Source organism: Boleophthalmus pectinirostris, unplaced genomic scaffold (genome assembly GCF_026225935.1).
Source record: "Boleophthalmus pectinirostris isolate CB_2022bp ecotype Guang Dong unplaced genomic scaffold, ASM2622593v1 HiC_scaffold_11, whole genome shotgun sequence".
Classification (NCBI taxonomy): domain Eukaryota; kingdom Metazoa; phylum Chordata; class Actinopteri; order Gobiiformes; family Gobiidae; genus Boleophthalmus; species Boleophthalmus pectinirostris.
This window is the reverse complement of record NW_026570994.1, coordinates 10,923,971-11,068,149: the sequence shown is the minus strand read 5'-3', so window position 1 is coordinate 11,068,149 and position 144,179 is coordinate 10,923,971. Positions and strand designations below refer to the sequence as shown.

The following is a 144,179-nucleotide window of genomic DNA, read 5'->3' as shown; positions in this document are numbered from 1 at the left end:
AGTAAAAACGCAGCGGTGCTCCATAAAACAGCAGGTGACACTTAACTACTGGAAGCAGCAAAGGGGAGAGGGAGACAGGGCGAGAGACAGAGAGCTACAGAAAGAGACGAGAGAGGGAGAGAGAGAAATGAACAAGGAACAATGGAGAAGCAAAACAGTCAGACCACAGCAAAGGAAAAGGGGAAGTAAAAAGAACAAATCAATATAAACTAAAGGTTGGGTTAAATATTTGATTGAGCTCTCAAGGAAATGAAAGAAAATTTAGTAACACAGTTGCCTGCTGAGAATAGGCTAAAGGTGCTATATCAACTCTTGTTCAGGTACAAAAAAAAAAGTTCTTTTAATCTACTTTTTCTTGTCCCACTGAGCGTGCTATGTGGCCTTTTGTCTGCTGTTCCTTTTTAAAAATATCCCCGAGTAGCCTCTCTTATTAATACTGGTGTTACACAGGACTTTTATTTCAGTAGTTAATCTTGACCTGTGCTTGCTTTTCTATGAAGCCCCTCTGTGCATGAACCAGAGACTTACCGGACCCCCTGCAGTTCCCCAAACACATAATTTGAAAAAATGACTACTAACAAGCATTGATTTCAGACAAATAAACCACAAATGGGATGTTTTTGTTCCCGTACGATCACAATAATTATATATATATCGACTTATCTTTTAATATATTAAGGCTGGGACCATATATTTTTGGTTAGGTTTGGTTTGGTTATACTGTGGCTTGTACATTGTCCTAATAATTGGGAGATTTTTTTTTTTTGTTGGACTATGATAAGATTTGAGCTGCAGAGGGTTGAATATGTAATTCTTTGGCTAATTATTGCTTCATTCTGCAATCTGTCCATTTAAAAAATAACTAAAAATTAAAGTTTACTGGGATAATCCTGCTTTATTGTTATGTCAGAGACCTAAAGGATTTTCAGTTATCGTTCATTGTTATATTTCTCTGTAGCAATATATTGTGCTTCAAATTTGTTATCGTCACAGGCCTACCATTTCTCCAATGATTTGTTTGAAATTTTTGCCATTTCATTATTTAATTGGGACAATAATGAGTTTGACAACCTGCAGACAAAGCTCTTGGGACCACCCTGAGAGAGATGCCGCCCCCAGGTTGAAAGCATTGATCTGTCCCATGAAATGTTTATACAGTAAATCTGCCATGCTGCTTGATTCTGTTTGAAGAGTATGTGAAAAGAGTGTGCTTTAGAAGTTGAGGTTTAAGGTTGGGGGTCTTCTGGGACCCCGATACCCGGCTCTCTGTGTGTTATCATAGCTGCCTGGCAGTTCTCATCAGCATTCACTCTGGGGAGCACCTGCTGGTGAGGTGGAGGCTCCAGCAGTTATTGGATTGCTAATCTCTTCCTGGGAGGCCTCTTGAGCTGGCCGGGCAGATGAGGCTGGGAAAGGCAATATGTCGAGTTGGGCGAGCGGGGTGATGATAAACTTGAGTGAGATGGGTGCAGGGCTGTGAGTGAATGTGGAGTCTATATACAACAGTGTCTGACTCACCCAGACACGCCTGAATCATGATTTCCTCCACACCGCCACAGACTTATTGCTTTTATTTGAAGACGGCTCCGACTTTCTCCTTCAATAGATCATAGGAGTCGATAAGCAACAGGAGTCGAGGGTGCAGGGCTGATGGGATGTGGTTGGGTTGGGGTGAATTCGTCATGTGTGCAGTTAAGTTTCTCATAGCCTCAGCTGATCACCAAAGCCCTGATTGCTGCTTTAATGGTGATGAATCGGTCGGAAATGGTAGGACTGGTGCCACAGATGTGCTGATGGAAACCTCCAATAACTCTCCATCACTGGACCTTTCTGCTGCGTTCAGGCACCTTGTCATCGCACGGAAATCTCAGCGTCAGCATTGGAGCCGAACATTAACAGGCAATTAGGAGCTACATGCACATACTATGGCCCGGGGGTGAAGACTAATTTCTCCATGACATATGCGTGTAGTGTTTAAGGGTGTGACCACATCTGTAGCAACATTGTGCAATGCAAAGCTGCTGTGAGCTCCACTGACCACACAAGCGGCTCAGATTAAAGAGGACAAGCTTCCAACATAAATTACACTCAGAAATCTTCTTTGCCCTCTGCTCTCCATATTTTAGTTTTGAAATATCTAGCTTTCCAAATGACCACAGTATCCAACTCCACACACAACACCAGTCTGACAAATCATAAATAATGTGAATTTTCTTAAAGTTTTTCCGAGTTGACTTTCTCCCCTCTGAAGATTTAACGGGAAGTCCAGAGCAGGGCAGAAGTTGTAACATCTATCAGCGCTGCTTTTAACGTGATGAACGGTTCTCAGGGCTTTTCATCATCAGAGCTGAACAAACGAGCGGTAAATTGTAGCTACAGCCATTAAAAATCTTGGGCGCGTCTCTCTCTTTGGCATGCAGGGGACAGCTGGGAGCTCGGCTTTGAACCTGCTGGACCAGTGCGGCCATGTCCATAGGCAACACAGGAAAATATTCTGTGAGCTTAGGCCAAGAGTCATTGGCAGTCTCTGTGTTATGCCGTTTACATCATCACATGCCACAGTATATATGACTGTGGTGGACAAAAAAATTCTTGTTCAACATAAGAAATGCCCAGTGCTTTGAGTAGAGGGACTAACCTCTACATAGAATATATGAACCATAAACTTAGAGCACAAAGTTTCCGAGTGCCCCTTGCTCTTAAGAGATTGCCCAGCGCCATTGAAGGACGGGTCAAATGCAGAGAAATGGCTTTTTTGCTTTGCTATTGCTTGTGACCTTTCCAAAAAATGTCATGAAATCCGATGAGTTCTCCTGAGTTCTTCTGATGGAGAAAACTAAAGATTAACGATGAGGGTAATAATATGGATCAAGGCTCTGTCTGAGGATGACGCAGCAATAAAAGCGCCGATGTCATGAGTTGGCAGTGGATAGTCAGAAGAGTAAAGGTCGTGGGTGCAGCTCATGTGGGACGAGGCTGACAGTGGGCTCTGAAGCCGTACATCTGAGTATTAGCGATGCCTTTTTGGAGCCTTTGGGCACCCAATCAGTACCCAGCATTCCCGAAAACCCCAAACGCCCCGGTATTGTGCGCATAAATCAACCAAATGAACACAAAGCGGCGTTTCCAGCAGACAGCCTTTGTTCCACCTCGCTGCAGTGCATCCTTGTTTGCTGCTTTCAGGTGCAGTTAAGATCCTCATTACAGGAGTTTCGGGAAAAGCCTGCTGTAAAATGGGCTCTGTCTCATTAGGAGATGAATCACGGCCATAATGGGGGGCTTATCTGTAATAATCTGTGGATATAGACAGGGGAGCGGTCAATTAAACCAAACACAAGCTCAAACTTTGGAAAACTTCTCCCAGACGATTGCAAACAGAGTAAATGTTATCCTGAATATTAATGAATGTCCTGGTGGCTGGTGTTGATTAAATATGGAAGATCCTCCTGCAGATGTAATCAAGTGCGTAGTGAAAAATGCATGGGCTTCACATATTAGAGAGAGGGGGACTTTTCCAGTGCGGCCGATGTGATAAGACAGACACTTTGCGTCGCCATCTACGCGATAAGAGCCTCGTGAATGCTCCGCACATTCAGACAGTCATTTATCATAATCCTGTCGACGAGCGTGTACGCAATCAAAAGCAATAGGCATAGAGGATTCAATTTACAAAATATTTACAAGGAGAGGGCTGTCTGGGGCGCTCAGGCGACGGAAAATAGGCCCGCTGAATAAACATGCTGCAAGAAATGATTAGAGCAAACAGGGCTCCCATGTATTTGCCTCCATCCCTCCAGCGCCTTGTTGGCTGCTCAAGGGGAAAAATTATTTGTTGTACCCCCAGGACCCGAGCAGGGAGCAGCCAGACGGATAAACCACTGGTGGAGGCTATGTGGCTGCTCCCAGATACATGGAGCGTTTGAGGTGACACACATTTTAATAGGGCTTTGATGGAAGACTGGCTATTAGAAGTGTTGTTTGACCTTTACAGCAACTACACTCACTAAAGAAAAACCCAGATGATAAATCTAACCAAACTTTCCAAATTTGTCAAACTTTCGCTATGCTATTTTTGTGCTTAAAATAGCAACGGTCCAGTGTCAGCCTAAAAGCCATCGTTCCTGTACAGCATTTTCTGGTGTGATTTTGTATCATTTCGTGCCTTCTCCATGAGCCATTTGGTGCAATTTCTGCTGCTGGCCATAGTTACACTAATCCGTGCGATGGAAATGGGTCACGCAAGAGAGAAGGTACGGCCCTATGACAGATTTGTTTCCCCAGGTTGAAGGACGTGGAGGAAATGAATGCTGTTCAGGATTTGGGAGATGTATTTCCAGCCAGGCAAAGGGAACGCTGACGTCTGTATTTCAATTGATTTCTTCATCGGGCTAAATTGCGAGTGCGTCTTTATTAAATCTATCAAAAGATTCTAATCAAAAAAGTTGAGATGATATCTTCCAACTCCATCTGTCCGTTTCATTTCCTGCGCGCTCTGCAGATCCTTATGCTGAAGTGGTAAAATAAATGAGATCCACTATGCAGTTGGTTTAGGCTTTTGAACGTTCGGGGGAGTGATTCATCCTGTTTGTAAGTCTCAATATTCAAAGCCAAAAGGATAAAAAACACTTGTTAATATGAGATGTGGCCGCAGATCCCAAAGCTGGATATCAACTTGTCCAGTATATTTTGCCAAAGTGGAGCATAAAAAATAAAAGAAATCTTGGTGTATTTATATGTAAAAAGCAGATTCAAGATTCCTGCTGGTCCTGCTGATGCCCCATATAAATCCTTATCATATAAATCTAAATAAAATAATTAATTGATGAATACAAATTTAGCCTGACTAAAACATCACTGACTAGTAAACAGACTAAAGGACTACAGACTCCAGCTGCTCCTGGTCCTGTGATCTTGGATCTTACCTGGCTCACGGCTGTTCTGGGACAGTGGGTTTGGTCCTGAGAGGGTCTTTCTCTGTGTGGGGCCTGTCTGCACTCATCTAAATCAAACTCAAACATCTGTTGATCCTGGCGCTGCTCGTCTAAGTTAAATATTGAGAAGACTTGGCACCACATAAGTCCGCCGTATGTTTGTGTGCTTTTCATGAGTTGGAGACACTTAACAAGACCTACTGGGATGACGGAGCGGCGAATGAAATCTGCTCGCCCTCAAAATCAATTTGGTACACATCATTTTTGAGAAGCAAATGTCAGATTTACATAGAGGTCTCAGATGGAAAGAGGAGCTTAAACAGGCATCAAGTGAATCCGAGATCGCAGAAATAATTGGTTAGAGAAGATTAATGATGTTGCTGTGTGTTTGTGAGCTCAGAACAGTGGCGGCTCTATAATTAGGCCTAAGAGTGGAACATGGCACTGCTCAGAGGGGCAAACGTCCACTGAGGGAAGAGAGCTCACACGGAGTAGATGTGATTGAAATCAACTGTGCGAAAGACAAGTTATTAATATCATCTCCAGCCTGGCCTCTGAAACAGCCAAAATGTTCTGAGCCGAAACTGAGCAGTTTGATTCATTTAAAACAATACAAACAGCAGGAAGTGGACTCTTTCTCCCACTGCTCCCAAACACTGAAGTGGACTAATCTGAGGAAGAGCAGAGGCACAGCACCAGCCTGTGTAAATAAAAACTGTAGGGGGCCACAACAGATAGGCTCCAAAAGCAATTATTCAGCACAAAAGAAGAATACTGCATCAAACCTGAGCTAAACTAAACACACTATTACAAAAGTATAGGGAGTATGCAATTGTCCTCAACAGAAATGCCATCAGTTCATCCTATAGTACAAACTTTAAAGGTGACTATTTCATACAAGCTCCAAAAAGGTGATTTTCAAACTCTGATACTCAAGGCTCCCTAAAGTTTGAATATTTGTTTGTTTAGGGAGAAGTCTACTAATGTTTGTGTCTTCTTTTGTGGTATTCATTTCTTGAAACTACCTGGTTTAATCTTTTTTCAGTGTTAATTAGCCCTGTTATAGTTTGTGCTAGTACTTATGGTTCTTGGAAAGGCAAATATTTATCTTAGCTTGGTGTGAAACCTTTGAGACACTGTGCTAATGTATATACAAAAAGACGTAGAGAAGAAAAATAATGGTGCTGTCTTTTATATTACACATTACTTATATCCAGGTAAACCCAATTGTCCTGATATATGTGCTCTTATACTTGTTCTAATACAGCTCAAGATAACTCTAAAGTTATTCAGAAGAGGCTCATTTTTGTTCTGTGAATATGATCTTTTTGTATCAGTACTTGTTCAAATGAGTATCTAATTTTGAGCCGAGTTTTAGCACTGATTATTAGTATCTGATTTTCAGTTCTTTTGCCAACCTACTGGAGAGGTCCTTGCACAGATAAAATGTTTGAAAATCCTTGTGCAGGATCACGCAAACAGCTTTTTTCCATTGGCGTTAGTATTGGAGTGCAGATGGTGTTGAATGTGTTTTACAGGCCACACAGCTTCCAAATATGCGCCGCTTAATCCAGGACAAGTTTCATTTCTAAGACTCCAAATGAAAGTGATGAGGTATCCGTGCGGCGGGCGAGATAAGGCACACGCTCACTCTCTCTTTTCTCGACTGTAGGTGACGGGCCACACGTGCACGCTGCCACACCGCCACGCCTGTGTATGACCAGAGCAATGAAAATCCAATCATCTCTCTGACCCAGGGGGAACCGAAAGACATCACGAGTCACAGCGGCCAGCGCGGGCACCAGGGGAGTACCATCATCAGAACCCAATTAAAAGAAGCAGGGCGCGGAGACTTAGGCTGCGCTCATTCCATGCCAAGTATTCACCATTACAGGGGAGAGGAGGGTCTGCTACATCCAACATACGCTGTTATGCTGCTGATATCATTAGGCCTATCATGATAGTACATTTTGAGGTATGACAAAATATAGACGATATACGATAATACTGAGACTAACATATGCAACTGACAGGATACTCAAGAGCAGATTTAAACCACAAAAACGATGCTAAATCTGCAATATTATTAGAAAATCATGAGCAACAATTTAAAAAACTGCAGAATTAAACACTTTAGTAGTTAGTTTGGCTATGGAATGAGTCATAGAAGTTATTAATTCAACCTTTTATGGCTCAAATTATAGCCAAAAAATAACAAAAACAAAATCACAGTAGTGCAAAGAAAAAGTACACACGATAAATACTGACCCCCAAAATTATTTTTCCATCTATCTTGATAAGTCACTATAGCAATTATCGTGACAGACACAAACAACATACGCTGCTATACTACTTTTATCATTACTGCCATAAAAGAAAAATGAGCAAACAGGTTTGTATTAAAAGTCAGCACTGGACAGAGTTTTGCATGTTACTAGTGGGAAGACTGCCACGGCACACGACTGCCATGCCTGGAGTAACACAACAGACGGCATATGGCACTGTAGTCCAAGGAAAACTAGAACAGCCATGTGTTTGTACAATCCTGCCAAAGCGTCAAGAAGCAGATCACTGTCCCACACTCATTATCACTGGGCAAAGTGTGAGGTCCGCCAATGAAAAGATGGTTTTCAATTCTCTTGTGCTAATCTCCTATGTAAACTGCTTGAATGTGTTTATTTGTGTGTGTGTGTGTGTGTGTGATGTTGGAGTTTAACATCTCATCTGTCACTTGGCCTGCAAATCTGAGCTCATGTGAGACAACAAGATTATCATATGATCCAATGAAAGGTGTAGGGACATGATCTGTACACATCACACACACACAGAGCTCGCTTCTGCAGGCGGCTGCTCACAGAAAGATGAGGGGAGAGAGGGAGGAGAGAAGAGAGAAATAGAGAGCAGATAGTGAGAGGAGTAGAGAGAAAGAGAAAGAGAGAAGGGGGCCAATGGGGAGAGTAGATAGGGTTAAGAGAGAAAGGAGAGAGAGAAAGAGAGAGAGATTAATGAAGGGACTGAAGAGGAGGGACAAATGGGGAGAGTAATTGTTAAAAGAGAAAGTAAAACGAGAGGAAGAGAGGAGTGGCGCACATAAAAGAAGAGTGAGGATGTATGGGAGAGAGAGGTAGAGAAGAGAAGAATGAGACAGGAGGGAGAGAGAACAGAGAGCAAACAGAGAGCAAAGAGCACAGCAGAAAGCAGACAGAGAGAGTAAGGAATGAGAGAGAGATATATCAGTAATGAGAGATAGACCTGTCAAAATAACACATTTTGAAAGTCGACATAGACGATAAACGATAATACTGAAACCATTTTTTTTGCCACAGACACAAAAACCCACAGGCAGATTTAAACCACAAAAACTATTCTAAATCTAGATATCATTTTAAAAAAAAAAAAAAAAAAAACATGAGCTGCAATAAATAACCAGCAAAAACTTTTTAGCAGTTAGTTTCCATCTGTATTTAGTCATAGAAGTTGTAAATTCAACCTTAAATCTTATCATATTCTCAAAAACAAACAACAAAACAAGAAGCTGTACACACAATAAATATTGCTCCCATAAAATATTGTTCCAACTTTCATATATTAAATGATAAGTCGATACAGTATTTATCGTGATAGGCCTAGTGGGAGAGAAGAGAGACAGACACCAGAGATAGACTGAGGAGGGAAGGAGAGGAGGATAGAAAATGGGAGAGAAAGAGGGGAGGGAGATAGAGGGGAGAAAGAGGCACAGCTATTCAGGAGAGAGAGAGAAATAGCAGAGCAGTGTGGGTCAGAGCACATCAAACCAGCCTTTAGCTCCCTCAGAGAAAGTCCACAGCTGATAAAGATGGCCGCCCTGTGACTCCTCCTATACAGTATATAATTACAGTGTGCGACGCAGACTCTCATAAACTCCAGTGTTTAGTGAATGATGAGCAGTTACCCAGAAAGCATTAATTGCACATGAAAACAGCCACTGTGCAAGGCCATCCTCCCGTGGCTTTTTGTGTTGCTACTAAATTAAATAACACAACCATCAATTATTATGAAAAGGGTCAAGTGAACCACAATAATGATCTGATCCCAAGAGGGAAATTATCTTGGCAACAACAGAAAACGCACAGTAAATACAGTTTGTGCAAGTATGTATGGATGTCTTAATGATATACTGTCCCATGTGTGTAGTTGAACCAACCTGTAGCTAAGTATAGTGTCCAGACATGTCAGTAACAGCATGTATGATGGACCATGAACATCTGAGATTGAGTTCACGCCCCTCACCTACAGGCCAAATTGGTGTCTCCCACTATGATAGAAATGTTCCAATGAGTGACTGAAGACCAGATCTGTCACGAATGAAACTAGACTTACCAATCAATATATGTTAGGTGGAACTATATTTTTGTGGGTCAGTTCTTATTGTGTGTATATTTTCTTTGCATTCATTGGAAATTTATAGTTATTTTTTGGCTTAATGATAAGATTTGAGCCATAGAAGGTTGAATAACTTCTTTGAACTAAAGTGTTTCATTCTGCTGTTTAAATATTGCAGCTCAAGATGTTTTAACAATAATGTAGATTTATGTAGAATAGTTTTTTTTTGTTATTTAAATCTGATCTTGTGTTATTGCGTTAATAGCATTTAAATATTTTTGTTTATTATCTGGATTTACTTCAACAATATTTCACATTTCAAAATGTGTTATCGTGACAGGCCTACTAGCAAACATGTTTGACAAATACTGAAACTGACCAAAGGTGAAAAAAAACAAAACTCATTTCAACACTCAAACTTAAGCTTTCTAAAGCATAGTTTCTGACATGAAGAAACAACAGTGACATTTGACAAGCTAAGCTGTAGTAGAAGGGGCAAAAAAAGCTTTCCCCGGGGGCACCCAAATGCCAGGAACAAAATGACAGATTTTCCTGTTAAATTGTGTTGACAAGAAAAGCTAGGGTACGGGAGAGAGAGCATTCGAATGGAGAACAAGTTAATAAGCTGGTTTGTAATATAATTTTCCAATGTGCTCTTTACAAATGCCATTCATCAACGTCACGCTCAGTTCATCATGGCTTGAGGAGGCCAGGTACCAGTGCAAATCGAATTCCCATCACTTCCAGGACAAAAATATGATGTAATTAAAGAGAATGGGCTTCACGCTTCGGGGCTTTTGCACTGATTCATTTGGGGCTAAAAACTCCTCCATTTTGTATGTGGCGTGGCTGATTATGTTAGCGGAGATCGATGGCGCGCTACAATGACACCTGGGATGCTTTCACACAAACCTCCCCGAGAGGAATAAAAGAGTTAAACCTGAGCCCATTAGACGCACACTTGGGGCTACCTTTCCTCACAGCATGTCAATAACATAGTTTACTACAGTGCACCTAAGAAGCCCCTTTATACAGAGAATGCCTGTGATGAGAGAAGGATCGGACACGCTTTGATAATAGCTTTTACCTAGACCACTTTGTAAAAAAAGGCAGGACCATCATTGATTTTTCAGACATCAGACGCGAACAAATTCTACAGGGGATCTCTGTGCGGCAGTTACATTGATTCACAATCAGGGTCATAATTGTTTGGGAAAGAGAACAGTGGGGTGCTGTGTAAGGAAAACATTGGAGGCAGTCTGGCAGTCTTGTCCACTTTAAAATCCTTTAGTATTGAGCCAATAAAAGACATACAAAGAAACAAATAACAAAGATGTCATTACTACTCAGTGCACAATATATGTTTTCTAGTGAAGCGTACGCCACATGCATGTCTCTATGATCATGTTATGGTTTTGCCTAGAATGTTCCACTGTATGGCATTAAACTTTAAGCCTGTCCACAGAAATGCCCCTAAGACCCTGGGGCACTTTTCCCCCCTGTCGACTCCACTGTTAAACTTGTATATCTCCATGGAGACAAACAGGTAGTGCAATAAAAACACCTGTAATTAAATAAATACAAGCAAAATCTGTTTAATACCATGCTGTGAAACATTTTAGGCAAAGCAATAAGAATAGCAGTATATAACAGCAGCAGGTGGCAGACCCCCCCCATCAAAAAATGACATAGTGCACCTTTGAACAAAGAAAAGGGAGATACTGTATGATCCGTGTTCATCCTGTACACAGTATGTCTACTATACCTTACCCAGACTCCAAATAATCTTTGCCCATTCCATTCTGACTACTATGTTATTTCACATTTACATTTTTTTTTCCCACGAATGAGCTCCTCTTTGTGACTTAAGCATATCTTAAGTCTTATTGTGTAAAATGTCTATCCAATTACCCCTGTCCTGGCACTGAACAATAACTCACATCGACAGGTGCTGTACCAAGCTAACCCTTTTGAATAAGATCAATATAAACAGAATTAGTATGGCTGACCAGCTTTGACCCAGTGATGTCATATCCAGTATAATTTATAAAACTGGAAATACATGATTTTAAAAGCAAGCACACATCTTTTCGCTTAGGGGTGTAATGGCAGAGTAGTTACCACCAGATGGATTGGTGATTCAATAAATCTAAGTGGTTGGCTGTTACACCTAAAGAGCAATAGCCTAAATGTATTCCACCTTATGGCCAACAGTAAACAGATTATAATGCTATAATGGAGTAACTATTAAATTTGCTACAATCATTGAGACCTCATTGGAGACTACAGCCCTCACCAGTTGTAACTGAAAGTGCCATCACCAAATTCCATGTGAACAAGGCTCCCATTGAAACTCATCATCTCCTTAATTGACAAAAACCCACTGTATTCCGTGTCAGCCAGTCGAGATGAATAGGTCACTATAGGACATTTCTGAAATTAAACGCTTATACAATATCATTCACTGTCTGGTCTCGTGCCAACTCCGGGGCTTAAACGAGTCGAATTTGGCAGGGTCGCCCGTAATAACGACCTATGACTGGGCTGTAAAAAGATTGAAAGCAAGTGGGAATCGCACAAAAGAGAGGAGATTTTCACTTCCTTTCAACTCCACGAAACAATGTGAACAAGTATTGACAGCGGAAGACTTGAAGGAGCCGCGCGTAATTCTGGGATGAACGCGGCAGGGGGTAGACGCGGCGGGATTCGTGTTTCAAAGCAAAGAGTCAGGCGAAATCTTTACGAATGGATTTCTGGCGCGCTTTGGCACACTGTTCACAGCGAGCCAAGACACTGGACATGAATTGTTGTTATGACCTTTTGACTACAAGGTAAAACCCCATTGAGCGGCGTGCCATTGAGGGTTATATACTTGCTATCCAATTTTTACTGTCCCCTGCGCTTGCGGCGGGCGGGCACACGGACAGGCAAAAGCGGTGCAGTGTTTGACAGAGTGATAAAGCACGCCACGCTGACCCTCATCCCTTTATGCAATAAAACAGAGGGCTGATGGATTTCACTAGTTCATGTTTAGTGACACGGGATTAGCAAACCAGATTAATCATTGTGCTTGATACCAGCCCGCAAAGTGCACAATGCTCTCAAGTGCTTATGTGGATTTATCTGGCCGCTTTCCCCTTTTTTTTTTTTTTTTTTTTCCTTTTTTCAACTACACATAAATTCATGCTAATAAAAATACGCGTGGATTTGAGCTACATGTTGCTAGCTTGGAAAGAGGACACTGACCACGCTCGGAGTCACGCTTGCCGAACACCAACAATGCACAAAAAAGTAAGAAAAAAAAAAGCCCAAATCAAACTGTTAAGACGTGACAAGATTAATAACACGGCCAATGCAAACGTTTAACAAGGAATTTCCAGGATTAGTGCAACATATTAAAGCAAATGGAGAATAACGAAGCTACTTATTGAACTATGAGATATCCACTCAAGCGCGCGAGACAGCCAGATGCGTCTAATTAGTGAGCACACAGTAAAGCCTATTAAAAAAAACGCCATTGTTAGCATTTCTCGACACCTACCTGCGTTTTATCCCCTCCGATCCCGCGGGTGTAACTTCTTGTTGAGAAAAAGATGTCGCTCCCGGTCCGTCCGCTCCGCACGACGTGAATTCCTCCTCTGACCGCGCCGCGTCAGGCTGAAAGGAGCGCGCGGGAGGAGAACGCGTGCGGCAGCGGCGGAGGAGAGGCGGCCGACCAATCAGAGCGCAGGACGGGGGAGAGGGACGGCGCGGCTCAGAGCGCAGGGATGATGCTGCTTTGTTTGAAGGGGGATCGACTTTGAAGCAACACAGCGGCCGTTTGCCATGCCCGGATGAGTTGATGGCACAGGGCAAAATAAATGTACCACAACTGCAATGGGACCATTCAGAGGATATACGAATGCAGTGATTCTGTTAAACTCAATAGCAATTTTCCCAAAGTTGTGTGAATCTAGCTGTTCATTTTGGACCATAATCTGGGAGTTAACAGCTGGGCAAATACAGTTTTATGACGTGCTGGTCAGTTTTACGCGAGAAAACTGGCACTTCACTGAAAATGTAATCGTTTGGCAATGAGGTGAAATACAATATTGCATCAACTGTGTCAATGAACGTTACAGAAAAATAAGCCAATTAAAAAGCTGCCAAAAAGTGTGCTGGGGTGAGGGTGCTTAATTACTGAACCAAATAGGGTACAATACTTTCCAAACTGAAAATGTCTGGTATTATGTATTATACAGGGAGAACAGTAAGAGTTAAGAAAGCACTACATTGACATTTAACTATAGTTTTAGTTGTGCAATTAACACTTGTAGGCAATTACCCAGTGTGCTGAAGCAGTGACCAGAGAGGAAAAATATCAGTCTGAAGTGACACCAGCCACCTAATGGAAAAATCTGTAACGCCTACATCGCCTGCTCTATCAGTACGAAATCAATACGCCTTTCATCTCAGTGATCGGAGCTGGACCATGTTATCTAGGTAGGCCATATATCAAACTACCCGGGCGTGGTGACTGGATACTGCCGTGTATCACAACAAATCTTCCCCGTCTGGGCACTTACTGATTAAAAAGTCATATTGTCCAGGGCTTCAAGATTTATTTCAAGAAGGAGACAAAATATAAATGAAAAACCTTTATTGAGAGTCAAAGAAAAGCCGATAGCTATTTGTTCAAAGCCAGAAAACACAGTCTGCAATTAATGTGGATTCTATGTATTCCTTATGGAAAAATACCCTGATTAGAAAGCTTTGTAAAGGCAGCGATATAGAAATGTAGCCAGGCACATAAAAGGTACATCCAATGTAGTTATTCTCTGCACACCAGGTGCATTCAGTTAACATCAAACAGCTAAACATAGAATAAAGGGGCAAATATATCAAATGAAAACAGTACAAAAACTACATCTTGTTAAAATCAGAGCATGTAATCTCTCCATGGACATGTATGTAGTTATGTGGTCAATGGATTAGTGATAATGTTGTTACATCATCAAAAACATGTGTTTGTTATATTCAAACATGTTTGAGTAATCCTGCATTATTAGTCTGTCTACATCTCTACAGCTCAAAATACTCTGTGGCCCCTTTGTGACATCATGTAGTGGTAGGTTTTCAAGTTAACAGCTACCTTTAACCCTTTTGTCAGTAAAGATTGGCAATTCCAGGCCTTAAATCATCCAGATTATTGTAGAAAAGGGGAGTGGATTTAAAAACACAGTGAAGCACTACCTGTATTACCACATGACATCACCAAGTGGAACAGGTTGTTTTCTAATTGAGAGAAAAACTTGACCTAAATATACAGGTTTTGTGAGATAAACATGTCTGAAAGAAACAAAACAAAACTCCATGTATGTTTGTGATAAAGAAACAACACTAAAACATAGATCAGAAAATAGTGTAATATGGGCCCTTTAAGGTGTAAGTGGGTAGAATTCATGAGTTTTCGTCCTCGTCGTCATAGTATCTGTTCCTCTTGATCTGCTCCTCCACTGTCAGGCTATTGTCATCAGCCCACAGAGAGAAGGGGTCATCGTTGGTGACTGAACTGTCATCTCTGCCCCTGACAGCCTGCTCTTTGTCTGTGCTCCCTCTCAGATCCATCCCCAAGTCCAGAAGGTCGTCCAGTGCTGAAACACTAGGCTTCTCAGCAGCGGATTGACTGATGTCAGGCTTTGCATCAGATAGCGTGCCAGAGCTGCTTGTACTTAGGCCGGCGAAAATGTCCTCAAGGAAGCTGGGCGAGCTAATCTTTGGCTCCGTGGCCTCGTTTTGGAAAAATAACTCTCCCTTGTCTGTCTCTCCAAAGAAATTAGAGTGCGAAAAGCAGTCTGTGGCGTCAGAGTGTTTGGCACTAGCTGGCACAAAGGCGTCATCCCTCTGTGCCAATTGCAGCACTTCAGTTGGCATCCATTTTGAATCATCATAGTCAATGGTTTGGAAAAAATCAAAATCACTGTTTGTCATGTAGAGCGACTGCGTTTCATTATTGTCACTTGTAGGGAAGTCGTCAAACAGGTCTTCAAATTCTGACATTGTCAAATTGTTATTATTGTTATTAGCATTAACATTAGCTTGATCCTGATCTATTACTGTGACTCTGACAGCCTCACTATCATTTGTCACTTCCTGCGTCACTTCCTGCATCTTTTCCTTTTCGGACTCCTCTCCTCCGTGTCCATTCACTCGTACTTCCTCTGCACTTTTCACCTGTGTCTTGTCAACCCCATCTCCAGTCTCATTCACTTTACTTTGTTCTTTCTCCTCTTCTCCAGGCGCCACTTCAGAGTCCATTTGGGAGCCCACTTGTGCCCCAGTCTGGCTGTGACTGTTTGACTCTAAAGTTTGCTGAGTGGTAGAATTACTCACTTGTTCCGATGCTACATTCTGAAGGGCCGCCGGAGCATCTTCAGCCTTCCCTTTCTCTGCTACAGTGCTGCTGTCATTTTGTGCCCGTGTCTGTCTTGATGAAGGTTGAGCAGGTTGATTTGGGAGAGCATTTTCCTCTTTAGGGGGCCATGAAGGCTTAACCAGTTTTAACTCGTCCTCCACTGAGAATCCTTTCTTAGGCTCATCTGTCTGAGGAGGCCAAACCACAGAAATCTTAGAGGCTGGTTTTCTGTTTTCATCCCCTGCTTTCACACCATTCTCTTGGCTGACTACACTAGTGGTGGCATGACTTGAGTATTTTGAATCCACATGTTTCCTTTGCGTTGATGGAGATTTAACTTTGGACATCTCTGCTGAATTTTGCTGGTTCTTGTTATTCCACAATTCTTTATGTGGCTTTTGTCCAAATCCTTCATCATAATTTCCCTTGGACTTGAACAGTTGCTTGTAGTGTGGCTTGCAGTACATTCGTCCATGGAGAGAGGCATAGTTGCCAAGGCTGTGAATACAGAGAACAAGTTGTTAAGGGCTCGTAGGGAAAAAAAAGAGTAAACAAAAACATACATTGCAGATAAAAGCTTGTGTACCTTAGAGTTCCCTTGCAATGTTCACAGCGAAAGCAACTCTTATGAAAGTTTTGTTTGTCTGCGATCAGCGATTCCATGGGGTACACTCTCTTCCGACATGCCCTGCACAGTTCGGACTCTGGAACTCGAATTTTCTACAAAGAGAGAGAAAGAGACAAAATACAATTACTATCTCTTATTAAAACATTAAGGCATCATATTGCTTGTGTATGGGAATAGTCTATTATATATTCCACCAAGTCGATCATTAAAACAACCTCACAGCACTAATGATATAATTAGTAACTGTAATAAAATGGCTTTGTTTGAAGATTCATTTCATAATTAGTACTTAAGCAGTAGGACAAACTGTAATCACAGCAATTAGAGTAACACTTATCATGTTCCTTATTAGAGAGCAAATTTACAGTTATAAAGGAGACATTTCAAGAACCATTGTTATTTCACAAAAACACACCACACTAAAGTAGGGCTGGGCAAAAATTGTTTAAACCGATTAATCAAATTTGAAATCCAAATAAATGAGCTTGAAAGAAATTTTTTTTTTTTTTTCACTTTCTTGCATTGGAAATGTTATTGGAAATGCAGGAAACGCTGATCACTACAGTCACAGGGAGCAGAGTTTAGCATAGGGTCATGCAGCTCTGACATCTTTGAAATCAGTGTCAAATTAAATGTTGGGGCTGCATGCAATGCCGTAGTTTAGTTTGTATTTAATTCATAAAAGATGTCCCCAATGGCAAATAAATAAGATCAGTAAATACAATCTTTTCAGTTCTGACAATTTTCTGTAGTTGGCAGAACATCTTAGTGGAGAGGGGAAGAAAAAACTAAAATTGAATAGAAAATCGGATTTTTGAGGAAAAAAAAAATGACAAGGCAAAATCACCCAGCAGGAGAAATATTAGTTCGATATGTAAACAGCACACAGCAGCCAGCTCATAACCTGTAACTGTGGAAAGCGTCAAACTCAAATGTAATATCAAGCTGGGCTCAAATAAAACACATGTCAAACACTGTCGCAAGTGAATACTGTTATTTTTTTCTCACATCATGCGCTTCAGTTCACTCCGAGCTTGTTTTGGTCCACATGCTCCAGGCAGTTTTACCCGTCACTACAGTCTCCTGCTGATGATGCGTCACTATCTGGGAACTCCTCTGCTCGGTGACGCTGAAGTCTAGATTCTGGAACACTCCCTGGCTCTGGGCCCATGACTGCTGGAAGTTCCTCAGCAGCTCTTCAGTGGAGGCGTCCTGGGGCAACGCCATTTCTGCCACTTTGCCTCTCACCACGTCAGCGTAGGACGGAGGGTTGCCGCGGGTGACCGAGCTCTCGCAGTGCATCTCTGTGGCACCCCTTGTCTCCCTCGTCACATTTCCAAAGTCGTCAATGCTGCAGAATTGCTCAGTGACAGATGTGGCAGCGGAGTGGCCCACTGGCTCTGTTTCGCGCCTCTCAATCTGCTCCCGGAGTTCTCTGGCTGCCTGTGAACTGTGCTCTCCAGTTTCAAACACATCTTTTATCGCTTTAACATTGAAAGTGGGTATTTCCTCAGTTTTAGGTGTGTGCACTTCGGTTTCTACTTCATCTGGATCACTCCCAAGTCTTTCTGCAATCACAATGGGCTCTTTTCTGTGGTACCTTTTTAGTTTTGGAGATTCAAATCGATTCACAAGTTTAGACAAGTCGACTCTGGGGAGATCCTCCTTAAAAATCTCAATAGGCACAGATACACTACTCTCTTCTGTATCAGGCCCAAGGCGTTCAGGGATATCAATTGGATCCTTTCTAACATACATCCTACTTACTTCTGCCTTCTGCGCTTCCTCGAAAAAACTTTTCTTGTCTCTCACAGTCATCATGGAGTCCACCATTTCAGTCGTGTCCACTAGTCCGTGCTCGCTCCTTGTGGGGGTGTCCCTGTCACTAAATGAGGAGGTGCGCTCTCTTTCAACCACAAAACACTCTGGTACAGGCATTGGAGGCGGAGGTGTGATTCCACGGGACAGCTTAGAGGTGGTGTCTCTAAGTTTCATCAGTTTCTCAGAGCGGCTCAGGGTGGGAGAAGGAGAAGCTCTGGCTAATGTGGGTGTGTAGGTCTTACGTGGTGGGGGTGGGGGTGTCCCAACAGATTTGTACGGAGGAGGAGATGGGGTCACCCGGAGGGGAGAGTCTGTTCTTCTCGATTCAATACTAATGAAAGTTGGAGACGGAGTGCGGATGCTGGCTAGAGGAGAGGACACTCTATGTTCAGCCTTAGCCACCTCACTGACCTCTTGATGAACTTTTGTTTCCTGTACAACTTTTTTCTCTTGACTTACTTTTTTTTCACTTTTTGCTGAGCCAATGCTGATTTTTGAAATCTTAGCTCCACTGAAACTTTTCTCTGGTTTGGGAGGCACTGGAGGGGGTGGAGGAGGTGCAGGTGAGGCCTCTTTTTCTTGTTTTTGTATCTCAACTGTTATGCTTTCCTCAAAAAACGTGAGCTTAGCATTAACTATAGTCTTTATGTAAACCACCATCTCCCTTAGCTTCTTTTTGTTTTGTTGTTTGGCAATTTCTCCTAAATTCCTTTTCTCATCTGAGCTCACCATCCAGTCGGGCAGTTGGTTTATAATGAGCGTGACACTGTGGGAGTTGATTTTACTCGGCGCAGCCTCAAGTTCTTTTATTTGAACTAGGAGCTTCTGCATGGCATTACATTTCTCTGAATCTGTCATTTCAACTGGCTGTGCTTCAACTTTCTGAGTCGTTTTCTCTGCCCCTTTCATCACAATATCCCTGCTCTCCCCTCTAAGCTTAGCTGCTTTGATCTGCATTTTATTTGCCTCCACTCCTTGCTGCTTTATTTGTTGTTTTTGCGTTTGAACAGCCTCTTGCCTCTGCACTACTCTCTCTGTCACCACCACCTCCTCGTGTCTCTGAACGTGCTCGGCCTTCACGCTCTGCTGACTGTGGGAGACAGCAGCTGGGTGGCTCTGGCCTTGATGACTTGCTGTTATCTTAGCCACCTTGGGCATTAAAACTGTAACCGATGGCGACAGCCTAACCTCGTTCTCATTCTTATGGATCTCTTTCCCCTTTTTCACTTGAACCTCCACCTCTACTTTATTTGAAGGCTGGATCACCTGATCACTTTTCTCCTGTAGTTTGACTTCAGTTTTACTCATTTCATTTTTTGCTGAGCTCTGCTGGTTGCTTTCCTGAATCACCTTTGTCTCACTTTTCTGTATGATGCGACTTTTTTCTTGCTGTATTTCACTTTTCATTGACTCCTTTTGTGCCACGCTGCCAGATTTCTCCTCTTTTTTCTCCTCTTTTTTCTCCACAGGCATCTTAAATGTTTTCACCTTGAAACTTGGAGTTACCTTTGGGATTTTAGTGGGTTGTGAGGGAGTCATTTTTACCTCTTGTGTCAGAGGCACATTAATATTCTTTACATCTTCGGCTTTCAATGTGACCGCAGCCTGGCTTTGAAGATTTACATTTTCCTGGACAGCGCTCTGTGTGGCAGAGATAGACTTGGTGCTGGATTTCTTAATAAAGTGCTGCTGCTGCGTGACCGAAGAAGTGACCACATTAGTACATGACTGGACTTCTGTATGGGGGCATTCACTATGGGACTGTGAGGCTGAAATTGCTGGAGTTTTGGGTGAGGGAGGGGTAGGGCTCTTTTTAATCATGACATCAGATGAAACTTGTATTTTATCAGACAAGATTTTCTTATCTAAAGATAGATTTGGAGATGCAAGTTTCTTATTTACGACTGAAATAGAGGGTTTACTCAGAGGAATACTTGAAGGACTTTTCTTAACACTTTTCTCTTGTGTAGTTGCATCCTCTTTAGAAGTGACCTTGGTTTCTTCTGTCTTTGTTATTACTTCTGATACAGACTCCTTCCCTGTGTTCTGTACCATAGTTTGCTCAGCGCTTGCTACTGAAGAAAATGTTTGTGTATTAAATGGTGGTGAAGTGGGAGTTGTAACTCTACTTTTATCTAACTCCTCTTTTTCCATTCTCTGCTGGCGGTAACGCTCCTCTGCTAGCATGAGAGGAGTTTTGAATTTGCGAGCGTAGGGTCTCGGCTTGGGTGGTTCTGGGGAGGGCTCAGGAGCTGGAGGCAATTTAAATGGAGGAGGAAAGACTTTTTTAGGCGGCTGTGGGCTTTCTCTTGGCATTTGCTTTGGGATGCATGCTGGAATTTTGGTTGTTGACACAACTGTTGATTCAGATTGCAACTCTTTTCTTGCTTCAATCTGCTGTTTTGTTTCAATCTTCTTTACCTCTTGAACTTTAGCTTCTTCTTTACACTCCACTGATATTTCTTGATCTGGAGGCAGCTGTGGTGGAGGAGGGGGAGGAGGAGGGATTTCCTGTTTCTTCTTCCATGTTGGTTTAATTTGTACGGGTTTTGGTGGTTCTGCCGGTTTGGGAACTTTAAATAAGGGCTTGCCAGTGGGTTTTCCGAACTTGGCTATAGAAGGCTTGGGCATTGCATTTAATTCCTGCTGTGAGGGAGGAGGAGGAAGAAAGTCAGGTTCGGAGACAGCAGACACAGGTGGCGGAGGGGGCGGAGGAGGAAAGAATTCAGGTTCGGACTTAGTGCATTCGACTGGAGGAGGAGGCGGAGGGGGTGGAGGTAGGTCACTGTCCCGCCTCATCATACCAGGCATAGATGTGGGCGACACTGGGCTCTCCAATACAGGTGAGGGTGGAGGAGGCAGGGACAGCTCTGACTCTGAAGGAGGGGGAGGAGACACAGGCGGCGGAGGGAAGTGGATCTCAGGCTTGGGCTTTTTGATTAGAATTTTCCCTTTCACGTTGGGATTAGGGTTAGGATTAGGGTTATCACTTTTTGTGTTTTTGATTTTCTTTTCATGCTTCTGTGCCAGAGCCTTCTCCTCTATTTGCTTTTGCGATGTTGCTGACATTTGCTCGGTCACATTTTGCTTCTGCGAGACCGTCTTCTCTGTGACTGAAGTTTTCACCTGTGTGATTGTCTTTGTAGAAATGGTTGTTTGTGATACATTCTGCTCTTCTTTCATCAAATTCACATCTGTGGCTTTAATCTCTGTTTGATCTTTATTAGCCATTTGTTTATTCTTTATCATAATGGGCTTAGGGGCCTGTGATTTCTGCGGGGGCATTGTTTTCTGTTTTTGTTCTTTTATGTTGGTCTTCTGAGAGGTCTCATGAATGCTGTCTGTTTTGGCTGCAGCTGCGGAGTGCTCCTCTTGGGTTATTACCTCTGTTTTCACCAATTTGCTTTCCTTGTGCTTGTGTACGTGCTTCTGTGACTCAGTGCTCTGTGAGAGGTTTTTCACAGCGGGGGCCACATTGACTGCTGCTTCACTCTCACTCTTAGCTTCATGCTCTGGCTGCTTTGCACTTGATGGATTTTTTACGCTCACTTTTGTTTTCTTTGGGTACATTCGTTTTACTTTGGTGTATTGTTTCCTTTCCATGAGAGACTTGATTGCCCCTTGAACGTCTCCTTTCACGACCTCCTCCTTTTCAATCTGTGCTGCTTCTTGTCCCTCATAGAGTGACTTTATAGAGGTTTTCACATCCCCTTCAATGCTCCCTCTGCGCTGCATTCTCGGGCTGGTCGATGGCTCTAGCAGCAGTTGTATTGTCCCCCTAACATCCCCTTGTTCACTCACTTGGTGCTGGTAAATTTTCTTTTCGCTCGTGGCCTCATGCAGACTTTGCATGGCAGTGTGGATGTCTCCTTTAACAATCTCTGCTTTTTCCACTTCCCTTACAACTTGAGTCGCCTCCTCCAGGGATCGCAGAGTTCCTTTAATGTCCCCTGCCACCAAGTCATCAACTGTTGCTTCTGTTTTAACGGCAGCAGATTTCTCCAGTGACTCCAGAGCACTTTTGATATCTCCCCTGACAATTTCAGGCTTTTCCATTTCTTTGGCTTGATGCTGGGCTTCTTCTAAAGATCTCAGCGTGGTGGGAAGGTCTCCTTTCACTACCTCCTCCTTCTCAATAACTACTTTCTGATTGATGGCTTGGGTTAGAGAATCCAAGGCTGCATTCAGGTCGCCTTTAACAATGTCCCTTTTTTCCAGGTTTTTATAGCTGACAGTGGGCTCGGTCATAAAGACTTTTACAGTGCTGTGTACATCCCCAGGAACTATATCATGCTCCGCTACTGTACGGCCAATTTGTTGCTGATTTCTTCGCAGCAATATTTTTGTCTCTTCAATGTCGCCGCCAATGATACGCTCTTTTTCCACATTTTCTCCACTCTCATCTGGGTCACACTGTAATTGTTTCAAGTAATCCAGCGCTCCTGATTCAATGCACGTGGAGTAAAAACTAACATTTCCTCTCTCCGTATCTAAAACTTTTATCTTCTTCGAGTCCTCCGCTCCCGAGTTTGAAAGCAAACGGTGCAGTGTTTTGCTAACATTACCTTGAATAATGTCCTCTTTCTCAGTGCTCGCACTTTCCCTGTTTAACAGAGAATAGATAGTCATCTTTACGTCTCCTTTCTCATCCCCTTGAATCAGAATGCCACGCTTGGACGAGCCTTCACTTTTGAGCAGATTGTTTATAGCCTCTTGAATGTCACCGCGGATAATTTCCTCCTTCTCTACATTGATTCCTTTTTCCTGGTTGAATAACTGTCTGACTGTGGTGTTGATGTCCCCCCGTTCCTCCTTGTCAATAGTTATAGCCCTCTCAGTGGTCTCCCTGCGGTTCAGGAGGTTCATCATAATATTGTTCAGGTCCCCGTGAATAACCTCTTCCTTTTGAATTTCCGGAGCATCCTGGTTCAGCAGTTTGTACTTGGCCATACGCACATCACCAATCTCATCAGCCTCAATCAGAATGCCTTGTGATTCCACCATTTTCTGACTATATAGCTCTTCAAGTGTTTCTTTGACACTTTTCCCCACGATTTCTTTCTTTTCCACACAGCTTTCATTGAAGTCATGGAAAGGTGTGGATTCGAATAGCCATGTTGTTGTCTTCACGTCGGCCTGTGGAATCTCCTCCTTGGTAACAGCGGGCCCAGCTCCGTCATTCTCTTTGATTTTGTCGAGGGGCTGTTTTTCAAAGAGCCACACGGACTGTTTGACATCCCCTTTCATCACTTCCTCCTTTGTCACCCGCTCCATGTCGTCATATTCATTTCCATCTCCGCGGATCTCATCAATTGTGCGGGTTTCAAACATCCATGTTGCTGACCTGACATCCCCTTTCTGAATCTCGCTTACACTTACAGTTCTGATGTACTTTTGAGATATGTCGTCTGTTTCAAAACGTTGTTTGTTTGTCTTAACGTCACCACCTTGGATGTCTGCAACTGTTTTTGACCTTTCTTTTATGTCTTCTGTAATTTCATCAAGTGGCTGAGTTTCAAACCTCCATCTGGCAGAGCTAACGTCTCCTTTGTTGATGCCTTCTTCGGTCACTGCTTTTATAACATAGACCTCTTCTGAATTCCTAATTGAGTCGAGTGGCTTTGTCTCAAAAAGCCACCGGGCCCCCACCACATCTCCTCTCATAATTTCCTCCTTCGTGACTGTTGTTACTTCATGATAGTGGCCTTCTTTATCACAAATAGCATAAAGTGGTTGAGTTTCAAACATCATTGTATAATTCTTCACATCTCCCTTCTCTCTCTCATTTCTCAAAATACTCGTAAGTTTAGATATTTCAGTTTCTGTTGACTCCTCTTTTATCTGATCCAGTGAATATGTTTCAAAAATAAACCGGCCTTTGTCGACATCGCCCCCCTGCACATCTGTGACAGTGCGTGTTTCTCTTGTCTCATCCACGTCCTCACGAATAGCATCAATTGGCTGCGTCTCAAACTTCCACGTGCAGTTAACCACATTGCCACGCTGTATGTCCTCTGCTTGCATTGTTTTCAACTTTTGCATTGTTTCCTCCGATGTTGAGCTCATAATGTCAGAAGACTGATTTTCAAAGATATACTTCATTCTTGAAACATCGCCGGACTGGATGTCAATTTTTGTGATTCTGCGAAAAGAGTCGGAGCCAGAGAGATTATCAAGATTTTCTGTTTCAAAGAGGAAGCGAGCGAGGCGGACATCCTTTCCTTGTATATCGTCTTGCTTCACAGTGCAGGTGGTTAATATGGTCTCTTCTGATTCTGTATGATCACGGATATTATCAAGTGTCTGGGTTTCAAACAGCCAAGTGCACGTTTTGACATCGCCCTTTTGTACTTCCACGTCTGTCTCACTCTTTTCCACTTTTTCATATAACACATCCATTGGCTGAGTCTCAAAAAGCCATCTACAGGTTTTCACATCCCCCCTCTCAATATGAATTTCTTCTTTAGTTTTGTGCTCTTCATCTTCAAATTTCAGAGTATCCAGTGCCTGCGTCTCAAATAACCACTTGGCGGTTTTCACATCCCCTGACTGAATTTCCTCTTTTGAAATGCCTTTTATAATCTGAAATTTATTAATACTTTCATCAAATTCGTCAATAGGCCGTGTTTCAAACATCCATCTGCAGCTCCGCACATCTCCTTTCACAATCTCCTCACGCCTCACAGTTTTCACCTCATGATAATGGCCAGCGCTGTCCTGCATCGCATACATAGGAGTTGATTCAAAGAGCACTTTGTTGGATTTGACTGATCCACTTGTGACGCCTTCGACTTGGATTCTTTGTGCACCTTCACATTTACTTAAATCCATAGTTTCAAACCTTTCTTTAAAGTTGCTCACATCTCCTTTGTCGAGAGCCTCAATATTCACGGTCCGTGTGATCTCCTTCTTGTCCTCTCGTATATTCTCTAGAGGCTGACTTTCAAACACCCATCTTTGATGTCTCACGTCACCTTTCTCTTCCTCAGAGGCTACCATTTTCTTCAGTTTCCCCACTTCCCGCAGTTCCTTGAGATTTTCCATGGGGACAGTTTCAAACAGATATTTTGCTGATTGAACATCTCCTCCAACAATCTCTTCAGATGGTAGTGGCCTAGCATTGGTGTTATCTTTCAGAGTGTCCATAGGCTGTGTCTCAAACACCTCACAGTGCCTCCTCACATCAGCACCAATTATTTCCTCCCTTTGTTTCTTTGAACTCTCCCATTCCTCATCCTTAATTGAATCAAGTGTTTTTGTTTCAAACAGCCATCTTCCTTTGTTAACACCCCCTTGGATATTGTCCTCCATAGAAATACCACAGATGAGCTTCACCTTCGCTGGGTCCTTGTTGATCATGTCTATTGGTTGTGTCTCAAACATCCAACGTGAGGTCTTCACATCTCCCTTCTCTGTCTCTTCCCGGCGTATAGTAGTAATCTGCAGCATCTCCCCAGACTCTCCTCTGATCACACACATAGGCAAAGTTTCAAACATTCGAGTGGTGGTCTTGACGTCCCCTTTAATCTCTTCCAGCTCTGATTTAAGATTGAGAAAGTGACTCTCCTCTATAGTTTCAGTTCTACCAAGAGAATCCAAATGTTGTGTTTCAAATAGATATCTCGCTGTCTTCACATCTCCTCCCGTAATATCTTTAGTTATCATACCATCTGTCTCAACCTCGTCTTCTTGATAGATTTTATTCAGATAGTCGAGTGGCTGGGTCTCAAAAAGCCAAGTAGCAGTGCGTACATCACCTCTTGCAAGATCCCCATTTTTCTCTGTTAGCTCATTTGATTCAGTTGTCTCATTCCCAAGAGAATCTATTGGCTGCGTTTCAAACATCCAAGCTGTTAATCTGACATCCTTACCAGAAATAATTTCCTGTTGAGTTATATTTCTTTCATTTTCATCAGGCGTGTCGTCTTTTATTGTATCTAGTGGTTGATTTTCAAACAACCAGCGTCTATTCTGCACTTCCCCCTTGAGAATTTCGTCCCACTCTACAGACTCTCTGTCTGGGCTAGAGCACTCACTGTTCCCCTCATATTCAAACTTATAACAAGCTTGCTGGACATCCCCTGCTACTTCTCCACTCTCCAAATGCTGCCTCTCTGCCTCGCTGAGCTGGCTCAAGAAGTCGACCTCCAGGTTCTTGCGGACATCCGGGTTAATGTGCTTGTAAAGTCGCTTTAATTCAGCCATGCTCTTCTGTTTAAAATACTGCTCTTTAATAGCTTTATTTTGTGAGGTTTGCTTACTGGACTCCACAGAAACTTGCTGAAAGTTAGGAGGAGGGGGTGGGGGGAAACTGTCCTCTCCTTCAAATGTTGCAGATGAAGTTTTGACAGTGGAAGAAGACTCACAGCTTGTCATAACTGCTGCTTCAGTAGAGTGTTTAATTGGAGCCCATTGAAACTGGTTTAAATCCACATCAACCTGTAGTTTATGTAAAGCATAAAGAAATGGAAAAGAGAAGTGTAAAATGCGTCAGGCATTCAAAAACAAATATTAAGTTAATGTGATACGCAATAAGCAATTGGACAATTTGCAAAACACAGTAAAATTAAACTCCCACACAGCAGCTACTACAGTACAACATAATTTCAAAGGTGCCCTTGCATTTGTGCACAGAAAAGACAACACAGCATTAAAATAATGTTTGTAATTTCCTTGGTGTAGTTAAAACCTTTAAGTATAAAAGCGGAAAATGAAATCTTGCCTTTATTACATACTTTGGTAAAAGGAAATGAGAAGTAAGCAGACGGCACATGATGTCCTTTAACCATCTGTTTAATAATGTGTGGCTTAGCAAGAAACACGGGTCTTTTCAAAACTAATTTATTTCCGCGTCAATGGCATGAACTTTTTCAGAATTTATGAAATGAAATTCACTGCATCTTTATTGCTGATAAACACCCTACCACAGTCTATTTAGATAAACACACACCATCATTACCTTAATTTCTTTGGCTGGTGCTGCTTCCTCTATAGTTTTCTCATAGTGCTGCTTCAAAGCCTGCGCGGAAACCTTTGGTAGGTCCTCTCCTCCGACGAGCATAACTGAATTAGACACAAGAAGAAGGCTGCCTCATTAAGTCATTCAGAGAGAGGAAGCTTCGGGAATTGAAGAGAGAAATAAATCATTCCATTAAAAACACGAGTAGTTTTCATTTTCTCAAACCATGCAGTAGTGATTGGCCAATTTTCAGTTTCCAATATTTTTTACCTTCCTGACTTTGCCCTGATTAGATTTGCCGCTCTTCACTGCATAGAAATTCATCAACACTCCAACTCATTTTGATAGCACATTTCTCATTCAGTCTCAGTAGGAGGCAGCATTAATATACACTACAGGACAGATGCAGTGGTGCGATTTAACATGCAAATGGGGATTAAAAGCAGACCAGGTACACTGTGCAACTGACTTTCTAGAAAGGGATATTAAGGTTTTGACTAGATGAGATTTATTTATTTCACAAATATAGACAGCTTCACCTCTTTCAAATTGTTCTTGGCTTGTCTCAATACATTGCATTTTATTTCAAGTCAACTATTTGTCAAGTGAGGTACAGACATTTTACTCTTTACAAATGTTCTTATGTAACGTTAAATTATCTTGTGACCCAGACTGCCTTGAAACCAGTGAAATACTCTATATATAATACTCTATATACGCTATATTACTCTATACACTCTTTATATAATATACTCTATAATATTCTAGTCTCATCTAGGCAAAACTATTCAATTCCAGCTTAAAATTCAAGTCATTTTAAGTAAGGCTTGATATTAAATTATTGCAGTGTAAGGGCTCTCTTTCTACCTGTTTCGTTGTAATGGTTTCCATACCCAGCAGCCACCCTTTGATCATGAATGACCTGTGAAAAATACATTATAAGTATAGGAATGGCAACTGTTTCAGCCTTTGACAATTTTCATCAACAGCAAAACACCCAGCAAGGAGTCCATTTTGCTGCATCTTTAAGTACCATATACCAGAACCCACCTCTTGTTGATTGTGAAAAATAGTTGTAGTGGGCACCGCTTCCCTGGCACTGCTTCTTACTGTTACCTCTGAGGAGCTTGACATTTCCTGCCAAAACAATAAATAACAGTAATTGAGTAATGCAAAATCTTCCCCTACGCAACATTTCTGACACTGAGAGAAACAATCACTGGGGCTTTATTGCTGTGCGGCAGCATGCTGTAAAAACAATGGGGAGGGTGAATATATTTTACAGTGTATATTAAAAGCCTAATAAAGCCTGTGTGGTGCCTAACAAATGTTTTTCATTAAAGAGCTGCTTCCCAGGGAATATCTTTATATTTTAGAGAGAAGTAGAGAGCAACGCATTACATCAAATAAACTATTTCTAACAATGAAAAGCGGTTTCATTTGTGGGATTTGGAAAGGGAATCTAACATTTGATTTGTGGTCTTCTGGTGACATTAAATATAGATGATACTGAATATCTGTGCTCCAGAAACACTTATGTCTAATACAGTTCTCTGATGTTCCGCCACTTTTAGTCTCCCACACCTGAGAAGCAAACTCGAACAGAAAGCCTAAGGCCGTAACAAACCCCTGACCAAAACCAAATCCGACATTTCCTCTTACAAACCACAATGTAATATTTAGCATCCGTACAGGACCGGGTGAGCTCCATGACTTTGCACCGCTCCCTGCCTGAATGAGCAGATGGGGAAGAATACATGGCAGGACAGCACTGACCTCCCTTGGCTTGGATCTGGCCCCATTGCAGACGGCTAACACTGTCTGGCATTTTACTCACGTGCCGAATGACAGAGCCTTGACAAAGTTCAAGGTGCCCTCTTTGATTTGACCTATAAAGTCTCCAACGCAGCCGCCAAGTCTATCCAATAAACCACTACAGTGGAATATCAATTGTTCAGAGGTATCCTTGTATTTGTGCACAGAGAGTACAAACATAACAACACTAGAATATAACACAAGTAGCATCTGAGGTAAAAACACTTAATAATTACATACACCACAACATATTCAGTATTTGATTTGAGGCTATTTCCAAGCGTTTTAGCTAAATGATATTCAATAATGCTGAAGTAATGCGGTCCACTACACACATTTTATAATAGGAGCTCACTCACCTGATAAAGTATAATTGCTGGTTGTCAGATAACATCACAATATTCCCTGGGTGTTTAAATGAAATGGAGGCTACCTGTATTTTGCCTGAATGAGTTTTGTTAATCTGCAGATTTTGTAGAGCGTTATATAAAGACAACAGTATACTGGATCTTGTCAGTAATATAAATGATCATATTCAACATTTAGATATTTGATATTTTAAAGCAATACTGGCTGAGAGTAAGTAATTGGCACATTGTTTTTGTCACATCATTACAGTATTCTTAAGATCTTTATAATCTAAGTTTAAAGTCTATAAATACAGGATTCCTCCACATCTTCTTCACTCACCTGGACCGATCTCTGCTGGTACTGCACGTGTGTAACCGTGGAATGGGAGGAGGAGGATGCAAACTCCTGGCTCTCGAACTGTCTCTTTACACTAGCAAGGCCACCGGGCAGCGAGCAGGCCTCTGACTCATCCATCATCTAACGGCACAGAACAAACACAAATCAATACAATGCCACCTTGTTTTAGAAGAATTGCCGAGTTCAGATAAGGTTTACTACAGGTATTTTCTTTTTTCATCAGTCTGTAAGGTATCACATATAACAAGCTATTAAAAAAGGCAAGGGCATTTTCCGTGATGCCCTCTAGGTGGCATAACAACTTTACCTCTGTGATGGGGTCACTCAAGTAAAAGTACAGATACTGTAGCAAAAAAAATACTCAAGAAAAAGTAATAGTATCACATTTAAGTACCCATTTAAAAATATACTTCAAGAGTAAAAAAGTAAAAGTATTTCTCAAAGATTTTGAGATCTAATAAAGCTTCAGTGAACTGATTAGTGCTGAATTTTGTTGAACAGAAACAACAGAATTGATTGTTTTCTTTTATTTGTATATTTTGCTCAAACTATGAACATGTTTAAAATAGACACTTCTGGGTTTTCAGCACATCTCAAACTATAATAAAAATACTTTTACTTTTCTGTCAAGTTGAATGTAGTGGAGTATAAAGTACAGATACCTGCTCTCAGATGTAGTGCAATAAAAGTAAAAAGTATCCACTTTAAAACCTACTTAAGTACAGATACGTCAACATTTTACTTTTAGTACAATGCTTTACTACTTTTACTTTGTTACTACTACTTTTACTTTGTTACATTCCACCACTGGATGGGGTAAATGGCAGTTCAAATCTCGATGGACATAAAATAAACAGTAAACAAGTCCTACTTTAAATGAACTTGCTTATTTGTTGTTTTCTATCCTGATAAAACTGGAACTCTGCCAGCTTCAGTTGTGGCTTCTCACAACAGCCTTCCTCCCACTGCCTGTAAAACATCAATAGCATTTTTGATTTATTTTTATAAAAAGCTTTTTAGAGGGTTTTTTTTTTTTTTTTTTTTTTTGACAGTGTGTGGAGGGAATGGCTGCTTTAAAGTACAAAGAAGAAAGTGAAGGAGAGTGAAGGACTGTGTAAATCCAATTTGTATGGAAAACATAGCCTTTGCTTTATGGGATCTGGATAGAAGTTCAAAATTACTATTTGATACAATAATCTCCTTTTGGGATTGTCAATTACTTTGCTAATAAAACATTTATAAGAAGGTTTCTGCGTATAGCTTCTGGGAATCTGCAATATATATGAGCGTTTCTATCAGCAGTGAGTATGGAGCAGAGAGAGAGTGAATATGTACAGTCACCTTTTCTTTCGAATGCAAATTAAGGCTACAACGCAATTTGCAAGTTAAGGCAGTGGATTTAGGTCATTGACATTTAGTGCCTTGTTATGATCTCTTCAATATTTTAAACTTTCTGTACAACAACTCTAAATATAAGTTGTCATGTCTTATTCAGAGGCGTATACACACTCAGAGCAGGCCAGTATAGTCTATGTTATTTATGTACATGGTGATATTTTTAAACTTCTTGTGTGGTGACAAGTAGACAACAGCTGAACTTAGAAGGAAAAGTAAATTCTCTATCCCACGACAGCCTGGTGGTGAGTCTCTGAGTCGCCAACAGTACAGATCCAGCTGTTCGGCCTCCATGCTGAGATCAGCTGAGGTTAAGGTAAAAGCAACCCAAAGCAATACATCAAATAAGGGAGGCTTTAGCTAAAAACAGGTCTTATAGGGAGGGATAAAACAATACAGGAATATAATGAAAGTCTGAAATAGTGCTTTGTTTAATTGTCAAAATGTGCTTGAATAAAAATAATAGAAAATATAGTTTTGAAGATATGTATAGTAAATTGTATGAAATTAATAAGGGTTTTAACTTCTTTTGGGGAATCTTGTGATCCCTTAACTTTTTGTGGTAAACTTGAAACTTAAAGGTGCATTGCGTAACATGTCAAGTGAAGGGTCCGCCACCTGCTTGTCTCAATAGAAATGTTACTGCATTGTCTAGAATGTTCCACAGTACAGATTAATGAGGAGGAAAGCAGGTTACGGCACTACCCTACATTACCATTCATATCTGTGGAGACTCACCCCACTGACAGGAATGATTGTATTTTTGAGCAATAGAAATGAATAAATGCTAGGTGGTTATGTTTACTGTCATACCATTCCAGGTAGCGTACCCTCCACCAGAAAAAGTGCGCAATGCACCTTTAACCAGTACAGTTCACATTTTTTAAATTGTAAAAAATTATCTGATTATTATTAATGGAAGAGTAAAAAAAAAACAATTTATGCTATGCTGCAATAGTAGTACAACAACTTTATGTAGAAAACAATCATTGACACTTTAATTTGAATCCAGCCTACTCATTGTAATGGCTACGCCTGACTTAGTGCTCACTCAGTGGAAGTATTGGGTTTGTAAAGCTGCTGATGTTTTATTGTCCCCTATAGCGTCTAATGACTGCTGTTAAACAACTACGAGAGTTAAGTTTGACACATCGGTTAATATGTATATGCTAAAGTTTCACTGTTACTTGACTATTTAATCCTAATAAATAAATAAATATCCTAATAAATTGAAAGTATTGACTGAAACTAATGCTAGCTTAAAGTGTGTTTTTAGATTAGTTGCTAGTAGCCCTATTTCACATAACTTTTTAAGATTTTCTCATTGAATTTTACACCCACTCTAGTTTATTAAAATATATTTAATTGATTTCCCAGGAGGTGTATTCTTTGCCTATTTTATGACAAATACTTGCCAAACTAGGTTCCTCTGGGGGGGTTGCTATGGAAATACACATATGATATTTGCTTGCATGTTTGTGTTCCTTACGACCTCTTGTATTATTACTTATTTCTATTTTATTTTATTTTTGCGTGTACAAATACATTTAAATTATGCCTTATTTGATACCAGTCTCATGCTATTTTTGCTACTTGTTTAGAATTTATTACCATTTACATTTTTTCTCTTTGTTATTATAATTTATTGTGATGTGTGAGCTACTATGTCCAAATTTCTCTAAGTGTAAATCTAAATTACATCTTATTCCAGACATCTAGCTTCATAAATACTAGATGTGTTTGCTCTGTGTGGAAGTAGTAGCGTCTTACAGCAGAAGTGGTTTCCTTCTTGGATAGAGCAGCTTGATACATGGCCATGCGCTCTTTCACAGACACGCTCTCGGCCTCGGGATCGTCCACACTCCCGAGTCTGTTCTCCTGACTCAGCCCGACCTCCAAACGTGTTGACCTGGATCTACCACCGCCGCCTGCAGCTGCAATCACAACACAAAATATCATAGTATTCACACTCTCATCAGAAACATCATGACCTTTATATTTACGTAGGTAGAGTCTATGGGGGATTCTGAGTTCTGTTAAATTATGAGGAAGTAAAGTTAACAGTGCTGAGGCAATTATTTACCTTGAAGGAAGTTTCTTTTTTTTTACAAGTTTTACTAGTCACATCAAGATATTTTGACAACTTCATGCATTTATTAAGCTACGACAAGATTGTAATAATGATTCCTAAGTACTATAACAATTACACATGTTAAAGGGTCTGTATTATGCAGAAGTTACTCTTGTGAGCTTTAAGCCATATTATAATGTTGTTCCCTCAAAAACATACCTTGAGTCACATTTTGTTTTATTCACACATGTTTGAGTACTATATCTACTTCTCTAAATCTCAAAATGCTCTATTCCACCTTGTGATGTCGTGTAGTGTTAGTTTTCAAGTTAACAGCTACTTTTTGTTTTTGATGAAGAGACAACATTAAAACATAGATCAGAAAATGTATAATATGTGCTCTTTTAAATTGCCCTACTAGATTATGTTCCTAGTGGAGCATGTGCCACCTTCTTGTCTTCTTAAAGATGTTACTGCTTTGCTTGAAATGTCGCACAGTATGTTTAAAACATTATCTATCCCCATGGACACAAGCAGGTGATGCCCCAGACCAAGTTACTGTGGAGAGGCAAGCCGACTCATCTAAAATGCCGCTATATTTTGGTAGTTGCAGAATAACATCATGGATACGAGCAGGTGGCATATCCTCCACCAGAAAAGTTACCTTTAAATTATTTGAGATAACGAGCTAAGCAGATTTAAGCTAGTTAAAATTTATGTATGAAATTTAACAAGATGGTATGTGGGAGTCAATGTGCTTCTAGCCAAAATTACAATCCAGTCAAATATGTCTGGTTGGATTATGCTCATTTTTATGCCTGCTACAATTTACAATGTCTCTCATAGATGTTGCTGTCTAATTAGCAAACCCCATTTAGTCCTCAGTAAACATGTCTGCTCCATATTTTAAATGGTCCTCAGACGACTCCAATCAGTCAGTGACAAATGTTGACATTAAAGTGAAATGCAGTCGTCATCAATCACAAGCCCCTCTTTATGAATCCTCATATCACTAAGCTCATCCCCGCAGATCGCCAATTAGAGGAGATAATTGATTTTACATTTGACTTTTCTGTGCTACAAAGCATCATTATGCGAAGTGAGAAACCACAGCATACACCCACTCTGGACCTTTAAGTTGTTGGCTGGTCCTCTGCTTCCTCAGGCAATGGCACTGAGAGATGAAAAGATCTTTAGTGCAAATAATTTTATCTGGTTTTGTCCGCGTGGTCAGCTTCTGACATGTTGAAATCCAGCTTTGTATGTTTCTGTACAATATGGATAGGGTTTCAAAGGTGCACTCCTGTATACAGTTTGTGTGGATTGAAGCAGGTCATTATGTGATTGATGAGCTTTGAAAAGCTTGCATGTTTCTCCAGCTCTGGGTTAAATGCATGTGAAGCTTGAGTAGGATTAAAGGCTGCATTGAAATTCCATACCACTGTGTACAAAACTACAACATCAACAAAAGGTTATCTATATATACCATACTGTAAAACTGTGAGCTATATCAGCAACAAGATAATATTTTAATTAATGTTTTGTAATTATGGAAAAAGAAAATACTGAGTGAGAAAACAAGCTTGCAAACAAGGGTACAATATTACAGAAGCTATTAATTTTACTGTCCATTCATGTGCGGTAATCAAATATCAATTAAGACACTTACAGGCAAGCACTTTTCTCGTGGGTTGTAAAATATGATCTGATTATTGTCATGGGAGGAAACCAGATTATGGAGGTATTAACTTTTGTCAATATTTCCCAACACCTATTCATATGGTGATACAGCAATAACTCACATAAGGGAGGCTTTAGTTAAAAACAGGTCTTATAGGGAGTGATAGCCTTTAAACAACACAGGAACATAATGAAAGTATGAAATAGTGCTTTGTTTAGTTCTTGTTAAAATGTGCTTTCATGTAGAAGTAGAAAATAGATCAAAAAAGAATTAGCTTAAAAATGTTGTTTTGAAGATATGTACAGTAAATTGTAAGAAATGAATAGTATTAACTTTCCTTAACTTTTTGTGGCAAACTTGAAGCTTAACCAGTACAGTACAGTCACATTTTTCAACTGAGAAAAAAATAAATAAATTTTAAAGATTTATGCCAGAAGATTGTGGAGATATTCACTTTTGTCTCGCCCAACACCTATTCATACAGCCTTCATTCCATGTTTTTTTATCAGAATAACCAATAAATCAAAAGGGCAGGTGGGGGTGTGCATATAAGAGTTTTCCAAAGCTAAAGGATGTAATTCCGAATGCCATGTGACAGCAGCATGTCCCACTCATCGTCTTCTTTTAGCTATGAAACGTAGGAGCTGTCAGGAAGAGAAATACATCGCATCTGAAAATACCCCGGGTTTTTACCCAGTGCAAACTATAAATATGGGTCAGAAATCCTACACCTGAGGCCTGACAGTGTAACCTCCCCAGCAGTGCAAATATTTTGCCATTTACTTTTACAAAACCCTTAATAGTCCAACTTTTTGGTGCTAATTTTCTGGACACTAATATTATTATCACTTTATTGTTAATGTGTGAATACAGATTTGTTGTTATATATTTTCTCGCTGAGGCTTCCTCAACTCAAATTTGGGTCTTGCCTTTCCTTATACTTTTTTCTCTGCAATCAGTGGCAGTTCGGACAATCGGGCGAGGAAAGAGCTGAGGGGTTTCTCTTTTTGGGGGGTCAGCACCGTGAGGTGTTCACAATCTTCGCTTCACAGATTTTCGGAGGTGCTGCAGAGGCCTTGGTGTACGGCTTTAAACTGCCAGGTCCTGAAGCATAAACACACGACAGTCATCCAACAAAGCAGATATGAAGGTTAACTTAAAGATGTACCTGCGTAACTTTTCTGGTGGAAGAGCACACACACGCTTGTTCCTCCATGAGAATGTTGTTATTCCTTTGTTAATATTTGCTTTGAGACAGATAGACTTTTTTAATCGTTTGGAGTAAAACCACTTTGAAAATTCCTTAGGCAATGCATTTTTATAATGTTCCCCAGGCCAAGCCAAAGAACATCTCTGGACACAGGGCAAGCCACTAGATGAAGTTACAGTCCAGGTTCAATTGATTTAGCAGGGCCTCACAGGCAATTTGATGTATTGACATATTTCCCTAGCGCAATATGCCTACAATACTACTTATATTGGTTATAGCCCTATAGGTTGTACAATAAAAAATTCTTGGAGCAATAATATAATTGTAAGTTAGTGGGTGTTATTCTGGCGATACATAATATTTTGAAAACTGTTTTAATGCACGGACACAAAACAATTATGAAGATAAACCTTTTAAGTAAACAATTTCATTCAAAAGGCCTGAGCTCCAACCAAATAAATAGCAATAATTAGCCACAAAAGTCTCATTTTAGACTCTCTGAAATCAAAATTTTTCATATTTAAAGACACAAAAATCTCCCACTACTGCATGAAACTGTAACAACTGTACAACTGTATAAATACTGACCCCCCAAATACTATAGGTTTCGCTATCAATTACTGAAATGAATAGTCGTATGTATTATCGGGTTGCAGACACCTAGCTCTATACATTGAACAGACTTTAACCGCCAGATTCCTTCGGAGCAGATCAGATGGTGAAAGTATGCTGAAGTTTCCTGGGAGGCCTCATTCCCTCATGATTGCCCTGCACTGTGGTTTATTGCCCCATGTTGGAGCTTCCCAGAATCGATAAAGCGTCCATTGATAGATGCGCACCTTCTCATACTGTGGCAGAGTTTATAATGTTAATAAAATAAAACACAACATTTTATTTGTATTTATATTAAATACCTCTATAAACTAATTCATTTAAAACTTAATATTTGGGAGTGAATGAGAAAAAGTTGCCAAAAATAGTTCCTCGTATTGATAAAAGTTAAAAACAGCTCACTAGTGAACTGACATATTAAATGCCCAACTGTAAGTATTAAATTGTCATCTCAAATATCTCACACATTTCAAAGATGATTTGAAGGTAGTTGTAAATGTAAAAATAGTATATTATATCTAATAGATGTATATAATTGGCAAACACCTAAACAATATATTCATTCATATAGAAAGGTAGGAACTTGCGATGACTAGAAAGCAAGGAATTAGAGGTGCGTGTCATTATTAATCACCGCAGATAACGAGGCCGTTTCATGGTCTGGGAGATTGTGTGTACGGACCCCACTCGGACTATCTCACGCACGCTTCTGACAAATTTATGAGCAAAGCATACGCATAATAGACTAAACGCTAGCCATAGCCCTCAGAGAGTGATGAGAGATGAAATCAAGTAAGTTGGGTTTGACATCAAGGAACAAAAATGATAATATCCAGCCTATTTTAAATACTGACTGATCTGCAGAGTCGATGGTTCTCCCTGTCATGAACTATGAATTTACAAAGCTCGGAACGTGCAACAAAGCTATACAAACATATAACTCGGTTCATTAGAAATAAATCACTTTTTTAAAGAGGTTAGAGCAACATGTTGTTTATGGTAAAGACTAGCTGCCTACGATGTTTAATTAGCATTTGGGTCTTCTTATTATTAGAAGAAGAGCATAGCAGAATTAGCATGGCAATTAATCAAAGGGTTAAGTGTCTGTTTACAAACACAGACGATTTCCCTAACTCTGATTTTATACCCATAGTATCTAGGTTTTAATGGTTATGGGAGTTAGAGACGAGGTCTTGCATCCTTTTTAAGGTACCAATGAACTGGAAGACAGCTGCACTAACGCCAGTTTCCTAAGCTCTACACAGCTGGAATATGTGCTAGCAACTGGTAAGTGCTTGGGGTGTTGACGCAGGTGTTAAAGTACATGGGGAGTTTCATCCGCTCTGCACGACTCGTGGGACTAATATGATGAGGCGTACGGACCTATTTAGGTCCCTGACCTCCTTGTTTGGGCGTTGGCTAAACTTCTGACCAGTGCCTTTACCGAGGTTGATGACCTCTGCTTTGCCACTGGAATTTTTGAATGTAGAATATTATAAGAATAGCCGATGACACTAGACAAACTAGTTTGTGTTACCGTAAAACTTAAAGCACTGTAGTCCGAATAAGAGGATCCACTGAATGAGAGAATTGATTATTTAGAGTGAGTAAGTCTGTTGTAGCTTGCTCTGTATAACCCGCGGTGTCTCGTATCTCAGGAGATGGGTGTCAGTTGGTGTTTCTCACTCGACAGGAGTTGAAGATGGATTTTCAGCGTGGACCCTTAAGCAACCCAATTTTGCGTTCAGTATCCTTACAGGTCGGCAACCACTGTACGGACTAAGTGCGGAAGTTGGGAAGAGGTTTCGATAGCACGCTTAGACAGTCAAAATCCAGACTACGCATACATGAAATGTCAGCCAAGGAGCCAAATTGTTCAATAGCTGGAATATCAAGCACAGTATATATTGTCACGTTCTGTCAAACGTCACATAGAAAATAACTATCTACGCTGTGGTTATTTACGTGGAGATACTGTCACATTTGAGTGCTTTCTGTCGCGCTATGGCGCCTCATAGGACAATTAGATATTATGTACGTAAAATTTTGCAATGACTGTGTTCAAGATTTGGTCCCACAGAATACAGACTATATGTATGCCTTGTAATAGTATCTGACTCAGGAAAGGTAATAGAGGAAAGAGTCACCGATAGACTTGTTTAAAATGACACCGGTTTCCTCAAAGTACTAGATTTAGGAATCACCAAACACTTTGCCATGGTGGCTCTCATCTTGAGTCCGGTGTAATAAACACCAGTCATTGTACCTCGCCAATTAGCGGCTAGCCATCCCTCTTTTCGGCCTATCTTCTCTGATTTTGAGCATTCGATTTCCAACACTGAACGTTTTTAAGGCTCTAATTATCGAAATCGTCACAACGCATTACTTTTGCTCTCTCGTGCCGTTTGTCAGCCTGCTCGCGAGGGACACCATCAAACCAAGATTCATTATCTTCAAGAAATGTCATAAAGGCAGTTTCCACAGATCTGTTGTCCTCCCTTTTGATGTTTTTAGTGAAAAATCACAATTTCGATAACAGTCTCTGTACAATAGCCTAAACGGACTGATATAGGTAGCGTACAAAGAGTCAGTCCTCTGAAGATGCCTGATCATATTTCCTGGGAGTGCTACGCTTACCTTGCTGGGAATATCATTTGTGGTGAATGTCCCTGCCGTAGGATTCTCTGCCTTTGTAGTGTAATAACATATATGAATTCACAATGTAACAAACAATCAGAAGAGCCATCTGAATGGTGTAACACACCCTTGAGCCGTTAGTAGAGACCAGGCTAATCGATCAGACAGTGCGCTCCAAGCTGCCTGAGAAGCCCAATAAGTTAAAGGCCAATGGTGAACTGTAACCAGGCAAGATCTCTTAAGTGAATACGTAAAGCTAGCTATTTTCATTTATAAAAGAAAATACGCGACTACCGTCTTTGCGTTTTAAAAAGCGCTGGATGTCACTGGGAGAGGGGTGAGCTGGAATGGGCTGTGTATTCTAATTTTAGTAGCATGTTTATCAAGGTACTCTAATATTCTCTTAAGCTTGGATGCAATCAGACGATATAAAGCTCTTAGAGCGCCACGACTACTCGTAGAAGTTGAGACATAGTGGGAAACTGAATAGCGGACTCTGAGTACGTTGGAAAGATGGAGACATCTGGATCCACATCGTCTTGCTATTTGGAAAAATCTTTGTTAGGTACTGTATAATATCATGGCCTTATACACTCTGAACTACAAATAAATCTAGCATCATATGAGAGTTTAATGAACAGAGTCCAACTCTAGAGAGGAGAGTCCGTTGATGGGCATACGCCTCATTCAGCAGCAGTATCAACAGACATACAGCAGTCCGCTTAAGTTCGTCAAGATGATGAGTACGATGACTAAATGTCCACCTTTACACCATCACGGCAACTACAAAATGACTTCTACTCTCACTCGCTGATGATTGTACCGGTACTTAAGTGCCCCCTACAGAAACAATCAATTTGAGATTAGAGATCAGAATCAGCAAAAGATGTATATTTAACTTTTCTTTAAACCAGCATAATTAATTATTTTTTTTTCACCTGCCAATAATAAATTAGCCTGTTTTATTAAACAATTGTTTAAATCCAGTCAATACTATATTTATAATAATAATAAGAAACTCGATACTCCATTTAAGCACTTCAGAAACTAAGCATATCCGAAATAAACCATAAAAGTAGTATATTTCCATAATTATTGTTTGTGTTGAGTATTTGAGCATTTTCTTAGTAACAAAATTCTCGAGAGTATACGATTCTTTTATATTCTATAGGTATTGACGACAAAGTACTAGCAATAGAGTACTGGTAGTTAAAATTTTCGGCTGGAAGATCTTGCGATGCCCTTACTCTCTCTATTTATTTTGGTAATGATTCTCCATTACTGGATCTTGGGAGAATCATGTGCAGTGGGACATTAGCGCATTTGCACAGCCATGAAGAAAGATACTGTACCCCAATATAAATTGAGTAGTTTGTATGATTGTATCAGTATTTATCTAATCGTGGTATTAACATCACTTAGCCATTAGATGCTTTGGAGAAATGTTAAAGTCTATCTTCAACCACAGTGATCATTGCCTTATAAAGAGGAAAGCGACTGTCTCTGGATTAGCACGCCTAGAGGAGATCTTTTCACCATTATGATACACCACGCTATTATTCATAGCCAGCGAGGGGTTCAATTTAATGTCTTTTGTATATCTCCATAAAAATCGATTTGATCGGCCGAATGTGTTTAATGTTTATACTCATTTTGGTGAGGGATGCAGCAGGCTACGCCCATCCCTTGTTGAGCGCCGTCAATGCGCTCGCATTGGACAGCAACAAGATAGCTTGTTATCGGTGCTTGGTGTGAAAGCTTGCTCTCACTGCTGATAATTACACAAAGAGGTGGCACAATATGAGGAATGTTGCCTGTTCCTGAGGTTGGAAAATTAACATAGCAAGATTAAGGAATACATAATTGAAGGTGTGAGAAGAGAAACGATATTTCTAGGAGTTCTGATATTTATGCAGATAAAGGACTCATGGGGTGATGCAGGTACCACCATTGTATTCTCTATTTCAGAATTTTGCGTAGGGGTGATTTATAACACCACGATTGTGTTCTCACTACGATTGACTGTTTTTATTTCCATGCTACATCAGATGCCATAAATCTTTTTGATAAAAGAGATTTTAATTCCTACATTATCATATGGACATTTAACTTAATTTGGCACACACATATAAATCAGTTATCTAGTATAAGGTCCATCTTCCTAGATCGAAGAACATTTACCCTTTTATAATACTGAGTGCAATCTGTACAATTAATACATTTTAACAGTGCCTTTCTAGTGCCAAGGGAGATGTTATTGCTTGCTGTCACACTGTTCCGTGGTATGGAGATTAAACATGTTCCTCTTAAGCTTAATGATGCGCAGTGAGAGTCATTTACTCTAAATTAGACAACAGAAAAATAACATTTCATGTCCATCTGTGAATAGCGTTGTCGACACTCATATCGTTCCTGTAATTGTAAATGAGCTCATTTATCCAAATTTCAAGTGGGGTTTTCATTTGTCTGTACTTCTGCTGATCTCACCTTCCTGAATAGATACGGCTCTCCAATCTATTTGTGTTGTGAATTCTTCCTTCAGAACAAAACCAATAGCGTTGTCATAGAGAACATACGAAAACAGATGTGCGGTGGACCCCTCCATCTAGAAATGTGTCTTTATTGCATCCTGATTAATCTTTTGAAAAATTATGGCTCTATCCTACATCTTTTACAAAATATAACAACGTAGTTTTTTTAAGACTGGGCTATTTTTTTCCACCTATATCTATCCTAAACCTGCTGTTATGCTTACAATTTTGCTACGAGTTGTTGGCTTTATAATGCATGAATTAAAAATTAATTAGAGCAGAAAATTTGTCAAATATAATACCGGATGATTTAAAATAATGATACTAATTTTTTCCCCACATTAAAATATATTACCAAGCAATATCTAATCAATGCTAGCCATTTTTGTATCACTGTTTCCCACCGACTTCATCAGTTCTCACAACCATAGAAATAAAAAGACCATAGGGCTAAAGAAAAACTTTTTTGTTGGGGGCTAATTGGGCACAAATCTTCACTATTGTGTTTAAATTAGAGTCACATTCTGAAGACCAATATTATTGTTACTAAAGGAAATTATGAAATACCTACTGTGAGTGATATAGAGCTCCTATCATAACTAGCCGAAAACCAATCATCAGAAGAAATAAACTGCTCAAACTCAAAAAAGCAAAGAAAGTGGAGCTAAGCCTGACAAGTTTATCTGTCATTCATAAACGTTTAAAATATTCTATAACTGAACCATTAAACCACAGAATAAGTAAATATATAATGGGTCAGGGACAATTGAGCATGTAGAATATGTATTGGTATCAGTATGTTGCTACCATAAATAAAAAATAGAGAACTCAGATCATTTCTCCTCACTTTCACCCTGGAAGCAGTTTAATCGATTTTAAGCGATTGCACTTGCTCTTTGACCTGCGTTGAACGTAGCTTAGATAGTTAATACCTTCGGGAGAGAATTAATAGAATCAATGTGAGTAATCATTTCCTATCAGGTCCGCTAGGTTTGAATGGTGAAGAATATTAAGTTGTGAAGATCAAACAAATCGACTCTATTTTCAACAAGTGCCTTGATACATAACATCTAGAGCCGTCTAAAAAGTGTTTGTGCACCCCACTAAGTAACATCTCAGCAAGAACTCATTCACTGGCTTAGTTCAGTAAATTCCTTCCCACATACACTCAGTCTTTATTGCTGGCATTGTGTATTGGTCTCCTCGGGGAGGAAGCGTATAAATGATCATGTTTTGGAGAACAAGCTTTGCCTGTCGGATTAACATTATAAACGACATCCGCTTAACCCCATATATTGCTAGGCACGCTAACTGAGGTATCCTAAACACGGAGAATTAATGAGAACAAAAAGATACTTATGGATGATTGCAGTACGTTTCGCTGGCATTGATTTGCTTATACGCTCTCTATCTAATTCGCTACCCTAGGAACAGTCAGAGGGGTAAGTTTTTTATTAGAGGGAAGATTTATCCAAAATTCCAATAGCTATCCGAATGCCCGGCGACATATGTGCATAGTCAGTCGAACGAGGATTTACAGCCAAGAGGCTTATCTAATATATATAACTCAAACGTTAACATGACAATTGGATATATAACATCTGAAGTAGGCTTTAAATCATGTAAATAAATGGTTTGATAAACTCAGATAGTTTGTAAGCACAAGACGTGGACGGATGTGATAGCCAATAATGTCCTTGATCACAAAATAGTGAATGCCGCCAATGGTGGTTAAGAGTGTTTACTTTTCGAAGTCTGCTTAAATGAAATTCTGCTTTAAAGGCTGAATTATATATTTGTTCATATGATTATAGTTCAACTAGGGACAACATTATCTAGCGACATATGTAAGAATATCTTGTCTCATGTTATAATGTTATGTGTTCCTCTCAATAACATGTACTGGAGGTTTTTGTGTTTTTGGTTTTCATTTCACACTTGCGGTTTGATCAGATGTATCCTTTAGCCATTATTTATCAATTAATCTAAAAGGAAGTAGCCTGAGGGCCACCTACTGTGTTTTGGAGACTCTACTCACACATGGAACAAAGAAGTGGGTGCGCCTGGTTCCTTCAACTGATGCAGACTCTCATGATGTCCCTTGCCGATTGCACAGAAAGAAACGATTTTTGGACGGGTGCAATGCTTTCGCACTGGTGACTTATACTCACACTACATGGGAAATTTGCATATTCTCTGTCCAAAGTAAAAAGAAGGTGGCATGTTATGAACGTTTGGAATACTGATTCACTTACATAAGATGTAAAAGAAGTGGACCACGAGTAAGCAAGCAATTTTTTTGAGCTTTGGATGTGTATGAATAGACTCATTAATATAATAGAATTTGTTATTACACTCTACATCTGATGTGCTGAGCTCTGCACAACTAAGGAAGACTGCAGTGTATGTTTGTCTGATGTAGGCTGTATTACGTTTCATTCAGAGATCTGATACACTTTAATAAAAACATAAATTTTGGCTTATAAATGCTGCACATAGCATAATTCCTGTGTGTGTAATATACGGACTTTTAATGTGCAGTGGTTCGATAATCATAACGATGGGTGTCACCTCAATACAGTATATTTGAAAAGCGCTCTAATGTTTTTTAAACTGCCAATACACCTCTGATACCACAAGACACCTGGCGCTGGATTTACTCTTCGGTTATTGTACCGTTAGTGAGGACAAATAGCCAGTCGACTCTTCCACAATCGCTGGCAAGACAGCGCGATGTGTTAATCTAGGAGACCATCCGTTGACAAGCAATTTAGCGAGAGAATGTCTGCGTACTCATCATCTAAGATCGACTGATGAACAATGGGTCTATCGCATAACTAAGGTTCAAATCTCCAGTGATGGATTGAGAATGAAAAAAGAAAAGCGCCATTGATTAGTTAGCACTAATTGAGGTTTCAGTGTGCGAGGTGAATGCGCTTTTAGACACACCATTAGGGACTAATTTCCACTCACTTTGAGACAGATTTGCAACTAAGCAAAATACAAAGCCCATCCAGAAGAGTCATTTTGCTTTTGTTTGTCGCTGATCATTGCTGTTCCTTTTATAAATATAGGGCAATAAGATAAGCACGATAAACACCAAAACTGATAATTGTCTTCTCATACTGTTGTTGTGCATCAGTAGATATCTATATGTATAAACATAAGGTGAGTACGGAAGAGTAGGCAGCTACTGTTAGCTCATTTATCAAACTGTCACACTTGGGAGCAACTACGCAAGATATACTAATGATGCCAGAGCGCCTCTCCCTGGGTCTGTTCCCCATCTTAAACAAGCTGACAGGTGAGGGTGTACGCCGATTCCTGAGGCGAGGGATCAACTCTATGTTTCAAATAGATAGAAACAAGCCGCTCTCTGGTTGCCATATCCATTTGACTACGCTCGACAGAAAAACAAAAATCGGGTGATCAGCTCACAATTATCGTACAAATATAGTTCGCTTAGAATTGGCGCCATTAGTTTTGTTTGCAGGTGCCGAAATATCGCAAATCATGAAATTCTAAGACGTGCGTGCCATTTAGTGTCTTCGGGTGCAATTACCCTGAATTCACTCTTTGACATTACCTTAATACTTTGGATACATACTCGTAATTATAAATTCATTACTTACCTCAACGGGGAAATAGTGTGGCCTTGGCGTCGTGTAGAGTCTCCATGTACGCTAAATAAACTGCCCTTGTAACATCAGATCAATGGATACATTATTAATTTAGGTATGATCGCTAAATATGCTTTTAAGAACAGATACCTTGAACTACTGGAAAGGTACTCGTCATTTTTCCTGTATGTCGTATAGCTCGGCTTCTTCTGTAGTCTAGAGTAGCGAGAGAGTCAAGAACGAGTGGCGTGAGTGAAGCGAGGATAGATGGACCAGAGAGAGACGCGTGGTAATGATGAGACCTGGAAAGGCATTGGTCCAACTTTTTCTCTCATGGAGATAGACATAGTTAACGCCATAAATACAGTGTGGAACTATAGAAACAATCTTCCAAAGAAAAGAATGTGACAGTCCCACCAATCTGAAAAAGGTCTTCAAAATAGAAACACCACTCGTATACTTTTTTGGAGAAAAGATAGATGACAAACATACGCCACACTTTAAATATTACAATAAATATGGTTAGAATGCTTAAAACTAATAAAACAGATGGTCCATGAGCATATCTTCTCTTGATGTACCTTTCTTAATCGTCACCATCAATCATTTCACTTCACTTTGATAGGTCAATGCCTACTCCTCACTCCAAGCTCAGTCAAACAGTCGACACGCACAAAATAATATAGGAAGTGATTGAAAGATTCAGTCCTGGTGATTATTGTAATACAAACTGTAATGTTTAGCACTAACAAACCTCATTCACAGAAACCACAACACTATTATGTAAAGAATGAATTCAGAATAAACGCTTGCTAAAACGTACTATGCATTGACCCCCAGATCTGAGCAGTAGTTAGGCGATCTCGGATAACGACTTGCGCACTAAACGCAAGTTTCGCGTATGAATCTTTTTAACTGCACTCATTTACTCAATTTGTCAGTTCGCACCATGATTGTTCTTAACTAAAGGTAACAAACATCGTTATCTTATTGCACTAAATTCCTGTCTCCCTAGTCACACCTTACAAAGCCAGCTTTATTGGTGTTGTGTTCTTGGGCCTGGCCATGAAAGATATGTCATTTGGTCAAAGCCGACACAGAATGTCCGTCTTTTCTACTGAGCTTGTGCAAATGACCATCCCAGAAATGCGAGACTGGTAGGGAACGCTCTAGCACTCGTGCTCTGAGCGTGTGCAATATGTAAATTGTGTTGTGTTTCTTGCTTTTGCAAATCTAGGAAGTGTTTCCTTCGCATCGACCGCGATCTCTTCACAAGGAAGAACACGTCTTTCTTCACTTCTTCGTTTCTTCATCGCTTGAAATTTCACCTATTCTACACCACCGGCACTTTTCAAATCAATAGGGAAGGTAAAGTAAAACGGAAACATGTTGGTCATAAAGAAGCTACAATACATTCGCATTAAACTAAGACTCACAATGAGAGCAACTATACTCAGAATGCATGTCCTCCCCTTATACATTCCTCACAGAGGGTCGCTCAAGCAACATAACAGTGTATTAAAATGTTTTTAAATAGTGGGGCTGTAAGAGGAGGATTCGAAAATCATGGCAGAACTGTTCCTCAGAAATCCATTTTGATCACATAATCCTCTTTGCGTGTACAGGTTTCGATAAGTATTTCTGTCGGTACCATAAAAACTTACATTAAAACCTGCTGATTAGGTAGAGATTTTGGACAACACGAACTAAGATGTGAGAGTAGGTTGTCGATGTGAATATAAAATACACAATTCCTGCTTTTCAGTCACTGTCACTGGCTCCACTGAAGCAGCTCGCACTTCAAATAACGCTGAAATCACTGGGTTGCAAATGGCTTAAACAGAGAACACCAAAGCCAACCAGAGACGCCAAGCCAGTGACATGCTGTTCCATTTTGTCTGCAACACGGTGTGAATGCGCTAAGGAGGCGATTAAGTGCAAGACTGCTATGTGAAGACCGCACTTCCAGCTCATAATGAATGTTTATACAAGGCTTATACAAGTGAATTAGCAGTACTGTTTGCTGCTATCATTTCCACCTGAGAAGAGACTACGCAGCGGTTGGTACAAAAGCAGAAGTGGGCCAATAAAATGTGAGATCCAAGCTGTAAACAAAGTTACAACAAAAATACATTAAGTTGGAAAACAGCCTTGAGTTGTGAATAGTGTTGGAATAAATGTTTTTAACCCAGTGATTTTAAAAAGCAAATGTGCAGGTCTGTTAAAAGAATGGGACGAAAATTGAAGCTTGTCAAGGCCAGCAACAGAAAAACAAAACAGCTCTCATAATGCACTAATGAAAAAAAGGAAACTTTTAAAAGGTGCAATGGTTTATAAGGTTGTTGGTTCAGCTTAGTGATTCAAGGTTAGAGTTATCTATTGCAAATTTTGCTTGATATCAAAACTGCTAGAGGAAATGCACCCTACTGCAACCAAAAGAGGCTGCAAAGTATACCAGCCAAAAGCAGGAACACATTTTAGTTACTATAGAAACGGTTTTGATATAAAAACTCATATTTCTCTCAGATGTATTGCGTGTTTAAATCATAAACAAAGCCAGTGTTTATGCCCGTTATAAATAAAATAACTAGATGCAGCTCAGCATGACAACAGCCTGACATCTCATGCAACAATCTCAAAGTGTTGTGAAGCTTTGAGTCAGTGCCATATGTTCCCTTTGGCACCAGCTTCAGAGAGGAGGGAGGAGAGAGGAAGAGGCCGAGGTGGTGGAGGCTGCACACTCTCTCTCCTAACATGGCTTATTAGGGACAGTGTCATGATGACGCTGCTACACAATATTATGATAAACGTTAAAGCTGCATTGTGTAACTTTTCTAGTGGAGTTTGTCAAATGCTTTTCTCCATGGAGATGTTATTGCTTCGTCTGGAATATTTCACAGTATTGTAATGAATCTTTCTATTTTCATTTAGGCCAAACCAGACTAAGTTACAGGTCAGATCTATGGAAAGACAATCTCGCTCACAGTCAGAATGCCTGTCCTTCTAGGTATTTTTGAGCTATAAAACCATCTGTAATATCATGAATGTAGGTAGAGCTGTTAAAAGTCATACTATGGAATATTCCAGGCAGGCAGTCGCAGATCTATAGAAAAAAGCAGGTGACGGACCAAAAACTTTACGACAAAATAATCCTACAAAACTTCTGAGCAAAAAATGAATGAACCAGTGACATGTACACTGAAATAAACAGGAACTGGAATAAGCAAATAGCAAAATCAGGAACTTCAATATGCAAATTAGTAGAGCTAATAAAAATTATTTGGTTAATCCTCATAGTGAATATTCAAATCCATTTCGAAATCCAAATCCATTTTATTTACATGGGACATTTTATAAACAACAGAAGGTATAATAACTAAAAATCTTAAAATCATAAAATAACAATAAATAAAGTTAAATAAATAAGCCGCAGAGGACCACACAACTCACGTGGTGTTATAAGCCAAAGAATAAAGTGGGTCTTATGATGAGACTTAAAACCCTTCACTGTGTGGGCTGTTCCGACGTGGTCACATGAAGAACAAAAAATAAGTAATCGTGACCCTTTTCGAAGCAGCAATTTGTAATTTCAATTCAATTTATGCTCCAAAAAAGAAAACTGTAAACTGTATTGATACTTTGCTATGACATCAGTCTGGGGGTGTTCTGCATAGATGTCTATGTTGGAAAGTTCATCAGTTACACAAGTTTAGCAAACATTTTTTGTATAAAAATATATATTTTTCATTTTTAATGGAAAAAAAAAACATTAAAAATACAAAATGGATTTAAACAACACATTTTCAGGAGCCTGTGATCAATACGAGCATTCAGGGTCACATTTAGGTGTTTGAATTTCAACAAAAAGGTGAAAGTGACTGAAACTAAAATACTGTTGGCTAATTCTAACTAGTTTCTGACTGTAATTTGAGGGACTTGTTTAATAGCACAAATTAGCTCACCTGTTTTAGTTTTAGCTAAATCCATTATTTTGGTCAGGCTGTGTTGAAACAAAGATAAGAGTAAGGTAACTAACTAACTAACTAACCAACTAACTAACCTAAGTAACAGTGCTTCAGACAGAGCAGTGCCTACAGTTAGCATCACACCCCCAGTGAATGTGTTGATGACATTATCTGTAAAGTATCAATAGTGCTTACTTGGCTGCTTAAGTCTATAGACAAAGTAAATTTATACTTTTAGAAAATAGAAATGAAGACATGCATCGACTTTAATAGTTTGTTTGTGGTTCCAACAATTGTGAATAATCCTTGGGACGATCAAAAATCGAGTCTTATAAAAGTTGATACAGTACTCCAAAGTTTTCAAGAAGTCAAAATAAAGCTGGCTTACATACATATTGAGCCAAAATACAATACATCATTTTCTGAAGTCAAAACATAAATTAATGTGACAGGCTAACACGAGAAAAATAAAATAAGTTAAATTAAATCCATTTGTGCCACTGGGGAGCGTTTGATAAGTGACAGCCTGCTACTAAGAGGCCAGTGACAGAGGAACCATGGTAACAGGGAGTAGTAATATGCACTCCTTGCCTGCGGGGGTGACGCTGTGGCACCATCCACGTCCATACTGATGCCTATTAGAGAAGAAAAAAGTCCAAGAGCGAAGAATGGTGCGTAAGCTTGGACTGCACTATTTCACACTGATTGTCTCGTGTCGCCTGTTGACATTTCACTCCTATAACAGCTGTGGCTCCCTCTTGTAGGACTTTAATGACATACTGTGGCATAGTGGGGTCTCAAAGGGGAGCTGTCTCAAGTCCACTTCTCAAGTATTCACTAAGTGTTCTCCTCCGTGTCCCCTCCTGTCTCATCCTGTTTTAAAATGTCACTCTTAATAAGACAGTTAATGTACACTTTTTTTTCTTTCTTCTTCTTCTTTTTTTTTTTTTTTTAACTTTTTTCCTAGTGATTTGAAAGCACCACATACATTGTCAACGGCATGGAAAGGCAGTATTTGTAGAAAGCCTTGGTATTCTGTAAGATGTAATCCCTCATTTGACCAGGTAGGATCCATTGCAAAAGAAAAATTTAATTCTGTCAACTGGAAACTGGAGACAGTTCAGAACTGAAGAAACAGCTTGGATGAGCCGCATAACATCTTCGATCAAAAGCTTGTGTTCAGTTGGCGTAATTGAATTTCTGTAATCTGTAATTCATCCTGATCAGATGTGGGGAGAGCAGCAAAAACTTCTAATACTTCTAAATAATGTTACTCAAGAAGAACTAAAATGTCATAATGTCATATTACTACTACTTTAGTACTCAAATATATTAAGTAGTAAAGTGGGGAAAAGTAGGTCTGTCATGATAACAAAAGTTGAAGTGCAATATTAATGTACAAGATTGTTCAAAAAATATGACTTGCAATAAATAAATAACAGAATGCAACACTTTAGCAGTTACTTTGTATCTATAATGCATCACAGAAGTTATTTATTCAAAGCTCTACAGCATAAACTTCATCTTACAGCAGAAAAATACCCAAAAGTTCCCCACTAGTGAAAAAAAAAAGATAAATACTGACCTCAAACATTATTGTTCCATCTGTCATGCACTGACCAATAAGTTGCTACAGTAATCGTGACAGGCCTAGTAAAAAATGCTACTCCGAGTACTAATGTATATATGATTCATGTTTCAGTATAAATCAGGGGTGCCTGAAGTGGGGCTTGCAAACCAAACTTGGACATTCAAGGGGTTTAACTTCAAGAGTTGCTGAGATTTGTAAGAAAGAGTATTTTGATTTAATTTGATTTTTATTTTTAACTGTTCGGAAATGAAAGGAAGCCCATATCAGCCTATATTCCTAAAAAGTACAATAATTAAACAAAATGTAATCATAAATATCTTTTCTGAAACTTTTTATGTGAAAAACATTAATAGATATGGCTCTCCTAAAAAAAAAAAGAAAACAAAAAACAAAAAATGTATGCACCTTTTTATGTGTCTTTTACATTTCGCCTGTATAGTTGGAGCAGTTCCCACGCAACACAAGTCTATAAACATGAGGAGGACATAGTTATTCCTGGCTGTATGTTGTTATTTGTCCTTCTGTCACTCTAAAAGGTTACTGTCATATTTTCAAAGTAAATCCGCTGCTCTTTGAACAATGATTTCTGAGCAAATAACCATGGTTACATCAGTGTTGTTATGGCAAACTGAGCCTGGCTTCACCTGACGACTTTAAAGTGAAGTCGCTTCAGGAGTTTTCGGCAGCACGGCGCTGAGGCTGCAATCGATGCCGGTTACATATCAGATGTGACATTTTGGAGGAGTAAGGTTGTCCAGCTCAAGAGGAGGCAAACTTTGAAAATGATTTTTGCTTCATGAAGTTGCCTCATCTTCTCTCTGATTTTCAGCTGCCTCTATTGGTTTATAATACAATCACAACTGAAGGAGGGAGACTATTAGCTGCCATATGCTGAGGACAAATTATGTAATACAGAGTCCTTTTGTATTTATTGCAGACTCATTTCAGGAACTGAGGAGTTCATTTTACTTTCTAATAATTTGAGAACTAAAATGAAAAATGCAAGTATAAACAACTTTTACATCAACATTTCAATTATTTCAATTATCAGGAAAATCAGTATTTGATTTGAACACATTTACAGCAGAACAAAAGGAAAAATCCAACATACTGCTTTTACCATCTGGTTGTAGATTTCAAAATAAATAAAAAATCTGCTCTCCTTATGGCAGCCCTATGCTCTGATAAATTGAGATAGAAAATAAATATGTAAATCAGTAGGAAGCAGCTCATTTGTGAAAAGTCAGAGGAAAAACTGAGTATGATTTCTGTAAGCTGATTATCTTCATATTTCAGTTACTTTTTCTGCCCCAAAGTGGAAAAAGTCCTTTCTAATTAGTGCACTGTGTGTGTCCTGTTGGCAATTTAGGAATTAATTCAGTTTAATTAAAGTTAATTCAATGCCTCTGAGTGGTGTGTGGCTGTTAGTCCAAGCGGTAACATCCTACGTCTGCCAGGAAGAGAAGTTCAGTCACTCATTACATCCTTTCATTTAAAGAGGGAGTATTTTATTTCTGTGGGGTATATACTGCCTAACATATTTAGATCACCATGTTACCTTCTATTGTTTATTAAATTAAGAACAACTTATTAACATGTTTTATAAGTTTCAGGTTTTTTTTTTAACAATCAAAGTCACTACACGTGCAAGCTAATGAAACTACTGCACTTTGCATCACATTTGTCAAGTTTTTCTGTACAGTTTTGTATCATACTTTTGTATATTTAAGGTGAACTGTCATGTGGAAGCATGGGTGCTGTAGGCTTGTGGGCTGAGCATTGCACAGAATCATCTGTAATATCTAACTGTAAGGAGGGTTTGAATAGGTCCCAGGAGAGATCGCTAAAATACTCAAACATGCATAGGTGACATTTAAAACCTCTTCAGGCATTACTAGCATCCTTGTGCAATGTCTACACGGCTGGACACGCGCAGACTTTAGCCACACTGTATTTTAACACGTAGACTTTAGCTCCATATGAAAGGGTTTTGCTGGCGTAACACATAAGAGGCTGCTCTCAATCATGACTCATGAGGATTCAGTGCAGTAAACACATCACTGGGATGGCCAAAGCCGCCACCAGTTGCGCTGGATTTGTCTCCACTTACTTAACCGCCTCCAATGGGCCAAGCCACTAGGGCGAGGTATTACAGCTAAATAAAAACTGTTACCGTGCAGATACACATCACAATAGTTGGCAGTCAGATTAGAGTACTGAAATAGTTATAACAGTTAATGGTTGAAGAGAAGAAGGTAGCAATAGTTGCCATAGTAATTGTGTTAGGCAACTGGCAGTTGCTCTATATAGACAAATTTGATTCAAGCAAATGTCAAGCAAATCTGCTATCTATAAATAACGTCCATTGTACACTTTATTTGCACAAATGCATAGTCAGTCATCTGTAGCAACATGAAGTAAAAGATAAGAGCAGAGGATGTAGTAGTTAATAATAATAGTAGTATGTTACAGCAGTTGTAGCAACACACACAAATATACATATTTTGATTATAGGTTCGTAAAGATCCTATATTACACAAAAACGGATTCTTGTGAGCTTTAAACCATGTTACTGTGTTGTTACCTCATCAAAAACATACCCAGTGTTTTGTTTCATTCACACATTTGAGCAAATCTGGTTTATTAGCCTTCTGCATTTCCAAAGCTTCACCTTGTGATCTCATGTAGTGGTAAGGTCGAAGGTGGAACACAGTGGAGCGCTTCCTTTATTATGACATGACATCACAAGGTGGAACAAAGCGTTTTCAGTTTGAGAGAGAAAAGCATTTTAAATATGCAGGATTTTTGCATGAACAAAACACAAATCCAGATATATTTTTGTTTAGGAAACAACATAACATAGATCAGGAAATAGTTTAATATAGGCCCTTTAAAATAAAGAGATCAAAGTATGAAATTAAAATAGCAGATGTAATAAGCACAAAATTGGTTATAGGTTAAAATATTTTGAAGGTTGTTTCTCAATTATACCTGGATGTCAAACTTGGGACCTTGTCAGCTAGCCACTACTTGAATTTTAAATACCCTTTCCTTATTATCTACATATCTGTAAGTTCTTTATGGCAACCAGTTGTCTTATAGCTCTAAACTTTGTCAGTGTCGTGTGCAGCTGTTGCCTTCACCTCTGGGCTCTGTCATCTGGGCCTCGCTGGATAAACAGATGAGTGAATAAATGCATGAGTGCCTGACTGAGAGAGCCTTCCTAATTATACGAGGTAATTGTCATCTTCAAAGCTGTTGTTGGGATTCATTTGCACAAATTTACCATTACTAAAGCAAATACATCTCTGTAAAATGGGATTAGAGTCATTTAGAGCCATTTAAAACATTTGTCAAAATCAGTCATTCTGTAGTGGTGTTAAATCAGGAGCGTCATAATGACAGATCAGGCATAACATTACGACTAAGGACAAGTTAAGTAGCTCATCAAGAAACTATTACTGAGAGGGTAAATTAGGCAGCAACTAAGTGAACATCTTGTTTTGAAACTTAAGAGGTATAATGAATGGTGTTAAGTAAGTTTCAAATTGCATAAAAAAACTTATATGAAATTGCAGCTCTTATGGCATCTTCAAATGTTGTCCAAGAAACAAACTGTAGTGGACTTGCAACTACAGGTGATAATCAAATCACCAAAAATGGTCAAGAATGGTAGTTTTGAAGATATGCAGAGATCAATTGATAAACAAAATATTACAGTGAAATTACAGCACATTTGTGTAGATTTTTATTCTTGTTTTGTGTGATACTTGAACTTTACTCAAGAAATTTGCAGGGATGATGTTATTATTATATTAAAGCATCTACATTGCGCTATTTTCTGGTGTATTTTATAATGTTGTTTCCTCATCAAAAAGATACCTGGAGTTGTGTTTTGTTTCACAACACATCCTGCATATTTACGCTGTATTCTTCTCTCAAGCAGAAAACTCGCTCTTTCTACCTTGGGATGTCATGTTGTAATACAGAATACCTTCACTAGAATCATTTGGATGATGTCAGCTCTGGAATTGCCATTCTCTACTGAACTAAAAGGTAAAAGGTAGCTGTTAACTTGAAAACTACCACTAGATGACATCACCACATGGAAGAGAGCGTTTTGCGATTTGGAGATATAGACCAATAAATCAGGATTACTCAAGCATGTGTGAATGAAACAAAAAAAAACTCAGGTATGTTTTTGTTGAGGTAAGACCATTCTAAAATGACTTAAACCTCATAGGAGTCAATTTTGCAGACCATTAATAATAAAAATTAAATAAACAGTATCAAAAATAATATTTTCTGAATATTTTTCAATCTTGTCCATGCCCAGAAAAAACAGGGACATGTGGACTTACTAAAATTAGTTAATGAGTTAATGCTGCTAATTGTGTAAATGGCAAAAAAAACAAACAGTTTGACTCTGCATATCTAGATGGTTGTAAAACTGTATTTCATATCTACCATACATACCACATACCACATTTCCATTTTGTTCTACCTGATGTACGCAGTTAAGTGCGTAGCATAGATCTGAAACAGAGCCCTCTTCAGATAGTGAAAGCAGTGAGGTGATTTAATGATAGTTTGTCTTTACCGGTGTGAAAATAGCACAGATTGAGTACATTGAAGTGTCTGCATTTCACAGCTAATCGCTTGCCTTCTTTCATCACCTCCAGTTTGTTGGTGTTACGCAACATTGAGCATTGTTCCTTTGAAGGTCATCCAGCGTTTCAACCTTCCCTTTCACTCCTCTCTCCTCTTGTCTAACTCCCTGGCAGCTGCTGCGTGCTTTTCTATGCTCTGGGTATCGTAAGCGTTCCCTTTTTAAGCAATTTGGGGAAGAAAGTACAAAAAACATTTATTTTTTAGATACGTACAATCCGGTATGAACTTGGCCTCATTACAACATTACAGAGGCAGTGAAAGATCCACCCACATCAATATTTCAACTACTGCTGGGCACAAAAGAAAGCTGAAAAGAGTGATATGATCCAAGGGCCAAACAGAAATAGAGGAAATTAGCGATGGTACTATAACTCAAATGAAAAGAGACTGGGCCTGGAGGGATGGGTTTATGAATTGCATACACCAGTCAGAAGGTAGACTGAACTGCAGTATAAAGCTGACAAGGAGAGAAGCCTATGCATTTGTAATAATAACAGTTTTTATGAAGGCCGGCAGGTACAGAATGGGTTTAGGAGAAGCCAAATGACAGCATACAGAAAGTACAGCGTGTACTGCAAAAGAGACTCTTTGAAAAAATACAATTTAATTTAGTGCAATGATATCATAGACCACAAGAATCAATACAAGTTTGCATATTTCACAAAAAATATGTTATGGCAGCATCATGTTTATTCAGGAAACTGTGTTATGTAATGTAGTGTAATAAGTGTCACAATTTTTTCATGTTTAAAATTTTTTCATGTTTATTATGTGAGCTTTATTAGTTTGTTTAGTCTGTTTTTAAATTAACAGTTACCATTTACCCAGATCAGAAAATGACATAATATGGGTCCTTTAAAACTAGTGACATATCCAAGCTTCATGGAGAATATATTAATTATTGCAATATCGAACCATGTGGTGCTCTGTGATTCCCAGCTCTAGTAAGCAACATAATAGAAAAGACTGATGATATGCAATGAGCCCAACAAAGCCAGCAGGGATGCTCAAATTTATATTTATAGTGCCAAATGCTCCAAACACAAGCGACAAACTAAAGCGTCTGCAGCAAATAGGATTTTTTCATCTGAAACTCCAGAACTATGTGATGAAAGGACATGTGTATTGGCGCTCTGGTCAGTTACCATGATCCATTTTTCATTCTGACACACAAAACTCGGAAAATGTGTTTTCATCCTATCTCCTGCTCACATGAAGGCTTTGTTGGTGTTTTCAGATGATGTAACATTTAGTCAAGAGTTTTCCCTCTGCGGTATTTGTGGCGCCGTACTGTCAAAAACTTTCCACACGGAGTCGGCACACAAAGCCTAATTCAAGCCGCTGTTCTTCTGGGTGATTCATAAAGCGTGTGAAAACCCAGGGCAAATATTATCATTAATGAGTGGTTTAATTAGGGCCTTGACTTGGATGGATTGAGGTGGAGAGACGTAAATTTCCTCCCTGGCTGTCAAGCTGTCTTCACCGGGCTGAAAATGTCACTGACAGGTAGAGTTAAAATAAAACTGAAGAGTGAAGAGTGAGCCTATATCCAGGGAAGATGTCAGGCCCACATACCTGAGAGTTTGATCAGGATACATCAGCACCTGAGAGGCAGTCCGGTGAGGTAGCAGCTGTTATCCACAAGCACTAGCGGCATGGCGGGTTGAAGGTTAGAGCTAAACCTGGGTCTATTTCTGTGGTTATTAGATGGGCTCATGGGACAGATTTAGAACAGGAGCGGACATGTGGCTGTGACATCAATGTTTATTTACACTTCCATAATGCGTGAGGCGCAGGTCTGTCCACTGATTCACTAATGGTTTTGCTAACAAGGAAACAGTGGAAAATAATTTTATATTTTTCGCTACTATATCATAAATCAGGAGTCTCCAACCTTTTTCCTCCAGTGATCTACTTTTACCAAACAAAAATGCCAGAGAGCTACTCATTTTAGTGTTCGCAAGAAATTCAGTACATTTAAGCCCCACGACAAGCCTTAGATGGAGTACAGTTAGATGCCTATAAAACACAAACCATTATCCATTTATTTATTTAGTTAGGCATCAAAATTATACACTTACAATGGCAATTAATACAATTTTAAATATTCAGCACAGTGCATACAATTCAGAAATCCCTTGGTGAGCTACTTTGAAGGGGGGTGAAGAGCTACTGGGTGCTCCCGAGCTACAGGTTGGAGACCCCTGTCATAAATTGAACAAAATAGATGATACAATCCCAAAAAAGTTGATATTTTTCCTTTTGAGCGCATCAGCTATCACCATTAAATCTCTAGCACAGGCCGATATTTTGTTTTGACTGACGTGCTGCCCTAAACAATACGCATAAAGCTTCATTCAACACTTAAGTGCAAAGATAAAACTAAAATCTAATTTAAATTACAGAATTTGGAAAAAAGAATTAACAATTGGCCAAAAATATCGGTAGAACATATCAACCATTGTTTTTTTCTAGATGTTGAAAACCCATACCAGTAAATCTCTACTAGTGGCTACTGTAGTGAATTACCACCACTGAGCATGGACTGACTAATGCACAAACTTGTAAAGCAACTTTGAATGTCTGGAAAAGTTCTATATAAGACTAATGCATTACTATTTATATTATGAAGACAAAGTCAATGCTAAAGGTCAGCCATTTCCACAAGAAATATATTTTGAGTAGTTGTGAACAGACCATATTGGCCTTTTCTCTTAGTGGCGACATTTCCAAAATCTCCCAAAATCTGACCATAGATTTAGGACCTTTGGACTGCACTATTCCTTCACTGTCAAATAATTCCTCTTAACTGTAATGGTATATGTCTCCGGTTCTGATTGTCTATTCCAGACCTTTCTCTCCCCATTATCAGTGATCTTAACTGGACTCAAAACTGCCAGGCATCAGCTGCTCTCCGGAGAGTCCAGTGCTGAAAAAATAGAAAAACGGAGAGAGAAAAATTGAAAAGTGCCAGCGATGTGTCAGTTCTGAAGTGGATCTGATGAGGCTTATCATTATTGAAACATGATTATAATTTGTTAATCAGCCTCTGACCTGCTTCACCTCCTAAAAAATGAACCCTTCATTTTGATTCTCACGGCGCCCCCCGCTGCTTCACTGTGAATCTTTATCATGTGCGATCCATCATCCTCAGGCTCAACCCCGTGACTTCTCCTCCCCTCCTCTCTCTCCACAATATCTCTGTCCTGACTCAATATATTTCATATTTCAATCTCTTTCATCATCTACTAATGTTCACTGAGTGGTCCGGGCATGATCGCTGAGCTGTACTATTTATACATGGCGACTCCAAAGGTCCGAGCTCTGTTTTCACTGTGTCCAAATATATATATCCCAAAACTACTAACATCGTCTGACACATCGCATGCCTCAGTGATATGGCTGTGTAATCCAATTCTATATATGTGTGATGCTACAAATGACTAATACTGTGACTCACCACCGTCAAGACTATTCAAGACTATTTGGTATTTATGGTAAAGATACACAAGAATAGTATAAATTGCTAAAGGCCCTATATAAGGCAAAATTGACTCCAGTGAGCTTTAAGCCATGTTAGAATGTCATGTTTTGCTTCATTCACAGTTTGAGTAACCCTTTATTATTGGTCTGTCTACATCTCTAAAGCTCAAAATGGTCTGTTGCATTTTGTGATGTTATGAAAAGGTAGTTTGCAAGTTACCTTTTATCTTTTATTCAGTAAAGACTGGCAATTCCAGGACTGAAATCATCTAATCTAAATGACTCTCATGAAAGTTTATGGAGTGTAAAAACAGAGTGGATTACTTTCTGTATTACCACATGACATCACAAGTTGAAACAGAGAGTTTTCTTCTTTTTTCGAAGAACTCAGCCTAAATATGCTTGGTTTGTGAGTTAATCATGTGTGAATGAAGTAAAACACAACACTGTTTGTGATGAGGAAACAACATTATAACAGCACTTTTTTTTTTTGCATCTTTATTATAACAGCACTTATTTGAATCTAAGCATGATACCAAGGTTGTTATCTATAATCTCAGAGGATAGAATGAATGCACTGTATACTCTAATTATATAGTTGTACTCACAGTTACAAAAGATACCCTCGTAATAGGGAAGTTTGTATACTCACACTGGCTATGATGAAGCCAAACAGTAAAGAGGAAATAAAGCCTGAAAAAGGAAGCACAGGTTTACTATCATTTTTACATAATGATTAGGTATGGAAACCTTTTACTTTCTCTGTCATTGAGTAACTCGAGGAAAGCAGGTAGGTTGCTAGACTGTTGTCAAAATTGGAAAGTTGTGACTACAGTTGCTTCGAGACTAGTCATATTTGATTATACAAGACTGCAACACCTTTCAATGGTTTTATATTGGAATTCATAGAAAACCTTCCTGTGCTTTTTTACTGTGTAATGATTGACATAATGCCAGACCTACAATAAATGATTAGAGCGACTAGCCTTGAGGTCTTTGAATAATATTGAACACATTTGCTCTTGAGAGACTGGGGTTGTCAAACCATGTTAGAGAAAATCTGATGCGCATTTATTATCCTGTATTAAATGACAATGTGTAATGAATAGGGATATAACACTAAAACACTGGCAAATAAAAAATATGTACTAACAGCAAAGCAGACCACATCCGTAGGCAAAGAAGATTTTTATTTTATTTTATTTTTTTATGCAAGTAGTACTTCCCTGATAGAAGCATAGAAAGTACAAGTAAATGCCATGGTTGAAAAAGGTTCAAAAGTACTCTGATGTTTTGAAATCATTATTTATGTACAGAGAAAACTAGAACCTTGTGTTCTTTCTGGGAGCACAGATTTAACTGTGACCTACCGAAATGCCATGTAATCATAGGGATCAGAACAGGATTTGACTTTTATCACAATATCATCCAGCCCTATAGCTTTTTACTTTTCCTAATGCTGCAGCTACTAATTGAAAAATAGAACCCGACCCACACCCAAGAACCTACTACTTACTACACACTGACACGTCTGTTCATGAAGTAATAAGAATAAGAATAATAGAAGTTATTTATTGTAACCTCTATGGCTCAAATCTTATCTCATTAACTAAAAACAACAAAAATCTCCCAACTATTGCAAGGAAAGTATTCACACAATATATATTGAACGCAAATATATTGGACGATAAGTCAACATACCAGCAGTGCTTAATCGTGACAGGCCTACTGTTCATAAATTACACATGTAAGCCTATGTTAAGACCATAACACGATGCTTTACAGAAGAAATATTAAAACAGTTAAAAGCGCAATAAAGAAATAATACAGGAAAGATAAAAATAGTATTTGCATTTGGCTTCCATATGGCAGTACTTTCAAAGTGTAAAGCAACAAGTCCTGATCACACAGTTGACTAAAAATGTGTCATACACAAAGCACCGGTGCCAACTCGATTAAAAGATGTGGATCAGTGAAAGAGAGTCCAAAGCTTTGCCTGGTAAAGTTAATGGATTCTTTACGAGCTCAATGGGCACTAATGAGCACGCCGCTGTGGTCATCTCGTCTGGATCGATGTCCTGCAGACACATTGCGGATTTGACTTTATTTAAGATTTAATTAAGTTACTTTTATAAGAGTGCTGCAGCCTATTGATTGATTCCTATTCAAAATGGGTAACAACTTTGCAGAATGCAGTCTTCTGCCGCCAACTTCTACTTTATCTTTGGACACTTAAATGACAAATTTCACACCTTCCCTTTTAAATGTTGAAGAAAAGTGAGTCATTGCCGCCATAGAGATGAGCGATGAGGAAAGTCAAACGTGTCGCTTCATTTAATCTTTTTTAAAGCTGCACTGGCTTTGGAAAACAGACCATTTACAGAGGCCATATGAAGAGAGAAAGAATCAGCTGGAGCCATACTGCGTAGACCAAAGAAAACAAATTGATACCAGTGATGATTCAAGGTGTGAAATAAGCTGTCAACTCAAACATGGCTGCATACTGCCACCAACAACTGATGTAAACATTGAGTAAGTTTATTCTATAAAAAGTTGAAATGTGTTATCAAAATAAGCAAGTGTGGCATGCTTCCCCACATAACCGCTTTGAGGCATTATATAGTGCTATAATTCCCATACCATATCAAAATAAAGATTTACTTAATTATGCAAATCCCAATAATCTGACAGGCTCATAACTAACACTAAAGTCATTGTGGGACCCCCAAGGAGCAAAATACTAGGCTCATTAACCAAAGGTGATTAGTAATTTGTCTCACTGTGATAAGTGCCCTGATTAGGGGTGCAACCATTCACTTTGGATCATACAGGGCTGAGGTGGAGAAGCTCTCAGATGCTACACTGCCCCCCACTGGAAGCATGAAGGCATCACATCATCAAAGTCAGTTGAGCAGGAGGGCAATTTCACAAAAGAAAACCTGGTATTATTGAGGTAAGTGGAGATAAAAACTTTTATTTTTTATTTAGTTTTAAAAAAAAAGAAATCTATATAACTAGTTTCTTAGAAATTATCAATAAGCTTGTCAATGTTGTTTAAAAATATGCAAATTTTTAATATTGAGTATATATATTATATATTATTATTTAATGTAGCAGGTAAAGATAAAATGATTTTTCTGCACATTTTTGAGGGTAATTCTGTGTGATATTTAATCCTCAAGTAACAGACTTAAAGACACATTTTAGTACATTAATGGATTACCAAAATATATTATTATAGTTATTGGGACAAATTTTTTGTCAATATCACCCACCCCTAGCAGCGATGTGTGGGTGAATGTTCCTATAGTCCACCATATGGTCAACACATGTAGGAGACAGCAGGCTGAGTCTCCTCCACTAATAAAACACTGCTCCTTGACTCCAGACAAACCTCCACATGAAAATGTCTGAAACCCTGTCCACAGCTGAATGCCCACCTGGGAGCTCATCGCTGTGTTATGACTGTGCGGCGTAAATAATGAAATGGGCCAAAGAAAGAAAAATATGGAGCATCATCAAATATTAAGCCCAGGAGGAGTCCACATGAGTCAGAGACAAGGTCATGTTTGATAATCAACCCACTGCAAAGCTTGAGTCGCTTTTCTCTTGGTGGGATTCTGGACGGCTGCCCGTACACTCCATTATCACAGCTTTTATCTTACAAAAGACAGGGGTAGACTGTAGGAACAACTGGCACCATGCCACAACATGAATGAGGGAACGTACAACTTCTCTGATCTACCACACTCCTGATCAATAAATCAATAAAAGAAAGAAATCATCAGATAATTTTTAGATAAGATTTAGACAAGATAGAACTGGAACAAGACCTTGGGAGCTCTGATGAATCATATCTTGATTACTAGCAGTTATTATTTAAAATGCCACTTCAAAAGGTCAGGGACAGTTATTTCTCAAATTATTAACCTGCTCAGATAACAACAAAATGCAATAACAATTCAGCAGAAAAACAAACAGGAAAAGTAACAATTACCTGTTACAGAGAGGAAAATAGGAGACTAGAGTTACTAAACACAATTATACTGCATATAACACAGCAGCTAAATGCATGCATGCTGCAGTTTAATGACTAAATGTAGAAAGTAAATAATTCTGTTGGAGGGTTAGTCAGTGAAATATGATCCAGTTTGCTTAATACCATTTCAGCCTAATCGAGAAAGTACAAAAGAGCGATATACACAGTGCACATGGATAATGGTGAGTGGAACAAAGTCAGACAAAGAAACAGCAGAACAACAAAGCCAGGCTTTTATCTGAGCCATTAGCCTGATGCAGCAGTAGACAAACACGTGTCAGATAAAACACTGCTTTACTCGGTCTAACCTGCAGCACAGATTAGCCCTTTGACTATGCAGTAATAATAAGGATCATTAACTGAACTAATGTTTGTCTTTTCATCTCAGTCCCAGGTTTAAACCAGACACAGCCTCAGCTTCTGAAGAAACTTTGCGTAGCTTCCAGTCACAGGTTATTTTAAAATGCTGCTTAACCATAAAGCTCCCCAAAATAGCCTTTAAATAACAGGGTGTAGGATGTCACCCGGCCAGCAGTGTGCATAGCCAGCCATGTGGGTGTGTGCCACTGCCACTAGAAGACTCCATCTCCCAGAATGCTTTGCCTTTTTGGTTATAAAGTCATCATATCAAGTCATCGCCACAGATAACTGATGGCATTCATTATGGACTTATCCTCTAATTGGGATTCAGTTTTAAGTACTGTCCATAAACAAAGGTAAAATAGGTCATTGAGTCATGTTTGTGTTAACAGACTTTGGTAAATGAGAGATTTTCCACAGTGAGTCACCTCAGCTCCATCAGACTAACTTTTTCCTCTCACACTCACAGGAGAGCCAGAGAAGCGAAACCGACATCAAGAGAAAGTAAACTACAGTTTCATCCCAGAAGAAATGTGTTTACAAATAACAACATGATGAAATCCTTTTGGACCATTTTTCCCATAGCAGTTTATACACTTGTCAGTATCATTTTAAACAGTAGGACTTAAAGCTATTATGTTAAGAGTGAAATCGCAAACAGTTACAAGTCACCATTTGGAAATGGGATCTTTTTCTTGCCAGTCAACAAACTGGCTTTATATTACCACAGTAACTTGACCAAAAGCTCTAGAAAAAATTGGATAGAGTAAAACATAAGTCTATGCATAGGACTGTAGTCTTTTGGTTATTGTTTTACTAATATAATATCTAATGTGAGTAATGTTACTACGGTTTGATATGAACTTCTTGTATGTAGATATAGCAGAGTAGATACATGAATAAGCAGACCATTCATCAAGTCAAAGAGGCTATTTGGACTGAATACGTTTGTTAACTAAACTAAAATCTATTATCATTATGCTAGCCGGCTAGTGAAATGTCAAGGCACAAAAAATGTCTACTATGTTCTTATTCTGAACTTTTCTTCACCATAGGAGTGCAGGTCACACACAAAATGACAAATGGCTGCACTTACCGAGTTTGCCGGCTTCTCGAACATCCTCTTGAGGCTGTCTAGCTGGATGTCAAACCTCTCTATGTGCTTTGTCCCCTGTGGGTCCTGTGTGAACGCTGTGCTGTCTGCTACCTCCACCTGTGGCCCGGAGGGAGTGCGGACAGAAACCAAGCCTGCAGGCGCTGACACTGCACCGGCTTCTCCATTTCCTGATTGAATTTCCATTGTTGCAGAAACCGTATCTGGCCTCCCTTTCCCCTCCAGGTCCACGTTTGGAGGGGAAGCCTATTGTGTGAGGTGGTCTAGGAGGAAGAGAGGGAGAGAAGGGGGCATATGAGAGGGCGTAGGAAGCCAGCACGAGGATGCAGGAGGCTCTGGAGGTCTGAGATTTGGGTTGTGCAGGGACAAGAGGAGGAGGAATAAGACAGAGGAAAAAAGTCCACAGACAAAGTTTTCCCTCCCCTCTCATGCCCTGTAATTACACTCACAGCAACTTAAGTTAACTAGAAAAGCACATTTTAGACCGGAGAAGTCATGCCAGGCAAAGACGTAACAAAAAGGAAAAACAGGGAGACTGCCAAAGTATGTAGGAGTGAAGCAATGTTTCCCATAGACTGACCTCGAATTTCCAGAGTAAGGAATGGAAGAAAGCTTTAAAACACAAACATATGAATAGCTCCAAATAACAATCAAGTTATAGGACATAAAATAGCCATTACATAACATACACATAATCACTTAATTTTACTGTACATTTCATACAGTATCTATAGTCTGTGCATAACCCACAATGTCACTATAACCATATTGTATCTACAATAAGGGCTGTAGGCCTTGTCAGTCCTATCTTACAAAAAAATTGACTTTTGGGAACTTTAAGTCATGTTATAATGCTGTTACCTCATCAAAAACATAGCTAAAGTGGTGTTTTGTTTAATTCACATGTTTAGTTCTTTATTATTAGTCTGTTTACCTCTCCAAAGCACAGAATGCTCTGTTCTACCAAGTGATGTCATGTGGTGGAGCTACCTTTTACCTTAAGTTGAGTAGAGATTGGCTATTCCAATGTTGAAATTATCCAAATGATTATAGTGAATGTGTATGGAGTTTAAAAACACAGTGGAGCACTTCCTGTATTACCGCATGACATCACAGTGTGGAATATTTTCTTGGTTTAGAGAAGAACTCAGCTTGATAAGAGTGTTAAACATGTGTGAATGAAACAAAACACAAGTCTGTTTGTGATGAGAAAACAATATTATAACATAGATCAGAAAATAGTGTAATATGGGCCCTTTAATCAGTCTTATCTGGCAAAGAATTTCATGACTTAATTGGTTAATAAAGGATTAATATGGGCAACAACAAAAAAGAGTAGGCACAGAGGGAGTTAGCAGGAGTTTTAAGGGTGAGTCATGATTTTAATTGCCTATTTGTTTACTAGTGCTTAAAAGTCGTTATTGCATGAACTCCCCTGAGGCTGTGGTCTTGTTTGTGCAGTTTCAGATAAATGGTCAGATCATAGAGATACTTAACAGTTTTGAGAGCTTTGCCCTTTTAGATGACTAATTGATTGTGTATGACTTTAGTGAAATAATTAGTCAAGTACACCTCTAAAATCAATGCCATAGCAATTGTCAACAAAACACATCTTTAAAGGTGCACAGTGTAACTTTTCTGGTAGAGGGTCTGCAATTCGCTTGTCTGCATGGTGATGTTATTACTTTGCCTGGGATGTTCCATAGTATGTCATTAAACAAGTACATCCTGTATTTATTTAATTACTTGTTTTTATTTCTTAAAACTAGCGCAAAGATATGCATTCTTACCGTGAGCAGGTCCAGTTTTCCGCAGATCTGACCTGTAACTTGGCATGGTGATGTGGCCTACTTGTCTCCATAAAGTACCGGTAAATGACATACTGTAGAACATTTCAGGAAACAACAACATGAAAGTTAAGCAGATGGTGGACCCGCTACTAGAAAAGTTAAACTGTTCACCTTTTACATGAAACAATTTGATCATATTCAATTAATGCATATTCCACCCTTGCCACCCCTTTGGACCCATAAGCTCTTTTCCAGGTGCAAAAGTTGACCCCTATCCCTGAACAAAACCAGGAAGCGCTCAGACCATTAACCTTGGCTGCCAGGGCTGGGTCGATGATGCTGCATTTACTGTTCAGATTTGCTTCCTGGGCAGTTCTTTCCTCTACGGCTAACGCGCTTATTCTGAGTCACGGTTCAGCTGTTTCCTACTCAACCTGTAAAGTTTTAGCCCCATTCTATTGACCTACATATCCAGTGGTCAGGCGGCACAGTGTTTTTACCTTGGAGAAGAAAAGCATGGATCAAATGATAGAGAAGGGATGACAGGAGGACTCAATGGTGATTGACGGCTTAGTTACAGGATCAGGTAGAAATAAAGGTGAGCCTTGGACGCCCCATTCAAAGCCTCAATCAAAATGCCAATACACGGGGGGCTAGAGAAAGAGTAGGAGAGACAATCCGAGTAATCCACTGTTAATGAATGAACAGTAATGATATATGCATCAGATAGTACTTGGGAGGACACAGTATCACTTCGTTTATCCCAGTAAGACATGCATTATGTAAAGGTATGTGTCACTTTCAACTGGATTCTATGTCCACTGAAGCCACCACTCGGCTTTCAAGAATAGAGGCAGGCTAAGTTACATTACTGAGCAAATCCTAATGCTAATTCAGGTTTAAAGGTCCTATATTATGCAAACTTGACTCTCGTGAGCTTTAAGTCATGTTATAATGCTGTTACCAGAGTTGTGTTTTGTTTCATTCACACATGTTTGAGTAACCATTTCTTATTACTGTTTTACCTTTAGTTCAGTAGTTACTGGCAATTCCACAGCTGAAATTATCCAAATGTAAAGATGTAGATGAGTGTGGAGTAGAGCATTTCTTGTATTACTACTTGTATTTCCATTTGAGAGAAGATCTTGGTCTAACTGTGCAGGATTTGTGTGTTAAAAATGTGTGAATGAAACAAAACACTACTCCAGGTATGTTTCTGACCAATGAAACAACATTATAACATAAATCAGAAAATAAGAGTAATATGGGCCCTTTAATACAGATAAAAAGAACAATGCACAAGGGAAATTTACACTAGTTGAATAGATGTGTCTTTAGAACGGCAGTGTTTTAAGTCAGATCCAGTGGGGAAGCTAACATAGAGTCGCTAACGCTGAAAAGACTTGTTTAATGGAACAAGACAATGTATCAGCACAAGTGTGGTTTAAACGGATTTCCCAGAAAAGACTCACCAGGGGGAAATAAAATGTCTGCTTAATAAAATATGCTTTCCCTGTGTTTGAATGCAGGACCACCAGCATCTAAGGCTTATAACTTTGTTCATTAAGGAGACACAGTAATCTATTTGATATATGATCACAAATTAAAAGTACGCTGACACTGGCATCACACTGTCACAGAATAGAAAATTCAAATGGGACCTACTTTACTCTGCCAAAGATCCCTCTGTTCCCACAGTCTGGAACAACATAAAAATACATCTTTTAGTTATGACACAGATTCAGCAAGAAAAATGTTCAGAACAGGAGCCAGGGAAATGCTGTCCAAAAGATAACTAAGCACTACGCTTTTTTGTCGGCGCCTTGGCACTTGGAGGGATCTGTCATGTTTTAATGACAATCTGCAACACACGCGACTCAGTATCTGATCATGTAGCACATTACATTAAAATCATTATTGCATTTTTAAACTTGCTACTCATCAAATGCTATTAATGTCACAGAGCTTAACTAACATAATTTAGCACATGTTTATGCAATGGCCTCAAAGCAGACTTATTTAGCTTCAAGCAGACACAACTTTATAAATGACTATGTTAACATTTTATTCACTTCAGCACACATCAATCTCTGTATAAGTGACTCTTCCTTAATTGTACCATAACACTTTATGAAGCGGTTTGTTACTGCGGGGTCTTCAAGCTAATCATTTCATGGTTTTATTGGTCATTTCATTTTTTTTTTCTATTCAGCATTTGAAACTCAATATAGTTACATTTTAGCGCCTCATCCAAACTCTTTTCGGCTGGTTTCCCTGGAGAGCCAAAGAAACGCAGTACTAAAATGCACATTATGATACTTCCTCCTCACTTTCTAAGCACTCCAGGAGAGACAGTCGGGCAGGGTCATATAACCACACTGCTGCTCCAATTACTGCTCTTTTACTTCCTACCTCGTCTTCATTATCACACCCAGGTCATCTGATAGGGCCACTGGGCACCACTGTATGCGTCTGGTCCGCCTGCAGTGAGAAGTCGCTTAAGGCTGACACTGTAGTAATAGTCTTGTAAATAAAGCTACAATGAACTGTGAAGGGGTTTATTGGAAATGTTTCCTGGGTAGATCATTCTGTACTATAATGTCACTTTAGTTTGGGATTTGGCTGAGGAGCTCTTTAAAGCCAGGGCAGATAGAGATGCCATGTGCTCCCCAGACCAATACCACCCTCTCCAGATGTGAAAAGGAAAAACTTACTTCGTGTCCTCTTTCACATCTGTTACAGCTGACTGTTTGAAGTGGTACTTTAACAAAACCAGAACCTCTGCTATAAATGATAATAATAAGGAACTTCTTCACTGAAGTAATTATGTAGTCATAGTTCTCTTTTAGTTAATTTTTAAATCTAGCAATATTATTATTTTTAGAAACTATCAGTCCTGGTGCTATTACAATTAAGGACATGGCTCTGTGTGCCACTAACTTGTAGTTGTTTGTGCTTAGTCTGCCCTCTGCTGGTCATCTAAGCAAACAGACAGATAAACAGAGGATATGCAGTACTGGGAGGAAATACTACAATGTTATTTTTAGTAAATAAAATAATAATGTGATACACTATAAATATGTTGACTATGTAATGACAAAAATGAGGTAGAACATCAAAACTAAATGTATGAAATGTATGAACATTATTGATGTCCACACAAGCTAATAATTAATGCCTATATTTAACTGTGATGAAATGAGACATGTAATGTAACAGGGCTTTTTTTTTTCTGGATACTTGCTTTACATTACATTATTTATTTACTCCACACCTGGTGATGGTGAGGTCTTTCTGCTGGACACAAGACCTGCTTGGTGCCATCCAGCAGCTCACTCACAACATTCAAACTAAGGTGGATGTGTCTTGCCTAAAGACACAATGACAGTATGCTTTAGAGGCAATTCCCATTATGTCCCATTATGGCACCTAGTATTCCCAGCAGTATCCCCTCCGAGAACTAACCAGACCCAACCCTGCTTAGCTTTAGGCATACCTACATACATTAACCAAAACTTTATGTGCATGTTTATTAGCAATTAGTCACAAAAATATATGTTGCATAAACTGTATACAGCTGCTACTAGTTGGATGTCTATATTAAGTTATTTGCTAAACTGACAATAGGTAGCCAACACAGTTCATAGTACTAATGGCTACTATATGAGCCTTCAGGATCAATCATCCAAGGAAAAGCATATACAAAGACAGCTGGGCCATTTATTTAGGTCTCTGGAGACACAATTATACCCAGACAGAGTGCTGCAGACCGACACAGAGACAGGCCGTTCAATTACAATAAGTGAATAAAAGGCTCCGCCTACTGGACAAAAGTGAGAACTGCAGCAGCTCTTCACCAAGCCAATTAACTTGCAGCATAAAAGTCTCCAAGCATTAATAAGATGCAATTTGGGCCCAATTAGAAACATGGGAAATTTAGCATAGGGCATTTCCATTGGCAGATTGTAATGTGGCCATGTTCCTAATTATATAGAGTGTAATGATGGCATATACTGGCTTTGGCCTTTTCTCTGCAGACATAAAACACCAGCAGCCTTTAATTGGACAAGATCTTAATGCTTAGTTCATAATTCATAACTGATTTCTCTGCAGTGCTCTGAGATTTCTAGACAGCAGCTGTAAAAGCTCAGCTCAGTCGCATTCACGTACAGATGGTGGCAATGTCCTTTATTGACCTTAAGGAACAACATCGGTGCAGAATGTAAAATAGTCCAACGAACATTACATGTGTTGAGGTTTATGAAATATACTTAAGTAACTAGTTGTCTTCTTTCACCCATTGTTCAGGTTTCCAAGCACATACACACATGATACTGAAAATGCAGCCCTAACTCACTCACACGCTAGCTCGCTTCACCATTAGGGAGAGCCAGCACATCCCAGCCCCCACCTCCCCCTCAAAACCCCTCTAGCTGGCTGCCCCCCCTTCCTCCTCCTCTCCTCCCTCTCCTCCCTCTCTCTCATGGCTCGTTGCCATGGAAGCTGATTGGAAGGATTGCTCTGTCTCTCCAGCACACTGCCACTCCATCCTTGGCGAGAGAAAACAAGGCAACTCTGAACATAGCAGATAACAGCCAACTGAAATTGTACTTTCACCACACCGTAAACACATCTTGAGTACCTGTGCATGCATTTAAACAGCTGTGATGACACGCACTGTATTGTTCAGTGATTTATGTATTTCAAAAGCCGTAAACGTGAAGCTACATATATCCTTTTACACGATTACTACCTCTCTTTAGTGCAGAAAGCATACTCCAAATTTGATGCACAGTAAAATATTCTCCACCTAGAAGAGAAAGGAAGGAGAGCAAAAGGTGCAACCGTGACAAGCCATTTTACACGATAAGCAGCTCCAAAATATTCCATGGCTAATCAGAGGCTGAAACTATTTTAAGACGACTGAGTGAGAATTTAGGAGGAGAAAAATCCAGTCTGGTGAACAAATGAAAGGAGCACGCATGCAATCTCTGTGTATGTGAATAGAACATGCAAGCTCAAGGTTAGGGCATCATTACTGATATTTTCCAAGAAGTGATGAAATAGAAAGGCAGAACATTCAGTATCGTTATAGCAACAATGTTTAGGGGCTTGTGTGTGTGTGGGGTTGCTTTTTTACCTATTTATATAAAACCAAAAGCATGGTGTTGCCTTTTTCATTGGTGTAATGTTTCTAAATATAACAAGTTTTGCACACGCGTTTGCTGCTACAGGTAGTAAACAGTTTTGTTCGATATGAAAAAACATGGGGAGTTAATGAGTTTTACTTCATCCTGCCAGTGCTATCATCTGAGGACATACCACACATTGTTAATTAAATTGGCTCCTAAACTATAGTGGAGACAGCTTGTGTGCACCGCAGTGCCTCAATCTACCAAAAACTATGCAACAACATTCATTATTTTGTTCTGTCTACATATCTTTGTGCATGTTTACGGGGTTCAGAACACTTCAACTATATCTTCACAAACAAGGCTGAAGTCAAAACTATCTCTTAAAACTCAATGCATGAACACCTTACTTAAATCAGGCTGGCTGAGGTTTTGACATAATCCACGCCAATTACACATAGCAACTGCATGTGTTCAATCTTTCATGACTTACAGCTTTCCTTTTTGAGCTAACATTTGGTGGATCTATTCACTGTAAAAGAAAGTGTAGCTTTCAGATAAATTAGTGCCACATGAAGAATTCCAATTGTGATTCAGTTTTGGCTGTTAAGTTTCATATTATTCAAGGTATTTCACAACATCGAATTTATACTTTCCACCCCCCTCCTAGTCCATGCAGCCTCCCCCTTCCTCTCTTTATGATCTCAAAGGGGGCTTGCTTCACCTCAGTCAGGCTTCAGTGCTCCAGTCGGCAGCAGCAGCAGCAGCACAGCTAACAAGTCTTTGTGAGGGGAGAGGGAGGAAGGGAATGGGCGAGCGAATGGGCAAGCAGACAGTGTAGCAGTATAAGAGAGAGAGAGAGGGAGAAAGAGTGCGAGAGAGTGAGAGTGAGAGGGAGAGAGAGAGAGGGAGGAGAGAGAGCAAGAGAGAGAGAGGAAGGCAAGCATCATGGCAGCGCTCACTGCATCATCACGACACATGGGGATGTTTGGCTGCTAGTGGAAGCTGGGTGATGCAGAGTACAGATAGCCAACGACTTCCTGAAGACCTAATCCACGAAACAGGTCAGTGGCATTGTTTAAAAAGGATTATAATTAGACTATGGGTCTGGTCTATGAATGATGTCAATGCTTCTGCTGATGCTGTGTGAGGTTTGTCAATAAGAATTCCCCTGTTACTGTTTAGGATGTGCAACTAGGCTGAGGGAGGTAGTCCATGCATGCTGACACGTGAGAGCTGATTTAAAGCGGACAGGTAAAAAGATGTGTCCAGGAAATAGGCTACAATTAAATGCTAACCCTTTGTACAGTAATTATGCAGAGTTTTAATTCCTGAAGGAGAGAGACGCCAATGATTCAAAATAAAGAAGTAAGAGGGTAGCAGGCTAGCAGAAGAAAGAGGAGGTCTTTGCTTATAGAAGTAGGAAGTGGTGCCTTGGACCGGCATTCAGCTCTACTGCATATGATGTAATCCTATACCAGTCCAGCTCCCAAGCAGCCACCACAAAGAAGTGCTATAGCATTCATACAAATTCAGAAAATGTTCAGCAGAATATCAATACATGTTAGCTGTATTTTCTACCAGGGTCCATGAGGGATTCATGAGATACAATGATATATATCTGGTGGAGAGTAGGAGGTTACCAAATTAAAAAAAGAAGAAGAAAAAAAAAACAACTTAAGATTTTATTTCATAATGCTGACTAATCCAAGGTCACTTCCTGATGCTATGAGCAGTGCAAATGTGCTCCTTAGATTTCCCAAGACACATCATTATGAGTCACAGAGCTAAAATTAGTATATATTGTTTGTTTGGCCTTGAAAAAGTCACACTTTATATGAGGAAAGTGAAGAAAAGTGGGATGTGTGCTTTCACCTGTGCAGGTGTGACCAGTGGGCGGAGCACCATGATCAGTGGAATCTTGAAGAGGAAACATGAAGAGGGCCCCTCCTCACATCTGTCCACGCCCGCCTCTGATGATGAGGTGTCCTGCAGTGACAGCGGCAACAGCAGTGACAGTCTCAACCACCCTGTGCCATCTGGACTGCTTAACTGTAAGATCACGTGACTACTGAGCTGACAGGGTCTACTACAGAATGATAACAGTTTCTATTCGTTTTAAATACCAATGAGATTACATGTGATGTGCTAAATGTTTAGTCTCTACATCCTTACATTAAGTTATTTTGTAGGCTAAAGCACTGTCACTCCTCCCCAGCTTCTCTGCAGCAAAAGTCCAAGAGATTTCGCGGTCGAAACGTGCACTTTGAGAACGTGACAGTGTACTACTTCGGGCGCAGACAGGGCTTCACCAGTGTGCCCACTCAGGGGGGCAGCACCCTGGGCATGTCGCCCCGTCACAGCTGCGTCAAGAACTTCACCCTCCGGGAGTTCGCAATGGAGCAAAAGCGCAGCCACCGCAACATGCTCCGACACCACCTGAAAGAAGAGAAACTCAACGCCATCAGACTCAAAGTGAGCCATGTCACATACAGAGTGTATTACGGGTTTATCTCCATTTTTATCGGTAAATAGCATAATAAACCATGGTAATTTCACATATTTGGTCATATTTTTCTACATTTGAAATGGTTAGCTATCTGCTAAATCCTAATTAGCTTGTCTATTTACTTAAGTCTCTGAATATGGTGGTTTTCTCAATAAAGTTTATGCTAATATCTAGCTTTGCGAGTTTGGTTACTAAAAACGTTGTGTCCTGAGGGTTTGAACGTGCGTAGGCGTAGATTTTCACAAAGACTTTTATAATGTGTTCCGCAGCTCACCAAGAATGGCACGGAGTCCTCTGTGGAGGCGGACACCCTGACGTTAGACGACATTTCTGTGGACGAGCTGGACGTGGACAACACTGAGGTGGATGACTACTTCTTCCTGCAGCCGCTGACCACCAGGCGGCGCCGTGCTCTGCTCCGTGCCTCCGGGGTGAGGCGCATCGACGTGGAGGAGAAACACGAGCTGCGCGCCCTGCGCCTGTCCCGGGAGGAGTGTGGGTGTCGCTGCAGGGGCATGTGTGACCCGGAGACCTGTGCCTGCAGCCTGGCCGGCATTAAGTGCCAGGTAAATGGATCTGTGGTGAGGCCCAACTGTAATACACTACTACTTTTGTCACTCACTTATTGTGTGTTTGCTTATCTTACTGCCACATTAGCCAGTAATGTATCTAGTAGACTTTATTTGTTCGAGTTTAAATCAACAGTTGAAATCAATCAGTTGCTTAATTGATAGAAGAAACACATCACGTGATTCTTAAATCATTAAACAGAGTAGCCTATTGCTTCAAGAGATTTCCCTAAAATTTGTTTACACAGTTGTGTTATACATGTTTGATTTACTTTACACCATTTCATAAGTCTAAAATGACTCTTTCCTTCCACATTTGTGCCCAGGTGGACCGCATGTCCTTCCCATGTGGCTGCACCAAAGAGGGCTGCAGTAACACCACAGGTCGCCTGGAGTTCAACCCTGTGCGTGTCCGGACCCACTTCCTCCACACCATCATGAAGCTGGAGCTGGAGAAGAGCCGTGAGGAGCAACCACATCACCGCCAGCAACCACTGCCGCCAGAACATCAGCAGCAGCAGCTCGTAACCAACGGCAACGGTTTCCATAGCGACCCCTCCTCTCTGGTCCAGACGCAGCAACAGCCGAACCTCCAGTTCCCTCTCATGATGCACCTCCAGAACGACACAACGGACCCCCATTTGGATGACGAGGAAGAGGAGGATGAGGATGAAGACGACGAAGAGGAAGAAGAGGAGGATGAAGCCTATGAGGACGAGGAGGATGGAAGTAGTGTTTGCAGTGGCCTTTCAGACTGTAGCACGCACAGTTTAGACACCAATGACCCAGAGGAAGGAGAGGACAGTGAGGAAGAGGAGGATGAGGAGGATGACGATGGAGAAGAGGAGGAAGAGGACGACTGGGACTGCCCTTTACAAAGCACAAACGCACCTCCATACCCAGTCCCTCTCCCGTCTATTCTGACCTACTCTAACAATGCACTAACAAGTCCCCCCTTCTCTTACAACAGAGACAGTGAAAACCACCCCACTCTCCCCACTGTGGACACAGCTCTAAACTCCGATCAGGGCGTCCCGTGCCGTCTCCCTCCCCACCCGCTTCCCAACTCCCCAAATCTCTCACATGCACAGCTACGTGAGGGCGAAGCTGCCTCTAGTGGTGAACATTCTGCACTGCTCCAGAACAATCCAGACTGGTGTGACTCACAAACTGAAAATGTGGCCAAGGAGCAGACAGGGGAGGAAGAAGGAGAGACTTTGGAAGAAACCAATCAAAACGCAACTTAGAATCCTTTACAAATGTGATGTTCGATAAGTGCACTTCCATATGGAGCTAACAGACCATGAGTGGCACACAAAATGATCCAATTTTATCTTTGTTGGTTTTAAACAAAATACTTGGTCAATAACCTTTGTTGTTATTCTGTATTACATATAGTCCAATTGTTGTTCTAGTCTTGAGACACATCATTAGCATGTTTTCTTAAGCCAGTTTCTATGACAAGTCCATAAGGTTCTGAGGTTCTGGCAACATTGTGAAGTCTCATTACATTCAGTGCCACTATGTCTTACAGTTGCTGCTAATTGTTTTCAATGGCTGTCTGTACCGCATGTGTTCAGTTTACTTAAAATAGTTCACTACTAGCAATATGAACTGAATAGAAATTACAATATTTTACAGCCATATGTTAGTATCTGCAAAGGTTGATAGTGATGGGACATACACATTTCAGAATGTCATTTTTGTATTGTTTATATGAATGCCAAAGCATAAATAATTCAGCACCATGTTGTAATATACTATACCATGGAAAATTAATCATTTACAGCTTATAGTTAAAGTGACGCTCAAAACTGCCAAAAATGGTGCCATTATAACATGCTTGCTTTAGAGGACGATGTCATTTGCAAATAAAGTGTCTTTTTTACATCAGAAGTGTTTTTCTTTTGCTTCAGTCTCACCTTGGACGTCCAGTTACATACAGTTCAACCAGCAGATGGCGCTAGTGATCTATCAATTGGCTTTACTTCGTCCAGAGCTTAAAACGTGGAGACAAAAACATTTTTTCTGACGTCAGTACATCTGTTGATTGCACGTTTTCTGCTTGGGACACTGAGACATGAGTGTGCACAAATCTTGTCTTTTGTCAGTGAGCGCAAAAGCATTCAGGCCTAGTTCCGGTGAGATTTTGGCGCACCTGTCGCTTCTCTTGCGTCTCTTATTGGACAGGGCGTTGATGAGACCCCCTGTATTCGTGTGAATGGTATTTTCACATAGGCTATAGGATTATGTCTGTATTCCATGTCCTAACCACATTACAAACAGGCGCAGCAGCAGGTGTTGGGACAATAGAGTTTCATAATGTTTGGATATAGGTCTAATGGTGGCTTTTAGCTGCGTAACAGCGATATATGGGTTTACAGTAGTAGCCTATAGCCCTGGTTCTGATTAAGGACAGAAAGTGGGCACGTGACTCCCTCCTTTTCTTACATAATGCGTCTGCTGAGTTGTGCGTCCACTCCGTTAGCTTGTTGATATTGGAGAAAGGGAAGCCTGCCTGCTTTTTTTCATGCGCGAAAGGTATTGTGGGTAAGTGAACTTAGAGGCTGCTGATCAATCACAGGCAGGGGAGCTGTGATGTTACGGTTGCTAGGTAACAGGAGGGGAGATGCAGGAGCAGGATCTGCGCGCGTGGAGGGTGAGGAGGAGGGAGTGGGGTGGGGGCAGATTCGACTTTTTATCTGCTTTTGTCTAGAGGCACGGGTCACCCAAAACAACCATACTGTACCCTCTCATCTGTAGCTATTGTTAGTGCTGAATTGACTAATAAAAGAATTACACGAAGATTAGAACCATCAATATGCAATAGAGAAAGCTCGAAGCATGTTGTCACATTTTGTCATTTCTGTCTCTGTCTCTGAAACCGAACACAACAGAAATGTAAAATGTATATCAAATGAAAGAGCAACATCTCAGCCATTGTTTGACTTTTCATTTCATCTCTGTCTAGTATACTCTCAGAGTTATAAGAGCTCCAACACAAGGTTGGGGCTGACATATGCCTTGGTCTCCCCAGTGCAAAGAAATATGTGCTTCCTAAGGCTTTAAAGTAGTTAAATTGTCTTTACAAGAGGCACCTATTCAGTGAGATAAATTGCAGTAGAATTAAAACACGTAGTCCAGTTGCCTTTGTTTGACCTTCTGCCATCGTTTACCTCCTGTGTTAGACAGCCCAGCTGTCTGATCCTCCACCACTTGTGTGCACAAGAAGAAGAGTATACTGATCCGCTTAGCCACTTAAACACTTCAGCTCTCACCACAAAATGAAAGCATTTAGCATGCAACATACGCTTCCCAAAATATGTTTTATTTTGGAAATCTGGGTTTGTGTTTCTTTGCCACATCTTTGGTTGTAACAAAAAGAAAACTCACTTGTCACATTTTGCAAATTGATACATAGTTAAGTGTAACACATGAATGATCCTGTCAACCAAAAGTTCCTGTCATGTTGGAGCAATCATACGTCAGATCCACGTCACAGATGTCACTCACAGAGAAATCAAAACTGTAGCAAAGGTCAATGGAGAAAATAAACAAGCGTTTACAAAAAAATACGTCCTTTATTCTTTTGGCTTTAAAATGATATTACCATATGAGCGGACAGTAGTCACTTCTTGCATGCAGTTCACCAAAACACCACAAGCGCAATGAGAGATGGCTACTGATTGCTTCATGGTTTGTATCTACAGATATGGGAACCATGTTCGGAAACAAAATCTAAAAAAGTATGGAAATCAAAATAAAAAATGCACTTGTATCTACAGTAAAAATGTTATTTATAATTGGTAAGCAACCCACAGACCCCAGTTGAACACACATATTGTACTCTTGTTTCTACAAAGACGCACAAAAAGGACACATTCTTCTCTTTCACACACTTACATGTTTGACTGCCACACGTGGTTTTACACAGCAGTGGGAATTAAAAAGTGCTCTTACATCAACTGTAAGTGTGATGCATACTGTGGACCCAAATAGCTAGAATATATACAAACTGAATCACTACATGAATTCACTCGCTTCTCAACTGCAACAACGTGAACGTCATACAAACATCTGTGATAGTATATCCTTTAAATGTCTTTGTTATATATTGTCAGCAAGAGTGTATTAGAAAGATTCTTTTCTGTATATTTCATTACAATATTTTCTTTACAAGAACTCTGGTTTGAAGGAGGAGGACGACAACTGCAAAACAGGAGTGTGGGTTGCCATAAGTGGGCCTGGATCAGTCAGCTTGCATACATTCTCAGTATTATTAGTAGGGAAACAGCTTCAAATGGTCAGAAATGGCAAACCAGTGAGTACAACATTGTAACTCATTGGGATGCTACTGGTTTAGCCGTATATACTGTTAAATTGGCAAAAATCCTCCAGCAGTGACATTCTGGCCTTAGTGGTGAAAGCACATTCGCACAATAATGATGCAAAGTATAAAACATTCTTTCTCATAAAAAAAGGATTAACCCAAAAATGAGTACTTGTTATAGCGATTGTTAAATTCAAGACACTGGATTCATAGTAGCAGCAGCACTAGCTACAGACAACTTAACAGTACACTCAACTGTGTCAGATAGAACAACAACCAATGGGAAAATCACAAGCATTTTGCAAAGGCTTTTCACTCGTGTCTGGCAGTGTCTGCTGGATAACTCCATTTAGTCTTGTGCCCACTTTGATTCACATACGCATCTCCTCTCTTGGCGTGGCATTTTTTTACTCAATCACATACAAGTGAATGCACATTTTATCTATTCCTTCGAAACTGTAAACAAAATCTCGTCAAGTCTCTAATGCATTTTTGTTCATTTTTTTAAAGTCTATTTCTTTCTGTCTTTCAAGTCTTTGCCTTTGTTTTCTTTTTCTCTGTTGTCCTTCTCATATTTGTCCTTTTTGTCTGATTTTGTCACACTGTTGTAGGAAGGTGGGGAGGCCGTGGAAGGCGTCATGTCAGTTTTGTCAGATGTGGAGTTTTCATTGAATTTGCTGATGACCATAACGTCTTTATCTGGGTCGCGGATGCACTCCTTCAGCTGTTCCTTGTAGAGGGCCGATGCCTTCTTCATGGCTTGGCGGATCATATAGCGGCGGAAGGCCCTCTGGATCACTATGGCTGATACTTCCTCCTGTTTGCGTCTCAGTGTTGTGGTGATGGGCTCGTAGGAAACCTTTGAAGGATTAGAAGCCATAAAACGCTCCTCCATTTGGCCTCGGAGCACGTCCATCTCCCCACCTTCTCCCAACACACGCTTAGTGAATGCAAACAGGATGTCCAAGCAGTGGATCCGCTCACCACTAACCATAGGCAGGTCCATAGAGATAAGCGCAGCCATGTTGGGTTTAGGTATTCGTAAAGGTGGGTCCAGTGCATCTGCAAAGTCTGACAGTTTGCAGTACTCCACAAACTGCGTAGCATCAGGGTCGAAGCGCTCCCACACTTCGTAAAACATCTCAAAGTCATCCTCGCTCAGCGGCTCAGCACTCTCCTCCGTGGCCACGCTGAAGTTCTCCAAGATCACAGCAATGTACATGTTGACCACAATGAGGAAGCAGATGATAATGTAGCTCACAAAGAAGAAGATGCCCACAGATGGGTTGCCGCAGTTGCCTTTATAGGAGTTTCCCGGGTGCTCCATTTGGCTGTCACAGTCCGGCTCTCTCTTATTGAGAATAGGAGCCAGCAGTCCGTCCCAGCCGGCTGACGTGGTGATCTGAAACAAACAGATCATACTGTTCCCAAAAGTCTCAAAGTTAAACATGTCGTCAATGCCCGACTCCCTCTTCACGTAGGCAAAGTTTGACATGCCAAAGATGGCATAGATGAACATGACCAGAAAAAGCAGGAGGCCAATGTTGAACAAGGCAGGTAGCGACATCATCAAGGCAAACAGCAGTGTCCGGATGCCTTTGGCACCTTTGATAAGGCGAAGAATCCGGCCAATTCTGGCCAGACGGATTACTCTGAACAGTGTTGGGGACACAAAGTACTTCTCAATAACTTCAGATAAAAACATACCTGTTAAAAAAAAACAACAACAACAACTTTAGGACATTGCACAGAAAAATAATAAGGTGAACTGTTTCATTAAAGATAGACACTCACCAACTATTGATAAGATTACAACAACAAAATCAAAAATATTCCAGCCAATGGTGAAGTAATAATGCCGCAGTGAGATCATCTTGAGCACACACTCTCCAGTGAAGAGGACAATGAAGACCAGGTTGATCCAGTACAGAATGTTGTCCATCTCTCTGGTCTGGTCATCCGTCTCCACCATCATGGTCACCATGTTCAGGCAGATCAGGATCATAATCACAATGTCAAAGGCCTGCTTCGTGATGCAGTCAAACACGCACCCTTGAAATGCATTCTGGGAACAGAGGCAAAATAGTATGTCAGTGATGAAAAAAAGAAAGGCTAAAGAAGACATACAGTTCTACAAATGTTCATCCCTAGAATCTGGACTGAGTTAAGACATCAATAAAGTGATGACAGATGACTGGTAACACATGTAGTGCAGTCAAATCAATACTAATCAATCAGCTTAAGACATGTGTTGCTCGTATAGGACATATATTTAAATATGTCTCTTACTGTTGGTCGAGGAATTGGCTTCTGTGGTTTCTTAGAGCCCAGCTTCTTCATGGCATTGTAGTATTTCTTCTGTTCTTCTGTCATGAAGATGTCCTGACCTCCAAAGTAAAGGAAGCAGAACAAATCTGGTTACAATCACATACACTAGAGAGACGTTCATTGTGATTTGATGTTTATGTTGTGGCTTTTTTAATGTCAAGTTCTTTATACTATGTGCTACATTTATGCTTCACTGCCAATCACTGCTCATTCAGTCAGAGATGTGTCCTCAGGGAGCACTGGTGTTAACGCTGAACCACCATCTGTGTGCTGCTGTTGCTGTAGGCCTGCTGAAAAGTGACAGCAAACACAGTGATAGCCCCCTCCCCCGCTCCCTCTTCCTCCTCTCCTCCTCTCCTCCTCCTCCTCTTCTTCTTCCTCCTCTGTCCTGGGCGTGTCCAGTGCTGCTTGTTTGTGTTTGTTTCCAGACTGCATGCATGGTGACTATGTAGTGTGTGGGCCTGGGTCTATGTCACTGACTCATGTACCCTCTGTGTCACACTTAGCAGCTCACCTCGTGTAACATATATTTTACTATAATGATAGATCCTTTCTAAATATAGTGCTTTTATTGTATCTACTTATTGTATCTACTACCAGTCAAAAGTTTTGATTCAGCTCCCATTCAATGTTTTTTCTATATATTTACTATTTTCTACACTTGATAAACATACAGAAAACATCAAATATATAAAGTAAGATGTGTGGAATTATGTAGAAAAGGGAAAGAAAGCCTCTAATAAACTACTAATTTAAAAAAAAAAGTATAAGCAAATCCTCAAATTATCCACCCTTTGCTTTGTTGCAAAATATTTCGTAGTGTTATTTAAATTTTTTCTTTACTATATAATTCCATATATCCTCCCTTTTGTATATATGTAAATTGTCAAAAGTAGTAAACATACAGAAAAGAAACACTGAATGAAAGGGTGTGTTTTTTTTTTTCTAGCATTCCTTTTAGTTATTACAGTAAGTGTAAAACGTGTTCATTGAATGTTTCTAAATGTAACTTATCTTCTTTTTTTGTTGGTTGAAGTTGTCGATGATGACACCAATGAAGAGGTTGAGGGTGAAGAAGGAGCCGAAGATGATGAAGATGACAAAGTATAGGTACATGTACAGATTCTCTTCGTATACTGGCTGGTCTCCGATCTGGAAGAGACAAAAGTAGCAGAAGAGAGTTAAGAGTATAGCATAGCATAGGATTTGATAAGAGAGATGACACAGAGGAAAATACTTACATCTCTGGAGTCCACAGCCGCATACATGATGTCCATCCAGCCTTTAAATGTTGCCTTGAGCAGAAAGAAATTTACCTTTGTGAAACAGTTTGTAACTGAACTCATTGTTCACTGATACAAACATCTCTTACACAGTGAGTATCACACCATTGTTTTGGTTAGATCCTGAGCTCAGTACAGTCCTGATATAGACTTGGTTTGACCCTTTTTTAGTCATGGTCTAGTCTAGGTTTATTTCCTTGTACAGTCCCATTTTAATTCACAGTTTAGTTTTGTTTGCTTATGACCAAATTTAGAAAGTGAAAAAGGACCTCAGGGAATGTGAATAAAAAACATATCCCACCGTGTAAAATATATGGCAAATAATATAATAATCAGGTTTTAGTTGTGATACCTGCTATCAGCATGTTCAGGCAGCTAGATCATTATACTTGAGCCATGTAATGTGTATGGTGTGTTATTATAAAAGGATATGAGCATATAATTAAAGGTGCACTATGTAACGTTTTGGTTGGGGGTCCATCGCCTGCTTATTTCTCTGAAGATACCATCGCTCTGCTTGCAGGGTTCAGCAGTATGACATTAAACAGCTCTACCTTACATTTATTCAATTACGGGTGGTTTAATAGCTCAAAAATATCTAGAAAAACAGGCATTCTGACTGTGAGTGAGGTCGCCTCTCCACAGCTCTGACCTGTAATTTGGTATGGTTTGGTCTCCATGAAGACAGAAAGGCTTAAACCATACTGTGAAACATTCCAGACAAAGCAATAACATCTCCATGGTTGAAAAGCAGTTGATGGACCTTCCTCTAGAAAAGTTACACAATGCACCTTTAAACACAGTCATTTTATTCTGATGATCTTTTTTATACTTTTAACACATCACGTAAATCCACTCACCACTTGCAGTAGAGCCAGATAGCCTGCGCCCACATTGTCAAAGTTGATCTTAACGTTCTTCCACCGAGCGCTCTCATTGACCTTGCTTAGGCACTCAGACATATTGTTGACCACACTTATGGAGAGGATCTCGTCTGTGGTGGTGTTCACACAGTGAAAGTACTTCCCCGCAAACAGGTTGACCCCCATGATGCTGAAAATGAGCCAAAAGATGAGGCAAACCAGCAGCACGTTCATGATGGAGGGGATGGCTCCGAGCAAAGCGTTCACCACAACCTGAAGACCAACAAGAATAAATCAGTGCTCTATACATCAGCTAATGGTTCCTGCGTTTACCAAAATAGCAACTTGGGTCAGTGACCAATGCAATCATCTAATCACTCAACTTAACTTGAAACAACGAAATTGCCCTGTTGATTTGATAGACCAGCTATATTACACATTCCTAAATTCACTTAGAGGAGTGCTTTCAAATTTAATAGGGCTTAAAATTACAAATATAACTTTACAGAAGTCTAAAGAGGACAGTTAGAAAGACCAAAGTGGATAGGCGTGGAAGTTAAGAGTATTAATGTGAAAAGCAAAAACAGAAAATAAAACCTTATAGAGGCGAGATGGAGGCACAACATTTGTTTGACTGTAAATGAAAAAAGAGACAGACAAGAACAGAAAAATACCGGTCAAAGCCACGGCACAGGCAACAGCAGAAAGCAATGTCAGAAAGAGCCATTTATAAGAATACAAGAATCCAATGAGGCAATGTGAAGCATCATGCAGATAGAAGACAGAAGTGCTGAAGAACGAGAGGAAAGAAAGTCTGTGGAAGCAAAGATGGACATGCATTAATCATCATCAAGAAGAACATTTAAAAAACAGTGCGTCAGTTAAGAAGGAAGTAACTGTATTACTGAGTATTAAGATATTACTGGGTTTCAGAAGACATCACCACATTCTATAGGGCTAGAGTGGCATGTAAAATATTAAAATTGTATTATATATACTATATATATATATATATATATATATATATAAATATATATATATATATATATACTAAAAACTTGTTCTTGCTTATTGTTTGTAAAGCATCTTTGAGTGTCCAAAAAGTGCTATATAAGTCAGATGTATAATTATTATTTTAGTTCTTGACTCCCATTTGAGATCACAGTCTAGTATCTGAAAACCATGTTCTATGTTAAATGATTAAGCTAAACTGGCATTTGTGCCCAGTCTCGTTGGCCTTACCCTCATGCCCTCAAATCGAGACAGAGCCCTCAGTGGCCTCAGTGCTCTCAGTGTCCTCAGAGACTTGATCGCGCTCAGCTCAGAGTAGCCCAAAGCATTGGCCACCAGGCTGACCAGGGACACCTGAGTGGAAAATCAGGTGAAATGTCAAAACAAAAATGTATTACAACAGTTACAACTATTATCTCAGAGTAGGGCAGGACAAAATTTTAATTTTGATCTGGAGTTGTGTTTTGTTTAATTCACATATGTTTGCGTAACCCTTTAATATTAGTCAGGTCAAAATGCTCTGTTCCACCTTGTGATGTCATGTAGTGGTAGTTAACAACTACCTTTCACCTTTACTTCAATAAATATTGGCAATTCCAGGGATGAAATTATCTAAGATTCTTGTGGAGGTTTATGAAGTTTAAAATTGATTATTACCACATGACATCACAAGGTTTGTTTTCAGTTTGAGAAAAGAACTCATCCTAAATAAATTAATAAAACATAACTCCAGGTATGTTTGTGATGAGGAAACAACATTTAAAAACAGAATAATATGGGCTCTTTAACTAACAAAGAAATGTGAAGTTAAAATGATTGAATTTACACCTTGAAATCAATATGAACTACGTGCATAGTGTATCAATAGTGTACTCTTAAGAAAGTCCTGGCGTGATTTTTGTTGGCAGATTTGGAGCCCTTTGGCATTGAAAAATTACTATCTTCATTCAAACTTACATCTACAATGAGGAAGTCGAGCCAACACCAGGCATTAGTGAAGTACTTGACAAAGCCATATGCCACCCATTTCAACAGCATTTCCAAGATGAAGATGTAGGTGAACACTTTGTCTGCGTACTCCAGCACAGTTTTAATGTTCTTCCTCTGCTCAATGTAAATGTCCTCAAAGGCCTGTGCAGACATAACACTTACACTGTAAAATAATGCTAATATCAACTATACACAGTAAGGACACATGTGTAAGGGCACCTGTTAAATGTGCTCTAAGAGAAATACTCACCAAAGCACCACTACTGAGGAGGATCATGAATATAATGAAGGATTCAAACCAGTTATGCTCCACAATGATGAAGCAGGTTTTCCTTAGTGTCCACCAACTCTTGAAATTGCCCCCCTCTTCGTTGATCTGGCAACACTGGAACCTGCGTACACAGCCTGCAACAAAGCGACACAGGAACTTATATATTTCAAGTTGAACATAACAGTGTGGTCAACACATTTTAATATCCTTAAAAGTTTATCAGAGTCAAGTTCAGATATGAGGAAGCAAGAATCTCTTTCATAGTTCACAACACAACGATGCAATACAGTGTCTAGTTTCTTGTGTTATGTAATTGTGTTCTATAAAAATCTTATCAAGAGATCAGATGTTCAAGTAATGTAATTTCCTCTCACCCTCAGTGAAGCACGCCTCTGGGTCGAGGGACTCTTCGGGCTCAAGCTCAATTGAATCCACTCCGTCGCCTCCTGGAGGGCGGATGTCCACAGTGCTCCCCTCAGAGGAGCTCAGGTGCTGGGGCTCCACATCGAGCTTCTGCATGAGCGAAGGAGAGAAATCATGCAGAGAGTCACATATAAAGCCTGAGAGCATGGAGGGTCATAGGAGCCAACCTTCTGAGCTGGTACCATTGTGATCTCCACTCATTTATTCTATACACCAGTGCCATGGTTACCCTATAGACTGGGCACTGTTGTAGCTCACAGAGTTGGGCTCTTTAAATCATCATCATCACATGCAGCATCGATCAAATGTACCTACAGGCGTATGTTTAGGCTTTATCAGCGGCTAAGTTCAGATCATGGGAGTTTGGTGCTCTGTAGGTACGTTTGATGTGGCCTCTGTCTGAGGTAGAGTGCATGCAATATTCCAGTGCATTATCAATCCAAGCCTGAAATAGTTCAAGCAGAGCATGTGCTCACGTATTTTCATGTCCACTGACAAATGACCCTTCAAAAGTTTCACACTTATTACATTCCCCAAATTATCCTACTAAAAAAAGCCCCTCTTTCAAAAGTACCAGCTATATCTGGCCCATTTTACTCAGTGACATGAAAACACACACTTTTTCATTCCTTTAAAGCAGTGTACAAGCCCCTTCTGTTTGAGTTGAAGTAGACGGAGAACCACATTAGCTTACCAGCAAACACCAGTACTGTGCACTGTTTATAAGACAGCATGTGGTCTGATCCCATGTGTAAAAGGACTTATGTTTGGCCCATGCAATAAACATATAGGGCTTTTTCATATACTACATATGCTGTCCACGTGGAGGTACACAAAACTGTACTCAGCTGTTCAGCTGTTCATTTGACTCCCTGTTGAGATTAAAATGAATTTGAACCCTGACAACTACATGCAGTAAATGTGAATCCACTGCATAGGGGGATTTGGATGTTGTGGGTCTTTCTGTCTGTTTTTGTTGGGCAGATAAGGAAAGCTGTACAAAAGGAAACATGTCATCCTAGACAGTGCAGCAGCCCTGATTGCCGTGGGACCCAGCTAATACGGCATGGGAATGATGGAAGCATGCTGCTCAAGTGCATTGTTTTCTTAAAGGGAGTTTTCCCTTCCTTTGGCTTGGCCTCCATCACCAAAACACCCCCATATAGAGTACTGAGTAGATCATTATCATTATCATCATCAAATATAATTTAACCGATTTGGTTGGAACCAAAATACTAATATTTGCAGTGGAGCAAAAGTTAACAACACAGGCAAGAAACAATGTTTTACATTGTATATTGCTTTTATACCAGACTTATTCTGGTAGAAATTGACACATGCATAAGGTGTATAAATGTGTTAATGAAAACAAAATAAATCTGGTTCTAGGCACGTGGCATCGGCTGTATAGTATAGCTGTATCTTTTGTGGAAAAATTCTATTGCTTTTCAAAGAACATCTGTAAAATCCAAATTTAGATAATGCCATGTGTTATCTATTTTGCCGATCTGCAACTATTATAAGTCTCACTGAATAAACAATTAATAATTCTGCAAAAGAAATCTTTCATCATTCCAATACTGGTTTTCACAGAAAACATGTACGAGTGTTTCATGTATGTGTATGCATAGGCTATGATCCAAACAAATGAATTTTGGCAACAACTAAAGCAAAATTCATTCCTCAAATCTTTCCTCGCGCTCCTCCTCCTCCACCTGTCTTCCTTCATTCTCAAGCTCAGTGTTTCGGATGCCAATCAAGTCCCATAAAACAAGCAATGGTGTTGAAAGCAAAGAACATGTTCGATGAGGTAGTCTAGTGATGGACAATGTGGTGGTGTAGCTCATTCCTAATGGCTGGTAACTGCAATACAGCCTGATGCTCAGAGATAAATTATGAGAGGGGAGGGGGAAGGGAGAACTCAAGATTACAGCATTGTGTGTGCTGCTGTCTTAGGGAGAGGGGAGAAAGCAAAGAGGTTGGGCGGGGCGAGAGGGGCGGAGGGCAGACCAGGCAAAAACGAAAATGGGCAATCCATTGAAATTATGAGAAAAATATGTTGTTTATCTGTAAATGGCATGGGCAGTCCTCATACAATAAAGTGGTCTTACAATTCTCCTGTCACTGAAAACCGTGAGAGCGTCTGTAACACAGCTGCAATAACAAACGGGGTTACACAAAGTAAGTCACACACCAAAAGCCAGCAGTCTCCTCTCAATCATCAGCCACAAGGCACAATAGGAAGAAATGTTAGTCACAAACACATTGTCATTGCAGTAGATAGAACAATATATAAATACTTCAGCTGCTATCAAGTAGAAAAGTCAAACGCCTCAATAGAGGGTGTGAAGATTACTACGAGTGCTCTTATCTATTGTAAAGAGGCATACGGCGCCAGGGCTGTAAATAGTCCTATGGGTTGTTTTGAAACGAGGGAATTGGCACCACACCCAGAGTGGCAGGTTGACATCACCAGGGATCACAGTCCCTGTGCTCTGTCAGCCTGGCAACACTTAGCAAACAGCTAGTCATAAAGCTATTTTATACACTATTTATGTTCAATCTGCTGCCTCTGTTTATATTGAGAACCTCTCAGTAGCTGTGTGCGCTATGACTCAGCAGATTCAGTCTGCCTCAGTCAAAATGGTAAATTACTTATTCACAGTCTAATACTAACCGACCATATCTTACCTCTTTGCTGCCCTCTATATCTGATGAGTCACTGCTGAAATCTTCTGTATTGAGGTTCTCAAAGTCCGACTCGCCCACAGCTATAGGCACAGTGACAGTGAGCGTGGGGTTATGAATGAAGGACATGTAGTCACACTCCTCTATGGGGTATTTCCCTGTGTCCCCACCAACAGCCACCACCAGGCCTCCAGGCCTCCCATTGCCCTCTGTCATGTACACCCCACTGGGGTCTTTGGTGATCTCCACTGACGTGTGGTTGGAGATGCAGTTGCCTTTTCCATTGCTGTGCAGTTCATCCAGAGGTTTGCTCTCCTCTGCCAGTGCAGAACCTTTCCCACCTCCACCAAAGAAAAGGCTCCGGAAAAAACTGCGAACTAAAGATTTGACAAAGGCAAAGCCTCTCTGGATCCGACCCACTGCGATCTGCAGGTTGTTCATTTCACTGTCGTCGTCTGTTGCCGCCAAGTTGTCAGCACTGAACGAGCTCAGAAGTAAAGCCAGGAACAAGTTCAGAACCTTCAGAACAAGAAAAATAATTCAAGTGATCAGCATTAGGACACTTGCATCTAAGGAATATTTAGACATGGTTATATTAATGCTGTCGACATAAGTGTTTCATTATCATTGTGGTATCAAAATCAGAATTGAAATCAAGCTGACACTGTATCACTCCTAAACATACAATACTATAGGAATAGTCCATACCACTAGGTTTCCAATGACCATGACCATCATAAAGACTATGAGGCACATGGACTGCCCTGCCACTTCCATGCAGTCCCACATGGTCTCGATCCACTCTCCACACAGCACCCGGAACACGATGAGGAACGAGTGGAAGAAGTCGTGCATGTGCCACCGTGGCAGCTCACAGTCCTCTGAGATCTTGCACACACATTCCTTGTAGCTCTTCCCAAAAAGCTGCATCCCCACCACAGCAAAAATGAAGACGATAATGGCAAGGACCAAGGTCAGGTTTCCTAGAGCACCCACTGAGTTACCGATGATCTTAATGAGCATGTTTAGGGTGGGCCATGACTTAGCCAGTTTGAAGACTCTTAGCTGGAACAAACAAGGAAAATTAGTTGGAAATGAATGTGCATATATGGTGACATTTTATAAAAGAAATGCAATAATCTTCTACTGTATGCTCAAAGTTTATAATTTTGTGCATTATTTGTAAGCTACTACTATAGTCTCAGCTGCCCAGAAATGGATTGGACATTGTCTTACCCATAGCACAGTGTGTGTGTATGTGTGTGTGTGTGTGTGTGTGTGTGTATATATATATATTATAAATGTAATAAATACTTTTAAATTCAATGTTTCATTATTAAAAATCAAAAGAGTCTTACCAATCGAAATGACCTGAGAACAGACAGGCCTTCCACATTTGCCAAACCGAGCTCCATCAAGCTCAAGCTAACAATAATGCCGTCAAAGATGTTCCAACCCTCCTGGAAGTAATAATAGGGGTCCAACGCAATGATCTTAAAACACATTTCTGCTGTAAAAATACCTGTGAACACCTGGAAAAAGAAGAGAAAAATAATTCATGAATTCTGACATATTATAAACAATTATTTCTAAATCTGTTATAATACTTGCCAGGTTTCCAACACTAAGGACGTTATCAAACTCTTTAGTCATCGGGTAGTGCTCCATTGCCATGAAGAGGGTGTTGAGGACGATGCAAATAGTGATGGCCAAATCTACAAATGGGTCCATAACCACCATGCTGACGATTTCTTTGATTTTAAGCCAGGCTGGATTACAGTCCCAGATCAAACAAGTGTTGGCAAATCTGTACCAGCAGGGAGGACACTTCTGTCTGGATTCCTCAAGTTCTGAAACAAAAAATGTTATCATTTATCATTCCTACTAACTGTTAGACATAGTTAGATGTTCTTACATCCTCAAAAACATGCCTGGAGTTGTATTTTGCTACATTTACAGTACTGTTTTTGGAATAATGTCAGAATATGCCTGTAACCAAAATAAACAAATCAATCAGTCAGTCAAGTTAACGGCTATCTTTTACCTTTTGTTCAGTACAGATTGGCAATTCCACGGCTGAAAAAATGAAAATGATTCTAGTGAAGATGTATACAGTTTTAAAACACAGTGGGGCATTTCCTATATTACCACATGACATCACAAGCTGGCACAGACTGTCTTCTGTTTGAGAGAAGTCGTCAGTTTGGGTTTGGGTGTTTAACATGTGTGAATGAAACAAAACACAACTCCAGGTATGTTTTTGATGAGGAAACAACATTATAACATACATCCTTAGCCTTAAGTCTTAAGTCTTAAATCAGCCTTAAGTAATTCTTATTTCAGACCTTCCATGGTGTTGGTCAGGATACTAGCCACACTCATAGCTCGTGGTCTGCCCCCTGGTTCATCTAAATAATCCATGGACGGTTGATGGAAGGAACGCCTCTTCTTCAGGTCTGTGTCAGTGGTTGTGCCCTGAAATTAAAGCACATTTAAATTAAGTAACTTTTGTCATAATGTTCTTTCTCAAACAAGTAATTGGTTTAAGATTCATAAGCAGTTTAGCCCAAATTAAAGTAAAATTATGTTATATTATGTTAAATATGCATTAGTTGTCAAATAAAAAATATAAACTGTTAAAGGTGCATTGTGTAACTTTTATGGTAGAGGATCTGTCAGATGCTTTTCTGCGTAGATGTTATTGCTTTGTCTGGAATGTTTCACAGTATGGCATTAAACTTTTCTATCTTCATGGAGACCAAACCAGACTAAGTTACAAGTCAGATCTGTGGAGAGGCAACCGCGTTCACAGTCAAAATGCTAGTTTTTCTAGGTATTTTTGAGCTATAAAACCACCTGCAATTTGATAAATGTAAGGTAGAGCTGTTTAATGTCATACTGTGGAACATTCCAGGCAGAGCAATGAAACATAGAAACAAGCAGGTGACGGACCCCTAACCAAAAAAGTGAGACAGTACATCTTTAAACAGAGCTGTGAGTGAAACAATAAAAAGAGAAATGGGAAAATAAAGCATGAAAGCGACAAGTCACCTCAGGCAGCAGGAGACCTACAGGAGAGGTAGTGACAGAAGTCCCCCCGACCAGAGACACAACTCCATTGCAGTCTACAGCACAGTGCATTTTGCCGTTGGCGGGCAGCATGACCCGGGGCGCCCCCAGGCTCGTCTGACTGATGGCACTGCAACGACGCTCCAACCGCCGAGGCAGGAACAGAGATCCCCGTCTGCTGTCGTTCTCCTCAAACGTGCTGTGCTCATCGTCTGCAAAGTCATTCTCCGAGCCCATGTCTCGAGCCCTGCCACGAAAGCTGAACAGGCTGGCTCTGCTGTTCCTCCGGGGGGAGAAGAGGGAGCCCCGAATACTGAGCAGAGACTGACACACACAGAGGGGGCATGTTACAAAATAACTTTAAACAAATTTTTTTTGAATTTTCTTTAAAAAAAAAAAAAAAAATTATTATAAGAATAAAAGTATGAGCACTCTACAGGTTTTCATTATTTTACTTCACATGTCCATAATATAATTTTCTTTCTCAAAATATAAAATTTTACTTGTAATGTCTTTACTTGAATTTCAATATTTAGAATGACTTTAAATTACAGATTTTGATTTAAATTTCTGAGCATAATTTTGAGAGGTGGTGTATATAGGCAAAATTAAATAAACTTGTAAATAAACTATTTATGAAATAGTTGTAAAGTTGTACCTGGTTGGGTGAAGAGCATCTTTTCTCATATGACAGTCTGTTGGCGTCTATGGAGAAGCGGAAACTGGACCTCTTGATGCTGTCCTCGGACTCAGACTTGTGGAACTTGTCTCGGACCCCCCTCTCCTCCTCCTCCTCCCTCTGCTTCCTCTTCTTGCGCCTGTTGCGTCGTTCCTTGGCGCTCTTGGAGCTGAGCTTAGATGTCCCCGAGGAGGACTCCGAGGTGGGGCCCCCTCTCCCACTGTACTCGCCGCTCTCGGTGGCTGCTGCCGCGGCAACCTGCCAACCAATAGGAGCACAAACATAGTTGTCATGGAAACGGTGCCTATCTCATAGCTTCTTGCAGACGAGAGTGGAGGAGAGCCTGGCAGCTGAGAGCAGGGCATGAGCAGCCAAACAAGCCTGAGAAACCTTCTAAAAATGGACCATGTTTTTAACTTATCAACACAATTCTCTAGATTATTTCAGTTTTGAGTAAACTTTTAATAAGTCATCCACTACTATTAATCTTTGATTAATTTAATTTGCATATACAATACTGTAAACAATTCCATCATATACCTTCAGAGCCAGAATAGGTTTTATTGCCAAACTATTATAAACTAATTTATGCCACAGACAAAATAACCCTTACGTAGAATTATTAAATGTAAAATATGTATAGCAGAATGAAACACCTATGTATGAAACATGTGTGTATTTTGTATCTATAATGAGTCATAGAAATTATTAATTCAACTATCTACAGCTCAGATTTGATTTTAGAACAAAAAAAAAATACAAAAAAGTTCCCACTAGTACTGAGAAAGTCCCCACTAAATACTGACCTCCCACAATCCATCTATCATGGATTGAATGATAACACAGTAACAGGCCTAATTATTAACTAACTAAATACAAACTTGATTTGACAGTATGGGACAGTGCAACAAATAATTCAGATAATAATACCAGTATACATTTCTTACAAGTCTTTCCATTGTATTGGGAGCTACATTTGGAGAAGTAAACAAAACAGTAGGCGTAGCATCTACAGTATTATCTTGTGCATCTTGGCAACTACCGCCAAATCAGCATTACCAATCTAAATGTGCAGCAGCCTGATAAACCACGGTTGTGTGGGAAGAATAACAGCTCCAGCAGGGGAAGCGAAGGGAGATTGGAAGAACACACAGATCAGGGCCATAATGAGAAAACAATAAATCCTGACCTTTCTCAAATGAGTTTGAAATGGTAGGAATCGGTCACTGGATTTTAAATGTAGACAATGACAAATAACTAAGCTTATTTAATTATCATGTAAAGGTTAAGTTAATCGCTACTCATCAAAATCTTTCTTACAAACCATTAGGCCTGTCATGATATCAAATTTTGAAGTGTGATATATTGTTGAATAAAATACAGACAATGAACAATAATAATAAAACTACTTTATGCTACAGACAAAATAACCCTAAAGCAGGATTATCCCCCCAAAACAATTCTAAATATCCTTAGAAAACATGCAATAAATAAACAGGAGAATGAAACAATTTAGTAGTTTAGCATTTAGTTTTGTCTATAACGGGACAACAGCTCAAATCATATCATAGTACTGAAAAATAATACTAAGAAAAAGTTCCCATTGTGCATTGTGTAATTTTTTCTGGTTGAGGATATGCAACGTTTTTGTTTTTTGTTTTTTTTTCTTTAGGGAGATGTTATTGCTTTGCTTGGTATGTTCCACAGTATGGCATTAAAAGTCTATTCTGCCTTTGTTTCATTAGAGGTGATTTTATTATTCAGAAATACCTTTAAGAGCATGCATGTTTGTGTGAATGGGCCCACCTCTCCACTGAACTGATCTGTATGTACCTTAGCCTTACCTTACCTTGCTTCCATGGAGATAGGTAAGTTTAATGCCTTACTGTGAAACATTCTAGGCTGAAGAGTTAAGTACATCAACATAGCATGCAGTGTACTCTCCCTAAGAAAAGTTGCGCAGGGAATCTTTAAACATCATGAGTGTGAAGTGATTTAAAATAACACAACAAAACCATCTGTTGGTTCAACTGGAGGTTACACTTGTTTATATAAAGGATTAAACCCTTTTATTAGTCCATTTCTCAGGTTATAAAGCAATAAACCTGGCATAGGAGGTGTCTGCATTTTCAGTTGCTAACACTGGTGGCAAGAATCACACCTAACGGAAATAACTGGCACTGAACTCAGACAGTAAATGCCTAGTGTATGTTTAGATTATCACAGTTGAAAATCTGTTTATCCTTTGCTTCGTTTTGTATCCAAGGCAGATGCTAATTTTCTTCCTGGAAGGTCACATGAGGACTTCTAGCCCCCAAGGGAAGACTGAGAGGTGTCAGTCGCCCGGACAGTAAATCCTGTTGCCATGGGTTACACAGACTTTTGGCAGTGGCTTTGTGATGGAGAATCAACAGTCTTTATATTTGTCTAAAAAGAGCCAATTCTTCCTTCCTCTTTTCACAACTAAATGCTTCATTATTATAAGCTGTTTATTAGACATCCACCATGTGTTTTGTGTTTAGCCTTTAGCGTTTAGTAACTGTATATTTGTAGGCGGCTTACAGAGAGCTTGTAAGAGTAAACTATTCATGGGTTTCAGCCTTCTGTTTTTTAGGTGCCATTTTGAGCACTTTTCACAATTCAAAAGATGCAGGTTTGTGACAATATCAAATTTTGAAGTGCAATACATTGCTGAAGAAAATATAGATGATGAATGATAATATTAAAAGTAGGTTATGCTACAGACAAATCAATCTATAACAGGATTATCCCCTAATAACTATTCTAAATGTACAATACCCTTAAAAAACATGAGATGCAATAAATCAACTACAGGATTTGAATCTATAATAAGATATATAAGTTACTTATTCAACCCTCAACATCTGGCATCATATCATAGTACTAAAAATAATTTAAAGTTCTCCACTAGTACAAAGAAGAAGTACTCATGATAAATACTGACCCCCAAAAATAACTGTTCCACCTAATGTGCACTGAAAGATAAACCAATTTAGTATTTATCGTGACAGGCCTAAAAAGTTTTAATCTTTTGGTTTGAATTGATAATTACCTTGGCAATGGTGAAAATAGTTTAAGGTCATTATAAGGTCATTTTAAGATTTTGGGATTATTCATTTTAGTATATAGGTTTTCACATTTCACAACAGCAAAAATCCACACATTAGCAATTTTAAGTCTCAACTACACACCATGTCTAATAAACATTACATCATAAGACAGTCAAGAAATAAATGTAATGTTTTTAAGCCTCATCAGAACACACTTAATATGGTGTAATATGGCACTGATTCTATAAATAACACATATATTGTTTTGTAAGTTTTTTGCAAATGTTACCAAAAGCTGTGATCACATAACTATTGATTGTTAATGCCTGGATAACAAAATCAATCTAATAAAAAAAATGGATGGAAAAACTGTCCTTGCCTGTGCCTCTTCTTGTTGTCTCTTGAGCTGCTCTAACATGGCTTGAAACTCCTCCTCTTTTTGCTGGGCCTCTTCTATAGTGGCTTGGTTTTGCTCATCGTACGCCATCGCCACCACAGCCAGGATCAAGTTCACCAGATAGAACGAACCCAAGAAGATCACCAGTACAAAGAAGACCATGTAAGGCTTCCCCGCCGCACGCAGAGTCTTATAAAGAAAGGAAAATATAAGTTAGAAATGTTTAATTATTCATTTATTTCATGGGAGATTAGGTATGTAAATAATGTTTTCTTTTCATTGTCTGTTGATATTGTTATGGTCAAGTGCCTCTATAAAAAACGTACAAAGCCTACTTGCGTAACAGGTCCAGCGATGACTACACAATGATGAACTACTTTGAAAAGCCCTCTTATCTATTAGTGAATGTTTGCGCGGGTATTGTTCGAATATTGGTTTGGTGTTGTCATAGGTGTATTTGATTTAGAAATGTGTTGACGGAAGGTTTAAGTAGTATATTAGAAATGATTTATGGACGGAAATCATATAACGTACTTGTTGGTAGAGGTTCTCCCAGTAATCTTGTGTCATGAGTCGAAACAGGGAGAGGAATGCCCAGCTGAAGGTATCAAAACTGGTGTAGCCATAGTCCGGATTGCGACCTGCTTTGATGCAAGAAAAGCCCTCTGGACAAAGCCTAAAAAACACAAATAATAACAGTGAAATATTAAAGATGCATTGTGTAACTTTTCTTCTCCATGGAGATGTTATCGTTTTGTCTGGACTATTTCACAGTAAGGTATTAAACCTTTCTATCTTCATGGAGACCAAACAAGACCAACTTACAGGTCAGATCTGTGGAGAGACAACCCTGCTCACAGTCAGAAAGCCTGTTTTTCTAAGTATTTTTGAGCTATAAAACTATCTGTAATTTAATAAATGTAAGGTAGAACTGTTTAAAGTCATACTGTGGAACATTTCAGGCCGAGCAATGATATAGCTATAGAAACAAACAGGTGACGGAACCCCAACCAAAAAGTTACTCAGTGCTCCTTTATTATAAGTATATATGTTAAAGTCTATACTGTTAGAAAATTTGAGTTGAAGTTTATTATTTAGGTAACCATTACATAAACTGCCTTAGTTAAGCAGCAGATTCCACTTGTGAACGTGTAGGCTTGAGCGCCTCCTCTAAATAGTCTGTACTGATCACTTTTAATTGGCCATTTAAATAAAACATGTCACATCTTACCCAGCGCCGCTGCCATTCCCACAGAGCAGAGCGTCCCTTCGACCAGGGAGGTAATAATAATTATCTAAAGAAGTGGATACAGAAACATGACCAATTAGTAACTGACAAGTATATTACATTTACATTACAACTATTCAAGACCACTGAAAACCAAATAGGAACACTTACACAAACAAAAATACCTGGTATCATCTATTTGTCAATGATTTAAAAAAACAACTATGTAAATTACTTTTTTCAGTCACTGCAAGATTGACAAATAAAGAATAAACTAAACTAACAAAAAATTACATCATTGTTTTTGTTCATGTTTCACAAAACAAAACAACAATTAGAAGAAAAACTAAAATTAAGTGATCAGGGCATATTACTTTTTGCTTGCTTACACCGGTTTTAACATCCCAAATGTCCAAATGAGATTTAAAATTAAAAGGTCAGACTGTGTTAAATCATTTGAGTTCATCCCCTGCGTCTTGTTCTGGCATAGCTTTGTCACAGAGCAGTCTTCTTGATATCCTGCTGGCGTCAGTGAGTCACCCTGCTCTCGCACTCAGGGCTGCTCATGCCACACAGATGGGCCACTAGACACTGATGGAGAGTACGAGGGGGAGAGAGACCAGGCTTTATTGTTGTTGCCGATTATCCGGCACATTTGCTACATTTTGCCCCCGGCTTCATGGCTCCGGAGTCACTGCTGTCACTGTAGATCATGGTGGTTTGACCCTCAACCACCAATACCCCGATCTCAACACAAGAAACTACCAACAAGTGTATGACTCAGGCTGTCTGGGGCATAACTGACCCCGATTAAGTCCTGGCAGGTAGTTCCTCATTATATACGGTATTGCTATTTGGTATTACTAAACCACAACATCTTTAATACAAGAAACCAGAAAGTGTTTTTGTATCCTGTAACCAGTAGTTGACAGAGGACTGGAATTTTCTACTCATGGCTTAATATGCACTCAAGCAAACAAATCTACTCAAAAAATTCCAATTATTCAAATGATCTACTCTAGTAATTACAGTAATGTGAGTATTTGTATCTAGAACATTCCACCCCCGCCTGTAACTAATATATGTTTATGTTAAGTAAACTTGGCCATAATTTATATCCTTGTAAAACGACTGCATTGTTCATATAATTACAGAGATCTATTTCCATGCAGCCCTCCTGATGTGTCATTGAACTGGTGTCTTACCTTGGTCGTTGATGTACTCGGTCCAGTTGAACGGCGGCTCTGTCACATTCATGGCAAAGGTGGTGTTGAGCTCCAGGAGGCTGCTGTTGGAAACCATCATATCCATGTCCATGGTGATGTTGGTGCTGTTGGTCATGTTGCTGTGCATTGGGATGCGCACACACTTCTGCCGCAGGTTTCCCATGAAGAGCTGGAGCCCGATGAGAGCAAAGACGCTTAGGCAGAACACCGTCAGGATCATCACGTCTGAGAGTTTCTTTACTGACTGAATCAGGGCTCCCACAATGGTCTTTAGGCCTATGTGAAGAACAGGGCCAGGAAGGAGGGAGTGGGACATCACAGAATGATTACTGCCTGATAATTATAGCCACAAGAGAAATAGCTGCTAATAGGAGCTTATGTTGCAAGCAGTGGATCTGCTGTGGAGACTCCACAGTATAGTGGAACCTGAATATCACAGATCACTGCTTATCAAGCATAAACCACCAGAGATAGATGTAAATGACCACGGATGGTCAATGGTATTGTCTCTAGTGAAATATGATGTGTGTAAGAGGTTGTTTTTATGCTATTGCAAAATGTCCCCTGGCAAGTGACGCCTATGCCATATTTAAAGATAACAACTTACTGTAATATTAGCCTGATACAAACATCATTCACTGTGCTAATGAAAAGAAAGAGATATGACACAATACATAAAAACATATCATATATTAAAAATTTATTATACAATAACATAATACAGGTAAGTTATTGGCAGTTCAATATCTAATATAACTATACTTCACTGATCTAAGCAACAGCGTAACTCTAATCTCCGTTTATACTGCTGTTCTGTTTGCAATAGCCCAAAAACAAATATAATGCTATCATCACTTTGGAGGCAATTTAAGCGTGCATTTAGATGTATTGACTTGATGGCCATAAATATTTATGTGGCCATAAATATTTGTGTGCAGTTTATGTAAACACAGAGCCAATCATCGTTCATCAATGCTAGGATTGTACTGTTAGCTTTGTTAGAAATAGTGTTAGAGATTAAAATGTTATTTCCCAACCACCAGACAAAAGACTGTCCAAAACACAGAACATTAAACATTGAACAAGAGCATGCAGAGGAAACAAGGAGAGGAGGAACCCTGGACACAAGTGCTTGCCACCAGAAAATCTGCTTTTGCAATGTCTCATGCAAAAAGGAAAAACAAATAGTGCACATTCTACTTTAAGACTCCCAAGGCAAGAATAGATTTCAACTAAAAAGAATTCTGCCTTAAAGGATGTTTGAAAAAGCTAAGAATCCTGTCAATCTGATGCAGATTGGAGCCAGATTCCAGCTTTTATTGGCCTTGGGACAAAGGCAGCATGAGGGACAGCCACGGGCGTCATCAAGGCTTTAGCTACAGTGAGATGAGACGGTAGAGGAGGTGTGCTCAGATGTTAGCGAACGCCGGTTAGCTGTTAGCATTTCATTAACTCTATGGGCCTGGATGGCTCTCTCACCTGGGATCACTGATATAGTTTTCAGGGCTCGCAAAACCCTGAAGGTTCGCAGTGCTGAGACATTGCCCAGGTCCACAAACTCTGTGACATATCTGTAAGGGAACGCAGGGATGGAAAAGGGGGAGGAGGGGTGCAGGAGGTGGGGAGGGAGGGGGAAATTTCGGTAGGAGGGATGGGATACACACACCCAGGCATAATCACACACACGCACACACACGCACATGGCGGGACAAGACAAAAGGAGGGTCACGGGAGGGGGGGCAGAGGGGGGGATGGCAAACAGTCACACACAGAGGACAAATGGCCGGAGTGCTGGCAGCAGGCGCCGGCAGCCTTACCTGGTATAACTGAGATAGTTTTCAAAGCTCGCAATACTCTGAATGTTCGCAGAGCTGAAACATTGCCTAGGTTTACAAACTCTGTTATATACCTGCAGATCAAATGCACAGTTACTACACAGAGGCACACACCTGGCTTAGCACTACACATCCGTCTAAAGTCAATACAGGCGGCTCTTAATTGCTCTAATGATCTGCATGGACTGCAAAACCCTATAACAGAGCAAAACACAAACTATGCACTGCGTTGCCTATGCTAAAGGCTGTATATCAGACAGACAAGAAGCTCACTGGACCTTAATAATAAATGTGGGCCAGGATATTCCATACTTTGAGGGCCACATCTGTTACAATAGCCTAGACTTAAGACAGCTATCCATGCTGTGAAAAGAGCGTATCAGTAATCCCACAAAATCTCCAGATTAACACCCCTGTTTTCAGTCCGTCTGGTTTTAAAACTCACGTTTAGCAGGATTACATAGGCTGCTGCGGTTTATTAGCATTAAAAGCATTTGGATTCTTAATATTTGCCAGATCATGTTGGGATGATCCTAATGATGGTTGTCACGATACTTACGCCATGAGAATAACACTGAAATCCAGCCAGTTCCATGGGTCCTTGAGGAAAGTGAAATTGCCAACACAGAAGCCTCTGGCCAGGATCTTTATAAGGGACTCGAAGGTGTAAATCCCTGTGAATGTGTACCTAAAGCATGGGGCAGGAGTCATACAGGTTAGACTAGTTAAAGTAAAATTATTGTGAAAGATGAGTATAGGACACTTACTCTACATTCTTGGCCCATTCTGGAGGATTACTGAGTGTCATGAAAGCACAGTTGGTCAGGATGGTAAACATGATCAACATGCTGAAGCTAGTGGATATAAAGTTAAGGAAACGGCCATTCAACAGGCATCCAAGAATAACAGTCAAGTTACATTTCAAATCTGTTAAAAGGTGTCTACAGCAAACCATCTAAACCCACCATGACATGTGGAGTTGAACTTTAGCATGTTCTAATCCCACCTTTGTGTAATAAAGTCTTTAATCCAAAGAAAGATGGAGACGAGCAAACATTGAAAGGATATGAGTGCACTAAAACTCTAATAGCTAGCCTTCTGACAGGGTTGAAGGGGTTTAGGATGTACAAGGCAGACGTGGCATTGAAACGGAAGATTGCCTTTCCATGATTCAATACTATGAAGGTCTGGAAAAAACAAATAGATACAGAATGTTAATAAATGCTGTACCTGCCTACGTGAGTGGCCCACCTGAATAATGCAGCTGGTATTATAATAGAGCTGGAGGCACATGGCAGCTGCACACTGGCAGATGAGCACTTAGCACCTCTGTTGGTGTGTGCTATGTTCACCTGTTTTTGACTCAACAGGGCTTTAACCTGGGGCTGCTATGTTAACATGCTTTCTGTGTCTGGAACCATTACATTTACACTGCCAGCTACTACTACACGCATGCAAAGCTGATAAAGCTGTGTATATTTCACAGCACCGTTCAAATGGTAAGGACTAGCAGTCTAGTTTGATCAAATCATTGCTAACAGTAGAGGTGTCAGACCTTTTCATTGCTGTAGTAAGTGTCCAGATCCTCCAGTGGAGTGGACACCAGATGAGGAGGCACATCTCCGTAGATGAAGGGCAGTTTCTTGCCAGCCTCCAGGTCACTGTTGGGCTTAGGCCCGTCTTCATCATCGTTGTCACTGCGGCGCTCCGCCCGCGGTCTCCGAGCCTCCTCCTCGGTGATGCGCCTTTCGATGGCGGCCAACGACTCGGGGACGAAGGGGTGGAAGCTGTCAGGTCCGGGCGGTACAAGCAGCTGTGCCATCTTGTCATCGTGCTCCTTCACAGGGCAGCGAGAGGCTCAGCTGGGGCAGGCTGCTGCAGTGAGGAAACAGGTCAGGGTGAGGGCCAGTACTTTACATAGGACTGTCTATAAATATGAGTCTCAAAACGCTCCAGGCCAATACGCCATCATGACCATCATGAGAACATAAAGGTGAGGGCACACATAAAGGAGAAGGTAATATGACCCACATAACACACTGGCATTAACAAGGTCTACTCAGACAATATGGACAGTTCAACCTTTTACAGAGCCCACCGAAGCTAACAGCGGCACATTCCACATGCAAATGCTGTGGTGACTAATACCAATTTGAGACACAATGGACTGATGCTTCTAACTGGACTCTGGAGCCTGTTTTATAACTGAAAAAAAGATGACGAATCTTACATTAATATGCTTAAGACATACGGTGTAGACTATAGACAGCTTCTAGTTACAACACATCTGAAGTTGTCTTGAGACATAAGACCCAAGTTTAAATTTGAAATCAACTGCTAATACTACGCTTCCCCCACATTTTTCAAGTAATCCTAACTATACTATTCTTTTGTCAGCTTCTCCCATTTTTCCAATCAGAAACCAGTTGACCTGAAAATGTAACCTTTATTTAACCAGGAGAGTTCCGATGAGATTCAGAATCTCTTTTACAGAGATAACCCAGCCCCAGAGGGACCATATAAAACATGTTTTAATGCTATGAGAAACATGAGTAAACAGAGAAAACCTACAAAGACACAGGGAAAACATGCAAACTCCACACTGTAAACCCTAGAGTTTAAGACCTTCTCATGGTCCTAATAATGTCGATGCTTAACCCATTACTCTAACCCTTCAATCATTAGAAAAGTAAATAACATAACTTTAACCATCACTAATTGACAAATAAATAAAACTGTGATATCTCATGAACACAGAGACAGCAGAGTAAATGACTACTACTGTAACCCTTACACAGATGTCATCTCTTCCCAGTGGAAAACACAGATAAACAACATCTTGAAAACCCTTGTGAGCCATTAAAAGCACAGAATCAGTGCCTTCAAGTCCCTGCAATCTCCCAGGCATATTATTGTCCCTTATGAGACACTGTAGAGGTCCATCCTACTCACTACAGTGGTCAGTAATGTCTTGACCTTTTAACAGCAGTGTTGTGAACTTAAAGGTCCTCTATTACGCAAAATTCACTTTTGTGAGCTTTAAGCCATGTTATAATGTTGTTACCTCATCAAAAACATACCTGGAGTTGAGTTTTGTTTCATTCACGCATGTTTTTGAATAACCTATTATTATTGTCTGTCTACAAATCCAAAACTCAAAATGTGTCAAGTGTGTAGTTTTCAACAACAATTTTTTCCCCTTAGTTCAGTAGAGATAGAAAATTCTAGGGCTGAAACTATTTAAAAAATTCTAGTGACACTACATGACATCACAAGGTGGAACAGAGTGTTTTCTGTTTGAGAGAAGAACTCAGCCTAAATATGCAGGGTTTGTGTTTTAAACATGTGTGAATGAAACAAAACACAGCTCCAGGTATGTTTGTGATGGGGAAACAACATTATAACATACATCAAAAAATAGCGCAATATGGACCCTTTAACAAAGGACCAAATTCTAATAATTTAATCCTGGTGATCTGTGACTGGTGTTCCTCAGAATCTCATGCATATCCTGGTAATTAAATAGTGGGACCATCTTTACAGCCAGTGCACTGTGATTCAGCTGGTTGGTGCAGGTTGAAAGCAGCAGAGCACTCACCCACCTCAAATATTAGTGTTGTCATCTTTGAATAGGCTGTGAGCTCAGAACCACACACTCTCAGGAGCAGATAACAGTAACATACATGTATCCAGGCACTGACAACTCAGAGTCCACGTGTTAGAGCAGCTGACAGCGTTCACACTCCTACAGCCACCCCAGGACAAGAGCAATCTACTTTAATATTTGGACAGCACACTGACATCGAGCAGAGTGGTGACTTGTTTCAACTACAGGCCTAAACTCACTGGTTCAAGAGTTATTGAACAGAACGGAAGCTTTCGGCAATGTTTCTCTGTCCATGGTGCTGAAAGCAATACTCAACACAATATCAACATTTTAGTTTTGTAGTCCATTCACAAAACTCTAAATCTGTACTGAAAAATAGTCTGTGCGCTTATATGAGATCTGCCAAGTTATTCTGGGTATATTTTAATATTTAATTTGCCATTTTGTCAAACGGTGAACCGAGTCAAAAAGCTAATGGCAACTACAGTCGCCATGGGATGTAAACAACGCGCATTAGACGAGCTGTAACATATGAACACTGACGCACAGACACGTACTCAGTTGTACAACAATTAGGGTGCATTATTAATTTATAAATACTATCTCTGTCAATGTGAGGGCACTGACAGAAACCAGGAATAGCCTATGTAAAATGAAAAGCACAATATGGTTATTAATAGAATCTATGGTAAACAAAGAGAATGACAGCTAGTACCAATATGATAGACAGACTATACCTCGAGTGTCGCGGTTTGAGCACGAGCCAGAGGGACCGCAGCAGCTGTCGCCATGTTGAGGACGTCTCCGTGATATTTTCAGCACTTAAAAACTCCAATTATCTCGGCCAAATAGATGCTCTCATGTTGTCTTTACAGCCTCGAGATTCGCCACTGGTAAAGCACGACGCCTCCCACGGGCGAACAAACAAGACGGGCCCTCACGCACGCACACGCCGGGTAGGGAGGACGCTTCTCGATCACTCCAGACGCCAATCACCAATCACCGCTAAGGACAGCAAATCAGAGCGGATGAGACTGAAGTCCAGGGGCCGCCACAGGTCCTTAAGCGCTGGTCAAGATGTCTTTCGGCTAATAACAAGCGCGTCCGTAGCATCGTCCCTTTTCTCCCAGTCTCAACAACCTGTAGTGGCCATTGCCTTACCAAAATGGAGAATAGCGCTGAGTAAAGGGTGAGAACGCACGGCCATAAACCAGTGAATGGGGACGGAATAAGTCTGGGCGTGTCCTTGCCAGATGTGTCTGCTGCTGGTAATCGATCGTAGATGAAGGCAGCAATTGAATAACCCAAAATAGAAACAGAACTGTGGCTATGTGCCGCCTCACAACGTTGCCAATGTATGAAACACAAAATATAAAGTCGTTTCAGGTTGACGCGTAATGGACAGTGACAATGGGCCTGCTGTGGCTATGTTGTCACTATGCACGCTTAGCTTTGACACTACAGACATATAGATTTCATGGGCCACAATGTTTTAAAATATGCAGATTCTAAAATAACACAGATAACATTCTTATTGTTCACCAATTTTAGTCTTTAGTGTTGTTTAATTCTTTAAATATTAGATCTACTGCGCAATGAATAGGCTATGATGGCTCTTAAACCATAACATAGGGGCCTACCAATAATACACAAATAACTCATCAGCTTCCATGTATTAAATGTGTTTTGGCTAAAGGATGCAACCTAATCACGATGCAGGCTGAAGATGCAAATAACTGTCGTTACTCACCACCATTACGGTGCCCAGCAGGTGAGGACCCTGGAGGTAGATCCCATTTCCCGTCGAATAATCCGTTTTCAAGCGCAGAGTTTGTCACTATAAAATTCAAACGGGTGTCTCCTAAACCTAAAACTCTTTCAAGAGACGTGTCGGATTAACATTTGCTCAGTTCTTCTTTGATCTTCCAGACGCACTTGTTGGCCACGGACAAATCAATCCGCGCTTCCGGTTGGGTAGGCATCGCAGGCTCAGCTGGAAGTGAATGTCCTCGAAGCTGTCACAAGATGGCCTGCGAGCACTTCTAGAAAATATCCTGAAGTCAGTGATTTATGAGAAGGGAAGAAGGGAAGGGGACAAGGAAAGTGCGAGACGAGCCCACCTGCTGGCACTGCGAATGGCACTAGTCATTTCCGATAGGGGTCAATAAATGTCGTTGCTTTTAACAACTTTGAAGGCACCAAGCATTTCACTATTCCACGTATTATGTTATAGGGATTATTGGGGTTTAGGTTTGTTTTAATTTGCCAGTACTTATTTGATAGTTTAATAAGATATTTGAGTTTTCTTACAGTACTTACTTGAGTTTAGTAACAGGTCTACTCTAGTTTAAATGTTATGAAATCTACTTAAGTGTGAGAAACGTACCATGTTTAAATAAATTATGCTATTCTGACAAATATAAAGTTAATGAAATCTGATTGGACACTGAAATTTGATGAAGCATGTGCACAAGGATGTTCACGTGCAGGCAACATTGGAGCTGGGAGAGTCTCTGATTTTCTGTGCATTCCTGCCATCTTCTGGACATGTACTGTAATTACATAAACCCAGATCGAGAGGTCCCAGAAGAAAAAAGTTGTGCCATCTACTGGACAAGTTTAATTAATGCAACAAATTTAGAAACGGAGGATGGACTTGTACATTGTTACTTGTCAGTAACATTCATGCTCTGACCATTGGGACGCTTAATATAAATAGGCCTATAAAAAAATTAATGAACACAATAAAGACAAAGGTGTACTGTGTAACATTTCTAGTGGAGGGTCATCTGCTTGTTTCCATGGAAATTTTATGGCTTTGTCTAGAATGTTCCATAGTATAGATTAAACCTATCTATCACAAGGAAGACTACATTACAATTCAGATCTGTGAAGAGTCGCCCCTATTCACAGAGGGAATTATTGTGTTTTTGAGTAATAGAAGCACTCGTAATGAATACATGCTAGAAGTTTAAAGTCATACCATGAAACATTCCACGCAAAGCAATAACATAACCATGGAAACAAGTAGGTCTCCACCAGAAAAGTTTCACCAGTGCACCTTTAAGTAAATATATGTTATAGGCTGTGATTAAGAGCTGACAAGTTTCCATTTATATCTTTGGAAAATTTGCATAATTTAATAATATTTTCTTATGTCGCTTCTTTTCAAAAGGCCTTTGTTTAGGGACAAGCAAATGATTCTACACTACCTTGTTACCTATTGTTAATAAGGTAGTGTCAACAAGCTGCATTCTAGATAAGTATGCCTGTATTCTTGGAATAGGTTATGAGTCTGTTATTAATAATATTGACATAATTTTGACATTTTTTTCATACCATGCTGCCAGTGTATTTTGGGTGAGTTTCCAAACAGTGAGATCACAGTTTTTCCTCTTAGCAGCCAGCTGTGAGTGCGTGCCTGCTCTTTCATTAGAGGCCCACTGATGAATTTAGATGTCTGGTTCAAACAGCGGGGACATCAGAACTGGGCTGTTGCTTTTTTTGCGCTGAACGAATGCCTTAGTTTGGTTCACTTTGTATAGCTGTCCAAATTTGCCCAGGCTGACTTCGAGTGGTTTGTTGGACATTGCAAATAGATCTAGAAATGAGGAGAGAAAGAAAATGTTTTGCAAACCTTACAAAACATATTCCAATTATTTAAATTCAGTTGGAACAGAGCAAAATATAGATATGGATAAATATATATTGCACTTTGCAGCTAACTATGTAAACTGATAAAAAAAAAATTGCTAAAATCTATACTATGACTTTTGATGTGATGTTTTATTCAGCTTTTCACATCAAAGGACACTTCTTCTTGGTCCATTGACTTTTTCAGCTTGTATTTTCATTTTACACATTTTCTACACTGGTATTACACTGAATTTTATATGTTTGTAATAACAGCCCAAAATGCAATTGTATTGGCAATTTGTAGATTCAAATTTGCACTACAGCTAGGCTAGCTAAGAAATTTTGAAGGGTGATATATTAATTCTGAAACTCACGATAAACAATAATAGTGAAATTGAAAATATATACCACTTTCACAGTAACCTTAAAGCTGGATGATCATAATAAATCCTTTTCTAAGTGAATCATATCAAACATGTACAAATAGTACAATGAAACACTAAAATAGTTAATTCAGTACCTACCATGTGCTATGTATGTTAATTATTGGACCATCTACAACTGAAATATCATTACATAGCCCCACAATTTCCCTACAAAGGTACAAATGATAATATTGTTCATCTATTATATATTATTATACAATAAGCTGATAAAGTAATTATCAAGACCAGTCAACTACAGATCCTAAATGTAGTGTGTTGTTGATTTGTTCTCTGATTTCACAACATGCTCTCAGATGATTCACCGTGGACAGTGACTAACCGGCTTTCTGTTCTGCAGTTAGTCATCAAAATCAGTTCATTAACCCCCATAGAGAAGCAGTGATGTGTTTACTGCAGCCAGCCACAAGCTCATTGACAGACAGTAGAATAAGATTACAAGATTACAACCAGAGTGGACATGTGCTCCTCAGGCTTAATTTGATTAAAACTCCTGCAGCTGCCTACTACTCATCTACAGTATGGAAATGAGTCAGTGGTGATAATGAGGATGTCTATTAATTACTGTTGTTACATCATTTATAGCTATTGGCTCTATACCACTATGGCTTATTGTGCCGTACCTTACATATATAGTATTGTACTTTATTTCTCGTAATTATCTTGAAGAAAAACTTTTTTGAGAAGGGTGGTATGGTTACATAAGAATTTTAAAAATATGGGGACTCTGTAGTGCAAAAGTATAAGTAAGCAAAATTTAAAGTTGTGTTGGAAATATGATAAAACTGTCTAGACTATTTTGTGCGTGTCTATAATGCTGTTTAATGCATACAGAAGAGCACCCCATGTTAATCAGAAGTGACCCAGAGAGCACTAATGTTTGGCAAACAGAGATAATGCTGTAGGTATGGTTGGCTTATCAGCAAAACTGAAACCAATTCTGAGAGGATTAGAGGCTTATGTAGATTAATGGTCTTTTTGAAATATTGAAAAATCTGTAATTTTGCAGGCCAATTTACTCTTATTTGTTTCAATGAATAGACAAAACAATACAGATGTTTATGTCGCCATCCTCATCATAATAGATATGACACAAGCTGGGTATGTGGACACAGCACTGACAGTGTGTGGTCACGTGGTGGGAGGGCTCTGAAGGTGTGGCAGGTTGTGCTTAACGGGGATTAAAGTGGACACAACCCTCACATGCGTCTCTCCTATGACGGAATAACAACACAAGGAGAAGTGGGGCGCATGATGGCACGACTCTGCGCACTCAGGTAAGTCTATAATGGCCAGGCTATATTAGGCCTACGTATTGCATTAAACTTATTACAGTGAATATTTGATGGCATAGATAGGGCAAGTCTTTGAAACGCACTAAGCCTTATTACTCAAGAAAGAGTGTAATCTTATTTACAAGTCTGCATTAATGCTTGGACACATGGCTGAAGTGTGCGCAGCTACCTGTAGGCTATGCTAACAGTCTTCACCAAAATAAATTACGTAAAGTGATAGCTATTTGCCTCGCTACGTTGAATGTAAAACTATTCAACTTTAAGATGTCTTGCACGGCGCGAGTACTAGCCAGGGTCATGTGGTCGTTGCGCGTTGGAGTGTGTTGATGAACGTTTTGGCGCAGCTGTCTGATTGGCACGCTCTTGTCAACTGCCAGCCTAAAATACACACACGGAGCGCACTTGAATCGAACAGGGAGAAGAAGAAGCTGTGGATAAGTAGCAGCGATCAACCACAAAGGGTCAAAGGTGAAGAAAGAGAGCGACTAGACGTTTTAAAAAAGGAAACTTTGATTTAGCCAACCGCATTACGCACGGAGTGTTATGACTTTGAACATGGGAATATAATGCGGGACATGCTATTTCTTGTTTGAGGAGTAGATTGTGCTGGTAGGCTAACTGATTGTTGATAACAATTTCATTTATTTATCATATGGGCATGGTGCCAGTTAATGGACAGGTAAACAATGTTACTTTATGTAGGCCGAACTGAAAAACAACCTTTGTTGTTTGTTTTACAGTTGTTGTCTTGGTTACTTTGAATCATTTTCCTAGGCCCTTGAGTGAGTAATTTCCCCTGGTGTGGTCATGCAGTGTAATTTCAGTCTTCAAATTTTTGAGTGCAGCTGTTATATTTCACACTGGCACCAACTGTTCCACTGTGAGGGCAGCTACTGTGCGGCCAGTTGCCTCTACAAGTGGCATAAGCATCCTTGTTATGCTTCTGATTTGAAAAATCTAGAAGGTGGAGTTGACTAAGCTGACAACTGGAGGTACTGACAACTACAAAAATGAATGAAGGCATTAGTCCATTGGAGAGGGAGCATTCTCTTTCTGTGGTGCTGCCAGGAGGGCTGGAGAAGAACACAATTGTCCATGGAAGGTAAACATATATTCATATTTTAAATCTTCTTGCTTCTCATTTCCTTAAAGTATTTGATCTTGTATAGTAAACCAGTCATGGACTTGCTGGTGACCCTTTGCGCCAGTCACCACCTCAACCCTTCAGAATACACCGTTGAAGTCCTATCGCCAAACAAGAATAATATCAGCTTTAAGCCGAACTCACCTATTGGTTTACTAGAAGCTGAAAAGATAGTTTTGAAGCCCAGAGCAGGAGAAGGGAAAATCAGAACACCCTACATGCCAGAGGTAAGAGTTGCCGACCTCATTTAGATGTTGTAAATACTTATATTTGTTGACATATTTCTATATTTGCAGGCAACTGTACGCCTCTTAATAAACTACAACAAATCCCATAAGGCCGTGGTGCGGGTGAACCCAAGACTGCCCCTGGAAAAGCTGCTGCCGGTGGTGTGTGACAAGTGCGAGTTTGAAGTGGAAAGTACAGTTTTACTGAGAGACTCTGAGTCTAAAGAACCACTGGACCTGAGCAGGACTTTGAATGAGCACGGCCTGAGAGAGGTGTATGCCAAAGACACAGCAGCCAAAGAATGTACTGGACATCTGCCCCACACTGCAGCAGGTAAGACTGAAAGTGCCAACTGCAGAAGACATCACAAGACTCTATAGGCTTATATAGGGTGAGGTAAAAAATAAAAATCTGATCCCTGTGACAGTCTGCTGTTTTGGGTCAACTGTCATATGATGATTCACACATTTTCTCTGCAATACAGTTATTTGCACAAACATCCATTTCTCTTGAAAAAGTTCCTCATGGCTCTGAGTCAAGTGGTTTGTCAACTTTCAGAAGAAGCAAATGACTTTTTGGTACATCAGAAAACAGTGTGATGTGGGTCCTTTAAGATCTATATTATTATGTTGTTTCCTCATCAAACACATACCTAGAGTTGTGTTTTGTTTCATTCACACATATAACACCCAAACCCTACATAGTTCTTGTCTCAAACAAAGAACACTCCACCTTATGATGTCAAGTAGTAAAACAAGAAGTGCTCCACTGTGTTTTTAAACTCCATGCACCTTCACTAGAATCATTTGAAAAAATTTAGCCCTGGAATCTACTTAACTAAAGGTAAAAGGTAGCTGTTAACTTAAAAACTACCACTACCTGACATCACAAGTTGGAACAGAGCATTCTGAGCTTTGGAGATGTAGACACACTAATGGTAAAAGGTTACTCAAACAAGTGTGAATGAAACAAAACACAACTACAGGTATGTTTTTGATGAGATAACAACATTATAACATGGCTTATAGCTTTCAAATCAGCATTGTGTAATATAGGACCTTTTAAAAGCTAAAGAAATATACGAAGTGTATAGAAGTCATGATAAAATTGTTATTGTGATTTGGCTCGAAGAAAAAAATGTACATATCTCCCACAACTAGGTTTATAATATTTAATGATCAGGGCCAAGTAAAATTCCAAAAAGCACAACTGAATTTTTTAAGTGTTAGCAAGATTTACCCTGCATTTCACAGAAAATACATGCTCATGTTGTCCACCTGTTTTTCATAATAAATATTTTCTATTCAAAACAGACGTCACTCCAACCAAGTTTTCCTCATCTTCCTCACTTCAAGGTAAGGTTGTTTACAGAGACATTCACCACAAAAGCAGCTATTTCTCCTATAAAATATACTATTAGGGATCTGTTGAATTTCTAGATCTGACAAAAAAGGAGAAGAAAAAGTCTGACAACCATGGACTCTTTAGCTTATTCAGAAAAAATAGAAAAAAATCTGAACCGGTAAGTCAAGCTTTGGACACTTATTGATTTCTTTAAAAATAAATGTTGTTCTGTCTTTTCACATCTGCCTTGCCTTTTTTTATCAGAGTCATACTGTCAGTGCCCCAACCTCTCCTGGACTCAAGTCAAGATCAGCTAGCGTTAGCACTCAGGATGTAGCCTCATATATTAGCCCACCTACAGATCAGCCAAAGAAGAGACGTGCCCCTCAACCACCCATGGGTGCATCCAATAGCACCCCCAACAATCTCAGCACATGCCACTTAACACAGGTAATGTCCCATTGTCCTATTTTGAGAAATATTTATATAAAATTCAGCAAAAGGTTTTAAAATGGTCATATTTGTGCAGAGGTCTGGTGATGATACACTGAGAAGCACCAAAAGGAGAGCTCCACCACCACCAATTGCAATCCATGACCAAGACAATCACGTAGACACAGCTGAAGGTAAAAAGCAACTAGTACTAAAAGTTACATCTTTCCAGGTTAAAATGACTTGAATTAAGAAAATGTTAATTGGATGTGAGTAAATTTCACTTGACAAGTAAAATGATCTATCAATGGAACAAGTCTTTTTGTAGTTAAAAACAACTCCAATGAAGATAAGAAACTAAATCTTATGTCGTTTGAACCAAGAAAGAAATATTTATTCCATTATTAGATCATTTTACCTGTCAAGACAAATTGACTCATACCAAGTTAAATGTTCTTAATCTGAGTAAATTAAATTTATCTAGATATTATTTGATTTTATGCCGTAAACTAAGACAAAAATTAGTATCCTTCTAGTGATGAGTGCTAGTGGAGTGGTGAGTGTCTGAAGAACCCATGTCAGCTAATATAATAGTGAAGAAGGGTAATAGTCCCAATTGACCCCTCGCAGTGCTCTAGTTCAAATCAAATGTATTTAACGAGGGTTGAGTTTTTGAATCTGCAAAAAAAAAGTGCATCTTGAAAGCACCCTAAGGTCGACAGAGATTGAAGTAAAATCAAGATTAAAATGTCAGCGCAGCTTGGAAGATTTAGCAGTTAAAACCGGCGCAAAATGCCTCTTTTTATCAGTCCGAACAATTTAACCCCGCTCAGGGCAATTAAAGTGACCTAAAGCCCTTTTCATTGGCTGCAGAGCGTTCCCAGATAAATCCTTCTATTGTCCACTGGTCCATTCCCTTGTATTAGTCTAACATGCTTTTCCTGCTTTTTGTGCTTGGCTCCTTTTTTCTTTCTCTGTAAATTGTCAACATGTGTTTTAGCAATAATTAAATTTCTTTATTTTGCCCTTAAGAGAATAACTCAAAATCAAAAGTTTAGTCCACTCTCCTGGCCGCTGCTGTTTTCGCTGTTTGACTAATTGGCTTCAGTGGTGGAGTGAGGGCCGGGAGGCTAGAACAACAACTGCCCATCTAGGGTTCATTAAAACCCACTGATGCTCCTACACACTTTTAAACTTTACTCAGGAACTTTTCAACTTGAACGTTGTGTCTCCTGCTTGCAGATTGTGTGTTACCTGGAGGGGCTGGTTGAGGGTTGCTTCTCCTTTGTCTCTGCTCCTTGCACCACCCTTCTCCAGTCTGCTCCATGATGGCCTCTTCTCCTTTGTATTAGTGGCTTTATGCTCCTGTCTGATGCACACAAATGCTTGTTGTTTGAGTTGTGCCATTGTTTTTGATTGTTATTTGTATAATAATATATGTATTTTTTATGGTTTTGTGACTGTCCCATGCTTGCTGCTCCGTATTGTTGGCTTGGTGCTTTGTATGTTGCTTTTCATGCTCTATATTTTTTATCCAGATTTAGTAATTAGGAAGTCTTTCCACAGCTTCTCTTGTGCTGAGGTATATTATATTTGTTTTAAAACCAACACATATTTATCAAAATAAAAGTCTGCTAACACCAAATGCATTTTAACAAAGACAAACAAATCAAAATATTTAACTGTAGTAATGATAGTAGATACAGAACACAGTACTTGGATATTTTAGTTTAAAAACAGCCCCAAAACTGTCAGCCTGGAATTACTGTTGATCACATCTCCACATTTCTTTATACATTTCTGTTTCAGTGTTGACTTTACTCATTATAATAGCTCTCAATATAATAACAGCCCTGTCTAGTAGTCAAAGAATTATTATTGACATATGCTTTTACATGACTTTATAGATTCTCTCAAATCTTTGGAGGAACTGAAAGAGTCTGAGGAACCTGAGTCTGTCAGTCATCCATCACTATCTGCATCCTCTTCATCACCTCTTCCACCACCACCATCTCCATCATCTCCATCATCTGCTCCTCCTTTCCATAAGCCCCCAGACTCAGATCGGCCCTTCATCCATGGCAAAGACCTGTCAGACGCACGTACTGCTCTGGCTAAAGTCCTCACATCTTCTCTATCCACTGGAGTGCTGGTCAAACGCCTCAAAAACTCCACCGCCATCCCCAACATACACAATGGCACGTCATGTACATTAGAAAATGACACAGAAATAAAGTCAGCTCTGAATGTTACAGATTTACCAACTGAAAATGAGTTTGAGGACCCCGCAGACAGGAAAGGGTTAACAACATTTAAAGTGGTGCCTTCTAGGAGAGAAAGTGACGCAGAACCCACCCAGGATGTCCCAGCGAAAGAGGAGGAGACGGAGGCTGAACTTGAAAAAGCAGAAGAACAACAAGTCATTCCAGAAACTGACCAATCGCTGAAAGCGGAAGATGATCCTGACCAATCAGAACGCAGCTCACCCATAGCTTGTCCAGATGAGGGGGAGAGCACTTCCTGTTCTCCTCCACTTGACAGTAGTAGTTCAAATCTAGAGGAGGTTGAGGACATTGTTGAAACTACAAAACAAAATGGAGAAACGGTGGTTAATGATGACAAAGTGGAAGAAAAGTCAGACCAATGTCATGAGACCGATGAGGGTGAGTTGTATTTTGGTGAAGAGGAAGTTGAAGATAGTCATACAGAATCAAATGCATGTGAGTCCAAAACATGTGATGATAATGATGATAAACAAAATATACACGAGGACAATTTCCCTCCCCCACCTCCTCCAATTTATTTCAAAGAAGATTTGAATGAAGCCAAAGCGAGCGCGTCTGGCACTGTCACAAATGAACATGGGCGCTCCGATAGTGAGACCCCAATAATCACAGCTGGAGATTCGGAGAAGGTGGTCCCAGCCCCCTCCATGTTTGCACAGGCCGTAGCTGCGGCAGTGCAGAGGTCCAGGCTTCACAGTACAGGGAAGACCATAAGTGCACCGGTTCACCAAGATACACAAGAGGACAACTAGGAAGTACATTTTAGTAGTTTTATTTCAATGATTGTGTACATAAACCTGCACATCTGCCTCTTTTTAGGTGCCTGCAAGAGTCAGACAAGCTCAAGACTGTTTAAAATTAAGTGAATAATATGTTTTGTATTCCTGTACTAGACACTTAATTTATTCCACACATTAGTTATGTTTTCAAGCTGAACTAAAACATTTTCTGTTGCCAAAGAGGCCAAACTTTCTGTACAGGAACCGCATGCCTATATGAACTTATGACATTTTTTGTGTGATAACTTCTAAGTTCTGCAGTTAAATAGGTGCTTGATTCTGTGTGGTTATGTTATATCGAGGTACATACTTAACCTTATCAGATATGCAGTGTAGAATTTTAAGTGTGATCGTTTTCTTTACCAGCAGGTGGCACTAGAGCTCTGTTTGTGAAGCTTGTGACTGTTGTGTCCTTTATTATCGGTCTATACATAATCTAACTGAAATTATGAAGTTAAATGTCTAAATTATGACATAATGTGGAAGTTGTTTCAGGACTTATTTATTACTATATTTACTTAAATAGACTTCCCCCTGTGACATTGTCTTAAATCACTACGATGACAATGTACACAATAAAAATATATCTAAACACATGGGACTGTTTTTTAGAATCACTCGTAGGCCAAAATTCCTTGTTGGAATCATGGGTTGTATGCCAAACATTTGCAGGGCTTCCTGGATGGAGTAGTCCACTTTGCTCACATGCACTTTCTGTTATGTCTTTAACGGACCCAGAGCTCGGGGCAGTGCAGATATACTCTGGTGCCAAAAGAATTCATAGCACCATGTATTGATCCAGTCCTGGCCTTGGAGGAACAGTGAGGAGCTGAGAGGAAGAGGCCCAGCCAGAACAGCCGGTGGCTACAGCTCCGTGTTGCCAGGCCCGGACTGAGTGGGATCCTCTCCTCGCTGCACCTGAGGAGGAATGGGGGAGATGGGGGAGATAGGAGGGTCCTGCTGGATGATGGGAGCTGACCGCTGACCCTGTCGTGTTTCCTCTACGCTCCCCCCAGAGGAGCGCGCGGCCCTCAAGGGCACAGTCGTGTCACACTGCCGTTGTCATGGAGAATGCCATTACCGCCCCTAAGGGAGAGCCACGTCCACCGTTTAGAAAAACCTGCAGAAGAGAAGCATACACACATGCCAGCCCAGGAGTTTTTTCTCAGCACAAAGTCGTGATAGCCAATATAAGTGACACGTGTGGCATTAGTGAAAGGTTGGATTTCAACCTGAGCACAAATGTTGAGATCAGACTCAGGATTATGCAGACATCGCTAACAAAGAGGAACCTTGAGCCCATAATGCAACTTAACACAAATGCTACTCTGTCATGGCTGTTTAGTCTGAACACTGTCATCTTCAGCACAGCTCACAAGGGACAAAACACGAGCTCGTTTGGTTCATGAACAGAGGAATAGCTGATCTGAGGACATCTGAGTCACGTGACCCCAGTCTGAGCGCGGTCCAGACAAATGGATCAGCCTCACTCCAGAGTACACCTTCCACAGCTCAACACACTTCTAATTCAACAGGAGGTCCAGTGCATCACTGTGCGTAATTGTCTTTCCAAAGAGTTTAATTGCATGTATAGATTATAAATCAGCCTGCTACACATTTGACCATCAGATAGACTCCATCTACTGGAGAGTTGCTGGGCGTATTAAGTGGTAGAACTTGGTTCATACTGTATGTAGAAAGCACACACAGTAGAAAAACACATAAACGTCTTGAATCAATAATACAATAGCTGGCCCACACAAACACCGGTAATGCGCATTTATCATTTATTTATTCCTTCATATCACCATTCATCTCTACTTAGTTTTCCATCTGATGTGCGTGCCTGGTGGTTTGAAGATGCCCACGAGCTGGTCCAAGTCAGAATGTGATTATAAAACAGTGGAAAGGCCCGGGGCGCGCAGCATCGCATCGGCAGAGATCCACTGTGCCGTGCGCTTGTGTGTGCGTATTGTAGCCTGCTAATATATGTGTGTTTACATGGCACCTCCGTTGCTTGGCTCGAAATAATCAATAGATGAATCACCCAAAGCATGTGTTGTTCTCCCCAGGCAATGTGGTGCGGCTTAATGCTATTCTTTCCCATTCACCTTGGGAGCGGCATCCATCGGGCCTCCCCCCTAAAGAGTGAGGTACGCTTGCCTAAAACATCACCAGCGCTCGAGGGGGGAGCGCTTTGGAAAGTGATGCGGGGAGAGCTCAGTTTGACCCCATGACCTCCTCCATGTTTGCGCTCGCTTCCCTCCTCTTTGGCGGAACGGCAAATCACACAGTTCCCGCCTCATTGGCAGTGTCAGGCGCTTACAGTAGTGCTTCTCTGCATTGTGCTGCTGGTTAACTGGTTCAAATGTTATGGAAATGATATTTACCTCTTCTTTGATCCTGTAAACTCCACACACACACACACACGGGCCTCACTTTTTTCTCTCGCTCAGGGTAGAGTAGACGCTATAAATACATTCAAACAGGAAAAAATAGATACGTGATGTGTCTTTTTTAAATACCCATCCAAACTAAATCAATCATTTTTGTTAGCTTTTTGAATCGTCTTCCACAAAGAACACGCAGAAAGATTTTTGACAGGAGCCTCAAAGTCAAGTCGGTTTGATTCATGGGCCCGGGCAGCGCTGCGTAACACTCCAAACTAAACACATTGGCGATATTCTATAGGCTGCGTAGGGCCATGGTGGACAAGCGGCTATCTATGTCATTTTTCTTCATTCATCCATCCAGGGAGAGGGAGCGCGTGATTGTGATGAATGGACACTGCCCGAGATCCAATGTGGTGACAAACTGACACAATCACGGCAGTTAATTCGTCACCAGCGGCTGTCCCTTTGATCAAAACAGACGCCCCTGCCCTCGTGTCTATACAATGAGACAAATTAGCGTTTTAATACCAAGCAATGCGCTTTTTCTGGCTCTGAGTAACGTGCCAACTTTACGCACCCCACGCACATATCTTTGACTGGGATCTAATCACAGTAACAATTATTGGGAAGTCGCTCAGAACTTTAGAGTGGTGAATAATGAGGATTGAGTGACAGTGTAGTGCCGCGAGTGACCAAGAGGGGGCACGGTAGCCACTAGTTTAAATTACAAGCATTACCATACGCCTCAGAATGATGATATTGAAGTTTGATGACTTTGTTATGCGCTGGTAACTCATTTGATTAATTATACTTACGTACACTTTAATTGTTTGAATTCTCTCTCATTTGTTTTATCAATAATGAAAGTCACCCTATGCACAGTTCATAAATAAAGCATAATTTCAGTTTTGTCATGAACAATTTCTAATTTAAAACAAAAAACAAATAATAGATAATAATGGGCTGAGATAACTTCCTTATTAGGTTCGTAGTTCTATAGTTGTAGTATTTTTATAGGATTTTGTTTGCAATATTGTCAAATAAGATCACCAATATTGAGTCCAAGTTTCAGTACAATCTGATTTTCAAATAATAGGAGTGCTTGGGCAGAAGTCTCTCCAAATGTCTACACATCTCCTCTGTGATGTTTTCTGTAGTTTAGTAAAATTAACACACCAATTCCTGTTTCATTCTTAAAAACACACACTCACTTTTGTAAGGCTTTTAAAAGTTTTGTGTTGAATACCAATTTGCACAATTTTCTTTCCTCTTGATGGAGCTCCTGTACCCAACACATCCCTCTATATATTTTTTTTCTATTTTTCTTCTTTTTGTCTGTCATCATTAATAATTCATCTCCCTTTCTTGGATGCTAAAACAACAACAAACAGAACAACAGCTTCTGATAATGTATTCAGTCAAAAGCTCATTGTCTGGGGGGTGGGGGGTAAGAGAAGGAAGGGGACAGCGAAATGTGCACTGGAGTGAGACAAGAGAGCACCCCGACAGGGAGAGGCTCAATGTCACGCGGAAGAAAGAAAAACAAACGCCAGAAGGCAAGAAAAGAGGAAAAAATGACAGAAAAATACAGTTTGTAAGTCATAAAAGACCAATTAGAGGCATTAGGGCCCGCAAATGGAGATGAATAATTTGAGCAATTTCGTTTAAAAATGGCTGGCCAAATGGGACATATTTTTTAGCTTTCAGAAAACAGTAATTCAAGTCTATATGGCATGATAGACTTTTACTTACGCCTCTCTCAGACCCCCACAGTGACACCCGGCCCCCCTCCCACTCCACTATTTCGCAACCTTGGATGGCCCTGCGTTCACATTACACCATAATAGATCATGAGTCATTGGATTTTAAGCCATCACACAAGCACAATGCAAGCCACATTAGACACCATTATTTAGACTCTTGCCTAACCCTAGATTTAACACTATAAGAGTTAAATTGATACCCCCATGTCTTCTGCTTCATGCTTATAAATTGCAATACCGCGCGTTAGATATTGTGATTTCTAGACATCCACCTATAGAAAAAAATACATGGAGAAAAATGAATCACCTATAGCTATACTGCAAGATCCATTCAAAGCATTCAAGGTAGAGTCCTGATTGACACCTCCAAGCTGTGTTTCGGCTGGCTCTCGCGTCCATTTCTGCAGATCCTGGTAAACATGAAGAAAAAAAAGCACAAGTAAGATAATTTAGTCCAATTAGAGCTAGAAAAAATAAGATAAAAAAAGTCGTTTGATGAAAAATGTCAGGGTATAATTGCCTGTAGTAACTGCATTTGTACTTTTAAAATGTGATGCTGTGTCCTTGCAGCAAGTGGCTAAATTAATTTGTACAATACACCTAGTGCTAATTAGCAGCACACATCTGATTGGCTGTTGCAGAATTTGTACTCAAAATTCAAAAGTAATAATTTAAGTTTAAAAAAAAGGTGGTAAAATTTTTGAAGAAGTATAAAGTTTGAAGTCTTTGAAATTTACAAAAAAACAAAAAACAAAAAACAAAAAGGCAGACCTGTACAAGACTATTACAACATTATAGTCACAGCTCACCAATGTTCTGCAACAGACCCAGGGTGTTGTCTACGGAAGGGCATCCAGCTTAAACTTACTCCAAAGCAAAATCACTCCACTCAATGACGCAAAGGATTGGAGCAGTGACACAAAAGGGAGACTGCTGTATGTTACACTATTGAAACTTGCTGCTACTAAATTGAACAAATCAATTCTGATGTGATCAAAGAAAGAATTATATTAAAAAGATGCTAAATTCATGTCCAGGTCTGTGAGAATTTCAATTTTTCAGCTGCGTATCTTTTTATAATGAGTGATGGAGGACGGTAGAGAAGCAATGTAGATGCATGAAAGAAAGCTGTTGCAGAAAAATCCATTCAAGGCCAATGGGAGGGTCCACAGTGTATTTCCAATGGGGCGAGATAAAAGACATGGGTAATAACTTGTCTAACCTGAAAAGCTATGTTGACAAATGTTTGCGAGTATTTTGCTAAGCTGTATCACCGGACTATACCCAGAAATGCTTTTACCAAATCTATCTTTTTATTGTTGCGAAGAATACACAAAACTTGCGCTGAATCGAAAGGTGAGAGGTTCCGGACCTAAAAAACATGTTGTTTGCGAATATCTTTTATTAAGAGTTTGTGGAGATGCTGCAAGGGGCCAGGCTATTAACAGGTGCTTTCCACACAGCTTTAGATGGAGCCCCAAGGTAGCTTTAACCTCTCTGCCTTCAAAAAGCAGAGGGTAAACAAACAGGAAGCCTTTACACAGCAGGAAACCAGAGCAGTGAATCAGTTATTGCATAAGGGACCTGGAAATGTATAGGATTTAATTATACTCAACAGGCAAACACACGCCGGTCTATTGTGAGGGTATAATAATGTAAAGAGGAGGGAGATTTCACAAAAGGAGTATTACAAGATATGTGTAAGGAAACAGAGAGGAGTCATGCAGAGGCTAGTTCTATATGCTGTGTGGTGGATGTTATTCACATTTTCGGACAATATAGAGCTATAAGCTGTTTATACATTACTCAAACTATCACTCCTACTGAACTAATATTATTATTTTATTACTAAATTATCCAAATGAAGTAAATTAGTATAGTATTTCAGCTATCATAATTATTATTTAGAAACATTATTGGTATTACTACGATTCAGCTTCTGTTGCAGATTATATTTTCCCTATCTTGTGTTTACCGGATATAAAGCTCAACTTTACTTTTCTTAATTTATTTCATTAATACATTATTGGCCAAAACTGCTCATCTTAAGACTATGATTTAAATCCCCATGTCCTGAAGCCTCTATGACTTTTTAATTTATTTGTTATAAAAAAAAAAATATTCAAAAATATCTATTCTATGTGATATGTTTTATAATGTATTTATTAAGGCTTTAATACTGAATGGAATGACTCAATAACAAGGGAAAGTATTGGTAGTCTAGATTTTGGTAATCATAATCAAAAATGCTCTGTTTAGCTAAAAAATAATGTTACACTGCAAAAAAAGCAATATCTATGTAAGTTAAAATGAGTTAAATTAATAAGATTTCACTTTATTTGAATAGATTCAACTTGAGAAGTAAAATGATCTACTAATCAAATAAGGTTTTTCTTAATTTTTTGTGAAAAGAGTTGTTAGTGTTAGTGTAGCAAGATGTATTTTCATATTTCAAGTACAAAAAGTCTTGTGAAATTTACTCATATTATTATAAAACTTTGTTAATTCAAGTAATTATTACTTGGCTAAATTTATTTTTTTGCAGTGTAATTTCAACTAAAAATAAAAGTAATTTATTTGATATCATTATGTTTTCTAATACTAGGCTTTAACAAAATTTAGAACAAAAACTAGTAAAACTATTCAGGAAAGGTCCAAGCTTGATTTTCTTTCAGTATCAATACTTTTCAAATGAGTATCTAGGTTGAATACTAGCTTCAATTTGGATTAGTGTCTGGGTATCGATTGCTTTTGACAGCTCTACACAGAAGTAATGTGACAATATTTCTTCTACTTGTTTTGCTACAACATGACAACCTCCCCAGTTATTTTAATCTGATCAAATGACTTTTTAGTCTTTATTTATTCTGCTAGATATTATAATCAACAGCACAATCCATGGGCACTGTCAGGCAGCAGACTCCAAAGCATCCTGCTAAGACCCAGGGGGGAAGTTTTCTTAATTTTGTTTCCTTCATAAAATAAGTGTTTGTCAGATCATGAATTATAAATGATGAATATCTCAACAGACTATTTCTCAAACTAAATGTTATATTAATAGAAGTATTCACAAATTAAAATGGTTTGTATAATAACATGCTTTTTTTTAAAATTAAGTTGCATTTTATAGTGAAGAATGTAACTGTAGAGATTCTTTTCATTTTCTGATCTGCTTATACAATTTCCTCATTAGCTGCCAACTCTGTTCAAATTTATAATTGTATTTATTTCATTAAAATCATATCGTTCATTCCTTGCATGCCCACTTCTGCAATAAAAACACTCTTTATTATAGTCTTAAGAAATCGCACGCAGTTTCTCAAGGAAAATCTCACCAAAGCGTTTCATTTGTCAGTGTCAGTGAAAAGAGATGTTTTCCCAGCCAATTGAGTGATATATGTTACAGGCATTGATTTGAGCTGGACTAAAATAGCTTGTGTGTGTGCGTGTGTGTGTGTGTGTGTGTTTGAGACAGAGGCTACTGCACTGCTGTCTTGTCTCCTGCATTTTCAACATAGCCTGGAACATACTTATTTAAACATGTTTTTAAAGGAAATATAGAGGGTGAGATGTCTGCATAGCTGTTTCTGAGTGACTTGGTAATAATATGAATTCAAGGTGTGATACGCGGACTTTATTAATTCAGGGCCACAGAGACAGCTGAATAATGAAATTTAATGAAAATTTTAGACGGACTAAAAGTCAGAGAGCTTCTGTCATTAATTTTAAAAGCATACCATGAGGGCTGGGAATGCAATCACACATTCTTCCTTTGGGCTTGCATAGTGTCACACAGACAAAGTATAAGAAGTATTTTAAAGAATTTGCAAAACAGTTAATTTGATTAAATTTATTCTACAGAGTTGTGAAGAAAAGAAAAACAAAGCTGGTGAATTTCAAATGCACGGTGTGAAAAGGTGAAGAGAAAAGGATGCTATAAGTTCGACTCTTCTCAATAAACCATAAGTTATAGCGCAAACACACCTTTATATTGTTCATTACTGCTTCTTTTTTTGAGGCTCGCCAACAACTTCCCCAACAATCTCTTCAAAGGGAACGGCGTATATCTACCCATGACCCATCTCTTTCATTGCACAAATATTCCTCAGCTCTGTACTCCATCACCCTATAATGCAAAAAAGCCTTATTTGCCTGCTAATGTACTCCCAGTTAATTTGATGCTAGAACAATGCATTATATGAGCGAGTTATTTTCACAGCGCATTTTACATTTGGTATTTTGTCAAGCATGCAGCCTCTGAGGAACAGCCTTCGAAATTTTATCTTAAATGGATCTATTTAAGAGGCATTCTCGGCATAGCGTTCCTTCTTCTAAATTAATTGCGTTATCGGCTTCTTTTCAAATATGCCAAATGAAGTTGGGAGATAAGTTGAAAACCTGATAAACATTCTGAAGGTACCACTTACACCTACAGCCAATCACATATGTTGATTAATTCCAGTTCGTTTGGCCTTCGGATTTTTTGTTTTTTTGTCTGTTTTTTGTTTTTTTTTGCCATGGAAATCTCCCAAAGTGTTAAAGCGACCTTGTTAAAGTCGTGAGTATTTATTCACTGTCCCCCCTTCAGTTTTTCTTTGTGTATTTGGTATCTAAGCATTGAGCTGGTACAATAGGTACAGGGTAGACCTTAGATGAAAACCTGCAGGAGCATAAAACTACTCAGATCCCCACAGCGCGCTCATCCTGCCACTGTATACCCCTATCCCAGCATGGGCCGTACTCACCGAGCGACCCTCGCCTTCCCAGCAGCCCCGGGCCCGCCGACCTCTGACCTCACGGGAGATTGGATCCTGGGACAGCGGGAGGAACAGAAGGATGGCTGGCTCTGTGGCACCGCACTCCTGACACCGGAAAGACGGACACATATTCACGAGGTTTATTTAATCATGGCTTTGACTGTCACAGCAGCACAGTGGCCCTTCAGAGGAGCAGGGACATAATGGTGACTTCTCCACTAACCTGTGTGTAAAAAGTAGAGGAGTAAATACAGTGAAGCAGAGGTTCGGACTATGTCACAACTTTCTAGACAAGAACAGAGCGTAAGGGTGCACTATGTAACTTTTTGGTTAGAGCACCTGCTTTTTTCTATGAATATGCCATTGCTCTGCCTGGAATGGTCCACAATATAACATTAAAGACCTCTACCTTACATTTATTCAATTACAGCTTTTTATTGCATTAAAATGCATAGAAAAACAGGCACTCTGACTGTGAATGAAGTTGTCTCTCCACAGATCTAACCTGTAACTTAATCTAATTTAGTCTCCATGAAGATAGAAAGGAAACATTCCAGACAAAGCATCTGCATGGAGATAAGCAGGTGACAAGAATTTTTGAGCTATCAAAACATCTGTAATTGAATTGTTTTCAAAACGTTTAATGCCATACTCTGGAATATTCAAGGCAAAAACAAAGCAATAATATCCCCATGGAGATGAGCAAATGGTGGGCCCTTCACCAGAAAAGTTACATACTGCACCTTTAATGCTGATCATAAAAGTAATAAATGACTGCTGTTAAAACAATGTGGTTTAATCATAAAACCAACATCCTTTGACTGCACAGATCACCTCCCAAAAAGCTCTGGATGTTTTTGCAAAACATGTACATATGATATAAGTAACAAAAATACTCCTCTCATTACTATATTATTTTGTTGAGAAATCTGATATGAGTTAAACTGGATCAAATTGTAGAATCTGAAAAAAATAAAAAATAAAGTTTTTTTGTTTTGTTTTTTAAAAAAAATAACCTTTCAGAATTAGGATATATTTGTAAAAAATAAAACATAGAATTTAAAACTGTCACCTTATTGACCTGTTCTAGATGGGCATCCGTCACTGCAGTTAGCAGATGTTACGAAGTCAAAAACAACCCAAGGCACTGACCAGGCAAAAACATTTTTTAAATAAAGTAGTAACCTTTTTTGAGTAGAGTGTATTATTTTAAACATCCCTTATGAAACATCTGTGAGGTCTAAGTAGCAGAGAATGAAGATCATAGGACTTGAAGTTTATTTAGAGAAAATTTCTAAATTCTTGTAAAAAAATAAAATAAATAAATAAAATACACAAAGTTGCAGCTAATATTTGGCTGTAATTGAAAGCATGTCCTATCTAAGACACAAAGCAGCAGGCTGCCACCACTACACACCTCCAATATAAGCAAGAAGACAATTAGAGAATGTTATATAAAGCAAAAGTCAAAGTAACTTTTTTCAATCAAACCTTTCTATATGTCTATCAATCAAGTTTTTATAATTCCACATTCAACATTATATAATTATGAGATTAAACTGGGCCTGTCATGATAATTACAATATCTTTCTTACTGGGAAATTTTGGGTTATTTTTTGGCTATTTGATAAGAGTTGAGCCATAGAATATTGAATTAATAACTTCATGACTTCATTCTGCTATTTATTTATTGCAACTCATGTTTTTTTAACAACAGTGTATATGAAAAATAGTTTTTGTGGTTTAAATCTGTTCTTGGGTCTTTGTGTCAGTGACATAATTTAGTTTTAATATTTTTGTTAATACTCTACAATTTCTTCTGCAATATATAGCAAAATGTGTTATCGTGGAAAGCCTACTGTAGATTAAACTGACAAAGATAAACCTGCCCAAAAAAAACACTCATCTACTATTTTTATATATTGTCTTAACCACTAATGATCATAGTACAATAACATAAAAAATTTCTAAATATGGAGCATGTAAACTGTTCATAATGAGCCCCACAACCTTCACGATATAACAGTTTGAAGTTGTATCCAGCTGTGACAAGGATACAACACAACAACACAAAAGTCTAACTATATAACTCGTAGTCAATACCTATCACATCTATAACATAAGAGGGAGAATTAGCCCGTCAACTTTCTGGCAGTGAAAAGGCAGCCCTGCGTTTGAATGGTTGGAGTATGGTGGGTGCTCTTTTGAAGGTGTTTGCTTTCAGAGTGTGGAGCTGTCAAATGATGTTGTCACGTAAACATGTCAGCGCGAGATCCAATATGGCGCCCCCGTCCTGGCCGCTGACAGACAGGAACGCCGCTCGCCTCCGTTAAACCCTCCCGTAGACCGCATAGTGTGAGCCGTCGCACACAAATAAGTAGGAGACAAAAGACAGACGCCATCGCATGCAAAACTGTTCCTCTTTTCAAAGGCCCAAAAGTGACAACCAGAGTGGGTGTAATCCCTCACTTTACTAGTCGAAGAAAAACATGGGAGAAGTACATGGTAAGTTTGTAACATGTTTACACCATGGATGCCTGTAATGGGTAAACTAAAGAATGCAGCATAAGAGAGATTTTGTCATTTTTTTCGTCAAACAATTAGAAAAAAAAGTTTATGTATGCATGACCTACTTGTATTTGTCTTGACTCCAGGTAAAGACAATGGCAACACAGGATCTTCAAACTCAAAATTCTAAATCTGCTACTAACAAAAAGGCCCAATATGATTTTGATACCACAATTACAACTTTTAGACAATAGAATGTCTATACCAGTTCATTTAAAATTACCATGTGCTCTCTTAAAACATTTTCAGTATTGAGTATCTAGTTTTGATATTAATTTTAGTATCAGTGAGTATCAGGGATTGATCATTTTGACAACTCTACTTCCAACATTACAGGCACGGCCATGAGACCCAGAGGAGATGTTTTCTACTTAGCACAGAAGAAGAGGCCTAAGCATGATCTGTTATTCCTTCAATGAAACAAAGGAACTTCATTTTGTTGGTTGGCATCAAACAGAAACTGTGAGGAGATGTTGCAGAGGGCAGCTGTCTTAGAATAATGAGTTAAACATAGATATAGTTTATAATAGGGAGGGAATGATGCAATACTGGTATTGGATATCGGTGCTCATACAGAAAAGAATTGCTGGATACTGGCTTCGATTCAGCAGATATCCTGGTTTGGCATATAAATTGATATAATAAGACTATTTAGATGATCCATAAAGTTTGAATTTTTAACTTAACTTATTCACAAAGCTGTTCTGTAGTTACTTGAGAAATACACATTGAATCAGTTTTGTCTTATGTTATTATTGTTTACAGGAAATAAATGCTGTTTTCAGTCTTCGCACTGGTACCAGTTGATATCGAGTGTCAGCAGAGACTTAAAGTTATAGCATCAGAATTGATCAGGACTTAAGAAGCTGAATCAGAGATTCCATAGTTTATAATATTTTATGGCAGTATTAGTCTTAAACAACATGTGGCCTTGCATAACATTAAGATGTGCTGCAACAAACATTCTTCCAAAACTCATTTAAGATTCCGGAAATGACTAATATTGTAGATATATTCATCTACTATAAAAGACTGTAAATATAGTCCGCTCTTTGAAAGCCCTGAACAACTAGAAGTGAGTGGGTGTAGTCCTTTTAAATAATAGCCATAGCTTTGAATAGCATTAGAATACATGAGGACTCTTGGACAGCGAGGTGCTCTCCCTTGGTTCCTAATGTATGACTATTTCATATGGGCAGGACAGGGGTGGGAGGGGCTGGGGGGGTAGCTGTCGGCAGGGGTGATTGACACGGGCCCACATTACGAGCAGCTTTCCGAAATAGGTCCGCGGAGATTCGTCGGATTGGGTCTTCGGATGTGCGGCGTTTCCCGTGTGGAGCCCTGCCTTCTTAACCTCACTCATTGGTATGCCGAAATGCGGGTAAGAACTGGCCCCCCTCTCCGCCTCCGCCATCCCCTCCACGCTATCCCACCGAGGACTCCGCGACGGTATGCGAATCAAAATGGGCCCACCAATTAATAATCGCGCAGTTAAGCCGTTTTCTGGCCTTCTGAGGAGATCTTGGAAGTTTAGAGCAAAACTTCTACAGAAAATGCCAAATACTAATATGTCAAACAGTTCAGTAACTGGGTGCCTGAGTTGGTTAAGCCCCTCCCATATGTGACAAAAACAGCAAAATGTTTAAATTTATTTTCAGATCTCGCCTGGTGGTCTCTTGCAGTATTTTTTTTTATAGTCGTCTTTTTTCAAGGAATAACATGTCAACGTTGCAGACATTTTCCTCTGTCACATAAGAAGACAGAATATGACTTTACCCTATTGTGACTTTGAACTATATGACGGTAAGCAGACAGATTGTTTTTGTCACCCAACTCAGCGACCTTGAACCTTGACTGTTCTCTTTTCAAAACTACATCTAAAAATATTCCCATCAGAAATCCAACTGATACGATTTACAAGACCTTATGTCATCGCAAAGAAATATCAGCTTCCACATACGCTCCATAACTCTCTCTTTATCATTGGAAGGGAGTTATCATTTTAGCAAGCTCGGGGGCCAGGGGTCGGACAGGCATATTTGAGTACGCCTAATGAAAGCGATATAAAAGGTGGCTCAGTTGTTGTTTGAAATCATCCTGTTTTGTTTTTTGGGCTACGTTACATGTGCTGCCATTAATTATACAAGCTAGGTAGTCCTCGCACCATCCACAAAAGAAGAATTCGACCATTTTTGACACGTTCATTTAAAGTTACTAATCAGATGTAAATATGCAAAACAGGGCCCATTGGGAATTCTTTGATATGCAAATAGAAAGTGCAAATAAAGGTGGGGGAGATGAAATGGTGTTTTTTCTATTCTCCCCCCCCAAAAAAAAAAAAAAAATCTTACGAGATGCTACTGTCATGTAAGATAGCGTTAATACCACTTTGTTGTAAAGCAGAAAAACGTGCACTCAAGATCTTGGACAGCCAAATCTTTGACGTGAATTCATGCATCAAAACCAGTCTGTGATATGAATCTGGTGCTATTTGCCATTGCAGAGCATAGAAGCATGTAAACCAAAGCGATATGTAGCGCTCCTCCGATCATAACACCAACTTACTGGCCAGTTATCAGTTTGATGGCATGTAAAGCGAAGGTCAGTGTTTCCATAATTCACCCGGGCAACATAAATCACATTATATGAGCTCCTCCACTGGAGCTATGCGCAATCCATGAGCTGCAAGACTGGCCACTACAAAGACACTGTTGGCAATTAGTACTAACATTACACTTATCTACTGCTACTGTGATTATTACTTCAGAATACTGTAACAATCCAGGTCTGATATTCACTTTTACATACTGGCCGGGCTACATACATTGTGCTAGAGCCAGCTATTAAAGTTTTAATATACAACACGTGTAGATTATTCTGTTATTATTTGCACATTTTAAATGTCATTATAGATCTAAAATGACATAATAAAAGAAACAAGTCTGCTGACTTCCATGTTAGAAAACTGTGGAACCTAATTGGAGCTGACGTCGCTGTAAACGTCATCACAACAGAGAGTCGGCAAAGTTGATTTTGAAGGTCTGCTTTAAGTCTGTATATAATAGTAATGTATATAAGACAAAATAGATTTCTACTTGGATTTGGTTAAAGTCTTAATATAAAGCCCTGATAATATTAACATGACAGAAGTGAAAAACACTCATTCTTATATACATTTTAAAGGTGTTCTATGTAACTTTTCTAACAGAGGGTCTGCCCGACTACTTGCCTATGTGGATATGGTATTGCTTTGCTTTAAACTTGCATTTACTCAGTTTAGGTGTTTATATTGTTAAACAAATGCTAAATAAATACACTTCCACGGTGAGCATGCTCCCCTCTGCACAGATGTGGCCTGTAACTTGGCCTGGCAGAATTACCTGCTTGTCTTCTTTCAGTTAGATATGGTTAATGCCATAATGTGGAACATTCTATGCAAAGCAATAACATCTTCATGGAGACAAACAGGTGGAAAACCCATGATTAGAAGGGTTATAATGCAATCAAAGAAACCAGTAAAATCGCAAATATTGTTTTGTAATAAGCTGAAAAGGAAAATAATGTGTACTTCAAACACATACTTGAGTGACTCCACTAGAGTAAATACACCTCATTACTATCACCAGTGCTTACCTGTCTCCCAGCCCTCCCCAGCATTAGCTCGACATTAGCTGCGATCCGCTCTGACAAAAGTCCCTTTGTGGTCAGCGCTGGGAGAGGCGGTGGAGGGAAACTGACTTTTATTGACACAGGCCTGTCAGAATGGAGACGGCACCACTGTTCATTTCCAATTTCAGCCCGCAGATTGGAATCCGCCGCCGGGCCCTCCAGTGTCTCAAGCACCATTTTCTGAACCTATGGTGTGGAAAACATGATTTAATTCCTGTTCAATGCTTTTCATCACATTCTCCTTCTCGCCAAATCGTCTTTGTGTGGCATCATATTGAGGGAGTAATTGTGCATTGCTGTGGACAGTGAGGTGAAGACTGGTCTGGTAAAACTAGGCTAAAATGACAGCTTTTAAAATACATACACCGATCCACTGCTTATTTAGTTATTTATCTTGACTACATGATGAAATTTTTACTTGTGTTTACAGATGCCCATCTTTAAAGTACTGAATATTTTCAAACATAAAGCACATTTTTAATCATCTATAATAATAATCAATAATCAATCTACATAAAAATTACCAAAAAATCCTAATATTCTATACTGTAATCTTGACTGGCCAAATCACACTTATCATATAGAACTATACATACATTATTGTTATAGCACTTTTGTGAGTCACTTAACAATTTCATTCATTATTCAGTCACTCTCCATACTTGGTGGAGAGTCACTTGCCCTGAGGATGTGTGGCTCTCAATCTGCACTTCCAACCACCACCAATCACAAAATCACACAAACCATATTCATACATAGAAAAGGTGGGTGAACTGTCCTTCGTAAAGCTCTTATATTAAACAAAAAATACTCTTTGTAGCTTTAAATCATGTTATAATGTTGTTACCTCATCAAAACATACCTGGAGTTGTGTTTTGTTTCATTCACGCATGTCTGAGTAACCCTTTATTTGTCTGTCTACATCTCCAAAGCTCAAAATACTGTGATGTCAGTAAGCGGTAAGTTAGCAGTTTTCAAGTTACTCCTTTTACCTTTAGTTCAGAAGAGATTCCAGGACTGAAATCATCCTAATGATTATAGTAAAGGTGTATGGAGTTTAAAAACCCAGTGTAGCCCTTCCTGTATTATTGCATGACATCTCAAGGTGGAACAGAGAAGAACTCAGACTAAATGTGCAGGGTGAGTGTGTTAAATACGTGTGAATAAAACAAAACTCAACTCCAGGTATGTTTGTGATGAGGAAACAACTTTATATCGTAGATCAGAAAACAGCGTAATATGGGTCTTTAAGGACATTATACCGGGATTACTGAAATCACTGAGCCAACTGACAGACATGCCTAGAAAAATATAAATATTATCACGTTCATTCATAGTTTAATTAGTGTTTTTGATGCTTATTGCTTACAAATTCTAGATTGTATACAGACACAGGTGGATGAGCACTGGGGTATATGGCACGTATGAAGCCTCCTCACTGACTGCCAAAGCCCTCCATCTGTGTCGGAGCAAGCTGAAACCTATAATCACCAAATTTACCAAGTCGGTGAAAGCTAGCATAAACATGTTTACCAACTCAACCATTAAAAGAGGTTGAGAAAGTTACAAGGTCATTTTTGAGGAGAGGTACAGTCTCTTCAAACTTTCTGTGCATAGAAAAAAAAAAAACCCTGAGAATCTAGAGTGTTTTGTCACTTTTGTGGTAATGTTCTCTTTGACTAGAAGTGACTTGGGAAATTGAGTCACCAATAAAAGCAACTGAAACTAATGAAAAGTGTCTCTAAACCAACACCTGGTGCTCTGATCAATACTTTAATTACATCTATAAAGAAAGAGTTGCACGACCCTCTGTAACAATGTGTTTTTGTAGTTCTTAGACATTTTCATTTTTGGAGTTTAAACCAAACTATATAAATTCATGGCTTTTGTCGTCATTTTATTGGCTGATCTGATGTAGAAGCCTTGAACCTCCAAAGTGAATCACACTTTTTGAAAAGAGTCCAATGTGCAAATGACTAGAGTGAAATGTTAATGCTCCGTACCTCTGTGAATTCACCTGTAAATTAGCTCCAAAAACTGTTGTTTGCAAGAATTTGTCTGTGCTGCCAGGCTATCCATTAAATTTTATATTTGATATCAAAGGAAGCCATAGAAAAGTATTTGTATGGAGGTGAAGACAGGCTGCTAACTCCTAGCTTTAATATACTGCAGAAATGTTAATATGTGAATAATGCTGAGGATTTGTGTAGAAATATATAATGATTCCTTTAGGACTGCAGTTGAAATATCCATCACTGTATGTTTCCTACTTGTTGACAGGCTATTGTGGCCGGCCGCTGGAGCCCGTGAAGGGGATTTATTATCCTGTATTGAAGTTCAGCCCAAAAGAGCTAGCATTTCACAGGAGCTGCATGCTGACCTTTCCGACAGCCAAAAATGTCATTGAAGGTTTAAGGCAAAGAAATCCAGTCGTATTTAACCAAGCCTTCAAAATCTTTGACATTTCTTCTGATGTTGCCACAGGATGGCACCCTGAAGACTCATGTCTGGCCTCCTTGTGCAGAACGGTGCTGTGTGCACATGGCGCCCTGTGCAAACAGAGCCCTGTGAAAAGGCAGGATTTGGAGATGGCATCGCGGATGATAGGAGATATGATGCACTGCTCTTCCTAAGCCTCCCTTTGTCTCGCTCTCTTCACATGAATGGATTACTAATTAGAAAAGACACCGGGCCAAGTGGCACAGAGCAGTCAGCATCCTCACAGTACAACTATAAAGATGGTCACTTCTGTCTGACACATTTTCTCTCTTTGTGAGCTTGACTTTGAGTCGGGTTCAATAATCGTCAGCAGGAGAGTATAATGGGGCTTGTGAACAATTAGAAACTGAACAATCAGGCACATTACATAATACATGTAAAAAAAAAAAATAAACTCAAGAGACCTGCACGTCTATTTTATTAATATTGTTTGTGGGTTTTTATTGTAACCTTGTAATGTGAGCCAGTATTAGTCTGAACTAAAGTGTCACATGAGGTTAGCCTGAATGAATGAATATGCTCATCTCACAACTTCTCTATGTAAACTAGACGGAGCCTGACTGTAGTGAGCCTGACTGTAGTGAGCCTGACTGTAGTGAGCCTGACTGTAGTGAGCCTGACTGTAGTGAGCCTGACTGTAGTGAGCCTGACTGTAGTGAGCCTGACTGTAGTGAGCCTGATGGTGGCTGTGACTGTGCTGGTGCTGAGGCAGAACTAAAGTCTGAAGTGCTAAAGCTCGAGGCCCACTCATGTGGATGGTGAGGTGTGGGGGGTGCACACTCTAACACCACTGGATACCACGGCGGTGGTCCTGGCTGATTCACATTCCCCTAATCCCAGTTGGCAAGCTCTTGGACAAGCACACTCACACCCCGCCCCCCGGCCCCATGCGGCCCCCAGCTCAGAGCTCGCTCTTTTAGAAAACAGACACAATGGTGCGGATGGCTCCACTCTCTGCACTTGAGTTGGTCACCTCAAGATTGACATCACCTCCAACGATGATCCATTCAGAGTCCTACCTCTGCTGTGGAGGCACAGAGGGGCTGTTTATGAATGTGCATCAACAACCTACATATTCACTATTATATTATATAATACAATAACTTACAAAACACTACAGTCTCCATTCTGAGCATAAGGCAGCTTTTGTAACACATATGTAGGAAATGTTTATTTTCTGCTCTCTTAGCCACCCACTGTAAGATTTAATAGGCAGCCAATATGACCTTAAGGTCAGTCCAAACTAAACCGGGCTGGAAAGTTACAATCATTTGTAGACTACCTTTAGTTTATAGACAACCACACTATGCCCACATTCCTGCAGTTAGCTAACCCACTAACCCTTATAATCAGATCCAAATGTGAAAGATAGAAATCACATGCTTTTGTGCATTGTAATCGCATAAGCAGATATACATACACATTTCTCCAATATTAAAGTCCTGACAGACCAACAAATCCACATATTTGGACATCTAAGCACTCAGCTGTAGTATCTGCTGATGTGAAAATGTCACTGACAAACTCGCTGTCAGTCCAAATGACAGATGTATATTATCAGAGGAGATGAGAAGTATTTGTTTGTCTGAGGCCCTATGATTTTACCTGCTCCTGTCCGTCTGCTCTTGACTGATATTTAGGGACAGCTTTGTCACAGTACATTACACAGTGATCTACCTCAGCTGACCTCCCTCCAGCCAATCAGAGGGGCCCGATCATTCACCCACTGTTCCAGCTGTTGTTGTGGATACGTCTAAATAAAAGTCCTTTCTGCCAGTGGAGTAACTTCTAAGACAGCCAACACATAAAACTCATTAGTGAAAAATGCAGTGTCCATTCTATCTTCAAGGTGCAGACAAGTGGCTGCCGGTGGCTCATCGGAGGACACGAAACATGCTGTGAAAAATAATACCAGCAAGGCCGAACTTCAGTCTGACTCGAGTGTTAGAAGCTGGTCTTTTCAGAGTGGCCACATAAGGAGATGTAATACATGAATAAAGGCAGAATACATATTAATTTGTCGCTATTATAGATGTAGACAGAAAAGGATGAGAGAAAATGTTCAATAAAATGTAAAGATAAAACCCAGGATGTTAAAATGATCTTAAGTTTAGTTTTATCAAAAGAGATGTGACATTTTCAAAAGCAACCTCATGCCTGCTCCCACACGCACACACCCACACGCGCCCCCATCACGTGCACGCTCATACACGTGCACACCTGGGTCTCGGGCTCCCTGCCAGCTCTAGTGACACGCAGACGGACTTTAGTTTTGTCCATCTGGCCGTGCTTTCACATTTCACTTTTCTTAGCATTTACATGTGCATCTTTATTCACTATTTGAATCCCAAACCGGCCCATTGTATTCAAAGGCTGAAGGCGTGTTGGACATATCTTGAATTCAAAATAGTAAAATACATATATAAGAGTTGGTACTGGTTTACATTATGACTTGAGCATATGTGTAGTCTTGTGTTACTTTGAATGAAACAATAGCATTTAGAGAGCTGCATGAGCGATTGTCTATATGAATTAATTACAAATGCTTGGAAATGTCAAGTATAGATAAAGCTTAATACCCTGTCTCCTCCCTTCTGCAATAGAGAAGCTTTTAAATGGCTCTGTGCCAGCCCCTATCTGCCAAACGACACCAAGGTTACCGGGAGAAGCTGAAATATTCATAATATATGCAAAACCACCGCTGTCCATGGACACTGTTCATTGGAATTCAAGAGCCAGCTTCAAACCTTTGACAACTGCTTAAGTAATTAGTTGCTGGGAGAACGACACCCCCCACCACATACACACACATTGACCAAGCAGCTAAAACTGGCAAGCAAATATTAGAGCATTTTATCTTTTTGGGCTTGATAGTATAATTAAACATGTTAGGGAAAGGCGGTTGATTTTTGTAATCTAAATTCATCTAAAGATGGTGGGATACGATGCGGGACACTGCTAAGTCTTGGCAAACTGGCTGCAAAGAGCTTTTAATATGCTAATTTAAACACCTTCTACAAAGCTGTGGGGACAATTATATCATCAGGGTTTGGCAAAAGTGCAGAAAATTAAGATTATCTGGAATATTAAGAGATCACATGGAAAGAAGTGTGCAATCTGGCACATAGAGTGGAGTGCAAATGTGGTCTTATACTCTGCACAAAAGACCAGACGTGGAGATTTGCAAAAATAAATAAATAAAAATAAATACATTTGAAAAAAAAAAAAAAGATTATAAAAAAATGCAAATGTAATGCTATGAATAATGGGCATGAATATATATTTCTTAACATTTACAGAAACGTCTACAATACAATACAATACAAACTTTTGCCACTTGTTGCCTCCTAGTCACAATGCATTTTAAATAAATAGTTTAAAACTGTAATTATTTTTGTCAGATTTGACTGTACTAAAAATCAAAAAAGAAAGTTTGTATTTTTTGTTTGCGCCTCGCGAGATGATTTCAGAATACAATTTAAATGCTGTAACACACTTAAATTCCTTCAATTCTCTTTGAGTAGCAGCAGGTCACATAACACAATACATTATTCAAATATGTAAAATTTTAAAGTTGAATTTAAACATTTTTACATTTGAAATGTTTGCAAATAGCGGTTTCATTTTGTTGAGTGGGTACTGGATTGGTTGTATGGTTATTTTGGAAAAGTTTGGGAACCACAACTTAAAAATGCACTGCGTAACTTTTGGTTTGGGGTCCGTCACCTGCTTGTTTCTATGGATGTGCCATTGCTCTGCCTGGAATGTTCCACAATATGACATTAATATGACCGGACTACATTATGGCAGGACTATATTCATACCATACCCCATACAACTGTGCAACAACTCACCCTTATGTAACAGATAATACTCCCTACAGCTATTCAACTGTATAACTCACCCTTATGTAAAGGATAATACTCCCTACAACTGTACAACAACTCACCCTTATGTAACAGATAATACTCCCTACAACTGTACTACAACTCACCCTTATGTAATGGATAATACTCCCTACAACTGTACAACAACTCACCCTTATGTAATGGATAACCCAGTGTCCTGTCAATCATCATATCATTGTTGCACTGTCCTCCTATGACCTCTTGTATAAAGCTGTGATTTTATATTTTATTACTTATCTTTCTATTTTATTTTGACTTCTACATTTACATTTATTTAATTATGTTTTATTTCACACCTGTCTCTTGCTATCTTTTTTGCTATTTATTTAGAATGTGTTATTACCATTTATATTTTTGCTCTGTTATTATATTTTGTGATGTGTGAGCTACTGTGTCTAAATAATTTCACTTGTGGTTCAATAAAGTTTGTCTAAGTCTAAAGTCTATGTCTATTAAACTGCTCTAATTTACATTTATTAAATTACAGGTGGTTTTATAGCTCTACAATACCTAGAAAAACAGGCATTCTGACTGTGAGCAGGGTTGCCTCTCCACAGATCTGACCTATAGATAGAATACCATGCTGTGAAACATTCCAGACAAAGCAATAACATTTTGAAAGAGAAAAGCATTTGACGGATCGTCCGCCAGAAAAGCTACACAATACACCTTTAAAACACAAAGCATCAACTCTGCTATACTGAAAATACTATCATTCCTCAATATCCCAAAACATGTATAATGCACCTAACTAGACATATCACACTGTAATTACTTGAACCAAAATACCTTCTTGTTGCTTATATAATGCTTTTAACAAGGTGTCCACTCTATTTTGCCTTACCCACACGTATTTGACTTACAGATTCCAGCCCGATGTAATATTAATAGGAGACAACAAAGAACAGCATGTTTTTGTGGACAGACAATAGCTGCATTCTGTACACAGCACAGCCCCTCTGCCCCTTTCTCACTGTAGTCACTGGTCAGTCCGTCAAGGCTGGGGAAGCTGCCTCACAATGGGATTCGTGGCCCAATTGGAGCAGAGCCAAGGTTCCCCATTCAAAGCTATAGTCCCCGTGCCGAACGCATTACTGTGCCTTATTTATCTGAAGTGCAGCGTGTTTTTGTGTTTACTAAGCATGATTCGGGTCTAATTAAAGGGAAATAATTATACTTCAAAGGTTCTGCGGCGCTAGGAGACAACAGAGGTGGTCATGGGGAGACTTGTTCCTTATAACAATGCACTACATGGATATTAATGATAGCCGAACAATAGACTTTAGTCAAACAATCATGAAATTAAAACTGTGATATGTATGAGTCTACATGTTAATTACAATAACAAAATCAAGTGGTATCCCTGCTGAGAAGAGTTGTACATTTATTTATGAGAAACATATTTGTTTACTTTCACAGCGTATGATTTACAAGATTTATCCCAGATGCCGTTCCAGGTACATTTGTTTCCATTTATCCAGGCTTCGGACTCAAAATGCTGCTTTATATTTTGAAATAATTTAGAAACAGCTTTGGTTGTGGGGAAGGTTATAACTGACCATAGATGAAACAGTAAAATCAGCTGGATTGATTAATTATTAAAGCACTACAAAGATTTCCTTCAAGCCTTTATTCACACTATGGATGTTACCTCAAAAATCCACACTGGCCAGCTCGGAGTGCAATAGCAGCACAGCGGTCTGACTTTCGGCCCGTGGTGAACAATTGGACCACCCCTTTTTACGAGCAGAAGTGTCCTTGTCCTTGGTCAGGCGAAGGTCGATCACCCCCCCTCCTCTTTCTCTCTCACTCTCTCTCTGTCTCTACCTCCCTCGCTCCCGCTCTCTCTCCATCCTGCCGTGTTGGTGCTTGTCCGGGCCATTCATTTGGGCCTGGCGATGGCTCTAATAACATCTCCATCACATTAAACTGGACCAGGCCTGAAGAGATGTTAATATCACCCCTCCTCTGCACCCGAGCTGGCTGTCGGGAAATTGGTCATGTATTACAACAAGTGCCTTTTAAGCGCCACTGTGGCCAAGTCTATGTGCGCCACAGATATTCATGGCTGTGTGGAGCTCTTAGCACGTTGGATTTTCAAGTTGTGACGGTTCAAGGGAACTGTTAACATATTCAGAATGGTCCCGCAGCAAGGCCGTTCCTCCAATTCCTCTTTGCATCTTCCACTGACAAGGTTGCCTCTGATTTTTTTTTTCAAGCCAAAGAGATTACAGAGGAATGCAGCAGAAACACTCCACCTCAAAATGCGGAGCTGCTAAAAGGATAATACTGAATTTAAAACACCTGGAAGTAAGGCGGTGCAGTGGGATTGATGGGTTTATTAGTAGTGAGTACAGGCGAGTTTATTTGCTCTACATTGCACAACATAGAGGGCTTAGGAATTATGTAATATCTGGAAAATGAAGTACATTTGAAGTAAAAGCACAAAACGCTGGCAGAGCTCCAGACCCTATAGAATGTTTCAGTTGCTTTTAAACAATTAGGATCAGTTGGAACAAAAATACCCAGCTCAGAAATATCTAGAAAAACAGGCATTCTGACTGTGAGTGGGGTTGCTTCTCCACAGACCTGACCTGTAACTTAGTATGGTTTGGTCTTCATGAAACTGGAAACATTTAATACCATACTGTGAAACATTCCAAACAGATGTTCCAGTTTCTTTCAAACAATTGGAATCAGCAGGAACAAACACTTTCAAGACAATTCATTTCAATCTTGTTTTTTCAAAATTGCCATCAATAATGTTGTTGCTGTTTGTGCTGCCTCTAGGCCAGTTAAGTTAACTATAGTAAAAGTGAAAGAGTTCTTATTGAAAGGTTAAAAGCTTCATTTTATAAAGCCATTTCTATTTGGTGTCTTGGGTAGTCTAATGTAGGTCTAATATAATTGTTCCAAGAAGCAACAAGTACAAGGTGGGAATGGTGGGAACATTATTTTATTTTATTACTAAGAAACCTGTTCCAATGCAGTTCCAAAACAATACAATTTTGATATTTCTCTTGATATGATATTGTTTATGAAGTGAAAAAAGAAGAAATACAAGAGCACAAGCTTGATCACTAGAATGTTGATCTGACTAGACCCGAGAAGTAACTGTTGGCATTAAAAGAAATCAAAGCTCTGCATACAGTTGGGGTGCAGCAGATCTCCATTTCAAGAGATTTATTTAGCCACTTCAGTCACAAAATTGCATGTTTATTATACCTGTCCCAAGTCTCGATACAAAAGAGGGTTTTAATCAGGAAGGGCATCTGATGTAAAACGTACCACGAATTAGATTAGAAGAATTCACTACATTCAAGGAAGTAGTAGAAAAACTGTAAAAAAATATGAAGAAGGATTATTACTGGAGTTAAAGTTGTACATGTTCGGTAGGTGGTTTTGGAGGCCGCCTGTGTGGAGATATGCTCTGATTTAAGTTCATAAGGTCATTTTAAAATCAGAAGAGTTTGAATAATGAAAATGGTCCCAAAGCTTGGTTTTCAGGAGGCTGACTGCTAAGTACATGCTAAAGAAGGAATGTGAGTAGCTGTTCTAGTTGGTTAGCTGAGGGGATGGATAGATGTTGAACCTGCCTCCCTGTCAGTGCGGTCACCATGGTGAAGGAGGGATTGATGGCACCCATTGGCCAGTGAAGATGTATACATCATGTTGGTCCAGGGCTGCTGCCTCCAGATGGACCCAGGCCATCCATTGTCTGTCAGGGACACAGCTGTCCTCCTCGTCTCCTCCTTTCTCCTGCCTCTTTCACCTTAGTATAGGACACGGAGGTCTATAGGCACTGAGGACAGCTCCTGACAATTCAGAGTCTTACAAAAGGAACCAAGAAGACACGGAAGAATCAAGGTTTAACTTTAATCATCTGACTTCACAATGTAAGCCTAAGCTGTGAGGACCACTCAGAGAAAACAAGCTGGCATTGTGTTTGGCAATAAGGTATCTTTTCACTTTTAATTAAAAGAATATTGAAATATCTCAAAATTACACTAATTTACATTTGCATCATAGAGTGATTCAAAATGTATTCTTGAAAGAAACCTATTATGACCCTGTAGAACAATGCTCTTCTTAATGATAACAGGGATATTGTGAAGATTGTACAGTGAAGAAGGTAAATGTCTGAAGAATAATAGTTAGGAAATGTTAAGTGAGCAGCTGATCCTTCTTTTTCCTTATCTTAGATTGTTATGTGTGTTTCTTATTTACCTGAGTCCCTGTGTGTTAAGCTCCTCCATATAAACTGTGCTGAGGTGTGCTGAAAGAGCAGGTGTGACGGCCCCGACTCTAACACACACATTCCAGCAACGCATCCAGCCAGTGCCTATGTTCCCCCTGTGGCTGCAGAGGGGAGGAGAGGAGAGGAGAGAGGAGAGAGGAGAGAGGAGGAGAGAAAATAGGAAAGGAGAGGGGAGGAGAGGGGAAGAGAAGGAAGGAGAGAAAGAGGGAAGGAGAAAGAAGAAGAGAGAAGAGGAAAGGAGAAGGAAAGAGAGGGAAGGAGTAGAGGAAAGGAGAGGGAAAGAGGGAGACGGGGGAAGCACAGAGAAGGACAGGGAAGGAGCTGAAAAGAGGGAAGGAGAGAGACGTGAGAAGGAGCACAAAAGAAAGAGAAGGAAAGAAGAGAGAAGAAGACGGATGATGAGGGAAGGAGAGGAAGTGAGAAGGAAGGAGGGGAGGGTAGGAGAGGAGGGAAAGAGAGGGAAGGAGAGGGAAGGAGAAGAGGAAAGGAGAGGGAAAGTGGGAGACGGGGGAAGTGGAGAGAAGAACAGGGAAGGAGGGGGAAAGAGGGAAGGAGAGGGAAGAAGTGAGAAGAAGAGCAAATGAAAGAGAGAAGAGAGGAAAGGGAAGGAGAGGAAAAAAAGAGAAGGAGAGGGAAGCAGAGGAAGTGAGAAGGAAGGAGAGAAAGAGGGAAGGAGAAAGAAGAAGAGAGAAGGGGAAAGGAGAGAGAAGGAGAGGAAAGGATAGGGAGCGAGAGGGAAGGAGTAGAGGAAAGGAGAGGGAAAGATGGAGAAGGGAGAAGCAGAGAGAAGGACAGGGAAGGAGCAGGAAAGAGGGAAGAAGTGAGAAGGAGAGCAAAAGAAAAAGAAGGAGAGAAGAGGGAGGGAGAGAAAAGAAGAGAGAAGAAGGGAGAAAGAGAGGAGAAGGAGAGGGAAGCCTGGACTTGACTGTCTGTGCCTCTAATAGTGTAGCTCAGCGTGACTGACTGGCCTCTCAGCCCTGATTGAGTGTATTGATCCTGAGCTGGTGCCGGCGGCGTGCTCCCTGGAGCCGGGCGGGAGAAGACCAACAATCAGATCCTTCACTGGGGGAAAAAGCCCTCCTCATCTGCCTTAATCATCCGATCGATGATTAGCGCGCCGGCCCACTCATGTCTCCTTCAGCCTGACAGAGACATCTCCACTACCACCGTTTGTTTTTCCCAGCCTTCATGTGGCTCTGCGTGTCTCCTTTATGCGCGAGCTCTCACCCTGCTCCTGCTTTGGTCTATGTGTGTGCGTGTGTGTGTCCCTTTAAAATATTCTTCAGCATCCAGGCCTTCTGCTGACCGTCCATTTTTTGAGTGAAAGTGAAGAAGACGGGGGAAGAACTTGATTAGAAGGGGGGAGGAGGACGTGTACAGTGAAGACAAAGCCGGGGGGATGTAATGGAATCTGACAATAGGAAACTGTTGAATCACCAGCTGCTTTTTGGGCTCTGGGATGAGTCCAAGTGCGACCCTCCCCTGCTGTCCTGGTCAGCCAATCCCACACCTCTCCCTCCTGCTTTTCAGCCTTGATTGGGCAGCAAATTGCTCCCATCACCTGGCATTAGTCCAAGTCTCACCAGTCAAAGCTTTTAATCTGATCATTATCCCGGTGCTAAGCGGCCACGCCACAGCTTCTGTTTGCTGGAGCAAGATATTGTGTGTGATTGAGCGAGGCAGATGGCTGTCGAACTGTCGAACCATGGCACAGTGTGGATTATCGGGCTGTTACCAGATCATGTGACCTCTCTGTGTCTCCATCTCCAAGTCGCTTCAATCACAAGGACAGCTCTGTACATTTACACCTAACATAATGAAATCAAGTGCGAGTTACTTAACAATTCAGACAAGTTTTTGACCACTTAACCATCACCCACTGTTGTGAGAAATGTCCTTCGTTGTGTTTAATGCAGGCTGTTTCCAGTGCATGGTCACCACACACACGCTCTCGCTCGGCGGAGTTTCAAGAGTTTATTTTCTGTTGCCATTCAGCTCCCACAAATGGAACAAGGCCCTATTCTGTGTGAAGTGCGGGCTGAGAAGCGCGTAGCAAATCTATCCAAGGGTGGCAAAAGTATCGGAGGGTAAGGATAGCGTTTGTCCTGCGTGCGGCCGAGCGAGACGGCGGCGCAGAAAGGAGCTGGCATACTCAAGTGGAAGGCTCTTTCTGTCAGACAGCCTCTTCACATCCTCAAGCACTCCCGACGTGAATTTTGAGTTTTGTCACATTTCACTAAAACTTTCAAGGCTGCTGCTCCCTGCCCAACAGCGACTTGGAGTTCAACACCACAGCATCAGCGAATCTCTTCTTTTGTCCTTACTGCAAATACGTACAGCACAGTGTCTACATCTCAATTAGTCAAAACATTATGATATGTCTTGGGTGAGTCATTAGTATGGGTAAAATGAAACTATGTATACAATTATGCAAACTGTGTATTCTGTTAACTGTTTATAAGAAGAAGCATTAACTTAATTTCAACACTTTCAGTTGCAATGGAGTTGCCGAATTCAACAACGGGGCAGTTTTTTCTCCATATGTATCACTTGGGAGTCCCTGATTTGCCATTGGTCTTTCAAACTTTTTACAGATGCTGACTATTATTGACTGGGGACACCCACTTGATCAGAAGTTTTTGCACTGATCCAGTTTAAGGCTGGGTAGTGAAAAAGGCATCACTTCAGTATAAAGTTAAGCTACAGCCAGGAAAAAAAAAAAAAAAACTTCAAAAAAACATGTTCTTATGCATGGTTTTAGCTGAGCAGTATAAAAGGTTGTCATGAGTGAATGATAAAAATTACAGTTTTCCCCCTGAAAAGTTTAATTTAATGGTATTCTGAACATCAATATTGCGTTTTTTGTTTTGTTTTGTTTTGT

At 39.8% G+C, this 144,179-nt stretch overlaps 4 protein-coding genes across 7 annotated transcripts; 2 read left to right on the top strand and 2 right to left on the bottom strand.

The window, feature by feature from the left end:
* Window positions 1-13,917: 13,917 nt before the first annotated feature.
* Window positions 13,918-32,994, bottom strand: xirp2a (xin actin binding repeat containing 2a). Its single transcript, XM_055165366.1, has 8 exons — window positions 32,784-32,994; window positions 29,607-29,738; window positions 28,146-28,232; window positions 27,963-28,017; window positions 27,096-27,199; window positions 17,383-26,575; window positions 16,274-16,391; window positions 13,918-16,185 (listed from the first exon to the last, which is right to left on the bottom strand). Exons 1-8 carry the CDS (start codon window positions 32,970-32,972, stop codon window positions 14,733-14,735), a joined length of 11,331 nt encoding a protein of 3,776 aa, XP_055021341.1. The 5' UTR covers window positions 32,973-32,994; the 3' UTR covers window positions 13,918-14,732.
* A 40,417-nt stretch (window positions 32,995-73,411) lies between these two features.
* Window positions 73,412-75,977, top strand: LOC110153205 (cysteine/serine-rich nuclear protein 3-like). The gene is made up of 4 exons (XM_020917084.2): window positions 73,412-73,574; window positions 73,739-73,995; window positions 74,299-74,610; window positions 74,925-75,977. Exons 1-4 carry the CDS (start codon window positions 73,427-73,429, stop codon window positions 75,843-75,845), a joined length of 1,638 nt encoding a protein of 545 aa, XP_020772743.2. The 5' UTR covers window positions 73,412-73,426; the 3' UTR covers window positions 75,846-75,977.
* Window positions 75,978-78,446: 2,469 nt separating this feature from the next.
* Window positions 78,447-113,791, bottom strand: scn1lab (sodium channel, voltage-gated, type I like, alpha b). The gene is made up of 27 exons (XM_055163132.1): window positions 113,674-113,791; window positions 101,846-102,165; window positions 101,359-101,477; window positions 101,058-101,147; window positions 100,850-100,978; window positions 99,935-100,026; window positions 98,435-98,731; window positions 97,233-97,296; window positions 96,536-96,677; window positions 95,984-96,190; window positions 92,513-92,791; window positions 91,837-92,178; window positions 91,131-91,260; window positions 90,397-90,635; window positions 90,144-90,317; window positions 89,494-89,850; window positions 88,789-89,304; window positions 86,049-86,187; window positions 85,654-85,808; window positions 85,371-85,544; window positions 84,645-84,767; window positions 83,400-83,675; window positions 82,498-82,551; window positions 82,271-82,408; window positions 81,218-81,322; window positions 80,723-80,993; window positions 78,447-80,635 (listed from the first exon to the last, which is right to left on the bottom strand). Exons 2-27 carry the CDS (start codon window positions 102,110-102,112, stop codon window positions 79,440-79,442), a joined length of 6,075 nt encoding a protein of 2,024 aa, XP_055019107.1. The 5' UTR covers window positions 102,113-102,165; window positions 113,674-113,791; the 3' UTR covers window positions 78,447-79,439.
* LOC110153206 (cordon-bleu protein-like 1) lies at window positions 109,105-116,077 on the top strand. 4 transcript variants are annotated; one of them, XM_055163138.1, is made up of 9 exons: window positions 109,105-109,253; window positions 110,233-110,373; window positions 110,441-110,642; window positions 110,712-110,976; window positions 111,957-111,998; window positions 112,083-112,165; window positions 112,252-112,437; window positions 112,517-112,613; window positions 114,327-116,077. In XM_055163138.1, the coding sequence occupies exons 2-9, from the start codon at window positions 110,282-110,284 to the stop codon at window positions 115,454-115,456; spliced, it is 2,097 nt and encodes a 698-aa protein (XP_055019113.1). In that variant the 5' UTR covers window positions 109,105-109,253; window positions 110,233-110,281; the 3' UTR covers window positions 115,457-116,077. The 4 variants fall into 4 exon arrangements, with proteins under 4 accessions (XP_055019113.1, XP_055019118.1, XP_055019125.1 ...); XM_055163143.1 differs by having other exon boundaries at window positions 109,215-109,253; window positions 110,012-110,373; XM_055163150.1 differs by lacking the exon at window positions 109,105-109,253 and adding an exon at window positions 109,294-109,739.
* Window positions 116,078-144,179: the final 28,102 nt, after the last annotated feature.

What these genes read in the sequence shown, in the direction of transcription:
- scn1lab (XM_055163132.1), bottom strand. Translation starts at nt 102,112, where the DNA reads ATGGCACAGCTGCTTGTACCGCCCGGACCTGACAGCTTCCACCCCTTC. An exon ending in TCCTTAGTGTTGGAAACCTG is followed by an intron (nt 90,318 to 90,396) that starts GCAAGTATTATA and finishes TTCTTTTTCCAG; the next exon opens with GTGTTCACAGGTATTTTTAC. An exon ending in ATCTGGCTCTACTGCAAGTG is followed by an intron (nt 82,552 to 83,399) that starts GTGAGTGGATTT and finishes TTTCTGCTCAAG; the next exon opens with GCAACATTTAAAGGCTGGAT.
- LOC110153205 (XM_020917084.2), top strand. Translation starts at nt 73,427, where the DNA reads ATGATCAGTGGAATCTTGAAGAGGAAACATGAAGAGGGCCCCTCCTCA. An exon ending in GCCATCTGGACTGCTTAACT is followed by an intron (nt 73,575 to 73,738) that starts GTAAGATCACGT and finishes ACTCCTCCCCAG; the next exon opens with CTTCTCTGCAGCAAAAGTCC. An exon ending in GCCAGGTAAATGGATCTGTG is followed by an intron (nt 74,611 to 74,924) that starts GTGAGGCCCAAC and finishes ATTTGTGCCCAG; the next exon opens with GTGGACCGCATGTCCTTCCC.
- xirp2a (XM_055165366.1), bottom strand. Translation starts at nt 32,972, where the DNA reads ATGATATTTTGTGTTGTGATTGCAGCTGCAGGCGGCGGTGGTAGATCC. An exon ending in TGCAGTACCAGCAGAGATCG is followed by an intron (nt 28,233 to 29,606) that starts GTCCAGGTGAGT and finishes TTGTTTTGGCAG; the next exon opens with GAAATGTCAAGCTCCTCAGA. An exon ending in AAACCATTACAACGAAACAG is followed by an intron (nt 27,200 to 27,962) that starts GTAGAAAGAGAG and finishes TGTCTAATTCAG; the next exon opens with TTATGCTCGTCGGAGGAGAG.
- LOC110153206 (XM_055163138.1), top strand. Translation starts at nt 110,282, where the DNA reads ATGAATGAAGGCATTAGTCCATTGGAGAGGGAGCATTCTCTTTCTGTG. An exon ending in CTCATCTTCCTCACTTCAAG is followed by an intron (nt 111,999 to 112,082) that starts GTAAGGTTGTTT and finishes TTGAATTTCTAG; the next exon opens with ATCTGACAAAAAAGGAGAAG. An exon ending in ATAGAAAAAAATCTGAACCG is followed by an intron (nt 112,166 to 112,251) that starts GTAAGTCAAGCT and finishes TTTTTTTATCAG; the next exon opens with AGTCATACTGTCAGTGCCCC.